At 45.6% G+C, this 143,798-nt stretch overlaps 2 protein-coding genes across 3 annotated transcripts; both read left to right on the top strand.

Annotated features, from left to right (window-relative positions):
- Positions 1-14,151: 14,151 nt before the first annotated feature.
- LOC122481828 (RING finger protein 225-like) lies at positions 14,152-17,854 on the top strand. The gene has a single exon (XM_043577965.1). It carries the CDS (start codon positions 15,103-15,105, stop codon positions 16,135-16,137), a length of 1,035 nt encoding a protein of 344 aa, XP_043433900.1. The 5' UTR covers positions 14,152-15,102; the 3' UTR covers positions 16,138-17,854.
- A 19,181-nt stretch (positions 17,855-37,035) lies between these two features.
- PAX3 (paired box 3) lies at positions 37,036-135,847 on the top strand. Of its 2 annotated transcripts, none has more exons than XM_043577963.1 (9): positions 37,036-37,566; positions 38,895-39,130; positions 40,460-40,589; positions 41,712-41,846; positions 103,029-103,234; positions 113,356-113,521; positions 114,616-114,830; positions 133,545-133,791; positions 134,291-135,847. In XM_043577963.1, exons 1-9 carry the CDS (start codon positions 37,482-37,484, stop codon positions 134,323-134,325), a joined length of 1,455 nt encoding a protein of 484 aa, XP_043433898.1. In that variant the 5' UTR covers positions 37,036-37,481; the 3' UTR covers positions 134,326-135,847. The 2 variants fall into 2 exon arrangements, with proteins under 2 accessions (XP_043433898.1, XP_043433899.1); XM_043577964.1 differs by having other exon boundaries at positions 37,074-37,566; positions 40,463-40,589.
- Positions 135,848-143,798: the final 7,951 nt, after the last annotated feature.

Here is a 143,798-nt window from a genome sequence, read left to right as displayed (position 1 = left end):
TGCAAATCAAAACAATAAGATATCATTTCATTCCCATTAGGATGGCTACTGTCAAAGGGGGGAAAATAACCACCAGAAAATAACAAGTGTCATTGAGGATGTGGGGATATTGGAACTCTTGTGTACTGTTGGGGGATTGTAAAATGGTATAACCACTACAGAACACAGATGAAGTTGCCTCGGAAAATTAAAAAGAGAACTCCCACATGAGCCAGGCATCCCACTTCTGGTTTGTATCTAAAAGAATGGAGGGGTGTCTGGGTGATTTAGTTGGTTAAGCGTACGACTCTTGATTTTGGCACAGATCATGATCTCACAGTTCGTGAGTTCGAGCCCCATGCCCCGAGTTGGGCTCTGTGCTGATAACACCCAGCCTGCTTGCGATTCCCTGTTCCCTCTCTCTCTGCCCCTCCCCTGCTTGCACATGCACATGCACATGCCCACTCTCTCTCTCTCTCTCAAAAATAAATAAACGTTAAAAAAATAAAAGAATGGAAAGCATGATCTTAAAGAGATACGTGTGTGGGCTGTGTTTGTAGCAGCACTGATTACGATAGCCAAGATGTCCATCGACAGATGAATAGCTACACAGAATGTGGTGTATACGGACAATGCAATGGGATTCAAACTTTGCAAAGGAAAAACATCCTGACCCATGCTACAACATGGGTGAACGATGTCATGTATGTGAAACAGCCAGTCACAAAAAGACAAATACTGTATCTGTATTCCACTTGTAGGAGGTATCTAAAGTAGTTAAAGTACTTACTCCAAGTCATAGAAACTTCAAGTAGAATGGTGGTTACCACGGGCTGGTGGGAAGGGGAGAGGGGAGCTGTTTAATGAGTTTAGAGTTTCAGTTATACAGGATGAAATATCTATTTCACAACAATCAATAATGTGAGTATTCTTAAAACTACTGAACACTTAAGAATGGAACACTTAAGATGGCGGGGGGGGGGGGGGAGGGAGGAGGGGGCGCCTGAGAGGCTCAGTCAGCCAAACATCTGACCCCTGATATTGGCTCAGGTTGTGATCTCGAGATCATGAGATCAAGTTCTGAAATGAGCCTCCAGTCGGGCTCTCTCCCTCTGCCTCTGCCCCTGCTTGCACTCTGTCTATCTGTCTCTCTCTCTCTTAAAATGAGTAAATAAACTTTGGGGCCTGGGTGGCTCAGTTGGTTAAGCATCCGACTTAAGTTCAGGTTATGATCTCACAGTCCATGAGTTCGAGCCCCGCATCGGGCTCTGTGCTGACAGCTCAGAGCCTGGAGCTTCCTTCAATTCTGTGTCTCTCTCTCTCTTTTTGCCCCAACCCCGCTCGCACTCTATCTCTGTCTCTGTCGCTCTCTCTCAAAAATAAACGTTAAAAAATGTTCAACAAAATAAATAAACTTAAAAAATGGTTAAGATGATAAATTTTACGTTATGTACTTTTTACCACACATACACAAAAGAACAGTGACTGTCCTAGAACTACTCACAGATGAACCGAGGTCATTTACATCTAGACTTTTAGTGATTCTTCTGTTCACCTTTGTTTACCTTTCTTCTAATCAAATGCAGAAATTCCTTTTAAAAATTTCTCTTGGAGCTAAAATACTTAAGAACTTATAAATTGATCATATATGTGTGTAAAACAAGAGAGCTACAGAGTGAGAATTTCAGGGGTGCCTGGGTGGCTCAGTTGGTTAAGCATCTGACTTCAGCTCAGGTCATGAACTCACGGTTCATGAGTTTGAGCCCCACGTCGGGCTGTGTGCTGACAGCTCAGAGCCTGGAGCCTACTTCAGTTCTGTGTCTCCCTCTCTCTCTGCCCCTCTCCTGCTCACACTCTGTCTCTCACTCTAAAATAGATAAACATTAAAAAAAAAAAGAAGTGAAATTTCACAATGGGTCTGAAATGTTTTTTGTTTTTTTTTTTAATGTTTATTTTTGAGACAGAGAAAGCGAGTGCACACAAGCAGGGAGGGGCAGAGAGCTTGAGAGACAGAGAATCCCAAACAGATCAGCATCTAATCTCTGCTGTCAGCACAGACCCTGATGTGGGGCTCGAACTCACAAACCATGAGATCATGACCCGAGCCAAAATCAAGAATCGGAAGCTTAATCGACTGAACCACGCAGGCACCCCCGGGTCTGAAATGTTTTTATTTTAAATTCCCTTTCCTTTCAAATTTTGCAGTCGAAGATTAAGCTCATCGAGGAGCTGCCTGGCCCTACAGGGTCTGGGAAGCCTTTCACTACTCAGGACGTTGCAAAGCATCCCAGAGACAGCAGTCTCGGAGGCTGGGCCACCTCCTCACCGCTCGCGGTCCAGGAGCACATGCAATCCCTTTCCTTTCCGTGGAAGGTATGGTAAGATACTGCTCACATGGATTTACACCATCTTTGGCTTTTCATCTCTTTAGAGGTCAGGACAATCCCTGGTGTTAGGTCGGAAACGCGAGTGTCTTATATTTCACCACATGTGGGCAGCCTTTAGAGTCTTGGGATTCACTGCAGTGACTGAAGCATCAGAACAAACAAGGGTAAGAAATGCCATCCAGTAGCAGCTTCGTTTTCTCATTTGTGGCATCCAAGAAGCTGCTTTTCTTTTTATTAAAAATACTGCACTTTAGCCTCCCAAAGAGGAGATTCATCGCTCAAGGAGAAAGAGCCTTTCTAACTTTAAAACATATTCTCTACCTAATTATACTTTTTAAAAAATGTTTTTGATGTTTATTTATTTTTTGAGAGAGAGGGACAGACAGAATTGGAAGCAGGCTCCAGGCTCTGAGCTGTCAGCACAGAGCCTGACGCAGGGCTCGAACCCATAAACTGTGAGATCATGACCTGAGCTGAAGTTGGCACTCAACCTACTGAGCCACCCTGGCGCCCCTCTACCTAATTATTTTTATAGCATTTAATTAAAGGGCAGACTTACCAGAAGGAAAATATTTTTTTTCTATCAACCATACGGATTTGATTAATAGGGCCCGGCTGTGGAAAGGCTGTTTGGAGATAAGTATGTTGCATGTCCCGTTAATTTTGCCTTTGTCATGCGAAGGACACCAAATGACTGGAGGAGGAGAAAGCGTATGGAATTGGGGCTGCGGCTGGCTGCCCTGGCTGCCCTGGGAGGCATGATCTCCAGCAGCTCTCAGAGATTAAGGTGGGGCAATCTGAGCCTCGGAGACTTTCCAAGGTGAGGACGGGCCCCGCCTCCAAGACCCGCATCTCTTTGAATCTTCAAAAAGATTGGAGTAACAAACAGCTTCACTGCACAGGACGGTCCGGTTCATCCATTCTGCTCACATAGCATTCGTTGATAACCTCCTAAACATCCTCTTCCATCTCCCTTGATCCACTCATTCTGGGATTTGGAGCAAGGACTCAGAGATATCTAGAATGCTAAGGGTGGGGCTCCGGGCTCTAATGGCTGAGCAGCAATGCAGGAGAAAAGACAGGAGGAGAGAGAACCTGTATATCTTGTACTGGGCAGTGAGCTCCGAAAGGTTCGATTTAGCACCTGGGTTCCCTGCCTCCCTTAATTCTTTATTTTATTTTATTTTATTTTATTTTATTTTATTTTATTTTATTTTATTATTATTTCATTTAAATTTTTTTTAATTTAATCTTATTTTTTAAATTTACACCAAAGTTAGTTAGCATATAGTGCAACAGTGATTTCAGGAGTAGATTCCTTGATGACCCTTCCCCATTTAGCCCATCCTCCCTCCCACACCCCCTCCAGTAATTCTCTGTTTGTTCTCCATATTTAAGAGTCTCTTCTGTTTTGTCCCCCTCCCTGTTTTTATATCATTTTGTTTCCTTTCTCTTATGTTCATCTGTCTTGTCTCTTAAGGTCCTCATATGAGTGAAGTCATATGATTTTTGTCTTTCTCTGACTAATTTCCCTTAGCATAATACCCTCCAGTTCCATCCACGTAGTGGCAAGATTTCATTCTTTTTGATTGCCGAGTAACACTCCATTGTATATATCTACCACGCCTTCTTTACCCATTCATCCATCGATGGACATTTGGGCTCTTGCCATACTTTGGCTATTGTTGCTAGTGCTGCTAGAAACATGGGGGTGCATGTGTCCCTTCGAAACAGCACACCTGTATCCCGTGGACAAATACCTAGCAGTGCAACTGCTGGGTCGTAGGGTAGTTCTATTTTCAGTTTTTTGAGGAACCTCCATACTGCCCTCCAGAGTGACGGCACCAGCTTGCATTCCCAATTCTTTTATTTTATTTTTAAATGTTTATTTATTTGATAGGGAGAGAGAAAGATTAAGTGAGCATGAGCAGGGAAGGGGCAGAGAGAGGAGACAGGGGATCTCAAGCAGGGTCTGTGCTGTTAGCACAGAGCCCGCTGTGGGGCTCAATCCCATAAACCATGGGATCATTGACCTGAGCTGACACCAAGCGTCAGAAGCCCAACTGACTGAGCTCTCCAGGTGCCCTATTTTAGTTTTTTTGTAAATGTTTATTCATTTTTGAGAGCGAGCACATGAGTGAAGAGGGGCAAAGAGAGAGGGGGACAGAGGATCCAAAGAGGGCTCTGAGCCCTCAACTGAGCCACCCAGGTGTCCTATTTTTTTTATTTTAGAGAGAGGGAGAGAGGGCACAAGCAAGGGAGAGGGTCAAAGGGAGAGAGAGAGAGAGAGAGAGAGAGAGAGAGAGAGAGAGAGAGAGAGGATCCTAAGTAGGCTCCACACTTAGCGCTGAGGCTGATGTGGGGCTTGATCCCACGGCCCTGGGATCATGACCTGAGCCGAAATCAAGAATTGGATGCTCAACTAAGTGAGCCGTCCAGGTGCCCCAGCTCTTCCTTGATTTCTTAGAAACGGCTGAGACGAGAGTCAAGAAAACATTAGGAATTAAAAGAGCTGAACTCAAGGCGATTTTCTTTAGTCCCTTAAAACCATAGTGCCAGTGAGACCTTCAAAAACGTGAGCATTATCAGTGCTATTTTTGTAAGAATGCTGCCAATTTTGAGTCTAAGATTAACAACTGATAGGAACATCTGCAAATATCACAAGAGAAAGGAGTATAAGGAACACCCGAGTTCCTTTCATCCAACTTCAACAATTTAAAAAAAAAATTTTTTTTACAGTTTATTTATTTTTGAGAGAGAGAGACAGAGACAGAGCATGAGTGGGAGAAGGGCAGAGAGAGAGAGAGGGAGACACAGAATCTGAAACAAGCTCCAGCCTCTGAGCTGTCAGCACAGAGCCCAACGCGGGGATGGAACTTGGGAACGGCCAGATCATGACCTAGGCTGAAGTCGGACGCTTAACCAACTGAGCCACCCAGGTGCGCAATTTTTATACATTGTGACAATCTTATTTTTTCTGTTCTCCCATGTTTGTATGTATTTATCTATGTATTCATTTTTGCTGGGGTGTATTAAAGCAATTCAAGACGTCATACTCTTTCTCCTGTAATACTTAGTAGACAGAGAAGATAAGAAATTTTTTCATAATCCCATTGTTATTAGTATAACAAGCAAAATCAGCAATAATCCCTTCATATCACCTAATAACAAGTTCTGGGCTCCATCTCACCTGTCTGGGCTCATTGGCCTAAAGGAGGGAGACAGGACACATTTGTCTGACATTTGAGTCTCCACTCTTCCTTCTCCCTGCAGACCCGTCTCAGGAGAGCCTTCCCTGAGCTCCTCAGGAATCCTCTTTTTCAAAGTGGTACTGATTCTTCCACTTCCTTGGAGCTGTAAGGGCATAGTGACTCAGGGGAACTTTGTGTGTGTGTGTGTGTGTGTGTGTGTGTGTGTGTGTGTGTGCACATGTGTGTGAAGATTGAAAAATAAACTGGTTTTAGTTTAATATACTTGTGTTATTCCACATTGTCCAATTAACCTGTGCTTTCCTAGGGTTACTTTCATGGGGCCACATGAATGGTAGACCACAGTTAAAACAAACAGGGGGAAGGGCGTCTGGGTGGCTCAGTTGGTTAAGCATCTGACTTCGGTTCAGGTCACAACCTCACGGTTCGTGAGTTCGAGCCCCGTGTCGGGCTCTGTGCTGACAGCTTGGAGCCTGCTTTGGGTTCTATGTCTCCCTCTCTTTTTTTCTCCTTCCCCGCTCACACTCTGTCTCTCTCTCCTTCAAAAATAAATAAACATTAAAAAATTTTAAGACCTTCTCCGACAGCAGGTGCAGTATTATATGCTCCTGATTTGTCAGCCTTCCCCCCCCCCATTTTTTTTAATAACAGTGAAGAACAAAGTTAATGTTGCCAATAACTTGGTCACTTCTTTTCCAGTTTACAAATCACCTTTTTGAGTAACAGGTCAGTCGGTTCCGGACCATGACCCTCTCTCTCCTTCCACTCTGGATGGCATCTGGGGTCAAGGAGGGCAGAGGCAGGACATGGGGAGGAGCAGGTTGGTCCTTGCTGGCCTCTGTTCAGGTGGCCACCATCCCACCTTGGTCCTTTGTATCCCTAATGCCCTGCTGCTGAGACCTCCTGCCTCAGGCCCACCTGCCTCTTCCGTCTCCCAACCATAATCTCCCTCTGGACCATCTCAGACACATCTGCTCCCCTCAGCGCTCAGGAACTTTTGTGTGTGCTCTCCAGGAGTGCTCTGGAGCATCAAGAGACTCGACACTGTGGAACAAGCTGTGTCTGATTCTCCCCACGTGGAACTGCTCCTACCCCATCACTATACCACTCTGGGCCTGTGGGTACGGCTTCTCTTAGGGGCTTAGAATCTCCCCAGGATATGTTCTAGAGGCGAGACACAAACATTCATGTCCTGGAACCCCCTACGATATATCTATGGGCTACAATTACCCCCTCTCCAGTTTTTACTTCAAGAGGGGCTCAACCAGAAAAGCTTTTGAAAACGTGTCTGAACATTTAAAAATTTTTTCTTACCATTTATTTATTTTTGGGAGAGGGAGAGAGAGCATGAGCAGGGGAGGGGCAGAGAGAGGGGGACAGAAGATGTGAAGCTGGCTCTGTGCCAACAGCAGCGAGCCTGCTGCGGGGCTTGAACTCAAGAACTGTGAGATCGTGGCCTGAGCCAAAGTCGGATACTCAACTGACTGAGCTACCCAGATGGCCCTCAACATTCTTTTTCTGCTCTCCCTTCTTTTCAAAGATTTTCCCCATGTCTTAACTTTTCCCTACATCTTCTTCCAGAAGCAGACCCTGAGAGAAGACGTGATCCCCAAGGAACAGCAAAAAGAGAGTAAGAACAGGAAGCTGGGAAGAGAAGACAGCCACTAAAGGGTACCCTGTCAAGCCAGCTCCCACTGTGACTGTCTGGGCCTTAATTCTGCTGGCAGAACGCAGAGAGCAAGGAGAAAGTAGACACCTCAGAATTCACTTGGCTGAGGAGGGAGGAGGGAGCTGGGGTATGTATACACCAGCCTCTCACTAGTCCTTGATTGAGGGCTACTCCGGGGGGCATTAATTCCTCAGTACTCCAGGCAGCAAAGGAGACTGGTTGCAGGAGAAAGTTCTCAGGGATGGAAATTCAGGTGCTGACACTCTTATGACCCAAATATCGGCTTTTACGTTATTATATTTTATGTTGAAGTTTCTCACCAGTTGTACTGCAGTGCACTGGTGTGCCGTTAACGGACTGGGAAATAGTGCTTCTCTCAGCTCTTTCGCAACTGAGTGGGGTCTGGGGTGGATGTGACCCAAGGACCAGTCACCAGCTGTGACAGCCTGATGGGGCTGCAGAGCTTACACGGTCAAGAAAGGAATGACACGTAAAGATATCCACATCCTAATCCCACAAACCCATGAATATCTTACTTTACGTACCTGCAAAAGGGACTTTGCAGACGTGATTAAGTTAGAGGTTTTGAGACAGGGAGGGTATCCTGGATTATCCAGGAGGGCCCAGTGCAATCATGGGTTCCCTATAAGAGGGAAGGAGGAGGGCCAGAGACAGAGCTAGAGATGATGTGAGCTTGGAGTGATGTGGCATGAGGCAAGGAATTCAGGCGTCCCTCAGAAGGTGGAAAAGGCAAGGAAGCGCATTCTCCCCTACAGCCTTCAGAGAAATACAGCTTGTGATTTTAGCTAAATTTACCCCATGGCCTTGGGTAAGCGATTTGGACCTTCATGGTCTAAATATCAGCACCCCTATTATAAAATGGGAGTAGAAAGACATAGAAATTGTAAAATACTGCTGGGACGGTCTACAAATTTCAGAGCAGAGAAGTCATTTTTCAAATTTCTTACACAAAAGAAAAACATTTTAAGACACAAGAGTTACCCAGGTGCCCCAAGAAAAAGAAGAATCTTTTTTTTTTAATGTTTTTTAACACATTCATTTTTGAGAGACAGAGAGAGACAGAGCATGAGCAGGGGAGGGGAGAGACAGAGGGAGATACAGAATTTGAAGCAGGCTCCAGGTTCTGAGCTGTCAGCACAGAGCGTGACGTGGGGTTCAAACCCATGAACCATGAGATCATGACCTGAGCTGAAACTGGACACTTAACCTACTGAGACACCCAGATACCCTGAAAGCTAAGACTCTTAAAAGCAAATATTAATAGTCCCCGGGGAGCATAACAGATATGTATTGTCCTGCATAAACTACAGTTTAAGCAGAGAAACACACAAGAGTGCCAAAGTATCAAAACGCCACGAATCCAGTGAAACAAGAAAATATATGAGGAAACAGGATGAATTTATTACGTAAGCTACAAAATTTACCTGGTTATTCTTTGTTTTTACCCAAATCTTGCTGAAACAAAATTAAAACATGCAATGGAAGGGGCGCCTGGGTGGCGCAGTCGGTTAAGCGTCCGACTTCAGCCAGGTCACGATCTCGCGGTCCGTGAGTTCGAGCCCCACGTCGGGCTCTGGGCTGATGGCTCAGAGCCTGGAGCCTGTTTTCGATTCTGTGTCTCCCTCTCTCTCTGCCCCTCCCCCGTTCATGCTCTGTCTCTCTCTGTCCCCCAAAAAATAAATAAACGTTGAAAAAAATATTAAAAAAAAAACATGCAATGGAAAAAGAAATGGTTTTAAGACTTACAATGAAGTTCTCAAAGAGAAAACAAATATTCTTTTCGAAAAAAGCCCTTCCTTCATAAATACTAATACTAACAGAATAAAAGCATTTTCTTGGATGACAAAATGTGTTGCTAAATAACAACTCAAACTGTCAAAGGATAATTAATGCTTACTATAAAGTCATCCAGCCAATAAATTTTGCAAATTGCATTTTTCAATTCCACTTCTGAGAATCAGTCTTAAAGAATTAATCCAAAATATAGCAAAGGCTATATGATGAAGATTTTAATTGCTTGAGGCGCCTGGCTGGCTCAGACAGTGGAGCATGTGTCTCTTGATCTCAGTGTTGTAGGATCTCAGTAAGTCTGAGCCCACATTGGGTGCAGAGATTACTTAAAAATATATATATTTAAATAAATAATAAAACTCTCTTTCCTAAATTTTCTTCAAAGTAGTTGAACAATTTCTAGATATTTTTAAAAATTACTATTATCTGTACATTGTAAAAAGTATTAAGATGCCCTAATGCAGTAAATACTAAATCAAATGTTTCCTTGGAAGGTTTTGCAAATCTTGCTTACTGGATTTTACTGGAAGCGATACAAATGTACAGTGAGCAGATACGTCTTAATCCCAAAGAACGTTAGTGGCCTTGTGATTGCAAATTCCCATGATTAACCACATTAAAAAATCATAATAAACTTTTTATTGTAGAATAGTTTCAGATTTACAGAAAAACTGCAAAGATAGCACAGAGAGTTCCCATATACTCCATACTCCTTTTCCCCTATTATTTACATCTTATGTGACTAGGCCACATTTAATCACATCTAATGAACCAACCTTGATCTACGATGACACTGAAGTCCATGCTTTATTCAGATCTCCGTAGTTTTTGCCTAATGTCTTTGTTGTTCCAGTATCCTATCCAGGATATCCCATAATATTTAGCTATCCTATCGCCTTAGGCTCCTTTTGGCTGTGACGTTTCTCAGACTTTCCCTGTTTTTGATGACCTTGACAGTTCTGAGGGGTCCTGGTTCGGGTATTCAGTAGCATATCCTTCTGTTGGGATTTATCTGATATTTTCCCATGATTAAACTGGGGTTATTGAGAGGTTTTGGAGAGGAGAATCACAGAAAGTGCCCTTCTCCACACATCACATCCAGGGTACCTATGATTAACTTGACTTATCACTATTCACGTTAACTTGGATCACCTGGTCAAGATCGGTTTTTATTCTGATTTTTATTTACTGAAAAGAAATGATAATTTCCCTAGAATAAGCATCTTTTTTTTTTTTTTTAATCATTGCAGTTTGGGCCTGGCTAGGTGGCTTCTTTTCTCAACATTTTTATGGCACTTTTCACGTACCAGGCACTGTCTGAAGCTGAATAAATATTAACTCATTTTGACCCTGCAACAACCCTAGGAAGTGGATACTACTCTCCCATTTTACAGGAGAGAAGACTGAAGAACAAAAAGGTTAAGTGACCTTTTTTAGGATATGCAGCTAGTAAGTGCTGGCGGCAGAGAACTTGTTCTTAACTACTAGACCATACCGTCTCGTCTCTCCACAATGAGAGGAAACTTACACCATAAATGAAATATTCATTCTTTTAAAAGTTGTATCTTTGCAGTATAGAGCAATGAGATCTAGCACCTAAAGTAACCTCTTAATTGATCCGTGTGTCCCCCTTGAGAGTCAGTTCCAATTCTGGCCCACGTATCACTCTCAAGCTCAAACTCCCACGGGCACTCCTGCTATGTGTTGACCATCAACCAGCCAGTTGTCTGCAGAATTAAGCCCTACCCGGCCGGTTGGAAGCATTCCAGGCTTCCCTTGATGGTGCCCTACCCTCTGCACGCTCTCTCTCTGAAGCAGGCCACCTGCCATGCCCTCCACCTACCCGCTTTCCCTGATGCCGCCACGAATGTCTTTCTGCATTTTTCTAAACCCTCTACGATTCACTGACCATGAGTCTGTGGAAACTTCTTACATCCCCAGAGCACCAACAATTTCTCTCTCCTCTTTATTCCCACCGGACCTCACCCCTGGACTACAAGCGTGCCTCATTCTGCCTCTAAGTTTTGCACACATATTTAATATCCTCTTAGTTTCTGGAGGCCAGGTATCTTATCACATAGCAATAATGCCTGCCAGAATAGGACCTCAATACATGCCTAACTGACGCGATCCTGTTTCTATTTTAAAATGTCAGCTTTTTGATGGACTCCTTTACTACTTGCTTCTGAGTGGCATTATCTGCCTCTACATCTATTCTTCCAATATTACCAACGAGAGATTTCACTTTGTCCTCATATTTCATACAGGCCTTTATTTATTACCACTAATGGATCAATAATACGTGGTTAGATTCCTAGGTCAGGGTTCCTGCTCCTTGTCTTTCTGACCGAGTCGCTTCCTGTATCTCTACCTCTGAAATAATGGAAGACTTGGGTTAGGACCGCTCTGTCATTATTGGCGTATCGCCTTGGCTTGGTTGCACAAGCCTTCTGGGCCTCCCTCATAGGGCATTTGGGAGGATTGTTGAGATCAGGAAAAGAAACCCCTGACAGAAACAATAGTGAGTGTTAACAGGGGTTTGGGGTTGTGTGTGTAAGATACTCAATTTTCACAACAGACTTATGTTAACTACTCATCCGACATTTACAGTTTGGAAAACTGAGGCACAAAAAAGCGAACAAGGATATCGAACACTACACAGAGAGGGTGGGGGGAACACCTAGCATTTGGACACAGGACAATGAATCCTAAAACCGAAACATCCTCTCTGTTTGGACAGCTGATGAAGGGAATATATATATATATATATATATATATAATATATTATATATAATATATTATATATTATATATTATATATATATATATTATATATTATATATTATATATATTATATATATAATTATATATATATTATATATATAAGAGATTACCCAAGACCATTGGTGTCTTTCATTTACTCAGGTCTTCAAAAAGAACACAAGTCAGACAATACTGATTATCTAATATGTCCAAGGCAGGAGCAGGATTCATGAGCAAAGCCAACGCAAACCTGATGTGAATATTATGTTCCTCGTTTCTGACTTATGATCCCTTTCAACACAGTTTTCGCCACGAGGAAAGCCTAATTCCTACACGAATGACCAAGCTTTACTATTTACTGCTGCAGGTAACTGTGAGCACTGGGCCCAAGAGCTCATTAGGGCAAATGCCTGCAGCACTCAAACTCACACCCTTCAGGAATGTCACGGCCCCTCACTGAACTGACGAAGGCTCCCATGGGACACCTTTATGAGAGTCCTAAATAATGAGGGACAGGCCCTGGGGTATAAATAATTGGGAGATGCTGGGTCCCTTTAAAAAGCTATCCAAATTTCCAGAGAGTAAATTCCAGCATCGTTAACCGAATTCTGGCAATCGCTTATGAGCCCGTAGACAGAATGTATTATGGATGAAAAGTGTACCTGGACCTCTCAAAGAGGATGCTATGGTATCTAAGAGACCGTGAGCTGTAGAAGAAATGCTGGGAGCTGCTAAATTATTACTTTGCCTACCAACGTGCTCTTTGCTTGCCCCAGTTAGAAGCTGGGAAACGTTTCTGCTTTTGGGTTCCCCATAACCAAATCTGTGATGTTGGTGGAGACCTGCGATCCAAGGACCGCCCCCTCCACCCCCCCGGCCATGTCACCACTGGGGAAAGGGTTGCTCCTGACATCAAGTGGGTAGGGCCCAGGGATGCCACTACACCTCTGACAGTGCAGAGAACAACAACAATGAACTGTCCATCTCAGAATGTCAATAGTGCTCAGGCTGGAAGACTTCACTACAGCCCCATGCTCCGTTTCTCCATTCTTCCATCCAGTGCTGAGAACGCAGAATAGAGTGAAAGTTCAAAATCTTCAGTTGTTTGGCCCAAATGCAGACATGTGGACTTTCAGAACTCTTTTTCCACCCCCTTTTGGCATGGAAGTTACACATGTCCCAAGAACTGGGTGGGTGGGAAGGACAAGACATAAACGCACAGGAGCCGTCCTGTTTTTGTGCTTGTTTTCCCCCATGACCTGCTTTTAAATGTTTCCCACAACAGCAATATGTCTCTTCTCAGTACAGGACTAGTCAGGGCTTATGTAGAAGGACCCAGTTTAAAACTGCATCCAAAATGCATGATTCCAGGCTCTTCACAATCCTGCGGCTCAAGGAGGGAACGAAAAGGACAGGAAGCTAGCGCCGCCACTCAGAGGCTGGTTGGCATAACTTTGTAATATCCCAAGGCCAGATGAGGGACTTCTGATGTCCCACCACCCTGCCCTCTACTCATCACAGCTCCCCCGTCACAAACTAACATACTGCAAAAAGAAACAGTATTACCCCAAGTCATAGTTATCAAATCTGAAACCAGGAACTAGAAAGCTAAAGTGGTCTCTAGTAAGTTGTCCAAAGACCCCTCACCCTTAAGACATCTATCACATTCACGATTCACAAAGAGTAAACAGTAAATTTCGTTTCAAATATCATAGAAACTTACCAGCTGTTTAGGACAATTCCTGCATTGGTAGCTTACTGGTTCCTTTCCGCCATTTTCCTTCAGCTGATTTTCCATTCATCTGTCCTTTCCACAAACATTCTCTGGAGCATCTTACTGCCTTCCGCAGATAACACGGAGAAGTGGAAACATTCCCATCTCATGGGAACCCAGAGAACCCTCCTCTTCGCCTTCCTTGTTGTGGTTCTCTCTCTTTTCATGGGGGGAGGTCCAACCTGGAGAGAAAAGGGAAGAACTTTCTGGTTAGGAATATCTGAACAGCACCTTTCAGATGCCCCCCCCCCCCAGGCTCCCAAACCACCAATCCTATGTTCCACTGAGTGCTCCTTTCAAGAAACACTGCTTCTTGCTAAGCTGCCCAGTAGGGTTTCTATTAGTTTTAATAAATCAAGAGGATCTCTTCCAGTTACTCAGGGAATTTTTGGCTCTCTACATTCGCATATTAAAAGTTTAAGTGGAAGATGGTGGTGAGTGATGCCGGGGGTTAGTTTAAGCTAGACTTTGAAATGCGTGAACCTGTTTGAGAACAGCAATTCCCCCCCCCCCCCCCCCCCCCCCCCCCCCGCCTCTGAAAACGCCTGCGCACCAAGGAAAGAGCTACCTCCTCCCCTGTGGTCAGCGCCAGGAAATCAGCAAGACCTGGCTACGAGTCTCTGTCTTCTTGCCTCCTTAAATCCCAGCAAGCAGTATTTCAAGGGGGAAAGAAAGATACCGTTTAGCTCCAAAATTTCCTCCAAACGGTGAAAGGAACATGCCAGCCCTCCGCTTCCACCCTGTGAATGCTGCAGGGCTACCTGGGCTTTGCTAATACAAGTGGAAAGTGTATAAATGGCAGGGTAATTACTGGCTTTCGCCCTTGGACGGAGAAATGAGATCACGATTTTCACGAACAGGAACCGGAGCTGCCGCCGCTGCCCTGGCTGCCGCTTCCCCTCCCTGCGCGGGTCCCGCATTACATCACCGGTGAGCTCTTGCTGGTGGGGGTGGGGGGGGGGCGGGCGAGGAGGCTCCGCCAGGGACTCAGCCCCAAACCCAGGGGAGTAAACATGGAATAACGAGGGTAAACGGGAGGAGGACGAGGGAGAGGAATAAGGAAAAAGCAGGACCAGGTTTCCCACCGCCACCATCACCCCTCGTCTGTTTGCCGGGGAGGGGGAGGGGGTGTGTGCAAGGGCGCCACATCCTGAAGCAGCCGCACCCCAAATTTCGTTCCTGCACCGCCCCCCCATCCTCCCTCCACTTCCAATTCCAACAAAAACTGACATCCAAAGGGGCCAGGAGAGCGGCCTTGAGAAGCTCAGGGGGGGACTGCGGAGAGACGCCAGGGGATTGGGAGGGACCGAGGCGCCCGCGCCTTGGGGCAGCGTGAGGGAAGGCGGTCGTCGCTGCGCCCCCGCCCGGCCCAGCCAGCGGTGCCTCCCCCGCCAGGCGACAGCAGCCCGAGGGGGGAGGCAGAAGCGCCTCCTCCCTGCCGAGAGCCGAGGCGACGACCGAGGGGGAGGAAGACTCCTCACCTTGCCCCCGATGAGGGGCGGATCATGCCATGGCAGCGCCGGCGAGCGACAGCGGCGGCGGCGGCGGCGAGCGGAGCCCAACCAGCAGCCCCGGGAGCTCGACAGGAGCCGGGGTCGCCGCGGCGGGAGCCCGGGACGGCGGGGACGCGGCCGCTCGGAGCGCCGCCGTGACCGTCCCCGGCCTGCCTCCGCTCGAGGACTACGAGTGCAAAATCTGCTACAACTACTTCGACGCGGACCGGCGCGCGCCCAAGCTGCTGGCGTGCCTGCACACCTTCTGCCAGGAGTGCCTGAGCCAGCTGCAGCTCCGCGCCGCCGCCGCCGCCGCCGCCGCCGCCTCTGCGAGCGCCGCGCCTGAGCGCCCGCTGCGCCCGCCGCCCTGGCACGGCCCGCCCGGCGCCATCGCGTGCCCCGTGTGCCGCCACCGCACGCCGCTGCCCGACAGCCGCGTGCACGGCCTGCCCAACAACACCAAGCTCGCCGAGGCCTTCCCTCTGGCCCTGCGCGCCGCGCACGACCCGCTGCCCCAGGACCGCCTCCCGCCGCTGCCCGCGCGCCGCGCCGCGCCCGCCGCCGCCGCCCTGCCGCCCGCCCCGGCCCCGGCCCCGCCGCCGCTGCCGCCGCCCGCGGAGGACGCCGCTCGCGAGCCCCGCGCCCGCGCCGGCCTGCGCGCCCCGGGCGCCTACGAGAGCTGCCAGAACTGCAAGCGCGCCGCGCTCACCGCCGGCTGCGTGTGCGTCGTCTTCTCCTTCCTCTCCATGGTGGTGCTGCTCTTCACCGGCCTCATCTTCGTCAACCACTACGGCGGCGGCGGCGGGGGGGCACCTCCCGGCGGCGGGGCGCCCCCTGGCGCTGCCCCCGCTGCCGGGTCGCCCTCGCCCGTGGGGCCCATCTGTCTGTCGGTGGCCAGCATCCTGGCGCTCTTCTCGGTCGTCGTCACTTGGGTCATCTGTTGGCTCAAGTACCGGCCCGAGGGCGCGGCCGCTGGCTCGGCGGGGGGCGGCGGGGGCGGCCCGAGGGCTCGGGCGGCGGCTGGCGGCGGCGCGCGGAGGAGCGACACGTAACGGGGCCTCAAGCCGGGCCTCCGCCAGCACCTCCAGCCCCCGCGCGGCCGGAGAGGGGCGGGGGGGCTCCGGCTCCGCGCGCTCGAGCTGCGCCCCCTCGGTGCGGCACCGGGACGCCCGGCCACCACCGGGCCTCCCACGCCCCGCCTCCTCCGCGCGGGGTCGGCGACGGACCCCGAGGAGGCGGGGATGCTGCTGGGGAGTCCCGTCTCTGTGGACTGTGCAAGATCGCCCTTCGCTTCACGCACCACCCAGGTCCTCGCCAGAGTGCACGGCCGTCCCTCCCCCGAGTCCGAGGATTTGCAAAGAGAAGGAGAAGAGGAGTGGGCCCCCCGCCGCCCCGCCCGAGAGCTGATTTTCTGGCTGCCGCGACTGGAGAGTTTCAGGGGAGAGGTGCGCGCGCGCACGTCTGCCGCAGTTGTGAAAGGACTTGAATTGTCCAGAGCAAGGATGAATGAGATGTCCACGTGAAAGAAGGGTGTCCCCGCTTCCTGGCTGTCCTGGAAGGCGAGTGAGCCCGGGGCGCTGAGAGTGAAGTCCACTCCCCGGGGACACGGCGCGGGAGAGCGGGGCGGCGGCACACGAGGCCAGCCGCGCGCAGCTGGGCGCCCCCCGCCCTCCCCGGCAGGTGCGCAGCGCGCCTGCGCGCTGGGGCTGCCGCCACTCAGCCGACGGGAGAGGTGGCGGCGCGCGCAGGGCTGCCGGTGCCGCGGCTCCCAGCTCGGCGGAGTCCAGAAGTCCCATCCTGAAAACTTAGGATTGTTTTATTCACAGTGTTACTATACCAGGAAGTCATTTCATCTTCTGTAACTGGACTCAGGGAGCTTAAAGAGCCCGTTCTCTCTTCTCCTCTCAAAACTGACTTACTGTTGCCCCCACCTGGAAGATACTGAAAGCTATTCACGCAGAATATAAGCTGTAGGCTTCCTCTGCCTTTTTTTCTTCATTTCGTTTTTAAAGTAATTTATTCTAGAATGTATACATCTGGAAATTTTGTGCATTTAAATTTCCAGGGAAGTGTTTGATAAGCAGTAATATTTCTCCCGTACCTCCAGTCCAAATACATTTCAAGATTAGGAGCAGAAAATAAAGGCGTGTTAGTGATTGGTTCAAGATTTTACACCGTGAACAACTACTGACTTTCAATTATCTGATAAAATAGAAAATAGCTCCCAAAGACGAAACTGACAAGTCTTTCTTCCTCTGATTACAAATATATGTCACACTTACCGGGAAAATATTATTTTGAATTTAACTGTTTGATATTGGAAATCACTGAAAGGTTCACATCGGTCATATTAGATGAAAAAGAATACATATCTACCTGATTTTGTAACTAAAAAGATGTATTACGAGTGTATGTTGCAGGTGGATTAGATGCCTTTTTAAAGAAAAAAACCCCCCACTGTTTCAAATGTATTTTATATGAAAACATTCTTTATTCCATCTCTTCAAATTTGGAATAAGACAAAGTTTTCATGTCTGAAAATCACAGAAGCTGTTGAGGGTATGCTATTATTCCTCATGTATTTAATGCAAGCTGTCTGCATGATATCCTGACATTATTCCATTAACTGAACTTGAATGGAGCATTTGTATCTATCATAGAGTGAAGTAATTTATTGGTCACTGATAAGTGATAGGGCTGCAATTTAGGAATTGCAATCTGGTGTGTTTTATGTCTGCGTTGTCTTAATAAAAACAAGAAGCATTTATAGAAAAAAAAACCCCTATTTTCATGAAATTTATTTCATGGGGAAATTGCTCCGAGTTATTTATGGCACTCTTCTTGAAATACTCATCCCCATCCAAATCCTAATTTCACATTTTGAATGAGGCTGAGAGAAATAAGTCACACACGGGAGGAATGTACATCGCGAGGGCGGGCATTTTATGGAATTGTTTCTAGGGTTTCACAGGACTTCTGAAGGCCAAGGGAGATCTATCCATTGTATTTTGAAGGGAGAAGCAGCTTACCCATCCACTAATATAACATCCACTAAAACTAAACTCTGCTGTCAGATTTGGTTCTCAGTTTCTGCTAAATGTTTTCAGGTTCCTAATGTTTTTATGTTCCTAATACTAAGAGTCACATTTCGGAAACTAGCTTGGATTTGTTTACACCTCCAGCAAGTAACTTGTGTTACTTCTATGTGCGTTTTTATCTGTTACTCTTTCTTTCGTTCCAGTGCTGAGATTCTGTTTGCATTCATAACTGTTTCGTTGCACAAGTAGATCTACACGTGTGTGTGTGTGAGTGCTACCGACAGAAGTTGGCTTTGTGTATGTAATGATGTGTTCACATGTGCACACACACCTGTTTGTTACTTCACACTCTCCAATTGGCAACCTGGAAGTCTGTCCAAAGTTATTTGGGGACCAGCTTGCTTCTTATAGAGTTTATTTACATTCCACAGAGGAAGGTACACCAATGACATAAACTGAATTATTCCTTGTAAATGACAAAGATGTCTGAATCGCCTCCGTCACAGTACAAGCCACATTTTGCTTCCTTCTTAGGTTGCACATGTAAATTTCTTAAAATGAGAAATTTGAGCTAGAATACTCCTAAACAAAATAGACACAGTTAGTAGTTCAGTACCTAAACATGGTGAGATTTATTTTTTCTTGGCTGACTTTGTATTGCAGCTCATTTCTGACTTCCTTATCAGGAATTAAGCGACAGGATAGAGCAGCGGAAAACATGTGGTCAATTTCCAGTTGCTTTCTGTTAGTCAAGTAGTCCTCATTTTGCAGATGTGCTTTAGTCATCTTAAAGCACATCCTACATCATGCAGGAAGTCCTGGTACACCAGCTCCTAAGACAAAGCAGCTTAAAAGGTAATTATTGAAATGGTCCCATGAGTTGTAGAGAGGGCTCCTGATGACAGTGAGTGCTTTCCTCCCTTCTCATGGAAATTGTCACCTTCTTGGAAGCGCCTGACCCAATTCTGGACACATCTCCACCTCATGAGTGTTAACTGCCAATAAAATCACTGTAAAAAGCCAGCCCTGGGGGCTCCTGGGTGGCTCAGTCAGTTAGGACTCTTCGTTTTGGCTCAGGTCATGATCTCGCTGTTCCCAAGTTCGAGCCTTACATGAGGCTCTGCGCTGGCAGCATGGAGCTTGCTTGAGATTCTCTCTCTTCCTCTCTCTCTCTCTCTCTCTCAAAATAAATAAACTTAAAAAGGCAGTCCTTCTCTGGCTTGCACACCTGCTCAAGAACTTATGGTTTCCATGGTCCAGGTTCTGCTTAGGTTCTGGAGCATCAGGTTAGAGTTACCATCATGATTCTGTAAAGCCTACGTTTCAAGCAAAAGAAACTCATCTTGCAGGTCATAGATTAAATACTCAGCCTCTCAATGCAATACGATTTGGTGGACGGTATCCATATCTAGAAAGAACATTGGTGTGGGATCTAAAGACTAGGAGCAGTACCCAGGAGATGTGAGTCCATACAGGCTCTCCTTTCTTTGAAAGACCTGGTGATTAATTTAACCTCTTTGAGCCTTGGGCTCCCTCTGCTACAAGATGGGAACACCACGTATCAGCCCTGCTTACTTTATAAGACTGGCTTAAGGACTTGTATACAACACGAGGGCATATGAGTGAAAATGCTTTGGAAACTGAAGCCCTACCTATTGGGATGAGCATTAGGTGTTGTATGGAAACCAATTTGACAATAAATTTAATATTTAAAAAAAAAAAGGAAACGGAAGCCCTGTATGGATCTATAGCCTTGTTTTCACTCAGATTTTCTAGGGTCTAATATCACCTCTCCAGAGAGGTCTGCTGTGATCACTCTATGCCAAGGGAATATCTACCAAAAATTTTTTTTCTTAGCACTTATTACTGTCTCCAGTGGTCTTATTTAATGGTTACATGCTTTATCTAAAACTCCAGAGCAGATCTTGCCCTCAATCTCTAAGGGCAGGATCCTTGTCTGGTCACACACTTTACCCACAAAACCTTAGTCAGCCCTCAGCATACGGTAAGTGGCAGAGTTTTTTAAGTTGGCCGAATGGGACCCCCTGGACTGAATGTTAAGCAGCTTGATTCCCCTTAATAACTCCTGAGACCCTGGGGGGCTTAGGCAAACAGTTGCTTTTCCTGATTTCATAAGAATTTTTGAAAGATGAAAAAATATACTGGAAAACCACTTTGATTTTTCAGACCAATCAGTTCATCGCAGTGAAAATCCTAAGTGTGTTATATTCAGTGACAAGACAGTGGAGAGGCTGAAGGACATTAGGCCACCATTTCCGATCATTTTCTGCATTGTGAGATTTCAAGGTATGCCTCCTTTTGGCTTCCTTCTTTTACGACCATGACTGCTCAATCTCCTTCAAAGCTAATAGCACCTGCATTGGTGGGACATGTTTACTGGGCAGTGAAATTTCCCCGCAACACTGAATTTAAATTTCTCATCGTTCGTTACGTGCCTTTTTAATTCTTTCATCTTTGCTATTTTAAAAAATGTACCCTTCATAGACCGGCTAAATTTATAATCTTAATAGCTGAGTAACCCCGCCCCCCCCCCCATGATTCCGTGACCCAACTCAACCTCTTTAATCATTTATTTCCCATTAGCTAATATTTGTGTTTTACATTTCTGCCATGATACACAGTTGATTAAATTCATGTATTAGGCAATGAATTGCATCCCTGCTATGTATGCATTTACGTTTCTTTCCCTTTGAAACAATATGTTTTTATTGTATGCATTACAGTGTAATTTTGAGGAATATCTAGTATTTACTAGTATTTTATTTCTAAACTAAAGGTTAAAACTGACAGCAGCCAGATCTTAATTTGAAGTTATATGAATGGGGAAAGTGTGAGAGAGATTTTATCTATCTTTTGCTAGATCTCTTTTGATTGTCCATTTAAGAAAAGCTTGGTAATGTATACCATAAACATGTTTGTCTCCATCAATCAAACTTGAGGCTTCTGTCCTCTTAGGGAAAACTAAAATGCGCTCCAGAGAAGCAAGTTTGTTTCTGTGATACATTTACCATCATTCCTGATTATAAATCAGGAAGAAAGAGTGTTTAATATTTACATTGGGGGAAAGCAAAAGTGTTCCATATCCAATTTCCAAGAATATTCCTAGGAGCTCAAGAAGAATGTGTACACTTCCTTTAGAAAAAAAAAAATGTCTTTCATGTAAAATTGGATTTTCTTTGGTTTAGAAATACCACATCTCCATGGGGTGGAGTAAGGGAATGTTGAAGGCAGAAGAAAGAAGGTAGAAAAGATATGCAAAAAGCTTCTCCCCGCTCCTAATATTTAAAAAACACATTTCAAAATAAAGAGGAGAGAAAGTGTTTAATCACTTCAAGAACAGAACACTAGGTATGATCTTGACCAATTACTATTTTTAAAAAAACCATGGCAATCCAAGGGTGGCTCAACTATCTCCCTCCACAATGACAGACTTATCTGCATCGTGTAGAAATAACACATTTATAAGTCTACTGTGTGTGGGTCTAACAATATTTTATTGTCAAACTTGAGTGGTAGAGAACAATTACACCTGACTTGTAGTTTGGGGGAAGAATTGAGTCCAAGTGAGAAATAAACAGTTACTGCCCAGGAAGAATGTTTGGGACCAATCTCTGCACAGCAACTGATTTGTTCATTGAGACCATTTCTTGTTAAATTCACCCGCAGCAAACTTATCACCCGATGCGAACCTTAGCAGAAGTTCTCAACGCTGACCGCAGGTTAGAATTACCTGGAGCTTTAAAAAAAAAAAAAAAAAAAAGGCACGCGTCTGTCCCCAGAGACATATAGTTAATTGCAGGAGGGGAGGCGCATCAGTATTTTTAAAAAGGCGCCCCAGGTGATTATACTGTGCAGCGAGATTTGAAAGCCATTGTATTTCACAACGTTTTTATTGAAGTACGACCTTCTCCTTAATCTCACTTTAATGAACTAAACGCCACCAGGTCTCTTAGAAACTGGGAGACTGTGGAAAAATGCTTGGATTTTGCAAGTGGTCAAAATTTAGCTAACTGGTTTGGGTGACTATGTAATCGTTGGTTTTGGTCTCTCTCTTTCTCTAGGTCTCACTCACAAACACACACACACACACACACACACACACACACTCTTGTTGACTTTGTGTTCCCAGGAAAGTTAAGCAAATATTTGCATCTCCATTTGACGTGCTGTGATCTTTCCTAATGCAGGGCGGGTGCCGCTGCGACTCCAGGCCCCCTAAGACTCCCCTGTTCCTGCAAAATGGGTGAGTGCTCTCCAGGACCCCTGAGTCATCAAAATTCAGTGACAGTGTGAGGATTTGAGGGCGGATTATCTGGATAACCAGGAAAGTCTCGAGGTTAAATTAACAAAACCTTGCCAGTGACAGCTGTGAGTGTCATCGCCAGTGACAGCTGAAGGAATCTGCTGGTCGCCAATAGGATGGTTGTGGAGCAGATCTAGTGGTGTCATGTTTTAAAACATTCACTAGGAGAACTATTAAATGCTTTGAAAAGACCCTTCGGAGCAGTCATTCAGCGTGCAAATTAATTCCACGCTGTTGGATCCAGGTGTAAGTGGATTTGCTCTGAGACCCAGTTTGCTGCCCGGTGGGTGGGAGGGTGGGGATTACCTCCATTTCTCTCCTTTTGGACGCGGACGCCCGTGGTGGCTCCCAGTTGAGCCGAAGGACTCTGAGGCCGGGGGAGGGGAAGCAGGGCTGTTGGAATGCAGTTGGCTGTCCCTGGTTATTCCCGGGGACCACCCACCCCGGGGGCCGCCACCTGGACAGGTTCCCTGGGGACAGGTCCTAGGGCGGCAGGGGGAATCCCGCATCCTGGGGCTGGCCTGAGTCCCTCATCTCCAGTAGCCTCCTGGGCTGGAGAGAATCTGAGGCAGCTTGGGGTGACAGGCTGATCCCCACAATGCTGGGGCCAGCCACTGGAGCCTGTCCCGTTCTCAGTCCCTTGCTCCAATCCTCCGCCTTGCGACCCGCGCGCACTTGTGATCCAGAAGGGCAGACCAGAGAAGCCGGGATGAAAGGCACAAGGACGCTCTCACGTGACCGCTGGTTTCGCGCGGTGCGGTGGTGGTGGTGGTGGTGGGGACCAGTTTGCACTGTATCTTGTCGACCCCAGCATCCAAAACCTCCGCTCAGTTTGTTTGTTTGCGTTTGTATGGAACCTGGTCTTCAGCCCAGCCCTAACGCCCTGGATTTTGTGACTGCTCCTCCTGCATTGCGGGGCTGAAAGGCTGTTATTTGTGATCCGATGATGTATTTACCATCCCTGAATGCCCACATGACCTTCCCAGGGCCCTCCTCAAAGCTCTGAGTTCGCACCTGTTCTTAAAAATAGCGGAGAAGCTCAAAATACGGAGATAAAGAAGAAAAGAGACGCAGAGTGGGGTGGCCGTCGCAGCCTGCGAAGGACTTGGAGTGGTGTTAGCTCAGTCCTTCCTTCCTCCTGTGCTTTCTGGGCTGTCCAATACCCCCATTCCCCCACAGCTTTCAAAGACACAAAAGGTGTCCAGACCAACACTGCCTTTGTCCGGGACAGGCCAGCTTGTCGCGAACGTGAAGGGTGGGGGCTTGGAAGTACCCGAAGAGTCCTTGGGTTTCCTCTAGTCAATTCCTAGGAGTCCCCCCACCCACCCCGCCACCACACACACACACACACACACACACACACACACACACACACGCAGATGCTGCACCAGCTTCCCACCGAGACTTTACAGGACCACCTGTCAGTCCAGCAGAAGGCGAGGTTCGCCCCTGGGCTGGGAGCCTAGGAGGACTTCATAAGCCCCGGTGACGACACGTTCCAGATTTATAGCCAGTCTTCAGGGAGTCAGGAAGACTTGGATTCTTTCTGCAAATATTCAGCCCGCCTACCACATGTCTGGCCCGAATTAGAGGCGGGTGGATGATACCAACCTGTCTCAGGTTCTTCTCTGCATGGAATATAGGCTAATAAGTTCTCCCTGGGAGTAAGAAAAAGGGTTGGTTAACATAAGCAAAAATTTTCAGTGGGATTGTATCATTCAGTACGTTTTAAAGGGGGAGTGACATGGAGTAGATTACCACATTCTTTTCAAGAGAGATAAGATAGGGCGGTGCCTCACAGAAACATTAAAGGTAACTTTAGTTGAAATTTATTTACAACCAGAACAAAGCAAACAAAGGAGAGGTTAAGTATTGGGCAGCCCCCAGATCTCATCCCTTTGGGGTTTAATCAGAGTGGTGAAAACCTAGGGCTTTCTTTTTTTTTTTTAATTAATTTTTTAAATTTTATTTTTTTAAGCAAACTCTCCTCCCAATGTGGAGCTCAAAGTCACCACTACTCTGAAATCAAGAGTAGCATTCTCTACCCACTGAGCCAGCCAGGCAACCCAGAAACCTATGGCTTTCTAACTGATCAGGACTGTCAACAAAATGCCCTGGGTTCAAATCTTAGCTTTGCCACTTCCTAGCTCTGTGGCTAGGGCAAGTTAATTAACCTCTCTGTGCCCTCTTTCCCTCATTTTAAGTAGATACGATCTGGTTATTTGGAGAAGTCGTAAAACTGTAAAGTGCTTTGAACAATGCCAGCACCTTCAAAGTGCTCAATACTATTATGTAATACATGTATAGCATTATATAACATATAATAGTACTATAATATTATAGTAACATAATAAGCATAAAATAGTAATATAATGTGATTATGTAGTATTACTATTATATATTTATGTGATGTTAATGTATCATTGTCATCGAGGACTGTTGTCACCGCATAACGGACTTACGTTCTCCCAAAATATGTTCGAATTCTTCCAAAACAGCTTATTCAAGATTGGGAATCCAAGAAGCTGGTTCAAGATACACTAGGCCTTCCAAGGTCTCATGCTGCCGACCCCAGGCCACTGGTCCTCAGAGAAGACTCCTGGAAAGTGTGGTCCAAATCCTGGGAGGGAGGCTGAGAGAAGGCAGAGCAGTCTTTTGTGGTAGAGAGTGGATGAGGGAATCCCTTTCCTTGGTTCCTCCCTGGCAACTTCCGTAACTGATACTTTAAAAGGGTTTGTTTCAAGGGTTGGTTTTATTTATATCCATCCTTTCTCCCATCACCCTGCCCTTCGTCAATGTGTAAGCTGGCAAAACTCCAACCTGCATTTCATTTATTTTTGACATAAATGAATTTGAAAACCTTGGGAGCAAGCCACATGGAATTATTCTTAAGTCAATATTAAGCAAGGGTATATGTGACATGTCTGGCACATAGTAGGGTTACAACTATTGTACTCCCCTTCCTAATGTCCTTTTCTCCGTCTCACTCCCCTATATCCCGCTATCCCCAATATACAAGTGTGCCCTTCATGCTCACGTATTCTGGAATAGTGAAGTGGGGATTCTGGTTACTTCCAGTGCAAATGTGTCCTTCATATCAGAAACAGTCCTTCATCGTTGTCTGGTATGAACCCACCTTGATCGACACCAATTGGGATTCATTGTATCAGAAATATCTTGGAGCGCTTCTGTAGCTCAGTCGGTTAAGCATTGGACTTTTGATTCCGGCTCAGGTCCTGATCTCACCGTTAGTGAGTTCAGGTTAGTGAGTTCGAGCCTTGCATAGGGCTCCATACGGACACTGCAGAGCTTGCTTGGGATTCTCTCTCCCTCTCTCTCTCTGCCCCTCCCCCCTCTCTCAAACTAAATAAAACTTAAAAAGTGATTTTTTTTAAAAAAGCAGTATCTTAGTCATACTGTTTCTTCTGCAATCATACTTTCTCCTTCCCTTCCTCTCTCCCTCTTTCCTTTCTCTTTCTCACCTTCCCTCTCTCTCTCCCTCCTTCCTCTCCCCTTTTCTGTTTAAAAAATTTTTAATGTTTATTTTTTTGTGACAGAGAGAGTCGGAGCATGAGCAGGGGAGGGGCAGAGAGAGAGGGAGACACAGAATCCCAAGCATGACGCAGGGCTCGAACTCACAGATCTTGAGATCGTGACCATGATGCTCAACTGACTGAGACACCCAGGTGCCCCGCCCCTTTTCTGTTTTAATCTTCTCCCTTTCCGGGAGTTTTTTTCCCCCCTATCCCAAGCCTTCCATTCTGGTGGTACTTCCTTCTTTTTGAGCCCCAAAAGCTTCTTTCATTTCTCCTTCCCAGGGTGACCTGCCACTCTGGTCCTGAATGCCCCAGGGTCTGGCTCCTGCCTTCCTGGGTCACCCCCCCCCCCATGAAACCACACTGTTGGCTCTTTTAAAACTGGGGCTTCCTCACCAATCAGACGAGTAGAGTGCAGCCCCTGCCCCCACCCCAGGGAAATGTGACCTTGTTCTGAGGGACCTGAAAGTATCATTTCTATTCCAGGGGTGACTCTTACGGCCCCATTGCGACAGGGCAGCCTGGGCTTTCTGAGACCCTCTTCAAACAGCTTTGGAGATTGAGAATTTAGGTCTGGAGATGCCATAGGGATTCCCTTTCCACGTAAGCCTGCTCAGCTCTCTCATAGTTACACAGTTTCTGTTTTTCTCCTCTGCTAGGTAGCTCCAAAGTTTTGTTTCATTAGTAGTTTTTGTGGTAAGAACTGCTCCCTTTAGCTGGGCGGTATATCTGCACACTTCTGAGAGAGCTGTGGCCTCTGTTCCAGCCCCCGCCTCAGGGCTCCAGTCTGTTGCCTCCACTTTATCCGTTGGGTCCCTCGGTCCCAAATCTCCGCAGGGAAAAATGTTTTCCAAGCCTTTATATCAGTAATTTGTGGAGCCTTGTGAAGACACTCTCTCCTGAATGTTCCTGTTTTTCATGTATCTCAGAAGACCACCAGCTGGAGAATGATAACTGGTTCTCTGGGATATTGGGTTTCTCTGGAGATTTCCCTCTCCCATTCCCCAGGAGGTGGGGGCAGCTGCCCAAATCACCCAGGAGGCACATACATGTCTGCCCCTATGGTGTGAAACAGGGCACTTCTAGCTCTCCCAACATTTCCCCTGCCTGGAAGGAATTTCCTCCTGTTTGGGGATGGGAGTGACAGGTCCAGTGACGGGGAGTCAGCCGGAGGGCCTAGACAGGAAGAAGCTGGGCCTTCGTTTTCTTTCAAATAAAAATACAATTTGCAGACAATGGGGGCCAAGCTGAGGGCCCCCAAACCCGTGGATTTTTGAGCCACAACTATGGGCTCAGGCTGTGGGAAGGGAGGAGACCAGGAAGTCCCAGTCTCCGGACCTCCAAAGGTGACATCTGCCTTCCTCCCGGAGGCAGAGAGAGGGTTGGTCCTAGGAAGCTTCCACCTGTTTGTGAGAAGATTCAGTCCTCCCTGTCACTACTTTGGTAGCCTGAAGGAAGTGTCTTCTCAGAAAGAGGACATCTGCAGGTTTGGCTGGCCAGAGCTTGCCCGAGTTTTCCACGGCTTCAGAACGCCCAGTCACTCTGTCACTCACTACTGTAGTCAGTGTATATGGTTCCTTCACTCCATCCCTTTGGCCTTATCCTTCCCCAGATGCTCCTTCCTGCCCTCCCTTCTCTTCAACAAGCTACCTCAGAGGATCTGCTCAGGCTTCTGTGGCTGAAATAACAAGGCCCCCCACCCTACTCCAGCGGTTTATGCCCACCCCTCCTCCCCCAAGTCCTTCAGCACCTCCAGACTGAGCCACATTCTTGCAACCAATCTCCTGACCTGTGGCATTTTTATTCTTTTTTTTTTTTAATTTTTTAATGTTTATTTATCTTTGAGACAGAGAGAGACAGAGCATGAATAGGGGAGGGGCAGAGAGAGAGGGAGACACAGAATCCGAAATAGGCTCCAGGCTCTGAGCCATCAGCCCAGAGCCCGACGCGGGGCTCGAACTCGCGGACCGCCAGATCATGACCTGAGCCGAAGTCGGACACTTAATCGACGGAGCCACCCAGGCGCCCCTTTATTCTTTTTAGTTATTTTCTGGACGGTCAGCTCCGCCGGGAGAAGGATGACTTTGGTCTGTTTCCAGGAGGAGGGTAGCCCCAGCGCTTGGAACAGCACGCAGTAGAGGCTGAATAAGTATGTGTGGAGTGAATGAAAGTTCTTGCGTGCGCCCTGTGATCTGCTCTGAGAGCCCAGCTGACCATTCAGTGGGAGATAAGGGGTAGAATAAAATAATCAAAACCACACCAGGGAAAGGCTTCAAGGGCCAGCTTTGCACGTGTCTTGGGCCCTGGAGATGACCAGGGAACAAAGGAGCCTGAGCATTTAATGAGAACTTTCTGAGGGGTTCGTGAACGATTGAATGGGAGAATGTCAGACACCAGAGTGTACCGGGTCTGGGCACGAAGGAGGCAGTGGGGAAGAGGGCAGTGCTCCGGGCCCTGCTAAAGCCGGGGAGGGTGTTGTTAGCAGGCCACTGGCTCTCATACCTATTGGCTCCCCCAGTGCGGGCTTCTCTTCGGGCCAGTGGGTCCCAGGGCTGTGAGCCAGGGCTCTGCGGTTCCAGGCACCCTGCTCAGATGACTGCGAGGTGCGACTTTCCACTTCCGGGGCACCCTTCCTTGGGCCAAGATCGCCCAAAGACGCAAGGGCGAGCAGGCCCGTCCTTTGGAGGGCGGAATCGACTGAGGGCCCGACCTCTGACGCCAGGCTTGACACAGCATTAATAACTGGGCGGCAAAACCAAGAAAGGGAACTAGGAATGGACCCAGTGTCCCTCGGGGTCGGATCCTCGCCATCAGAACGCAGAGAGCCCAAGAAGAGAGCTTGCGCAGTTTCTACCTCATCTGTTAAGGCCTCTTCAGAAGTCACTGTCCTGTTAGATTTGTGTCCCCAAATCCTTTTTTAATCCAGCAGAATCTCTTTAAGGGGAAGAATCTCAGCCCCAATGGTCCAGGCTCAAGGTACAGAGTGGACAGGACCAGCAAGATGGAATTGGAAAGATGGGGGTGACAGGGGCTCTGGCTCAAACCAACCCCTGGCCACGTAGAGAGAGGTGGTTGCACAAGACACGCCTTCCCAGGGCACTCTCCAGAGTGAGCATTGGGTCCTTGCCCTCGGAGTTCAGCAGGGCTGCGGGGAACCTGAATTTGTCGACCTCCATCTCCAGCCAGCTTTCCCACGCACGACCTGGAGGCTTCGACCTTTCCCGATTTCTCTGCCAAGAACTGGAGCCTCGATGCCCCACCCTCGTCCCACCTAACCAAAGCAGGCGTCTTCTGACCCCCTCTGTGCCCAGTAGTGGGCCACCTGGGCAGCTTCTAAGATCTTCCCAGTTCCATCCTCTGGGCAGCTTTCCGGGCATCCTTGGGGCCTCTGGACTGGGTTTTCTGTCCCCCCAGGCCTGTCTCCTCCACCCGGGGGGTAAACTGAGCGCCCGCAGGATTGTTGCTGAGCGCGGATCTGGGGTTCGCAGAATCGAGTTTTCTCCGGCTCCTCCAATGAGCGTCGGAGGCCGGAGGGTAGGGAAGCGGTGTGCACCGGGCTAGGGAACGGAGGGTGAGGGAGGAGGAAACGGGCCGTGGGCGTGTTGACGCCACTGTGTGTCGGTTTCTCTGAGTGTGCACGAGTGCGTGCCCGGATGGGGGCGGGACTGGAGTGGGGGGACGGTCGGGCAGGTCCGGCCTCGCGCGCAGAGGGCTCTGTGGGGTGCGAAAAGACCTCCTCGCGGGGATCCGTGGGACGCCACCGCCCCACGGAAGGTGGACGGAAGGGAGGAAACGCCAGCTTCTGGCTCCTTCTCCAAAAGCGCTCTGGGAAGGGATTAGGCGCCCCCTGTACTTTCGCTTTGGGCGTGATTGATGCGAACGGCTCTCCGAGGGCCGCGCAATTAATAAAGATTACGCTCGTTTAGTCGAAACGTCCCTCTTAATTAATGGAGAGAAGGGCGCGAAGGGTGATTTATTTGCATTTGCAGCACGCTTTCGGCCTCACGGGATTTGCGGCGAAGGCGGCCGCTGGGGCCCAGGACTAATTGGCTACCACCCGGTTGAGGCCGACTTGTTCCGGACCGAAGTGTCCCCCATCCTGTTCCCCTCACGTCGCCGCCTACGGGACCTACTCCCCGGGCCTTACACCTCCATCCCCCTAACTCCGTCTGAAACCACCCCAGATGCAGGTGGGCTTCCCTCCCTCGAGAGCACTAGCCCGGCCCTGGCGGACACTCCCTGCCCCGCACACTCCCCGTTGCGCCTCATTACCGCCCCCCTCAACGCGCTGGAGGGGATCTCCGGGAGGCCTGATCACCGATCCCCGCCGGGCCCCAGCTTCCGACGGTGCCGTCAGGGAGGGGTTGAGGCATGGAAAGGAACGCTAGCTTCGAGTCCCCCAGGCCAAAGGGGCTCTGGGAACCTACCCGCTACGTATGAATGTGTGATCGTGTGTCTGAATGTGTGTGGGTGAACGTACGTGGCTGTTACGTCTGTGTTTCTAAGTATCTGAGTCGTGCGTTTTTGCTAAAATACCACCCTCTCTCCCGCCTTGCTGTCCACCTGCTGCAGCCCGGGCGGGGGAGGGGACGTGCAAACTTTCCCCGAAGCGTAGCCGCGTGAAAACACTCTGGCTTTAGCCAGAGACTTTCTGCCCCTGGATGAGGGGAGCAAGCGCTTCCCACCCAGCAGGGGCGGGGGTGGGGGGGGCGGAGAGTTGAGGGGAGCTGCGTGGCCGCGTGGAGGGCGCAGGAGTCAGGAAGAGGCTTCAAAGGTTTCGGTAACGACTCTTCGGCCTTTATTTATGCCCCTATTAATACAATATCCATCATGGAGATATCGATCTTTATCCTTTAAACTGATACGCTAGGAATCAATTAGCCATGCAGATTACATTTCCTACATATCCAAATGTTAATCTTTCAGTCTCTGGGCCAGTGATATATATTTTTGCAGCCAGATAGTATTAGATTTCGTTTAGAAATGGGAAGAAGAAAAAAGGCTCTCTGAAGCGCATTTCTCTTGGGGCTACTTGTCTTAACTCTTGGCCCCCACTGGGCCCTGGGGGTCTGGGGGCCAGGACACTTCTTGGAGTTTCCCGGGGCAAAGAAGCAAGACCGCGACGGCGACCAGCGCGCAGGGCCACCGCGGGGATGCGGGACAGCTTTCTGTGACAGGACTCTGGGCAGCCGGTTAGCGTCAGGTCTACACTTCTGGTGGGGGCTCCTTGCAGCTAAACCACCCTGTCTGGCAGGCCCCTTTCGATCGCTTGCGGCGTTCTGGATGGTCAGTTTTCATCTTTTCAGTTTCCCCTCCAGGGTTCTCCCATCTCCAGGCTTCTAAAATCAAAATTATTCTTCTACTCCTCACCCCCCAGACCCAAGGCTAGTTTAAAGGTCCGTCTCCAGAAAGAGAAACCTAATTTAAAACACGAAATCGGTGTTTTCCTGGGGGAAGGGAGATGGAGAGAAACTTTAAGGTCTACGAAGGAACGTAATGGGATTCTTGATGTTTAAGAAATTGGAAGGGTTGAGGCAACCTGTTTAGCTTGTGGTGATTTCTCTCCTCTTCTCCTTTCTTTTTTCCCCTTCCTTTTCTTTTTTTTCCTTGTCATTTCTCTCTTCTTTTCTTTCTCGTTCTGTCTTTTTCTCCTCCTCCCTACGAAAGGCTGGTGGAGTCAGGAACGGATGCATCCCGGGGCAGGGGTCCCCTCCTCTGTGCACGGTGAGCTCCCACGGGCCACAAGGAGGCAGGGTGCATGCTGCATGCTTCCTACTATTTTCCTCCAGTCCCTGGCCCCAGCCCGCGTGGCTCTGGGAGCCTCGGCCTCTTCCACCTCCCCCCACCTGTTGCGCTCACTGCTGGGAGTTGGCTGCACAGTCTGTCTCGCTCCAGGCGCGATTTTAATCCCTGCGGACTGCGGGTCCTGGGTTTACTCACAGCTCTGCTGCCTTAGGCTCCCGTGCCCTCACTATCCAGTGCATCCTGGTTCAACTAGACACCCAGGTCTGAACATTCTTCTTGCAGATCTCTCTTTTCTTGCTCCTTGCATCCGCTCCGTCCCCACCCCCTGAAATCCTCGTCGGGGAGAAATTTCCCGCGGGGGCTAAAGATTCGCAGGCTGAGGAGCTGTGGCAGATCTGAGCTTTGGCTCAGGCAGTGGGGCCGCACGGAGTCAGACCTGGCCCGATCCAAGTGAAAGGCCTGTTAGCTTTCCCCCACCTCCTCCACTCCCCTCCCTCCTCCCACCTTCGTTTCCCACATCCTATCCCCCCCACTCCAGGAGTTCCTGGAATGGTCATTTGCCTTGCTGGTTTTTTTTTTTTTTTGGCCTCAGGCGTCAAAGAAACCCTACAGACCCTCCCGCCTCCTGCAGCCCTCCTATCAAGTTCTCCAGCTCTACTCCCGCCCCCCCCCCACGTCAGATCATCTGCCTCTTTCCCTGGGCACATCCAAAGATGCCCTGCCAAGACCCCTCAGTCCTTACCCCCAGGCAAACACCTTGCTTGCTCACAAGCCGAGCAATTGTCGAATTAATCAACACCCCTCCCTGAGCCGTGGATTCTCACCGAGTTGGGCAGAGCATTTTTGAAGATTAGAGAGGACATATTCTAATTTTTTTTCAAGACGCTTCGCCCCCCCCCCCCCCCCCCCCCCCCCGAGAATTGGGCTCTGGCAACTTGTCTTCCTTATTTGCATAAAAATAATTTTTGTAGAGCCAAACAAACGTCTGTAGGAGACAATTTGCCGAGAGATTCATTCTCTCCCTCCCTCGCTGCCGTTAAACTTTTTTTTTTCCTTTTACATCTCTCTTCTTCCCCTCCTTTCCTTTTCCTTTCCTCGTTCTCCTTCTCGTCTTCCCACAAACCATATGTTCTTTATTGAGAATCCGCTCACACGTTCCCGGCCGCTCCCCCAGCCGCAGCGGCACCGCAGGGACAAAATCACTGTGGTTGGCGCACATCACATTTCAGTGCGGCGCCCAGATCCCCATCCAGTCCCTAAATCCGACCTCATCCCGACTGATTTTCCAGTGGGGGAGAAGAGCGGCGCCAAAGTTTTTGACAAACAACTGCGGGGGGCCCAACGATGGTCGCCTCGCCTGGCGCTGCGCGGGTCGGCGAGTTTAACCCAAGCATTCACCAACCCCGGATCCTCGCATCCGGCCAAGACGCGCGTGGTCCAGGACTCAGTGCTTTGCATTTCCCTCGCGTGAACGCGGGGCAGCCTTTCTGTGAAATTGAGGGCTTCGTGGTGTTTGCTCAAACCACAGACTGCAACCCCGGGTGATGGCTGGGACCCGGCGAGCGGACAGGCGCGGCCCCGCGGGGCTACCACGCCAGGCTGCCAGATCCCGCGGCCCTCCCGTTGGGGCAAAAAAGGCCTGGGTGGCTGCGTGGCAGACGTCCCCGCCCGCGCCACTCAAGAACAGTGTTTTGGCTAGAAATGAGGTCGCGTCTTAGAGGTCAAGAGAAGTCCGGGGTTCATGAAAGGCTGGGTCCACAAATGCGAGAGCTGCGCGCTGAAGGGCGTCCTGCGGCCCAAAGCAGATGCACCGGACTGCGACTGGACTGTTGATCCACACATCCAAACCGGGAGCGGGAGAAGCTTGTTCAAGTGAATGCGGCACGCTCGCCCCAGGCTTGGACAGGCAGCCAGCTGTCTATTTCACCTGACGTTCCTCTGAAACTCGGGGCAGAGGAGGCATCGGCGAGTAATCCTTCTCCCCCCCCCCCCACCATTATCTTCCTATTGCCCTCAAGGCTTCAGTGGCATTTTGCACGTGCACGGATAGCGCGGGTGGACACCACGTTCGTTCTTGAAACTGTCGTAGAGACTTTCCTGCCTGCTTTCTGGGTAATTTGTCAGCCTGGGGAAATGATGCTGCCTTCCAAACCTGCGTTCAATCCCTCAGGGGTTGCAATCCCTGAGAAGTGGCTTAGGAAGAAACAAGGACACGGATTTTGGTGATCCCCAAAAAGGAAATGAGAACGTTTTCCCCTTGACAAATTGAATCATTTTATGTAATATCAGGTTAAATAGGGCTTCATTTTAAGCGGTGACTGTCCTTTGTACTATGAATGCACGTCAGCCCCCCCCCCCCCCCCCGTTTGCCGCAGGGCGAGGGCGCTTGCCTTCCAAGACCCACTTTGGGGCCACTCCTTTGTCAATTGGCGACTGTATCGCGCCCAGAGGCGGCGCGGAGACTCTGGCTCAGAGGCTTGGGAACGGGGACCGGGCCTGGGTGGACACTCCCTTCCTGCTCCGGGGAATGGGGGGGGGGGGGGGGGGCGGGGGTAACTTCTGCTTCCGGAGAGACTTCTGAAAGAAGGGAGGCACAAGCTTCGGAGATAGGGAAGGAGAGGCTGAAGTATAGAACCGGGGTTCGTTCTCGAAACCAATCTGGAAAGCCGGGAACCACCCCACCCTTCCGCGACCTGTTGCGCTCGTCTATGTACAGGCTCCGGCTCCGGGCCTGGTCTGGTTTGGCTGCGAGTGGGCGCCATGGGCCCGAGAGCTTCAGCCAACGTCGCTGTCCCGGCCTTCCCTGGTCGGAAATCAGGGATACCAAGTTCAAGGAACTTGGACTCCCGAGGTCTTTGGATCCAAAGCGGCCCCGCAGCCCTAATGACCCAGCTGCCGGGAGACTGAGGGTGCCCTCTCACCCACCTCTGAGTCTCCCGGGTCCTCTGACCGCCACCCGCTGGAGAGGGTATGAGTTAATGTGGCTACAGAAGAAGAGCTCTCCCGCAGGGGAAGGCCGGGGAGTAGAGTTCCTGGAGCTTGAGGCCCCCCAACCCCGCCCACACACACCCTCGTGGCCTCCATTTGTACATTTTTATAGCAAGTGGTGGTCGGTTTATGGATGCACATACTGGACTGGCTTCCATGGGTACTTCCAGATCCAGTTCAACCCGCAGTACCTCCGTTCCAGGATGCCCCTGGCCCTGCCGCTCACGGTTGCTGGACGCGCAACCCGGGAGAACGAGTCTGCAGCCCGCGCACCTTCCCTGATCTGCAAGCTTTGGGGAAGGAGAACATCCAGCCGGAGCGCGCCGGGTCAGCGCCGCGAGGGTTTGGAGACACGGCCCTCGGCTCAGATACAAATGAGACTCAGTCCCGGATGTTCCTGGGTTCTTTTCAGTGGCGAGTTGAGTCCGCATTTGCCCTCTTAAAATACACCTTGGGTACCTCCCTCTTCCAACTACCGCTGACCCTAGAAAGTGCCCTATCGGCTCCACTCAACTTTTTAAAGACGGAAAACTAAAAAAAAAAAAAAAAAAAAAAAAAAAAGAATTTCTAGCTCGGGGGTTGCAATCCCTGAGAAGTGGCTTAGGAAGAAACAAGGACACGGATTTTGGTGATCCCCAAAAAGGAAATGAGAACGTTTTCCCCTTGACAAATTGAATCATTTTATGTAATATCAGGTTAAATAGGGCTTCATTTTAAGCGGTGACTGTCCTTTGTACTATGAATGCACGTCAGCCCCCCCCCCCCCGTTTGGTGAGTGAGGAGATGTCCAGACTTTTTTCCGTGTTTCCAGAGGCCTGTCTCCGCAGCTCGGAAGGTCAGTCAAGCCTTTTAAAGTTGAAGCCCAGCCAGCCGAAAACTGCCTGCTTTTCCCACTTGCGAGTGGATTTTTAAAGAACCAACTCCCAGAAGGTTGAGCAGTTATAAGCTACCCACCCCCCCACCCCATCTTCCCTTTTGAGTTTGCCTTAATTAGGGGGTGGGGAAGTGGGGTTGGGGGCCGCCTTCACGTAAAAACTGTCAAAGGAGTTGGGGGATGGGGGACCTAGAGAGAGGGGTGGAGAACTCCGGCGCAGGAAAAATTCAAAAATCGTAAAAGGAAAAGGGGGAACATGAAGCCCAGAAGTCATTGTTTCCTTTATTTCAAAGGGAAAAACCTGCCCGATTCTCATCCTTTTGATTGATTAAGGCCCTGAATACCTCGCAGCCCCAGAGTGACAGTCCTTGAATAGACTTCAGCGAATAAAGCGCAGGCAGAGCGCGGGGCTGGCACTCGGGGTGTAAAGGAGGCGAGTTCGCTGGCACTTACCAAGTTATAAATAAAGGGCTATGCACAATGGTACCTTCTCTAAGGACAGACAGCCTTTACAACACTCCTGGCGTCATATCCTGCTGGGGACACTTCAGCTCCTAGCCAAGACTTCGCTCCTTTTATTTTTCCAGCAGTTTAGTCTGAATACCATAATAAATTCCTGAGAACAAACGCAGCAGCCGGGCAAAACTTTAACATATAGACACATCTCTGCTGCCGCATTGGGGATCCATACCTCGAGATTTAGAGCTGGGGCTTCCCAGAGTGGGTTTTTCAATCAAGAGGCGGTTTTCTTCTCCCTCCCGCCCCAGACTTCAACTAGCGAGTCCTAGGGCCTCCCCAATGGCTGCCGAAGCTCCTCACCACTCCTGCTCCCAGACCGAGAAGACAAAAGAACTTTATCAGCACACTCTGGACTCCTCCTGGGAGGAACCCCACCGGGAGGACCCCTATAACAAACCTAGGCCAAAGGGGCATTGACCAGAAGACGGAAAGCTAAACAAGGGGGGGGGGTGGGCGGAGGGTCCCAATGCCTTCTTATTGGAATTGCGCCCCTCCAGTGGTTGTAAAACAAACAAACAAAAAAATTAGAAAAAAGAGTCACAGAAAAATAGAGACATAGAGAGACAAGGAGACGGAATGGGAAGAATAGAGTCAGAGACGGAGAAAGCCACACAGAGATACACAGAGGGAGACAGAGACAAAGAGAGCAATAGAAAGTCAAGGAGAGAGGGACACACGTGAAGTGAAAAAAAGAAACAGGGACTCCTCTCCTCTGCGCAGCTGCCACCTCCCTCGGGCTTTCTCTCCCAGGTTCCACGGCTCTGCCCTTCTCTTCCGGGGAAGGGGAGCAGCGTGGGTCCCTCTCCGGGCCGGCCAAGGCCTTGGCACCGCCGGGGATGGGAAGAGAAAGTGGCCGCTGTCGCCCAATCAGCGCGTGTCTCCGCCACCCGGGACGGTCTCCCCGTCGGCCAATCGCAGCTCAGGGCTCCTGACCAAGCTTTGGGTGAAAGAACTAATAAATGCTCCCGAGCCCGGATCCCCGCACTCGGTGTCACGACGGGAGGAGATTCAGGCCGGCCGCGCTCCCACCCCCACCCCCCCCTCCCTGGCTCGTCGCGGCGCTCGCAGCCCCCTCCCCAGCGCCCCCCGCCGCAGGGCCCCTCGCTCAGACTCAAACCAAACTTCTCCGCCCTGGGCTCGCGATCCCGGACTCTGGGGCCTCCCTGCCCGCCCCTTTCCCCGGTTCCTTCCCGAGCCGCTCTCTGGACGACGAGCGAGCAGCCCTCCTGCCCACGTCCCTCCCTCTCTTTCCAGCCTTTTTGGGGAGGGGCTCCCCACGCTCGGGGGCAGTTCCCGAGAGCCGCCAGCACCGCGCTCGCCTTTCTCTTTCGCCTTCACCTGGATATAATTTCCCAGCGAAGCTGCCCCCAGGATGACCACGCTGGCCGGAGCCGTGCCCAGGATGATGCGGCCGGGCCCGGGGCAGAACTACCCGCGCAGCGGCTTCCCTCTGGAAGGTAAGGGTGGGGGGGCGCCTCAGCGCCGCGCGGAGCCCAGGGCCCGAGCCGGGCTGCTCCAGCGTCGCCACAGGCTTTCTCGGCGTGCCCTGGGAGCCCCATTCCCTGGGTGCCCCGACCTCCCCCCCCCCCCCCCCCCCCCCCAGCTAACAAGTCGGGGAGAGATCTCCGCTCGATTTTCTCCTTGCAAACAGAGCGCAGTTCTTTCTGCAAACCCTCGCGAAGCTCGGCGGCCGGGCCTGCTCCGGGCCGGTCCACTTTCCTCTGCTGTTTTGCAAGTGCGGCGGCGGCGGCGGCGGCGGGGAAGGGATGGACCGGCTTCTGAGCGCCAGAAAGCACCATCTCCGCACTTTGCCCACCCCAGGGCCTTCCAAAATTGTCGCGGCTGCGCGGACATTTGCTAAGCTCTTGTTAGTTCCGAAAGAATTTTCTCGCCGGCCGCAAAGTGCAGTGGCAGGAGCCCGGTGGCTTCGTGCTTGGAATTTTTAGTATTAACCGATTAATTAATTAGAGTTCCATTCATCTCAAGTGGCATCTCGAAGTTTCCACAAACCCTTTTGGGGGAACTGCCTTGCAGTCATCCAGAAGGGAATCCCAAGTCAGGAAGACTTTGGATAGTCGAAGAGGTTGGGGCAGCAAGAGCGGGAAGCTGATCCAGAGGCGTCCCCCCTTCAGGCTGGGTCTGGAGTAGAATGTCATACCTAGAGCATGGATGGAGGTGAAGGGGGCTGCCTGCAGACCCTGCTGTCGTCTGGGTCCCCAGGTGTAACAGGTGACTCGCTACCACCTGAGGCCTCCTTTGGGGACCCTCTTTGACCTTTGGCTGCTGCACTCTCAGCCAGAAACCCCAAGGGCTGTCAGCTCCTCTGAGTCCCTTAGAAAAGGAGCGGTTCCAATTGAACGGGGTTTCCGAGGAGTGGAGTTCAGGAGGCCAGCGTCTGGGTAACCTTCTCTCTGCCTGGAGGCTGTTTCTCGAGCAAGCTTCAAGATACTGGCCCGAGGGTCTTCCCTTCCAACCCCCACCCCCTGCCAAAGATGCCACTTTCTCCGGGCCCAAAAGGAAGACGGTTTCTCTGGGGCAAGTTAGTTTGCTGTCGTTACTCCCCCTTCACACAAGATTATGTGCCCCCGAATTGCTTAATACTTTGAACAGATGTGATTGGAAGAGGGGCTGGGGCTGGGAGCCGGCTGTCTTGCATTTTCAGCTGTGGCTGTAACACGCGGATGGTCCCCAAGCGTCAGGAATTAGGTGGGCTCATCTTCCCGGCTGCTCTCTGTTCTCCAGAAGTGACTTTTCCTTTGCCTCTCTTCTCGCCTTCCGCTCCCAGTGTCCACTCCCCTCGGCCAGGGCCGCGTCAACCAGCTCGGTGGTGTATTTATCAACGGCAGGCCACTACCCAACCACATTCGCCACAAGATCGTGGAGATGGCCCACCACGGAATCCGGCCCTGCGTCATCTCCCGCCAGTTGCGCGTGTCCCACGGCTGCGTCTCTAAGATCCTGTGCAGGTACCAGGAGACCGGCTCCATCCGTCCCGGTGCCATTGGTGGCAGCAAACCCAAGGTGAGTGCTGGGGCCTGGCCCCGGAGGCCTCCAGGCCTGTGGTCTCCCCGGTTAGGGAGGATCGGGGCAGGGGGCAAGGACGCTCATCTGGGGCTTTCCAAGGAGTTATTTTTCAAGACTAGAAAGAGGTGTGTGTGGGGGGGGGGGGGGTTGGGGGGGGGAGAACAAGGTTGCTGCCTGGGTGCTGCTCCTTGATAAACGCTAAGGGAAAACTCCAGCCTTTTTGCAAAGGAGATACAGCATTTTTAAGAATGTCCCGGAACCCTAGAATACCCATCAAATTATTTTAATAGGCAAACACATAAAGCATGCAACTGTGCGTGCCCACCTGTTGCTGGTTTCCCAAGAATCTTCCCAGCTCCGACCCACTGCACCGCTTTTGCCAGATCTAAAGAGCCACTTTTGGTTTTCTAAATGGTTTCTCTCCCACCTTCTGTCCCCAATCTCCTCCAGTCCAAATTGTCTTCAGGGAGTCAAAAGCTAGGGTGATTTGTTTCCTTTGTAATGGGCAGATTACTTGGCATTTAAAAAGCAGTTTGGTACTATCCTCAAATTATTTTGGTTCCTTTTTAAAAAATGAAGGAGTCACACTGGCTAAGACTCAGTGGGAGGGGATTGCAGTGGGTCTGCCTTTTCTTCTGGATGTGGGGAAAATCCAATATAATTTTCTAGTTGCCATGGGGCAAAATCGAAAGGAGGATTCTGGCAAACCGAAGACTTCCAAACACCCTCCTTCCTCCCACTCCTAGCTCCCTTTCCAACCTCTCCGAGAATCTCTAGAAACAACTTTTATTGAGAGAGAGAAAAAAAAAAAGACCCAGTGTTTCGAATTATCCATATTTGTTTATCCACTCTGATTTTTTAAAACCCATATAATCACCTTTTACATTGCATTCTGCTCTTGAGGGTAGCTAAAATCTTGTGCTTATTTTTGGAGAGGTGCGAGTTGTAGCTGTAACTTGATTTTTCTGCTTCTCCTTCAGACATTCCCCTTTTTAGTTTCGTTTTCATGTTTCTGTGTAAGGAGTTGACTTTATTTTCAGGGATCAGAAAGTAAACCCCTCTCCCCCAAGATGTTATAAGTCTTCTTAATTTATCCTAAGTGCCCAAGCTTACCTAGGGAGGAACAGGGTCGACAGGGGTGAGGTGATCTCATTTCTACCCCTTCCTAAAAGTAAATTGCTCCAGAGAATGGGGTCCTTTGGCTAACAAGGGGGACCTTCCCAGGGGATTCAGGAAGGAGCATCCCACCGGGCCTGGAGGCGATGGGGCCACCACATTTGGCCCAGAGTCCTGGGTACCAACGCCTGCCTGCCTGTTCTCTTAAAGCAGGTGACAACGCCTGACGTGGAGAAGAAAATTGAGGAATACAAAAGAGAGAACCCGGGCATGTTCAGCTGGGAAATTCGAGACAAATTACTCAAGGACGCTGTCTGTGATCGAAACACTGTGCCCTCAGGTACGAGGCCCATTAACATCTTCCCCAGGCGCCGCCGTCAGTCGCTATTCCCCGGGCGGGTCATCCAAGCCACAATCACCCCAGAGATCGATCCGGGCGATCGGGAGGCAGCCCCTCCCAGGGCCCTGAAACATTCACGAGCCAGACGCGCTCTGGGTGTTTTACCCAGGGAGGGCACAGCTGCTGGTCCTGGGGTTGAGAGACCGCCAACGGCTCCCCAAAGAGGATTTCTGTCGAGGACGAAAGCAGGAAACGCGAGGCGGAGGCCAACTGTTTATTAATATTGATGTTCCCTTTTAAAGAGAAACAAATGTTTTGGTAACCCCAACCGAAGGGAGATGGGGCCGCGCCAGCCCAGGCTCTGCCTAGTGCGCAATGGAGGGGAGGCTTCGGCAACGGCCGGGCTTTTTCCCGAGAGTCCCAGGGACCATCCGGCGCCCCCGGCAGCCGGGGGAAGGCGGAGAGAGGGGCGAACGCAGGGCGAGCGCAAGGGCGCGCGGGAGTTTGTTTTTAATTAAAAGGAAACTCCCTCCCCCCCACCACCACCCCTGCGAGAACGAGATATTTCAGAGTATGGATTTGTTTACCAGACTGGAATCTGGAAAAAATAAATGGGGGAGAGTGCATTTTCTTTTGATTTTTTACAATAGGAAACGATTCTGCAGTTGAAATTTAAACCCTTTATAGCCTCAAAAAAGCGTTGAATTGCAGGGGACGGGTCCGCTGTGGTTCTTCCTCCCTTAACGCGAACCGAGGGGGTCCAATACCCAGGTGGTGGTAGGGGTGGTGGGCTGGCCGGAGAATTCTCTTGGGTTGGAGATCCAGAGCCCCGTCTACAGGGTCAAAAAGGGGAATGCTTTCTGCCAAGAGGGCCACAGACGGCCGTTCCCGGCCCTAACTTGGGAGGTGCGGGCTTCCCAGGCTTCGGGCTCCCAGTAGCTCCGCGTAGATAGGTGCAGACTGTGTGGTGGGGGGATTGGAGTGGGCGGGTGACCCAGGCGAGGAAACAGGCGAGTTGTGCAAGGCAGCCTCTCTACGGCTCGGGTCGGGGGTTCGGGGCTCCTATGGCCCGGCCTGGCACGGCTCAGTCGTCCGCGCTCCCTCCCTCCCCCCCGCCTCCAGTGAGTTCCATCAGCCGCATCCTGAGGAGTAAATTCGGGAAAGGCGAAGAGGAGGAGGCTGACCTGGAGAGGAAGGAGACAGAGGAGAGCGAGAAGAAGGCGAAACACAGCATCGACGGCATCCTGAGCGAGCGAGGTAAGCGGCGGCGCGCTCGGGCGGCGCGCGGAGGCCCGCGCCTCGGCCACGTCCGCGCTCTGACGTCGGCGCCCGGAGCGCCGGCCAGCTCCCGCTCGTGTCAAGGTCTCTCCCTTGGTACCCACTGCACCCGCGTACGGAGCATTCACGTGAAAGACCAGAGACGCACTTGAAATTAAAACAAAAATCTCTGTTTTTTTTTTTTTTTTTTTTTTCTACTTTGTAAGCCTTTCTTCTGTACCAGCCTCAGCCCCTGGGCGTCTGGAACCGCGAGCTGCGGTTTGGTGAAGGGCTTCCCACTTGCCCTCAGGCGTGGGGGGTTGAGGGGCTGGGGACAGTCTGTGAGTCCCCGGAGGCTGAAGGAACTTTTGCGCCCCCAGGAAAGGCCCAGATTTCCAGAGTTTCCCATTATCAGAGGAAGGGCGGGGAGAGAAGGATTCAAAACTCTGTGGCGCAGCGGGGGGCCCCCAAATTCTGCGCCATCGGTTGCCTTATACATACATACATACATGTAAGTTGGCTGTTTTGTGCTTTAAATTGTTTTTCAAATGCGATAGGGTTGGATTTCTGTGTGTGTCTAGGAAGTAAAACCAGCCTAAGATGTGGGCTCTTGGGCCCGCCTTTTTGGCACCCTGTCTCCACGGGAAGGTACAGGCCACCTGCTCCCTGTTGGCTGTGACCTGGCATCATCAAGAGAAAGCCTCTCCTTTGGAGCCATAAGTGCGGCTTCGTTCTCGTATACCTGCAGCACTTGGTCGGTAGAGTCTAAAGGTGTCCCGCCCCCGCCCAAGGAAAGGCAGCCCCCCAGGGGAGGTAGAAGTTGTTTTCCCGTGAGCAGTTTTGGCCTTGGGGATGGTTGCACCTCTTCAAAGGCATGGACGGTCGGGAGGCACCTGGAGTCCCAGCCATGCCTAGAGTTCCTGCTTCTGGGCCTGGACTTTGGTGGGTAGAGATGAGTTTTGACTTGCCTTAGAAGGGCAGGCGGCTCTCCAGATGGGCTTGAACACCCACTGTGACTTCCAGAGTCAGGACTGTGGCTTCCAGAGTCAGGACTGCGGGTAGAAAGCTGGTTACTGCTTTTGCCTTCATTGCCCAACCTGGCGGATGGCAGCAGCTTTGCGAACCGAGGCAAGCTCTGTACACAACCTTGAAGGGACACTCAGATTTAGGTGTTACAAACCCAAACAGCAGATTTCAGGGATACGCAGAAGCCTAGATGCTCCGGTACACACGGACAACCAAGAAAAGACACCCCCAACCAGGGCAGGGAGATACACATGCTGTTTCCCTCCCTTTAAAGCAGGGGACTCACAAGGTCTTAGTCTAAGCCTCTCCTCTGGGAGGGGTGATTTTCTGCTGTAGTCTCTGAGGAGACACCCCAGCTTTTATTCCAGACCTAGATGGAGCAGAGAGGTACTGGTGAGGGAGGAAGGAGAGGAACCAGCTAATCCCAAACCCAACGGGCCCCTGCGGGCACAGGGGCAAGAAGCCCAGAGCTATCAGAGAGGCTCAGGAAGGGGGGGGGGGGGCACGGCTTTGCTACTTGTTGCTGGAGGCCCCGCGGCCGAGCGGCCGCTCCCTCACAGCACAGGCAACCGAGGCCCAGGAGACAAAACGCCCCAAATGAGCTGGTCAAACATTTGTACAACTTTTCCAGCTTTTACAAAGAAGGCCTTCTCTACACAATCTACACTTGGAGATGAACTTGGGAGACAAAGCCTGGAGAGTCCATTGAAACTCACACTTTAGCGCGGCCCAGACAAAGCTCCAGCTCGCAGCAGCTTGATGTGAACAAAGGAAGGCAACCTTTTTATAATTCAAGGAGAAAAGAAGAGAAAACAGCCCCACAAAGGGCTGAGAATAGACATTATGGGCTTGCAATGAGGGATGAATTATTCAATGAGCTCCAATAGCTGCTGCGCCAGGAAGTTTTATGGACTCTCCAGCGTGGAAAAAGTGGCTATTTCACCTACAAAATGTTTCTAGTCTTTTGGGCCGTCTAGCTGGGCCGGCTGCCATTCAAGGGCAATTGCTACCATTTTTAAAATCAGAGTATTCTCCCCAGCGGGGGCTGTGCCGTTGAAAACACACACACTCTGCGGAGGCTGAAGCCTAATTTAATTTGGGGTTGTCAGAGAGGATACAGCGACCGTTTCTTTAGCGGCTCTAGCTCCCTTTCCAGATAAACCCTGGAGGGCATATGGGGCCCAGAGAAAGGACAAGTGTAGGAGCGAAGTATAGTTTAAGGGGAAATCTAGGAACCTAAAAAAATTACCTCTGTTCTTTGGGCACCAAAAGTTATCGACTGCCCCCGCTTGTAAAACGGGATGAATGTTGATAAAGGGGTCTGAGTTCTCTGGGGGAGGGGGAGGAGGCTGGCCTAGAAAGGACCTTTGGGTGCTCTGAGCAGGGGACGCGCTCTCTCTGGAGGTTCTAGCTTCCTTGCGGGGCCGGGAAGGGGGGCGACGGAAGCTGAGACTGGCTTTCCAGGAGACGTCTTTCCGCTTGTCAGACTCGAGGGCACAGGAAGAGAGGCACCCTGAAAGAGGTCAGAACCGCCTTCGTTTTCCTCCAGCGTTTGGCCTTTCTTCTAGGGGACCCCCTTTACCTTCTCAACTTTCCCTCGTCCCTTGCCCAATCCAAGGGCAGCGCGGCGTGCTGACTCGGCGCGCTCAGGCCCTTGCGCCCTGGAGCGCACTAGACGCTGTGCAGCCCTCCTCCGTCCGTCCTTCCAGCTCCTTTGCCCGGGTGAAAGGAGAAAGCCGGGAGGCCGGGGGACAGCAGACCGCCCCCCATCCCCACCCCACCCCCACCCCCACCCCGCTTGGTCCCGGCCCTCCGGCCAGCACCGTGATCGGAACAGGCGCAGTCGCAGGAGCCAAGCCCCGGTCGCAGCATCGGGGGCTGTGGGCACAGCCTCCGCCGCGGCCACTCAATGGGCGCCTCTGTTCCTCCCCCAGCGCGGCGGAGCGGGCCCGCGGGCGCCGTCACAATGGGTCGGCCCCCACTCCTGCGCCCTGCGCCAAAGCGCCGCGCCGCGCCGCCCCCTCCCTGGCGCTCCGGCCGGCTCGAAGCTTAGCTCGCCGGGCTGCAGCCGACTCAATTGCCTCCTTTATGTCCTTCTCACTTTCATCTAGACACAGCCCGCCTCCCCCCCTTCTTCTCCTTTTTTCCCCCCTCTCTTGCCTGAGGCTCACATTAGTGAAATTTCTGCAGCCTCCCCCCATTTTTTTCTTATTTTAAAGAAAGCCCTTAACACAAAAGCAGTGACTAATCAATAGAAAGTGCTCCTTCATCATCTCCTCCTCCTCCTCCTCCTCCTCCTCCTCCTCCTCCTTCCCTCCCTCCCTCCCTCCCCCCTCCTCCTCCTCCAGCAGGGTGACGCTTTTCCTGTTTGTGAGTTTTGGGAAACATTTTTGCTTTGTGCCGTAATGGAATTAGAGGACAGATGAGGACTGTAAATGGACACGCGACGGCAAGACTCTCGCTTAAATATTTAGATGCAACATTACAATTACCGACTTGTTGCAGAGGCTTTGATGTGGCAGTTCGGGAGTGCGGGGGGGAGAGAGAGGCCAGATTGCCCAATTGATGTTTTGATTGAGGCTGGAGATACACTTTCCTAGGACTTTCCTTTCCCGCTTTAAAAATCACTAGTGAGCGTGGGAGGTTTGCAACAGTTTCAAAGATTGAGCTCAGAGACCGCAAGCATAGGTCGGTTGGGGCTTACACTCCATTCATATCTCTCCCTTCCTATTTGACATTTATGAAAAGCAGGTCTGTGTGGTTTTTTTGTTTGTTTGTTTGTTTGTTTGAGAAAGTAAAAGTGACCAAAGTTTTGCTCGTGTCCCTTTTTGTTTGAAACCTTGTGAGCTTTTCTGAAATAACTAGGATGCTGTCAGTTTTTCGCGGGGCAGAAGATAAAGCAAGTAAAAACGCACAGAAGTTTTAAAGGCCCTTGAAATATTTCGTTTCCAAAGGAATCATGAAAAGAACACTTTATCATTGACGGGGGCGCTACTGAAGTCGAGAGGAACGAAGGCCATTTCTTCCCCCCGACTTAGCAAGGGAAGGACGTTTTGGCGCGAGGCAAAGCGGGGGAGGGGGGGAGGAACTTTCCCACAGACTGAAATCCCGGGGTATAAGATCTTAGGTTTGTGGCATCGGAACCTTTATTAAAGTGGACAGGCCACTCTCCAAGTCCGTTTGTCAGAATCCTCAATTTGACCCCAATGTCGCCTTCTAGTCTTTTGAGTGAAGTTTATGTTTTCTGAAGTCCTTAAAATACGCAACAAGGAAATAGCACCCATGTAAAAGTGTATTGGAAATATCAGCACTTGAATTAAATTAAAACACCAGGCTGGGTCCTTTTCAGGGACGTAATGGTAGCGATTTTCCTGTTGGAATGATGAGAGAGAGAGAGAGAGAGAGAGAGAGAGAGAGAGAGAAAGAAAACAAAAGAGGAAAGAAAAAGAAAACCACCAGAGTTCAGATCTTTGCAGGTTTTTCTTTTTTGCTTGTTTGTTTATTTGGCTGCTGTATGCTTACTTTCTGGCCTTATTGAAAACATGCAGATTTTCTAATTAATGCTTGAAATCGTATGTTTATTTTGGGGCTTGATTTGATTGTTGATAGCACCGGAACGGGGACTAGGGGCTTCAAGTGCGTAATAATTACTGAAGGGTCATTTAAGAGTCCCCAGGGCTTCGCAATAAAACCCACCGGGGCGGTGAGGCGGAACCAGCAAGTGCCCCGCGGTTCAGGAGAGTGGGATATGTGGAAATCAATCAGGTGAATAGGAGCGTTGCCACTGAACTCAATTTCCATGAATAAATATGTTTTCAAGACAAAAAAAAAAAATCCCTCCTAACCATAAGGTTAAATGTTTAAGCTGCACATAAGTAAATAGCCAATGAAAGTTGAAAGTCGCAACATCAGCCCTAAACAAAGAGTGAGACAAAGTTTGTTCAGGACTGAGGACAGAGAAGGTTCAGTTCGGTGGGGTTCTAGACAGGTAACTTATTTATGTGGGTAAATAAAGATTAAAGAACCATTAAGAATGTACATATATAACTAACAAGACACTAACAGGCAATTAAGCAGTCAGTTTAATGCCTTATCTCACTGGCTGCTCTGGGGTTGTTTTACAACTAGGAATTAAAATCTGAAAAGGAAGTTTTCAGCAGCTCTGGCCAAATATTGATTAAGTAGCTGTTTGTTGATAGCATTGTTACGCATTAAAAGGCCGGGATCGCGGCCCCTCAGTGGCCATCTTCTATTGTGAGGGATTCTTAACCACAGAGATCAAAGCGGGATCATTTCAACTTATCTGTCTTGGAAAATCCTCCTTTTCCTCTGAAATCTCTAAGGAGGATTGGCCAAATTCTCTTTAAGAAATAGGAACCCAAACCAGTTACACGTCGTAGGTTTGTAGAGAAGAGATTCATGGGGTGTTTTTAATTATCCTATGGTGATTTCTTGTTTAGAGCTTAGGCTAAGATGGTGAATTTATCATCAAATAGATTCTCATTTTTGGAGGGTGGCCGGAGGCATGGCACCTACCGTTCTCTCATCCCTGAATTTCTAAATGTGGAACTTGCTTTCGCCGAAGTTGCCCTCAAAGCTGGAAGGATGGAAAGGAAAGCGGTCAGATTTTTATGTAAAACTAGGTGGGGACTAGTTAAATACCCAGGAAACTGGGAGTTACACTAAGTATGTTTCTCTACATGTGCTTCTATATTTTTTGTTTACATGAGTCTCATGCATATTTTTAACCCTCTATAATGTAGGAGTCGATATGTATTTGTGTATAGTTTGTGCATCGTTGGAGTTTATTTATAAGTTGCTCACTATGAATTATGCTGGCAGTAAACTATATCCAGTTGCGCAAAGTAAAGACTTATTTGTCCAATGGATTACACTTTCTAGAGTCATCAGAATTTGAGATAATAGCACAACCTCCCAATTCTTTTTCAGCCCTTCTGTTTAATGCTAGGAAAAAAATTTCCCTGAATGATTTTATGACTTTTTGGCTGTTGATGTTTAGATGACCTATTAGACTTTTTTTTTTTTAAGTTTAAGAATTCAACATATCTAGATAAATTTTTCTTTTATTATGAGTTAAAATTCCTGCAAGACCTTTTTTAGAAATACCATCTCTGTGCTTAATTTGCAAATTCCAACAAATCACTCTGAGGCTGTGAAATTTATGCCAGATTCAGGCTTTGGCTATTCAAATATGCATCATGGATCTGTCTTTCTGAATCTTCTTCTCTGATTGTGTTCATTGAAGTCCTAAATAATTGTGCATAGGGCTTTATTTTATTTTATTTTGTTTTTATTCTTTCTTACTCACTCTTGAACAAGATGAGTCTTGACGTACAGAATTACTAGTGGATGTTTTCTATTCTATTATCATCTCCCAATTAATTAATAACCTACCTGTGCTCAAATGTTCTTTGATATAGTCCCAATCATTCAGTGTAGAGCAGCTGCCTGAAATAGATTAAGCTGGAAGTGTGAGTCAGCTCAGATCTGTTATGGTTACCCTGTCCTGGGTCCAGATGCAGCATTAGGGCGTTCTTTGTTGCATACGTCATATGTGCATGTATATGAAATATACATATGGAGCTTAAGTGACTGTTCCCCCTTGGGTATCAGGCTATGTATTCCTATACTGTGAAGGCGGGGGGCAGCAGAATCGAGCTTCAAACTGGGTCTGATCTCAGTACCAAGGCAGAATTCCTGATATGAGAATTGGCTTATGTCAATTATATCTCAATCAAGTTGGGGGGGGGGGGGGAATACGATTTGATATTATTGTAAAAAAAAAAAAAAAAAAAAAAAGGATGGGCTGCCTTTCACCGAGGAACTATGATCAGAGAAAGTGGAAGGGAATTTCAGAAGTTGTCTTTCTCTTGGAAGATGCACAGCAAATCAGGAACAGAAGACCATCTTCTGCTCTATTGGGAAAGATTTTCTTGCCCTGTACCTGCCAGTCTCTGGTGGAGAGGGTCACAGTGCACCTTTCAGCTCTGCCTTGTGGTGTCGGGCCAAACACTGAGCCTCAAAAGCATGGAACTTTTGCTGGAATCAAGACCTCTGTCTTCTAAGAAATCTTTCTCTCAAATTATCTGTATTAGGATTATGCTCCCCAAACATATAATTTCCAGTTTGTTACTGGAGCACACACAGTTATCAAAATGCCCATTAACATTATAAAACGTGTGTTCAGGGGAGAGGAGTTAGAAACGTCATCATTGTCAGAAGCAGATATGAAAACCATGCAAAGCAGTTGCTGAGGACACTTGAGGAAAGGTTTTATGAATTTGTACCTTCAATGTTGGTTTTCCTTCCTTCCTGATAAAAACTAAGACTAACAGACTTCTGCTATGGAAGTGACCACTTCTCTTTAAGGTAGAAGAAAGTGCCTCATAATAAAGGGTGATGCAAAATTTAGAGTTTGATTCAATGCACATTTCTCCTAAGAAGGGCAATCTTGAGAAAGGGTTTTATCCTGCACATTGCATGTAGCAAAGTTTGTCGCATTTTGATTTTTGTTGCAGGATTTTAAGTAAACAACAACAAAGAAACTCTTCTCGTTGGGGTGAAGCAACTTGATCAAAGTAGTCTGAGTTTTTATGTCCTCCTTTACTGCAGTGATTGAGGAATCAATCTCCCTCAGTAAAACAAATTAGAAGACATGACAGGCAACAAGAAGCTAGCTGTATGTTTGTCTCCTTCAACTATATTTTGGGATTTTGTGACTATATGTACTTTTCTTTGGCAAGATTCAATGCATCTACAACAGTATATTAACATAAAATCTCAGTTCTAGGGGGTAATCAATGGATTCCGTTTAAAAATAGCTGTTCAAAACGCTTTGTGACGAGGGTAGGAGAGACTCTTCTTGGCTGAGGGAGAGGAAATACCACTGATTTTCAGCATTAACAAATGTCCAGGGTCATATTGAGAATTCAAATAGTATAGTTTTACGGAGGCTTAAATGTAAATTTTCAGAATTTTTATGATCGGCTGGTAGGCATATTTCTGGAAACTGCCGCAGAATTAACTGTCCTTGCCTTTATGTCATTAGATGGAAATAATAAGTAAGTTAGGGTAGAATAGTTAAGAAAAGAAAGTTAATTGCTGTGCAATTAAACCAATGGGATTGGTTTGGTTTTTAATGTACTTTTATAGTAAATATTTACATGGTCACGCACAAATTTGCATTTTTAATAGAAAGCTTGCATTTGTAGGCTGGTGATTTTGTAGGTACACAGCAATGCTAATAGTACAGTCAATATATACCCTTCTTACCTATGTTTTTTGGCAAACCCTAATTTAGACATGACTTATCCAGTCGACAGGCACTTGGGCATTGTATGGGGATATTAATATCTTCCTTATTTTCTTATAGGGCTTATCTTTTTTAAAAAACATTTTTTAAATGTTTATTTATTTTTGAGAGAGAGAGAGAGAGAGAGAGAGAGAGCGAGCACAAGCAAGGGAGGGGAAGAGAGAGAGAGAGAGGGAGACACAGAATCTGAAGCAGGCTCCAGGCTCTGAGCTGTTACCGCAGAGCCTGAGGCAAGGCTCAAACCCACAAACTGTGAGGTCATGACCTGAGCCAAAGTCAGATGCTTAACCAACTGAGTCACCCAGGCACCTCCAAAAGCATTTTATTTTTAAATAACTGTAGACTTATGGAGTCTGTCTTCAAACATATTAAAGTTTGGCCAGTTTTCATATATATTACCATGATTAAGAAAATCTTGGCTAATGTGTGGGTGTGTGTGTGCGTGTGTGTGTGTGTGTGTGTGTGTGTGTGTGTGTCTCAGTTACCATGGTTGAGCTTAACCTGAACTAAAGAAAATTAATTGGTCCAATTCATTTTGTTATAAGAAAAGCAACAGGTTTCTTCTTTTTGAATTCCTACTTGGCCAGTTTCCTGATTGAGTGTTTCTTGTATGTTCTGACTTAATCACACCCAAAGTCCTCTTTCCTGCCTTTGCTTGCATTGTAAGAGCCCAGTACCCAAGGTAAAAAAGGGTTCTTGCCTCCCTTATTTTAACGTTTATTTATTTTTGGGACAGAGAGAGACAGAGCATGAACGGGGGAGGGGCAGAGAGAGAGGGAGACACAGAATCAGAAACAGGCTCCAGGCTCCAAGCCATCAGCCCAGAGCCTGACGCGGGGCTCGAACTCACGGACCGCGAGATCGTGACCTGGCCGAAGTCGGACGCTTAACCGACCGCGCCACCCAGGCGCCCCATTGCCTCCCTTATTTTACTCTAAAATTGAGACCAACCACACTTCAGGTGTGATCCTCTTGAACTTCGGCTTTGAAGTCTATAAGATGGGGCACATCATACTACTTTCCCAGAGTGATATGAGAAGAAAATGAGAAAATGCAAGTTATGTGCAAATTACACGTATGATAGGAACACTCAAAATCTTGGGGGAGAAAACCTTCTGAACGTGCAGAAAATGACCAGCCTGCTGGCAGATGGGCTCTGCCCAAAGGCAGATAAAAGCTTAATTCAGGGCTTAGGAGCAACAATGAAGAAACACACACACACACACACACACACACACACACACACACAGTCCACTTTCACTGAGTCAAAAAGATTGAGTTTGTAAGCAACTATTTAATGTAACAGATTTTATTGTCTTAATAGATAAGAAAAATAACAAAATTCTAAAGCCATTCACTGAGATGTCAAAAGATATTTCTAAGTTATGTTTTCCTCCTAGTTTTACAAAGATTACTTTTCTCTCTTAGATTCACTTGGCTCTTTAAGAGCCCTCCATATCAAACTTTTCTTCGATTTTTTTTTTTTTTTTTGCACAAGTTCCTTTCTCTCCAGAGATTGACAAACAAGTTGTTGTTTGAAAATCGGTCTCATACATGCATTCTTACTTGTGAAATTCTGTTGCAATGCTGCATTTTCCGGAATTGGTCTTGCATCATCTCTCATTCTGTCTGTCCCCTCTTCAGCCCCCTCCGTGTTCTTAAATATCTCCTTAGCTCCGCACGTGAGATTTTGTGCATTCTTCTTTCTTTGTGCATGATTCTTCTTAACCCCTCTCCTATCAAATTCGAGTTCAGAAATATTAAAGAAACTTTCCAAAATAGCATTCGCGAAGTTGGAGGATACACTTCGGTGACCTTTCTATTCGATTTCCCTCCACCCAGTTCCCCGAGCTCGGGAACTTGTGTGTTGTGTTTTCCGGGGTGCCGTCTGGAGAGTTGAAAACAAAGTAGCCTGGCTTGTGAGGCTTGGGGGGAGGGGGCTGGAGAGCTCCTGGCCCGCGTTTCCCCTGCTGGAGCGCCTTGCTGGTGCAGCCACTGCAGAAAAGGAAGGTTGTTTTCTTATCCCCGCATGCACTGGTCTGACCTGTCTCCGAAATAGGTCAGGCTGGGGCACAGCCAGTTTATGCAGCTGTTGGGGCTTAGGCGTCCCGGCAGGCGGCCCCCAGTGAACTGATAAAAATTCGCTGGCGAGCCATTGGGCCTTCCTTCTGGACTGTGCTGCACCCCTGCGCCCCCCCCCCAAAGGCTTTTAGATGCAAGAGGACTCCTGGATTATGGGGGCCAACTCTCAGCCTCAAAAGGGAAGTGTTCTTTTATTCTGGGGATTGTACTCTTGTTGATGCAAACATTCAAAGGAAATATACACTTTGTCAGATTTCATTTTTAAATCGTCCCATTTACTTTGACTGAGTAAAGCATTCACTCTGCGCCTAATTCCAAAGATACAGAAGGATTTACAGGAACAGGTGTTAATAGGTCTTCTTCCCATCTATGTCCCTCAGTATCTTGGTCACCCCTCTAGAGAGTCTACACATAAATAATTACATTGCTCTCTCTCTTTAAAAAATATTCTCCCTCCTTTTGCACAAATGGTAGCTCACTATAGAAACTATTCTGTGCCTTGCTTTTTTTTTTTTTTCTTTCCATTTGAGACTATATCTCAGCAATTACTCCACATCAGGGTCTGATGGTCTCCACAGCCTTTTGTATAGCTGTATAATATTCCATTGCGATGGCAAAAGGTGATTTACTTAGCATTAGACAGTTTCCAATCTAACGTGTGTGAGTTTATTTACAAAATAATTCCTCCATGGTAGGGACAAAGAGAAAGTGTTTGCAACTTTGGTGGCTTTGGTGGAATTTCACTACTGTGTCGAGAACAAATCATGGGATACTTAGCATGGAACAGGAGCATGCTGGCTACGTGCACGAGAGAAATGAAACGGTTTTCTCTACCGCTGTATGTTTATAGGAGCCGAGACTTTGAAATTTCTGCTTAGGAAGTTGGTCTTCCAATAGCGACTACACTCTGGAAATTTCCTCTACTCTCTTTTTGTTCCAAATGGAGAAATCTCTAAATCCCAGGAAAGCTTTTTTCTTTGACTTTTTGGTTCCTCTTTTTTTTTCTTTTAAAAAAGAATTTTTTTTTAACGTTTATTTACTTTTGAGACAGAGACAGAGCATGAATGGGGGAGGGTCAGAGAGAGAGGGAGACACAGAATCAGAAGCAGGCTCCAGGCTCTGAGCTGTCAGCACAGAGCCCGACACGGGACTCGAACTCACGGACTGTGAGATTGTGGCCTGAGCCGAAGTCAATGCTTAACTGACTGAACCACCCAGGCGCCCCTCCTCTTTTTTTTCTTATCTACTGTTCGCTTCACTCCCCACCCCCGTCATTTATTAACATATTTATGTTAAGCCTTCTTAGTTATTTTTCCTTCTGGGCTGGAAAAACTATGGATAATTTTATAACAATTTAGTGGCAACTTATCCTGATGGTTTAGTTACGAAAGAGAAGTTGTCTTTCAGGGTCACCAAATTCGGTTTGAACTAGTAAGAGAGCAGGTCATGAATAGTAAAACACGTCTTGTATTTCTGATTCTTGAGACGGGCTGGCCCGGTGCTCTCGGGGGTTTCTCGAGTTTGGGAAAGGCTGATTTTTAACTTTGCAAACTCTTAAGGGGCATGTATCCATTCCCTCCTATGCACAAAGGACTTTTTATGTTTTTGCACATACCTCGCCTCCCTCAAATCATTTCAGCCTATTTTCCCTTCAATCTGATGCCCAGGAATTCAGTTGTTGATGCTGTTAAGTACCTGGCTTACCTAAGCCGGGAGTCCGAGTCTGTGAAATGAGCCAGAGAGAGCTGTGTTCCAACCCTATGAGAAAAACAACCCGCTGCAAACCCTCTTGGGAAAACTGAAGATGTGAGCGCCAATAAATGTTACGAAGTGAAGGTTTCGAGTCATTCCTTTTTAGGAATGGGCCTTGCAGAAATGGGAGAAGAAGCTAGGAGCTAGGATTTGCTTTTGAGAATCAAAATCTTGATTTGGTAAAAAAAAAAAAACGAACATTACCGAGAAACAGAACCCGTCTTCTTTCTTGACCGTTCTTGCGGCCCGTCCCCAGAGCACGGTTGTGCCAGGCAGTGGCAGGAAGGTGAGTTCTCCCGCTAGAACTTTTGTGTGTGCTTCGACAGAACGCAGCTAGGGGGATCCTCTCGGTCCTCTCCCTGCTTCCTCTCTGACTTGCTTATGGAAATCTGAAGGAGTCAGTTTGAACATGCAAACAGGCCTGGTGTCCAGAGCATCTGTGAAGAGCTGAGAAGAATCAGAAGCAGCTTTTTTTCCCCTGCCCTCTCCCAGCTCGGTGCGTAATTTGGATCGATTCAGGCCCATAATTTGTGACAGCTGATTACTCCCGGCAAAAGTAGGCAACTCTCCACATAGGATGGGTGCTGGGGGTGGGGGTGGGGGTGGTTAGGGAGGGGTTAAGTTTGAAGAAATGTTGATTTGTTTGTCAGATTGCTGTGACGTTCCCAACAGAAATTTAGACCCCGGGAAAGATGCGGTTTTCAGAGCTGTGTCGGCAGAGTAACCGAACTTGAGGTACTTGACGCGTCTTTACACGGTTCTCATCCGCACAGGCACGGGGAGAACATTCACCAGCGGGCTGGCTCAGGGTCAGCGAGCAGGGATTTTGGTGGGAGAGCAGCTCCCTCTTCTGATTTGTACATTTGCCTTTTTTTTTTTTTTTCAATAAAAAAGGGACCCATGAATTCATTAGGGGAAATACTTCAACTTTCCATTTCGTGATTCCCAAGTCAATGGGACCTCAGGGTCCGGAATCATTGGTTCAATTTGGAAAATGTTGGAACTTCTAACATCTTCTCAGACCATTTCTAAAAGGGGCTGGGAGTCCATTTCAGGAAGTCCAGCAAATAAATGGGGTCTCCTCACGGTGCCTCCGGCAGACTAGCAACATGCCAGAGAGGAATATGCCTTGGGAAGCCATCCAGTGTGGAAACTTTCCAGGCGGTAGGCTTGCTTGGCTTTTGTGCAGACAGGGCACATCCGGGGTTTGTGTGCGCGCGACACACGTTTGTCAGAGGGCGGCAGAAAGGCAACTTCTATGGTTTCTTCCTGGAAGCCAATGTCTGCTTGTGGTCACTGGCCCTGCCAAGCTCTGAATACTTGCTGAATTTTTGTCTGAAAAAAGATGGCAAACGGAAGACTGGGATCTCAGCATCAGGTCAGACACTACAAAGAGCCAGGCTGAAGAGTCCAGGGCTTAGGGGGGATGCTGGGTATTGGCACCCCCCCCCCCCCCACACACACACTGGGGGTTGGGTTCCAAGATGGAGGCCAGGCTGGAAAGTCAACTGGCCTATTTGGGATTTAGCTTCTGGGCTCTTCTCGGGGAACTTTCTGGGCCCTGAATCCTCAGTGTCTTTTTCTTCCCTGTGGAAAATTGTCAGCTGGTGTGTCTCAGGCCATTCCTGAGCCGAAAGCCAGTTGGTGGCTGGGAAGGCCGCCTCACCTTGTGCCTCTCAGAGGCTCATGTGGTGGTCAGTAGAGGGTGGGGACATACAACTCTTGTGCAGGTGGGAGCAAGTCCTCATTACCTGGTGCACCTGTGTCATGGGGTCTGTCCTCTTTTAGGGACTAAGTCCCTGAACGGGCTTTTCTTTCTTTTCTTTTAATGTTTATTTTTGACAGAGACAGAGCATGAGCAGGGGAGGGGCAGAGAGAGAGGGAGACACAGAATCTGAAGCAGGCTCCAGGCTCCGAGCTGGCAGCACAGAGCCCGACGCGGGGCTCGAACCCACGAACCATGAGATCATGACCTGAGCCGAAGTCGGACGCTCAACCGACTGAGCCACCGAGGCGCCCCTAACGGGCTTTTATTTCCAGTGGGGTATTAGCATATACCTTGGGCAGATAAGGAGAGGAACAATTTCCCTATTACAAAATACAAATGACACAGAGCACCAAATTTGGTCTGAATTTGGTTTGCTGTCTAACTTTATCATTTTATTGAATTACTATAATTTAATGTTACTAGTTTAACAATTTTCCTCCGGAAATGAATCCTTTTCATTTTTTCCTTTAGTTGAAGACCCAAATTAAACTCATTAGGAAGGACAATGACAATCTTTCACGTTGCAATTCCTGGTGCTTGGAAAATCCTTTTGGAAAAGCTTCAGGAAAAATAGAACTGTCACTCAACCTGTAGTGTATAGGAAATGATATTACCGGAACAAGTTTGGGCCTTTTACAGGGATGTTTGAAAATCTCCCTACCCCAGTGCTCTGCCTTGCAAATCTTTTGAAAATGTTTCCCCCCATTTTCCTTTCACAAAGGGCTCTCTGGGCTGACCTGGGGTAAAAAGAGGGAGGTCGGTCTTGGATGTCGTCTCCTCTCCTTCCCTGTGTCCCCCACCCCTTGCCCTGTTTCCACCAACTCTTCCTCGTTCACATCGAGACTTCAACCCATTACCTCTTCCTGGGATGTTGGCAGTTTCCAGAAGGACCCTGGGAGCTGATAACCTAGCGTGGAAGAAAGAAACTCTAGTGGTAGAATTGCAGGTGTCCAAGTAGGAAGGACATTTTTGTGGGGGGCGGGGGCAAGGGATGGGTTTCTGGTGCCCCTCAATCACACCCCTGTGGATCCTCTCTTCACTGTGAGTGGTGAGACTCGTTCTGAAATGAGGGAGCTTCTTGCTGGTGAGTATGGCCTGCCCCGGGGGGTGGTACACCACTGAGCTATCCAGGAGGAGGCAGGTCCAGGTAGGGCCGAGAGCATTCTCCATCGCAGGTAGATTTTCCACACTTCCTGGGTGCCAGGGAAGGGCCTTGGCTTGTGTCCTTTGGACTTCCTGAAGAACAGAAAGGGTCTGTTCTGGCCTAGAGCCACAGGCGTGGAGGGCACTGAGGGGCCTATCTTGCCTCAGAGCTCAAAACCCTCCTAAGGAACAGACATCTGGTCTGAGCTCTTAACGCTTTTAGTGCCACCTGGACAGATGGCAGAGGTCAGAAGAAGTGAGGCTCCCTCCTCTAGAGGACTAGGGCCCAAGGGGCAGCCATGATGGATCCACTGGCTGGGAAAGCTTCTGCCAAGTGCACTGAAGCACTTCTAGGAATCTTCTGGATGGCCAGGGACTCCTAGACTCTCAGTACTGGAGTCCTGGAGAGCCTCAGCAACACGTTGCTTTGGAGAACGTATGCCAGGAGCGCCTCAGGGGAACAGCTGGGATTTATTGCATCCATGATATATGGGGTTCAGAAATAGCCTGTCATGTTTGTGGACTATTAACTGACGACCCTGGATTCCTGCTGAGCCCCCAAAGTGGGGGCTTGATCACTCAGACTTGATCGACCTTTTACAAGTGTTAGGTAATGACAGCAGGCACAAGCATGTAGAAACAGTCTACGTCTCCCCCAGGCCTCCTCGGGTGGAGGATAAAAGATGAGTCCTTGTCAGAGAGGTGAGCTTAGCATACAGTGAATGAACCTTGAGTTCCGGGGCTCCTCACCTGCGTGGGCCCTTGCAGGCTCTGGAAGGGTACCTACAGCGTCTTCATGCCATTAGGTTTTTGGCAAATGGTGCAAAATTAAGGTCTGTTCGTATTTACTGCTCAGAAGGGGCTCCCTCAACTATAAAAGCTTCAGGTCCCTCAAAGCTGCGTTTACCCTTGTCCTTGCTTAGTTTCGGGTGGGAAAGGTAGAAGTGAGCAGAGATGGTCCCTGAGCATGGAGACGGCCTGGTACACCTGTGTGAGAGCAAAATAGTAGTAGTAATAATAATAATAATAATAATACTCAATTTCCCTCCACTGTGTCTTAGGCCTTAGAGTTGGCCAAGATGCTTCCTCATTTCTCATGCCTTATCCTGTTTACTTAGGGGACCAAAGTCTGAGCTACTGAGAGTTTACCCATGTGGCCCTGATATCGCACAGCATCTTAGGTCCTTGCAGGGAGCCCCTTAGAGGGATCCTGGACAGATTCCTTACCAGAAGATGAGGAACATCCATCTACTCCCTGGACACAGGGAGGTGGGCAAGAGCCCCAGTTTTGGCGGGGGAGGGCTTTGATTTCCTCAGCTGTAGAAGTTGGATTAGGCAGTTTTTAGATGTTTCTTGTAGGTCTCCAAAACCATTGCTATGACCAGGTCGCTTTCCCTCTCTGGGCCTCATTCTCCTTTCCTCCGAGCACAGAGGCATTGGCGAGGTGAAGGGTATAGTCTGTCCCAGCTCTGGCAGGACGTGGTGGCTCCGGCCACGTGTCGCGTCTGTTCTCAGCAGACTCTGCCGGGAGCCCCAGGCAGCTGTTTGAAGAAACAGTGGGGCCTCTGGGCAGCCGGCAAGGATTTCTTAGAAGGCGAGGAACTCCTATCTGTCTCGTCTGTGGAAAGGATTCCAGGTGCTGGAACGGTGAGGGTGGGAACAGAAGCTTGCTGTACTGTTGAACAGGTGGACCCACCGGCTCTTCCCCGTCCACGTGGGGCAGTGCACGGTTTCTTGTACCTCCTGTCAAAACTGTGGCTTCCAGAAGCGTCTGGAAACCCCTGGGGATATTATTTGGAGAGCTTCCCTTTAAGCTAGAGTTGCTGAAGCAGGACAGTAACATTCCCTCTTTCAAATCGTCTGTGTCTGGACATATTTTCCTGTGACCAGAGAGGGACACGTGAGATTTCTGGTAGCTGACCAAGTCAGAGCTGGAAACTGGGCTTGAGGAGAGAGAATCAGACAATGGTGCGTTCACTTCATCTGATTCTGCTGTCGTATTTTAAACATAAATTAACTCCCCCATCAGTAGTTGTCAAAAACTAAATCAGATAAAGTGGCTTTTTTTTTTTTTGCCTTGGGTTAAATGACACGCATAGACACTTGTGAATTAAAAAAAAATCATATTTGAATCAATTAAATTTTTTCATGCATAGTAGAGTTTGAGAGAAAACTCAAAGATTAAACAGTATATAATTTCAAATCCAAAAACTTTTGTTGTTTTTGCAAGGGCTTTGCAATTAAGCGTTTTAGAAATTTGAAAAGAATGTAAGAAATAATTTTCTTGCATTGAAAACAATTCAAGGCAAGATGTCATAGCCTATCAAGACGAGATTTGAATTTTTTTTTCTCTTCAATGTTTTATTCTTTTACTTTTGCAGAAGAAAATTATTTGAGGAGTCAACATCTACATATTGACTTTTTAGGTCTATATTCTGAAAATAGACAATGAATCATTCAAATATGGTGAACCTTCACTGCAGAGGCAAAATGACAAAGCTAACAATGTCAAATGCATTGTGAAAATTTATTTTTTGAAGAATTTTTAGAGCATGAAAATATCCAGACTAATCTCTGCATGCATAATTTTTCTTACGTATCTGATAATCTATGGCTCAAGGTTTGTTGAGGCTTTCCTTATCTTAAACAAATAGGTTTGTGGAAACACGTGTGAGCAAATAGCAACAAAATATCAACTAATCTTCTGAAATAGAAGCTGAACGTTATAAAATGAGAACATCAGGAAGGGGAACTGTACCCCTTTATACATTCAGAATAATAAGAACTACTGTTTACCATACGAAAGAGTTTGTTTCTATTTTTCTTAGTCATTATCCTGTAGTCAGATCCAATGTATTGCGATTTTGAACTTTGAATCGCAAATGAAAATTTTTATGTGATAAGAGAGAAAGTCACCACTTGACCTGCAGATTAAAGAAGAAATCTGATCTTAGCTACTCTTAGCCAACATTAGAATTTTTGTTGAGTAACTCCATACAAATCAAAACAATTCAGGTTGTCGACTCCCCTTTCGTATCCATAAGCCAACCTCTGACTTACGCTGCCCGCGAACTGCACTCCCAGCAGGTTTGAAGAAGTTGATTTGGTGAGTTATGGCATATATTTGTTTAATATAGTTTGAATAGTAAGATAACCACATAACTTTTAGAACGGCAGGCATTTATAATGCGTTGCCAAGTTTGGGGTGGTGAGCAGTGCTCGATCTAGTATTTGATTTCCTCCACTTACTTTCTTTCATGTTTTCTTAGGGAAGTGCTAGCAAGATTGGAGATTCGGAGAAGAGTTGCCATTCTATTTAACTGTATGAAAACATTAAAGCATTTTAGGGAATGCAGGAATACATATGCTTCAGGTTAAAATATTGAGACATCTTGGATATTTTAATAATATTTCCACTATAAAGTAGCAAGAGCAGACTTATTTTTTAACTTCCTTTAGACAGGAGGTTACATTCGTTGATTAAAGTAATTTGAACACTTTGGAAGAACACTTCAACTTTCTCGTGGTGAGGCATTTACTGTTTTCTGCTGTGCTGTTAAAAGAGGTGTTTTTGTTTGTTGGTTGGTTTGTTTCTCAGTAGAGTGCTATTATGGTTGTTTTGTGATCGCTCAGAGGGATTTTAAAGTCAGTGTGAACACAGATTGATATTCACTGAAGAAACGAAATCAAATGCTACGGCTAACCGTAGAGTGACAGTCTATAACATACAAGGTAGGGATGCATTTCGCTGAAATTATTTATGTTAACGAGGCTGGAAGACTTTGTTGTACAGTTCATTTTGGGTGCTTGAGATTCAAAATATCCGTTTAGGATTTGGAGAAAATGAAAGTGTTGCTGTGTGCAGGGAGAGGGGCTCGCTGAGCAGAAAACGTTCTAGAGAGAACTTACTCTGAACGTTCTTCAAACGCTGCGGATACCGTCTATTTGATTTCTCAAGGTCCTTTGTGAAGTTGATTTCTCACATTAGGATTAGAAAAGTAATTTCCCTAGAAAGCAAATAAACGCCAAAGTCCAAATGCGCTAGCAGGGCAGATTACGATTTAGGCTCGCTTTTATTCAAACGATGTGAATTTTCTAACAAAGGGAATGAGTTGACGAACAAATTGAAGAAATTATAGCACCTACTTTGTCATATTGTGGTTGAACTTTTATTCTCTCATAGTCCCAAGGGCTGCCAGATTACCTAAAAAGAACAATGAGTTTCTCAACAGAAAATTTAAAAAAGGAAAGAAAGGAAAAGAAATTACCGAGGGAGGCTGTAACTTACAAAACAATTGTTCTTGCTAAGCTTTGTGCAGCTTTAAATACAATTGAATATTAATTCTATCAGACCCAGTTGACTTAAAAGCTACGATGGATCAGGAGCTGATTTTTGGCATTCCTTCATTTTTCCACTCTTTTGTTCACTTGACACACAGCTTTTATACACTGGCTTTGCGGGAACCACTGGCGTGATCTCCGAACAATCTGTTCGAGGAGGAGAGGGCTCGTCCAACCAGCAGCCAGAGTTTTAATTAAATACTGTTCATCCTGTCTATCTCAAACAGCTGAAGAAATAGCTGTTGGCATAAAGGTATCAATGAACTTATGTTCTCTGGTGTTAATGGGGCCAAGAACCTTCTTGGCGCTTAAAAAGCAAAACAAAACAAAACGCACACAACGCACACAGCCCAAAATCGTGTCATTATTATTTTTTAAGTTAAGAAGAATCACACTGAAGCAACAGTCCCCGTTCTGTGGCGCTAGACTCTGTATCATGTTGTAAGGGACGCGCAGGTTGAAAAATTATTTTGTTTCTTAATTCAGGTTACACGTCCTGCCAGGCTGGCTGGACGAGAAAGGCGAGAGAGGTGTAACTTTCAGCACACACTGATTTGTTCTTATTACATCACAAAAGTCTATTTCTTTATCATGTTATCATTCAGTTAATAAAAATTAGCTACAATAACAGCATCAACTTAAAAAACCCCTCAAAGTCCGGGGGATTTTCTTTCACAATGAACATGAATACTGTTCAGAAATACAAACAGTCAAAGGATAACTTTAGGTCTGAAAGGGAAACCTGGCAAGGGTAATTGAATAAGCCTGGGTCCCTTGACTTTGTCATGGTGAGGGCAGTCAACATGTCATAATTAGGTTTATTGAGGGCCATTCCAACAATCTGCTTCTTTTCTTCCTGCCTTATTGTCCACAGCTAGGCAAATAGCCAAGGGACAAAAGGAATCAAGTGCTGACAAAACATGAAAGAGGAAAAAGATTTAGCTGCTTTTATCAAAGAAACTGAGAAGGACTTTGTGTAAATAAAATAAGCGACTGGCCATCCTGCATTTAGGCAATGCCGTTTTCATTAGAATTAATTCTTGACATATTGGAAGAGTTCCAAGGGAAGGATTTCTACTTCTGACAAGTTTAATTTGTAAATTAAAAACAGTTGGTTAAACATGAGCCTCCATCAACAAAACTTAACCAAAGCCATACACGGCAAAGGCCTAAGCAGGTGAAAAAGAAGATGACTTTGAAAACAGTCTTCCCCCAAATTATGCAAATTCTTATTACTTCATGACAACTGTTTCCCATTGAAGGCCTACAGCAGGATGTCTGCTCCAGGAGGTTTGTTTGGATCACATTTTCTTCCCCTCTAAGCCCCTTTAGTTGACACAACACTCACTCCGGGCTGGTTCTTGGGAGAGGTGGCGAGAGCGAGCGGAAGAGGTAGACTTCACGTGTGTTAAGAAGCCGAGCGAATGCGACTTTTGTAAGTCTGCAAATGGCAGGACAGACTGCTCTGTTTGTTCTTCCCTGAAGGTGAGAGTTTCTTGCGAGCACGCTTCTGATTCCTAACGGGGGATAAAGGGTAGGAGCTGTGGCTGCCGTGTCTTCGGCACTAAATATTCATCAGATCTCCCGGGCCAGGTTGTCTGTGTGGAGGGTGGCGCGCAAAGCCAGCAGCTCAGCTCTGTGGTCATGAGTTGGTGAGAGAGGCAAAGTGCGAACCTTCAGGACGGAGGCCCAGCTGGCCTCTGGACAAGACTCCCATTTACGTTTAGGAGAGCCCTTTAATAAGACAGCTATCTGTGACGTTGGGTACGTTCCTGTTCCCGTTTTGGCACGTTGCAGGTTAAGCTTCAGAGAGGGGTGGTTCCCCCGGACCTGAGTTTCGGAAACTTCTTTTGCCAGCTGTGAATGGAAAGGTGGCTAGAGAAGAGAATGCTAGCATGAACGATCTGTCCCTTGGGAACATCGATTCTGCTGGAGTATCAAGTGCCCCTGAGTTTGATCGAGAGTCACAGAGGAAATAAGAAACCCGTTACTCGGGCAGCTTTAAGGAGAAGACTGTTTAGATGTGAAAACTTCCCGACGCTTTCCTTCACCCGACACCAGGGCATATTCGAGATTCACACTGCTTCGTTCCTAGGCGCTTGACATTAAAGTGAAAACGTATTTTTCCCCCCATCTGAAAAAATAGAATGACATCAGGTAGTGGGTGTGAAAACACTTGTAAGCGTAAAGCCCTGGACGCCTGTGAAGTATAATCATTACTATTGGCACTGCTATTATTGCTTCGTTTGAATGGAGCCAATCAATGGTTGCATCTGTATGAGGAAATTGAAATACATGGTCCAAACATTTCTCTTGTGGCCCATTAAGCTGGATTTGCAGTGTGTTGAAGTTTATTCCACTTGTGGCTGTCGGTAAAGAAACCAGAGCACGTTGGGCTGCCAAAATCTATTTCTGCACCAGATGTAACTGAGATTTCATGAAAGACTTCGGAGTTAAATGACTTTACTTTCTGAGCCGGTCTACTCTCTTTACTCGCTGTGTGATCGAGGGAAACTCACTCGCCACCCTGAGCTGGGTTCTTCTGAGGTGGGACTGATGATATTTGCTCCACCAGCTCCAAGCATGGGAGGGAGGTATTAACGCCCTGAACACATTGGGAGTTCTGAACAGATATGAGGCATTATTTACTCCTAATCTGCTCCTTGCTTTTGTGCTTATTGAACCAAGATTTGGGAGCTGATTGAGTTGCCTTAATGCTTTCTGAGTACGGTCTAATAAGAATTAAGTGCATCTTCCTGTGGTCAGTCCAAAACAGAATTCCTTCCGTATGCGGGACCTAGTTGTTGAGATCACACTGCTTTACTGCAGAGCAGCACCCTGGTGCATTTCTGGTTGAAAAGCAGGATGGGAGAAAGTGCTGTTAGGGGTTTGGATCTGGGCAAAATAAGGCTTTTGATTTCCACATTGTTCTGATGCCTCTTGGCCCATGTCACAAGATTAGAAGGCCCAGCAGGCCAGGAAGGAGTTTCTCTGGAAGGAGTTGGAGATTTATGCAGATTGACTGCCTCTCTGACATTTATTTGCTGCCCTTTTCTCCCTCTGTTCTGGCAACTATGAACCAGATGGACAAGCTCATGGAAAATAAGGCCAGTGAAGAGAGGGTGCTTTTGATTTCTTCCAAGATGAGCTCTCTCTCTCTCTTTCTCTTGACCTAGCAGTGGCAATTTTCTAAATTTTCTTAAATGTTTTTATTTATTTCTGAGACAGAGAGAGACAGAGCACAAGTGGGGGAGGGGCAGGGAGAGAGGGAGACACGGAATCCAAAGCAGGCTCCAGGCTCTGAGCTGTCAGCACAGAGCCCGACCGGGGCTCGAACTCACAGACCGTGAGATCATGACCTGACCCGAAGTCGGACGCGCAACCGACTGAGCCACCCCGGCGCCCCTGCAGTGGCAATTTTCTGCGCACGAATTCAAAATTGGCATCTCACTTTCAGAGGCCGTTTGAACCATTTGAACAAGGACCTTCCTTGTTACGTCACGGAGAGTAAACTGAACTCTGTTTATCAGGCATCCGCCGGGGGGGGGGGGGGGGAGGAAAGTCCAGGGGATGGTCCGAATGTTGCGTCTGCCAGAGGCCAGCCATCCATCCACTTTGTAGCCGGGCACCAAGGATGTTGTCTGAGCTTTAGTTAAGATGATAATTCACTGAGACTGAAATCCTTCCTTCAATCACCAGCCTCTCCAAAAGAAGAATGATGGAGAGGAGAAGCAAGGCTTACTCTTTCTCTGTGATCACTTATGATTTGAGCAGTATTTTACCTTCTGTTGACCTCCGGTGCTGCTGATAGACTGAGTCTATTGTTGCAACTACAGTATCACAAGGGGACAAATGAAGGCACCACTGCATAGTGATTTCCCTGGGACAGATCTCGTCTACATCTAGAGATGACTGATAGAAGCGTTTTACTATTTCAGACTCAAACTAAATTCTCTGCGCTGGAAGGGTTAGTGAAGCATCAATCATTTCAACACAAATGTTCACATCCAAAGTAATTATGTCCGGAGCACTGGGACTTTTTTTTTTTTTTTTTTTGCGAAGGGTACATGTTTTCCCCCCTACGTTTTAAAGTCTTAACATTTTCCCTCGGTGTTACCAATGGCACAAAGCGAAAATACTTTATCTCCGGCCTGTTGTTAAGTCCCGCCCTTGGAATTTCGGTGTTGAAATATGGGATTAAAAATGGTGAATGGATTTGCTAACTACATACAGGGTTTTTTTTTTTGTTGTTGTTGTTGTTGTTGTTTTAACGGATGTTTGGGAGGGGATGTGCGGCTCACGAATTTAGCCTTATTATTTATTTTATGTTGTCGCTGTTTGTAGACTTTTTTTTTTTATTTGTTTACTCTTGTTTGTTTGAACTAATCACTACTTAAGGTCTTTTCCTCCCCTTCCCCAAGCCTTTAGCTGCGGTGACCATTCAGGCATAAAAACGTGCTTATCTGCAAATGAATGGCAGCTCTTCGCTTCATTAAAGCCCCTTTCTCTTTTGGCACTCGCATTGTGACCCTTTGATATTAATTCAAAGGGCAATTAAAGAATGCGGCCCATCTTTGAAGTAAGGCATTCAGGGCAAGGGTAGGGATGAACCTGGGCCTCTGATGGACTGTGTGTATTCAACAGGCCTTTTCAAGGCAGTTTGAAGTGAGTCAAAGAAAATGGGCAGGAGAAGGTCAAAGAGAAAAAAGGGGCTAAAGAAACAGTCTGTATTTGTTCGGAGTATTAGCCAAGCAAACTGCAAATAGCAACAAAATGAAACAGTTAATAGAGCAGCCAGACAGAGCCATGTCAATCACTTAACTTGGACAGCATTAGGCCTACGGAGGCTCCCTCCGCTGTGTTACCTAATTATCTTGGGAAAGGCAGTAACTGGAAGTAATGGTATTGTATTTCTTTCTGCTTACTGCCCAGAAAAGGTGATAAATACTCACTGCTCCATAATTATGCAACATATATACATAAAGGAGGAGGAGGGGGTAGGAGGAGGCTGGAGGGGGGGTGGGGGCTGCATTGAAGTCGAGTTCCTAGTAAAAAGTCCGAATATGGCACAAATATGGGGTTTTCAAACATTAGCATGCTGGAGAGTCACTTAACTCGATTCATCTGGAGCTGGCTGAAATATGCAGGATTTCTTCTTCAACAACCCTTAAAGACAAACATGTTTACCCATCTAGGAAAGTTCTTTAGGGAAAAAAAAAAAAATCAGCCAGCAAAAGCTGTGCTTAAATAATGTGAAGGATTTGGCTGACACTCCACTCTGCCCCCGTGGAGAAGAGGAGATTCGGAGCGAAGAGGGATTCCTGTCTTAGCTTTCCCCATCGTGGCTGGCTGTTGACACACCCGTGGGGGGAAGCGGCGGGAAAGCCTTCCTGGGTAACCGCCGAGCTGGGGGTTTGTAGACGTCACCTAGAGGGGTGAGGTGGGGTGGCAGGGCTGGGGGTCTGATTGGAGGCTGGATCGGTTTCTATCAGTGTGTTCAGCGGGGATAATTTTGGATTCCACTTTTTATGGGTCATTTTGAAAGACAAACAACATTAACCGAGCACTTCTTTGCAAGTGTGAGCAAACTGATTTTAAAAAAAGATTTCCAGGCTTCCCCAGGGGTGGATAGGTAAGAGAGGGAGAAAACCCCAAACACCTGTATAAATGTCTGCAGATAGGTCGAACCAAAGGTGTCTCTAAATTACAAAACACAGAGGCTGGCTTGTAAAGAGGTCCCTGAGGACGCTGTTCGGATTTTTTGAAACATGGGCTGTTGCACATTGTCGTTTGATGTCGCGTTTTGTGCATAATGGATTTTGTTTGGAGGGACAGTAATTCATCTGAAGGATCTGTTATGCAGCTTTTTGACATACTGTTCCAGAATGTAGCTATTAATATAAAAGTTTCTGCCTTTGTAAAAAGTCCATTATTGAAGTAAATACTCCATCACTCTGCCTTTTAACGCACCAATCATACCCTGGTGCTTGAAAACTTTCCTTGTTTAAAAAAAAAACCCTGATTTTGGGGGGGTCACCAATGATGATTGGTATACAAAACTAGAAAAACAAATTATATGGTTAATTTAAAAAAAATTTTTTTTTCAACGTTTATTTATTTTTGGGACAGAGAGAGACAGAGCATGAACGGGGGAGGGGCAGAGAGAGAGGGAGACACAGAATCGGAAACAGGCTCCAGGTTCTGAGCCATCAGCCCAGAGCCCGACGCGGGGCTCGAACTCACGGACCGCGAGATCGTGACCTGGCTGAAGTCGGACGCTTAACCGACTGCGCCACCCAGGCGCCCCTATATGGTTAATTTTTGAATCTAGTAATGACTTTAGCTATATAGTAGAGTCAACCTACACATTCTCCCTCCTTGTCCTGTTTAAGGCTACGACAGAACAATGTTTGAGGGGGTAAGAGGTGTTTTCTACCACAGAAACAGTCAACAGAACGGTAACAGCTTAACTAGCAGGAATCAACTATGTGATTTTGTAAATTCCCTTAGGTGTCTTGGGAGGAAAGTACCGCCAAATACCCCAAATAATAATAAAACCTAAGTAAACAGTAATTGTAAAATAAGGAAAAACACAGGCAATAATAGAAATAGAATAAATGAGCTAGGACATTTCACCAGTAGTAACCACGGAAACTTTTCTACTTCTAGAAGGAGGGCGTTTCTTGTATCAAAGGACTCCTTTGGATGTCCTTTTTCAGGGTGATTCAAAATCATAGTATCTGGAACTATTAGGAAATGTCCATGATCCTAGAATACTGAAAATGCTGGTGTACCTTTCAGATCAAAATCAGCTCTCGTGGGAAAACTGGGGGCCTTTGCTGTCACCATGCTCTCCCCACTTCTGGGTGATTTACAAATTGCCACCAACTTTTACCCTTCTAGCCTCTGTTTTCTTACTCCTTCTCCCACACGAACCCCCAGTTTCTGTTTCAGTAAGTGAAGGCTGGGGACCAGTGAAGAGCAATTTATGATCCTGTTTTCCTCCCATTGTAAATTTGCCCACCGGCCTGAACTATCAGAATCACATGCCCCTTTGGGTGAGACTGTGGTTCGGAGGTCCAGGTAGATTATTTCATGTGCTCCGCCTATCCCGTGGTGCATTTCAGATTGAAAGGGCTGAATCTAGCTGACAGAGCAAGGTTATAGTAATTAGACTTGCAGCTCCTGCTGTAAACAGGTCCGATGCCATATGCTTTCTCAGGTTTACGATGCTACCAACCTCGTTCTGTCATTCTAAAGCTGCATCCTAGAAGCACATAGGGAATTCCTGGAATCTGGATGATCTTTGGGATCTATTGGTGTTAATGGTTCCCCCCAGTTAGAATTTATCCTTGAATTCACAGTCGGCCCTTTAGTTAGGGGCCAGACAGATAACAACAAAGCAATAATGAGAATGGACGTCCTATCTGATAGCTAAGGATGCGAAAGTTTAGAGAGGTTGGGTAATGCATCTTGTCGAGGTGGTTCTGGGCTCAGAGTCCAGGTTTGCCTGACTCCAGAACTTGGATCCCAACTGGCACGCTGCTTAACTGGGTCGTGGCTTCTGGGAGACAAGCCGCATTGAGCAAGTATTGAAGAGTGGGTCTGTTTTCAGGGAGTGTACTTAAGTGCTCCTGCAGCTGGTAGGTTTATGAAAAGGGGCCACTAATAGTACTTGCCATATAGAATCGTGATTGAAAATTATATGAGAGGGGCGCCTGGGTGGCGCAGTCGGTTAAGCGTCCGACTTCAGCCAGGTCACGATCTCACGGTCCGTGAGTTCGAGCCCCGCGTCAGGCTCTGGGCTGATGGCTCAGAGCCTGGAGCCTGTTTCCGATTCTGTGTCTCCCTCTCTCTCTGCCCCTCCCGCGTTCATGCTCTGTCTCTCTCTGTCCCAAAAATAAATAAACGTTGAAAAAAAAATTTAAAAAAAAAAAAAAAAAAGAAAATTATATGAGAGAGTACACAGGGACACTTTGTGCCCCGCAGTAAGCACCAGACTTTATGTTTGTTCATCTTATCCGTGGGGTGTGGCTCAGAGGCGGGATTCCCAGGAACTTACTTGAACCCCTGAGCGTGTTGGCTGTTTGCTGGGTGTTGTAAGGTGTTCTAGGTGGGGAGGGGAAGTCAGGATGCAGTCACGAATTGTTTCTGTGTAGTCGTTCCTAGCAAATCGCCTGGACAGAGACGCACCAGAGGGAGCCCCTAACTTATGGTGATTTTTCTCCCCATTCTAAGGATTTTGTATTTGTAAATCTATTGTATTTTATTTTTATTTTTATTTTTATTTTTATTTTTATTTTATTTTTATTTTTATTTTTATTCTATTCTATTCTATTCTATTCTATTCTATTCTATTCTATTCTATTCTATTCTATTCTATTCTATTCTATTCTATTCCATTCCATTCCATTCTATTTTATTTTAATTTATTTTTTTATTTTAAGTTTTAAAAATCCCTGCAGTTAACACAGAGTAACGTTAGTTTCAGGTGTAGCGCCTAGTGATTCGCCACTTACACACAACACCTGGTGCTCATCACAAGTGTTCTCCTTAAGACCCACCACCCATTTAACCTGTCCCCCTGCCCACCTCTTCTCCAGTAACCCTCAGTTCTCTGTAGTTAAGAGTCTGTTTTCTGGTTTCATCTCTCTCTCTCTCTCTTTTTTTTCCCCCTTATGTTCATCTGTTTTGTTTCTTAAATTCCACATATGAGTGAAATCACATGGTATTTGTCTTTCTCTGACTGATTAATTTTACTTAGCATAATACTGTCTAGTTCCATCCCTGTTGTGGCAAATGGCAAACTTTCATTCTTTTTTATGGCCGAGTAATAGTCTATTGTATATATATGCTGCATATCCTCTATCCATTCATCTGTCAATGGATATTTGGGCTCTCTCCATAACTTGGCTATTTTTGATACGCTGCTATAAACATCAGGGTGCATGTATCCCTTTAAATCAGTAATTTTGGTATGCTTTGGATAAATACCTCGTAGTGCAATTGCTGGATAATAGGGTAGTTCTGTTTTTAACTTTCTGAGGACCTTCCATACTGTTTTCCAGGGTGGCTGCACCAGTTTGCATTCCCACCAATAGTGTAAGAGGGTTTCCCTTTTTCTGCATCCTTGCCAACACCTGTTGTTTCCTGTGTTTGTAAATCTATTTAAAAAAGAGAATGTTTCGAAGAGGCGTCTGGGTGGCTCAGTCGATTGAGTGTCTGATTCTTGATTTTGGCTCAGGTCATGATCCCAGGGTCATGGGATCGAGCCCTACGTCGGGCTCTGCACTGAGCATGGAGCCTGCTTGAGACTCTCTCCCTCTCTCTCTCTCTCTCCTCCACCCCGCCCCCGCTTGTGCACATGCTCTCTCTCTAAAAAATAAAATTTTAAGAAGAGAAAAAAGAGAGTCCTTCAAAACCTAGGTTAGCTACTGGATACTTCTGGCACTGTTGTGTTTGTCCTGCTTTTAAACCCTTGGAGAGAAACCCTCTGTAGGCACGGGGAGCCAGGTGATGGCAGGAGGTAGGAGATGGCTTACTTTCCTGATTTGTTGGTTAAGAGTTTGATTCATTCACAGGCATTAACTGAGAATTCTAGCTGTGCCGTCAGATTCTATGCATGTGTACATGAGCTAAAGAAGTCAAAACCATCATCCTGTTCTGGAATTGTTTGAAGTCTGGCTTGCCAAATGTCCCAACTTCTGGTATTCTGAAAGAGCAGAAAAACCTTGTTCCAGATATTAGAAGTCCACACGAAACTAACTTAGAACCACTGGGAAAATATAGAACCTGGAGAATCAGAATTGATCACAAAGCAAGAGTAACCACCTGTGTGAATGAGGAGAGACTAGAACTTATTCAGACACCAATTCAGATTGTTTTATGAGAAACATACCACAATCCACACAAACCAACCACACTTATCAAATGTCTACTCTACAGTAGTTACTGGAAAGAATAATGATGAGCAAAATATGCCCTCTCCTCTTGAGAAGCCTGTCGCCTGGGGGAAAGATGGTCACGTGAGCAGATCACTGCCAATCACTCGTTGAAGGGCTTGTAAAGCCCAGGGCACTGTGGGAATGCAGGGGGAAATTGTTTGGCCATCCCCAGCCTCAGGGATGCTTCCTGGACAAGATCTCAGAGCTGAGTTTTAGAAGATGACTAGGAGTTGGCCAGAGCAAAAAGCACTGAAGAGGAAAGGTATTAAAGGCAGAGGGAACGGCATGGGCAAAGACACGGAGCGGCCAAAACACAGTGTAGGTGGGAATTGGCAAGCAGCTGAACACGAAAAGGGGTCCTGTCGCCAGAATTCCTCAGTCTTAAAAGGCAAAATAAGGGGCGTCTGGGTGGCTCAATCGGTTAAGCGTCCAACTTCAGCTCCGGTCATGATCTCGCTGTCAGTGAGCTCGAGTCTCGCATCGGGCTCTGTGCCGACCGCTCAGAGCCTGGAATGTGCTTTAGATTCTGTGTCTCCCTCTCTCTCTTCCCCTCCCCTGCTCATGCTCTGTCTTTCTCACTCTCAAAAATAAATAAACATTAAAAAAAAAAAAAAAGCAAAATAAACTTCCCCCTTTTCATCTCTCTTCTGTTAAAAACTAACAGGCAGTATGCTCTAAACACAGCCACATTTTCCAAAGGCTGAGTGGGTCGCTTCCCCCCCACCCCAGCTTTATTAAGATATAATTGACAGATAACACTGTGTGAGTTTTAAGTATCTACCATGATGGTTTGATACACATTTATGTATTGCAAAATGATTACCACCGTAGCTGAGCTAACACCTGCATCACGTCTCGTAGTCACTATTTCTCGTCCCTTCCCTCATCCTCCAGCCCCTAGTAACCACCATTTGGTCTCTGTTTCTATGAATTTGACTTTTTTAGATCCAACGTAAAAGTGAGATCATCAAGTATTTGTCTTTGTCTGACTTAGTTCACTCAAGATAATGCCTTCAAGGTCCATCTATGTTGTCCCCATAGGTAGGTCAGTTTAACATGGTCATTAAGGAAGTGTTTGAAAAGAAAATGAATTTCAGACAGCTGAGGCTTTTTTTTTTTTTTAATTGGACAAAACATTCTCTTCCTGTGAGTGACGGTCTTGCAGGAGCAGTTTCAGGAAGACCGGAGCCTAATGGACACAAACGGGAGGTCTTCTAGAATGTAACATCTTTACTTTTATGCTCTGTTCAAGGAGGTAATTGGAGCCTGGAGTTATCAACTCATTGCATTTTTATAATTTTCTTTTTTTTTTGACTTTAAATTTATTGTTACAAAATTATCCCAGAGTAAAATAGACTTTCTTGGATTTCTTGGATTTGTGAATTTCAAAAAACACGGAACAATTCGGTGGCGTTTAGTACATCCGTGACGTAGTGCAACCATCAGATCTGTCTACCTCTAAAACATTTCCATCACCCCAAAAGGAAAGCCTGCACCTTTAAGGAAATGCTCCCTAATCCCTAGTAACCACTAATCTGTGTTCTGTCTCAATGTCCTTAACTCTTCTGGGATAGTTTCTATTTTATATAAGTGGAATCATAGGATATTTTATATAAATGGAATCATAGGATATATGATACGTGGTTGGCTTTTTTCATTTAGCATAATGTTTTTTTTTTTTTTTTTTTTTTTTTTTATAATTTTTTTTTTCAACGTTTATTTATTTTTGGGACAGAGAGAGACAGAACATGAACGGGGGAGGGGCAGAGAGAGAGGGAGACACAGAATTGGAAACAGGATCCAGGCTCTGAGCCATCAGCCCAGAGCCTGACGCGGGGCTCGAACTCACAGACCGCGAGATCGTGACCTGGCTGAAGTCGGACGCTTAACCGACTGCGCCACCCAGGCGCCCCTACCATAATGTTTTAAAGGTTCGTCCATGTTGTAGTATATATCAGGACCTCATTCTTCTTTGTGGCTGAATAATACTCCATTGTGTGCACATACCACAATTTGTTTACCCATTCTTCCACTGTTGGACATTTGGACTGTTTCCACCTTTTGACTCTTATGGACGGTGCAGCTATGAACATGTGTGCTTGTTCTTTTTTGGAATTTTAACACATATATAAATTCATGTAACTGCCTCACAATCAGGACAGGGAGTAGTTCTGTCACCCCAAAACTCTCTCTGCTGTCCCATTCAAATCATACCCTCCTCCCACCCCTAACTCCTGGAAACCACTGATCTGTTGTCCATCAGTGTCGTTTTGTTCTTTTAAGAATATCCTAGGGGCGCCTGGGTGGCTCGGTCAGTTAAGCATCCGACTTCAGCTCAGGTCACGATCTCACGGTCCGTGAGTTCGAGCCCCATGTCGGGCTCTGGGCTGACGGCTCAGAGCCTGGAGCCTGCTTCCGATTCTGTGTCTCCCTCTCTCTCTGCCCCTCCCCCGTTCATGCTCTGTCTCTCTCTCTCTCTCAAAAATAAATAAACGTTAAAAAAAAAAATCCTATAAATTGGGCTGCCTGGGTGACACAGTCAGTTGAACATTGGACTCCTGATTTTGGCTCACGTCATGATGCCAGGATTGTGGGATCGAGCCCTGCATTGGGCTCTGCACTGAATGAGGAGCCTGCTTGGGATTTTCTCTCCCTCCCTTTCCCTCTCCCTCCACCGCTCCTCCTGCTTGTATGTACACCTGCTGTCTCTCTCAAATTAAAAAAATAAAAAAGAATATCCTATAAATCGAACCATATAATATGTAGCATTTTAAGATTGGCTTTTTTCACTTAGTATAATTATTTTGAGATTCCCTCAAGTCATTGCATGTGTCAACATTTTATTCCTTTTTATTGCTGAATAATATTCAATTGAATGGATGTGTCATAGTTTGTTTATCCATTCACCTGTTGAACATTTCAGTTACTTCCAGTTTTTGTTCATTGTGAATAGAATTGCTATAACCATTTGTGTAAAGATATTGTGTGAACACAAGTTTCATTTATCTTTACACCAGGTTGTGGAATTGTCAGGTCACATGTTAAGTGTATGTTTAACTTTCTAACTTTGTAAGAAACTGCCCAACTGTTTTCCACAGTAGCTATGTCAGTCTGCCAGCAACACGTGAACATTCTTTTTTTTTTTTTTTAATTTTTTAATCTTTATTTTTGAGAGAGAGAGAGAGACAGAGTGTGAGCGGGGGAGGAACAGAGAGAGAGGGAGACACAGAATCCGAAGCAGCCTCCAGGCACTGAGCTGTCAGCACAGTCCCGACACGGGGCTCGAATTCACCAACCATGAGATCATGACCTGAGCCGAAGTCGGATGCTCAACCGACTGAGCCACCCAGGCGCCCCACAACACATGAACATTCTAGGTGCTCTACATCTGTGCCAGGCCTTCGTATTATCAGTATTTTTTTCTTTTTTAAATTTTAGCTATTCTGACAGATGTGCAGTGAAACCTAATCATGGTTTTAATTCACATTTTCCTAATGGCTAATGATATAGAACATCTTTTCATATGCTTTTTTTGCCACCCATATGTCCTCTTTGGTGAGTGCCTATTCAACTCTTTTGCTCATTTCTAAATTGCTATTTTGTTTTCTCATTGTTAAGTTCTGAGAGTTCTTTTTATATTCTGGATACAAGTCCTTTGTCAAATATATGATTTGCTAATGTTTTCTCTCTGTCTCTAGCTTGGTTTTTGTTTGTTTGTTTGTTTCGAATTCTTCCAAGCGTCTTTTGCAGCACAAAAGTTTTGCTTTCAATGTAGTTCAGTTTGTCAATTTTTAATTTTATGGTTGTGCTTTTTAGCATCACATCTAAGAACTTTTTGCCTAGCCTCTGGTCATGAAGATTTTCTCGTATTAAATACAGATTTTACATTTAGGTCTGTAATCCATTTTTAGGCGATTCTTGCCTGTGGTTGTATGTGTAGGGCAAGGTTTGTTTGTTTATTTTTTTCATTTGTCCAATTGTTCCCGCACCGTTTGTTAAAAAGACTGCCCTTTCTTCACCAAATTGCATTTGCTTCGTTGTCAGAATCAACTGGCCATATTTGTATAGGTCTCTTTCTGTACTTTATTCTGTTCCATTGATTTATGTGCCTTTCCTTTTCCTAATCCCACAATGTCTTGACCACTATAGTTTGGTCGTAATTCTTAAGATCCACTAATGTGATTCCTTCAACCTTTTCTTCCTTTTCAAAATTGTTTGTATCCATTTTGTTGCTTTTCCATATACATTTGTCTGTATCTACTAACAATTTCTGCTGGGAAGAATTCATTTATTGAAAGCTATTTTGTTTTGGTCTTTAAACATTTTAGCAATCAGAGGGTGATAATAAAATGAATCTGTTTCTATTCCATGTAAAATTAATAACGTTATCTACCAAATGGGGGATGTCGTTCTGTTACCAATTCTTCCTCTGTGTAAATGCTTGATTTTAGTGAAATGTTTGGCTGTAAGTCAAGAGAGGTTGAGGAAAGTCATGTCTACCCCAGAGATGAACTTTGAATCACCATGCGTTTCACCTGCTTCCTGCATTTGTCATGCAACATTTAAAATCGATCTCGGAGAACAAGGAAGGTATTTTGATGTATGTTCATGAAGACCAGGTCAATCTACCCGTGGCTTTTTTTTTTTTTTTTTTTTATCATTTATTAAATGTATATGGTTTGAAGTCTTTGGGTCCTTTCAAAAACATTTGTAAATGTGCAATATTATAGGGTTTCCAGGTCAATGGTCTAGCCCATGAGTTAAATGCTAAGATATCAGAAACTCAGGGAGGGGAGTAGATGGCAGGAGGCTTTGCTTTTTTTTTTTCTTTTTTTTTTTTTTAACGTTTATTCATTTTTTGAGAGACAGAGAGAGAGAGTGTGTGAGCAGGGGAGGGGCAGAGAGAGAGAGGGAGACACAGAATCCCAGGCAGGCTCCAGGCTCTGAGCTGTCAGCACAGAGCCCGACGTGGGGCTCGAACCCACGGTTGTGAGATCATGACCTGAGCCAAAGTCGGCCGCTTAACCGACTGAGCCACCCAGGCACCCCCTTTTTTTCTTTCTTGTTTTGAGTGAAAAAAGAAAACCACCCCTGCTCTGCTTCAGAAAGGAATAATGAGAGAGGTTATAATCTTGGTATCCTTTCCTCCGAGTCTAGAATTTCTTTGCCAAATTCCAGTGAACTTTGAATGCTCTGTCCTAATGTTTTAGAGAAATTGACACATATGCCAGGTATTTAACATGGTTTTTTTTTTTTCCTCCCCACTTTCTAACATGGAGAACAGAATTCACAGTTAACACTTAACCAATGATTCAACACGTGAATCTCAAACGTAATCAAGGATCCAACATGTGGCTCTCAGATTGGCAGAGATGGCTGTAAAACTCCTGCATTTTCTAGGGAGGTTGTTAAAACCGATCGTCCTGGGCAACTTGGCAGCTTGTCATGGGCACTCCAGGTCTGCCAGAATAGTTCGGTGCGTCAGCCTGATTTTGGAAACTTTGGACCCGATGAGTCCGCTGAATTCAGGTTACTCCGTAAAAACCGTACGTTGAGATGAATATCCAAGGTTAATCAGTTAAGTAGTTTCAGGAATTTCGCCTTGAGACTGTGCTGCACCGAAGGATTCCACTGAAGGATCCACTTTTGTGGCTACTTGAGTTCGTTTCCGTGATTTATGCAAAGTTTAGGTGATTCTTCAGTGATTCTAAGCATTACTCTTAAATTTTACGTTGCCAGAAATACTTCTAGTTTTGTTCCTCAGCTAAGACCATATGGTGTTGAAATATAGCCACCCGTAAATGAAAAGTAGTTATTGCATTTCTGAGTTAAAGAAAAAAAAAATAGAAATCTAGCTCAGTAAAACTGTCACAATCCAGCCATGATAATTATAACGTGTCATTTGGCTATAGTTCTTTTACATGTAGTTTTTAAAAAAAATTTTTTTTTTAGCATTTATTTATTTTTGAGAGACAGAGACAAAGCGTGAGTGGGGGAGGGGCAGAGAGGGACAGGGAGACACAGAATCCGAAACAGGCTCCAGGTTCTGAGCTGTCAGCACAGAGCCCCATGCGGGGCTCGAACTCACGGACCGTGAGATCGTGACCTGAGCCGAAGTCGGACGCTTAGCCGACTGAGCCACCCAGGCACCCTTACCTGTAGTTTTTATTAGCCATTTCAGTGTTGTGATGGGCTGTAAAAAGGCATTTTGTTGCCCACCGCAGAGATGAAGAAAGCAAGGCTCAGAGAAGTTAAGCGACTGATCCAAGGCCACTGATAAACTTCTGATTCGAAGGCACAAGCTATGAGATTCCCCTCTCTTCCCTCCCCCCCCCCCCCCATTAAAACAAAAAAGAAAAAGGCAAAAATGTTGAATTCTGTGGCACCAGCTCTGGCTTGGAACTATTTAAACAATATGGGCACTTGCATTTTCTTTCTCTAAACACAGTGTTATTTCCCAGTGTCATTTCTCTGTTTGGACTCGGAGTTATAAATCCCTTTTATTTTGATGTTCTTAATAGATGTTGATTGGTAGAATGCCATGCCTAGTCTTTATATTCGATATATCATGTATTACCTGCAAAATGCTTCTTTGCTTTGTACAATCTTTTGGTTTTACCTTTTGATCTAAGATAAAACAGGCAGAAGCAATGTGATTCCTGTCTTTAATGTAACAGGATTCCAGACATTAGGAATTTCCACTTCAGAATGCAGCCGGAAGTGGGGAATGGGTTTATTCAACAATGATGTTTTGTTGGATGAATTGTGTTGGTTGCTGACACGTATGTGTGTGTTCCTTTAAGAAGCAGTAAGAGCAGGTTTTTGCTTTCCAACAAATCATTCTTGGAAAGTGGTTCTCAGCTGCTGTAGATAAGGTAAAATATAGAATACATTTGGTTTAGGAAAATTTTACATTTTAATTTTTTTTTTTCTTTTGAGGAAGCCATGGGACTTCCACTCTGCGGGAAAAAAGTTTCCTCATTCCAGTTTTCTTGTCGAGGTCAGCTTAGCGGCTCACTTATGCCTCAGGGGTTGAGATTTTTATAGTGTGTGTTAAATCAGTGCCATGATTTGACCCAAGAGAATAAGACTTAGGGAAAAGAAAAGAAAAGAAAAAAAAAAATCTCAGCATTGCCAGTAAGAGACTTTTTTTTTTAAGAACCGAATTTCAGATCCACACTTTAGAAAGATATAGTCAGCAACCCAATGAAATTTAGAATGAGGCAAATTCTCTGTCTGCCCCCGAATATTCTCTCACTGCAAACAATACACAAGGTTTAGGAATCAAGCCTAAAGGTTAAAGGTTCTTGCTGTCAAGCCAAAAAGGGAGGAAAGAGGTATACTGAAGCATGTCAGTTTCCAGATTCTGGGGCCAAGCTGCTGTTCTTGAAAGGAACAAGGCATCTTCAGAAAAATGTGGTTATCAAACAAGGGGTCAAAGTTTATCTCTAGGTCAATGAAAAGGAGGGGGGGGGAGGGCCATCCTTCAGGCTCTGAATATAAGCTTTGTATTTAAATAAATTTGTGGCAAAATATTCAGTTCTTAAAAAATTACCCTATTAGGTTTATTAAAGGTTATTTACTAATGGAATAAAAATTGTTCTCACTTATAATTCATATGGAGTAATAATACTAATAATAGGTGTAGGAAAATAAATCTTCACATACGTAGTTTAATCGTCAAAACAATGCCGTGAGGGACATACGCCCACTCTGTGGATGAAATACTCGAGGCTTAGATGCATGAGCATCTCTTCTAAAATTATAGATAGGGGCACATAAATACACTGTTCCTTCCACCCCTCTTCCTCCAAAAACAAACAAACAATACAAGGATGGTGACGATGTGAATTAGTCCTCATTTGATTTAACATAAAATACAAATGTGCCCCAGAGCGTTCCAGAAAACCAAGTGGGTTTTAGGATGGAAGGACGTCTCTTGAATATTCCTCCTCCTTGAAGCGGTCCTTTTTTCCTCCCCTTTCCCCCAGAAGGGTCTGCGGTTCTGTCCCCGCCTGGGTTCCCACAGCCTTCCGGTGTGGGAACGCCTCGAGGGGGGCGCCACCACGGCCAGGCGGCGCAGGCGACCCCCGCGGGCCCCAAAGCCCCAAAGCGCAAGGTCCCTGCGCGGCGGGAGCCTTCCAGCCCCGGAGGCCCTGGGCTCCGCGCGGCTCTCAGATGCCAAGGGCCCCAGAGTCCCCAGGACTCCTCATTGTTTCCTGGAAAAATATCCCAGTGGGACTTCGGGATCGGTGGCCACGGGCATGCATGCCCCTGGGCCTTCTAAACAGACCAATGAGCAGGTAGTTCATTTGGTGACCTTTCCTACACAGAATCACGAGTGACTTTGCAACAATGTCTGGAAAATAGGCAGTGAGTTGCTTCGTGGAGATCGCGGGCAACAGGAGTCTCCGGAAAGAGCGTGATAAAGCCTCAAAGAATTATTTAAAAGTTCACTGGTGATGCAGGTTTTAACTTCTCTGGTAGCTGTTGGGGCAGAAAAATAATTGTCCTAGGCTTATACGAGTGCTCAAAACATGAAAGTGTAGTATTAATTGGCCCTTTATGTTTGGCCGCATGAGTTAAAAGCGAAGGAAAACAAAATCCATCTTGAATTACGATGATGTGCAAAATTCCAATAGGCAGACAAAGAGGGTGAAGAGTTAGAAATTCTGAAGGTCTGAACATGCGGAGCCATTTACTGAAGAAATATTGATTGGGTCCCTGTTGGGAGAAGGCACCCGGAGACATTTAAACGAAGTGTAGACAGTTTAAAGTGTATATCTATGTGGAACCTGCTCCCCCCCCCCGCCCCCCATTTAGTACTGTTTTTCCTCACCAAAAAAAATGGCCTGTGGACTGTTGCCCCTGTTGTGTGCTCATTCTGTGAATATTTTCCAGATTTTACTAGCGGGTTATACAACATGTTGTAACTATTACTAGTTGTATTTCACTGTCTCCAACTTGCCTTATTAAACAAAAGTTAGCTCACAGCTCCAGGAGTCACTTCCGCGCTGCAGTTTGAGCTTTAGAGTTGAGGGTCGGGTGGCCGCATCTGTGCTTTGAGGGAGAGTCGGTCTAGGGACAGTGTAAAATTTCAAAATGGAGAGCCAGTTCATCAAATTCAATGCCGGCTTTCTGGGATGGAGTCAGGTTACTTTCCCCAACACAAGTTGTGTCCTGGGAGCATCGCATTAAAAGTACCGTATTGGCACTCATGTCCTGAGTTTCAGGAAAAGGAAATGTGAAAGACTGTCCGTTTCAACATCGCTGTTAGATACAGTATTTTGTTTTTGTATTTATGAGAAATTGAGACTTCCAGGCTACTAGGGAAGAAAAGTTAATTCCTTGCAGTAGAGAAATCAAAGAGCAGTTTCCGAGTCTCCCGGGCTGAGCCTGGAGGAGGTTAGGGGGTCTTTGTGCCTGGGGGATTGTCTCAGTGGGAGTGGAGAGAGGGAGCGGGAGGGATCAGGAAGTGCCTTCCTCGGTGTGAGCCCAGGGATCAAGGAGGGATGGGGGAGGAGAGGGGGGAGCGGGCTGAGAGGGAGGGGTGGCGGGGCTCAGGGAACCTTCCAGGGATGGTGAGCACAGTCCTTGTGGCTGGATGGAGGGAAGAATGGTTTTCTGTGCGCAGAAAAAGTCCCTCATGGGAACTGTGAAAACACTCAAGAGGATGTGCCTGTCGGGCCAGTTTGCCCCCTTGGAATGTGATTGGTTCTGGTACAGCCCCAATTCCAGAAGGAAGGAAAGAGTCCATGGGCTCTGATGCTTCCAATGACAGGACCTGACACAAGCCATAGGGAGGTGATAGCTCATCTTCAAGGAGGCTCTTGAACTGTGGGTAAGGAATATGACTGGGCATATATATCATCACTGCCCAGTTAGGGACGTTTTCTCAAATGCACCTGAGCTCACGTGGTAGGAAAGTGTGTGCCTCTGTCAGTTCACGGAGGGGTTTTGGAGCACATCTCTTTTGAGCTTAATGTGTAGCTGATATGCTATCCTCCCCCTCCCCCCCCCCCCAAGAAAAGGAAAAAAAGAAAAGAAAGGCCATCATCACAACACCATGCAAATTAGGAATGATCACCCTTGTTTTACACATGAGTTCCTTGAGGTTGGAGGAGATCAAGTAGCCTTCTGAGGGCCATAGTGGCAGAAAAATGACAGATCCAGAGACAAATGACAGAGAGATTTGACTCTCCACGTGTTAGGCGAAAACCTAGCCCAGTGGTACGCCAAGTTCATGGAATCTACCAGTCACACATAAGAGAACCTGAGTTAGTGTAAGTAAGATGCTCAGAACATTGACTGACGCGGTAAACGCCAGACAAATGCTGTCATTATTACACTTAATTTCTGGGTTCCTTGCTTAAAAGACTATTTCTAGGATCACTTTCAGGTGACTTGGATTTTGCAGAACAGGGGTCGGGCTTAGATATCACTTTCCTCAAACACCTCGGGTGATTCTGATGCAGATATTGGTAGATGATTTGCACAATATTCCCATGTAATAGTGATGCTAAGATTTTATCACCCAATGAGGACGCTCCAGCAAGAAGGATACCCCTTTCTCCATCTCCTTGAGACTTTGACCACATTTAGGCAGGGCAGGCATTTCCTACCATACGCCTGACTCATTCTCAGTATTAAAATCAGATCCCATGGCTCACGGTTTTGAAGACTATATACATTCCCTCTTTCTCCAGTGAAATCTGTAAATGTGTTTGGCTATTGAACCAGGCAAAATCTCCATTTCTATTGATATCGCAACGTGCTCAACCGAATTGAGAATAGAACGTTTAATTGTAAGCCTTAAGCATAGGACACTCTGTGATACCTGCGTTTTGACATTAACTGAGGTGTTTGATATCCTCATGCCCTAGAGCGATAGGAAAATACTATGAAAAGAAGATCTCGAAGAGATCTTTGGGCGTTCTCAGCCGGCCATGATACTCTCTTGCATCCTAAGTAATCATGGCATTGATGTCTCCATCAGTGGAGGGGCAGACCCAGAGGTGGGTCTCAGAGGTGCCTTTGTGGTAAAATAATACCCAGAGACTCTGGGAAACCTAGATTTCCAAAGGTCTTTCTGGACATGGAAGAGTCCTTGAATTTCAGACCTCCAGGGTAACCTTGTATGTGTAAAGCATCGATGGTTCTTATTGTAGGAGGAAGCATGTCAGAACAGACCAGCATACTTGGACCCAACAAACCCAATCTAAATGTAAGGGTGGGACAAGACTGTGACGGCCACCCCCTCCCATCCCCTGGCAAAGAATGTATCTACCGAACACATATTGGGATTGGGAGCCCAACTGTTTTGTGAATAAATGAATGTAAAATTAGAGAAAAATGTTGTGACGAAGTTATTAAAAACTTTGACCTTTTTTTTTTCCTCCCTGGGAAAGAGAGCATGTGTCTCAACGTATTTATCTTTGACAACTTGTTTTATTGCCGTTTCTGGTGGTGCACCATCTCGATTGATTGGTATCGACATCTGGAGTCTTCCTTAGCATGAAGTGTTGAATCCTTGAATCACACCCCAACGTGTCTTCAGTGTTCGAGAAAGTTAGCACACTAATGTCAAGTCAGGATATACATTTTATACTTCAACACCGTGGCTTACCTTTAGTTTGCATTTCTCTAGTACTCTGCATTTTTCAGAGACTATTCATACCCCTGTAAATTGGTTCCTCATAATCACCTATGGCTTGTTATTACTCCTTTACAAATGGGGAATGTGAGAGTGATACAGTTTAGGCAACGTGCCCAACAGACCATCTGGGTTGAGAACAGGATCCTGGGAATAGAATATGTCTCTCTTCTGTGCTGCTTCTAGCTTCCTTGTTTAGCGGATTGGTAAATTTGCTGCCCCGGTGGTGGCAATTTGGATAAACAGGGTGAGAGTGGTGTATGGGGCATCAGGGGCATAGGATTAGGGAGTGAGGGGACAACTGCGTTTCTACCATTTCTGTGGGCGTAACCAGCGGTTCATGGCAGAGGTCATCGAGTGTATAACATAGAGATCCAAGATATCCAAGAGTCCGAAGATATCCAAGATAATCCAAGGTATCCAAGATATCCAAGGTAATCCAAGAGTCCGAAGTCAAAGCAAACGTCAACATGAAACTTAAGTAACCACAACAGCAAGACTCACATCCCCTGGAAAACTGTTGTCCAATCAGAAGAGTTTCCTCATTCTCTCTCTTCTTGTGAGCTGAGCAATAGCGTGGTTCTTGGGTGTAATTAGCCCGTGAATTACATGTGGCACCGGCTGTATGAAGTTGAGCAACAACACAGAGACCTGGATTCTTGTGGGAAAAAGTCCCCCACAATTCTGGCTTCATTCATGCCTGGACATGAGGGAATGACAGCAGCAGGAGATGGGGCCAGGCATCCCTTCCTACACACCACAGGAGGATTGGGACTTGAGACATGCTAGGGAAAAGTGAGGGTTTTGGCTCTGTATTTTGCGTGCCCTCGGATGGTGGTAGTGATGATGGGCTTTGGGGAGGAAGCTTGGCCCAGAATCAATAAACATGAATCTCCGTATACATTACATCAGACCCACCCCTCCACGCCATACTAGCTACCTGACTGTTTCTGTGCCTCAGCATTTCATCTGCAAAACAAGGGATGATCATAGTGTTCATTTGCTTTAGGTGAATGAAAGCAAGTTAAGGTGCTTGACATGGTACCTGGTGCAAATTGAGTCCCCATAAAATGTTGGTCGTTGTATAGGCCAGGCCATTTTTTTTTTTTTTTTCTGCAAAGGGCTATAGAGTGAGTATTTTTGGTTTTGCAGACCATTGGTCTCTGTCAGCTTGCCTTTGTAGCACGTGATCACAAAAAATACATAAGCGTGTGGCTATGTCCTAATAATCTGTATTTATGGACGCGAAGATTTCCTTTAGTCTTTCTGTGCTGATGTTATTCTTAACAATTTTTAAGTGTTTTTATTTATTTTTGAGAGAGAGAGAGCAAGCAGGGGAGGGGCAGAGAGAGAGAGAGAGGGAGACACAGAATCCAAAGCAGGCTCCAGGCTCTGAGCTGTCAGCACAGAGCCTGATGCGGGATTCGAACTCACGAACTGCAAGATCATGGCCTGAGCTGAAGTCAGACACTTAACGACTGAGCCACCCAGTTGCTCTGGATGTTCTGCTTCCTTTGGATTTTCCCCCCAACCATTTAAGAGTGTAAAAACCATCCTTGGATCACAGGACATGCAGATATCGACAGTGGTTTGTGTTTGGCTGCTCCCTGGTGTAGACCTTCACGTCTTTAATTTGGAAGAAATTATGTTATTTCCTAGCGCCACATCTTTGTTTGTGGTGACTCTCATGCTTAGGGTTCTTTCTGTTGGCATCTTCTGGTTATGCAGCAAAGCACGTGACAGTGGGAGGGGTGGGGGGGTGGGGAGGGGGGTTGACAGTCTCCCTCACTCACCCCAAATTGGCTATCCAAATGGAACACTTCTAGAAGACCATTGAAGTGATAGCGTAGATGGTCCATAAGTGCAAATGTACATTTTTAATTTTGTGGAGTCTTAGCAAGGTCGGCTCAAAATTTCATGTGTAATAAATCTTTCTCACATGATGCGGTAGAACTGCTCTGAGATTAGCGGAAAGTAGTGTCTGATGTATTTACAAGTGCGAGGAAATGTAAAGGAATCTAGTCCCCAGTGAGTCATTTGGGGTAAAGCTATGTGATATCCTATACCCTATTCAGGATTTAAGAAATCTCAGATGAGAATAAAGCCACATCTTCAGATGCAAGTAAAGAAGAAATGCAGGGGAGCCTGGGTGGCTCAGTTGGTTAAGCGTCTGACTTCCGCTCATGGTTCGTGGGTTTGAGCCCCGTGTGGGGCTCTGCGCTGACGGCTCAGAGCCTGCTTGTTGGGATTCTTTGCAACTTCTCATAAGAAGACCCAGGCTTTTTTGAGGGTACTTCTCAACACTGGAACTGTTTCCATTATTATAAAAGTCATACGTATTTATTGCAGAAAACATCTTAAAGTAGACTTTCCCCAAACATTTCAATTGCATTCCGTTTGAGGCCCTAATGGGTATAAGCAACATGCACGTGGAAGGCACCACACTCGTGGTAGTGATTTCGCGAGGGTGTCACCAGGCTCATGAGATCCCTACCTAGGATATGTTCCAGGTTCCAGGATACTTCCTGAAGGTTAGAAGACAAAGCAAAATGGCTTCCCATATTTATCATGAGGTTCTCTGAACGATCTGTGAAGGGCATGTCTCCACTGTTATAGTTTATAGGATAAGCTTTACTCATAGGCTGTGGAAGTGGCTACGTCCAAGAGTTGATTTCAGCAGAATTGGGCAAGAAACACCATGCCCCTGTGAAAGATTCTAGGTAGCTTATAATTATGACTACTGGTTGACTTGTCTGTCCCTGCTACTTGTGGTAGGATGGGTTGTCATTGCCACTGTTGATGGGTGTTTAGACCTTTCGTGGAGGGACGTGTGGATGTAGAAAGCGAGCGTCTTTCTCTTGTGCATTGCATTTAGGGGCTTTCTGGCTTTAGCAGCAATTCATGAGTGGTAGTGGGTTTACAACAAAGCAAACTTCAGAACCTTCACTGATAAGGATGCCTTTCAAATTCCCGCAAAGGCCTCAACAGTGTGTCCCATGGTCATGTAATTTTGTAAAACATGCCAAATTAAGCTAGTTTTATGTCATTTAAAAATATTTATGTATTTGTTATTTATTTATTTTTGAGAAAGAGTGCACATGTACAAGCGAGTGCGGGAGGGGCAGAGGGAGGGTGGGGAGAGAGAGAGAGAATTTTAAGCAGGCTCCCCACCCAATGTGGAGCCCAACGCAGGGCTCAGTTTCACAACCCTGAGATCATGACCTGAGCTGAAATCAAGAGTTGGACACTTAACCGACTGAGCCACCCAGGTGCCCCTGTTCTTTGATTAAAAGCAGCATTCCCAGCCACCAAATTGTAGAAACTTCAGGCTCCACAAAACATCGATCTGCTTCTGGCTCTATGTTTCAGGGTGGGACTTACTCAAACCTTTTTAGAAGGGAAGAAGAACGTCTTTGTTGAAAGATAAGTAGGATCCTGGAAGTTGAGGATTAATCTTCCATAAGGCCTACAGTTGAAGAAGAAATTGTGAAAGGGAAAGATCTTCTCTGGGAAAGAAGCACGTAGACGCTGTTGGTGTCCTCCTATATTCAAAGAAATTTGAGAAGTTTGGGAAAAAGAGGGGCACGTGTCTTCAGCTGATCAAAAAGAACCTCTTATACACTCATCTTTTTCTTTTCTAGAGAAAGTGAAAGCCTTAATGTAATGCCATTTTAATTTGACATTGGCTAATACATTTTGTATAATTGGTGCTGCATCATCTCCTACAATAATAATGACAACATGGCGGTGATGGTGATGAGAAAAACATGCATGTTATGCGACCGTTACAGTTTACTGAGCACTTTGCCGTATTTTTTTCCTCATTGGTAATAACTGAAACCAAGAGAAAGTCCCTTTACCTATGGCCTGTGGATGCCTTCCAAATTAACTGGAGTCCTATGAAAGATTGACGTAGAATGGAGTCTCTGTGCTTCTTTCAATATTCTTTCCTTATTTTGTGACGGAGCCGTGACACCATCAGTCAGCTTCTCTTTTGCAAATTCTTCAGCATCATGGCAGTCAAAATAACCATTGAACTTTGACACACAAAGCCAGTGCTCTTAGAATGGCCTCTAAGTTTTTGCTTGCAAAACTACTCATCTGGCAAGCACAGAACCAAGATTCCCTCAAAACCTGCTCTCGGTGGTGTTTGCACTCATTAGATTTGTCTGTATGGACTTACTAGTTGCTCTGCTGACCTCTGACTGTTTGACCCATTAAATGAAAAAGCACCATTGGGACGCACAACTAAATTCATAGCAATTCAAGGAAGTGGTCAGAGAAATGTATGGTTGCAAAAGAGCTGACCTCAAAGTTGAGTCAATAGTTCAGTTAAGAAGCACAAGTGCTGAATGTATGGAAAGTATGAAGTGCTCTTGCCGTCCAGAGAAAGGAGGGGTATTGATGGGTGGGGGTTCCTGGGAAGTTTGGGGACCTATGAGGACATCATGTTAAGATGGGCAGAAAGGGCACGCCAGCTTTGGTTAGTTAGGGTGGGAAAATCAAGATAGGACCAGTCCTTGGTCCCTTTGGCAAGCTCATGGGATTCTGGAAAAGTACGTTTGTTCCAGTCCAGTGAAAATAGTTCCATACAGTGAACCCTTAGTAGATTTTTGCGTATGTGTTCAACTTCGCGTTAATTATTAGTGTTCAGGATGCCTGGGTGGCTCAGCTGGTTAAGCATCTGACTTTGGCTCAGGTCATGATCTCACGGTTCGTAGGTTTGAGCCCTGCGTCTGGCTGTGTGCTGACAGCTCAGAGCCTGGAGCCTGCTTCGGATACTGTGTCTCCCTCATTCTCTGCCCCTTCCCGGCTTACGCTCTCTCTGTCTCTTTCAAAAATACATAAACATTAAAACATTAAAAAAAAATTAATAGGTTTCTACATTTTAAAGCTGATTTACTCAGAAATACACTAATCATTATTTCTTATAAAAATGGTTATTAGTCATCTATATTTGAATATATATGTTACTTGAGCAAAGAAATTTGCTAATGGTACTAAGATGCTAGAAATTATTTTCACGCATTTTAAGAGAGAAGGCCTGATGATTATCTTCTCAACACCTATTTGGCTAATGCCTAGCTGGCTTGTTGAGACTTTGGGCAAATCCTTGTAAACACTCCGAGTGTCAACTTTATTTTTTAAAAAGGATAATACTGTCTAACTCACAGAATTGTTAACAAGATATAATAAAGAGTGTTAAAAGTCAGGAACAAAAACAGCATCATTTCATGGTTAGATGTACATGGAATGGTTGAGAGGCTAATTGTTTACTTTTTTTCCCCCCAAGGCCCAATTTGAGTCTAAAGTCCATCTCATTTTGTTCATATTTATTTAAAAGTGTTTGTTTGTTTGTTTGTTTCAAATAAGCTCTACACTCAACGTGGGGCTTGAACTCACAACCTCAAGATCAAGAATTGCCAGCCAGGCGCCCCTGATTCATCTTTAGATTCAGTGGTTCTGGGAGGGGGACTGTAGCTACCAGAGCTGACTAGAAAATAGAAGTCAATTCAGCCACAGAGCCACAGAAAATTATGCGTTGACACTGTGAAAAAAGGAAAGAACCAAAATTTAGAATTCAAAGATGTAAGTTGGAGATTTAACTCTGCCACTAACAAGCCAGGTGATGACAGAAGTATCATTTCATCTGTTTGAAACTCAGCCTTGTTTTGTTTTGAATCTGTAAGGTAAAGTACGGTCTGATGATCTTTAAAATGATTTCTAGCTTTTAAAGTTCTAATGCCAAGCAGCACGTTTAACATAAAGCATGAGCACTAGCAAGTAGTGGTAAAAAAGATTTTAAACAGTGATGTATTCATATCCCCGCCCCCCCCACCCCCCCGTAATTTACATTGTTATTTACCTGGATGTCATCTTGCTGTGCTTCTGCTGGTTTTCTTCTCTAGCCGGTGTCCCACTCGGTGCACCTACTGATCCTGCTCTGGCTTCTATCAGGGAGAAGGAAGCATTTTAGGGGCCCCCTCTTACTAAGTGATAGCCTAGTTAGAAATGGGGATAAGGATTGGGAGGAATGGTCAGTAAAGACAGCCACCGTGGATGCTTCAGGCCTTTGAGAAGCTTTTAAACAAGACTGGCTTATTTATAGTGAGATGTATGGGAACAGCTTCTGTGCTCGTTGGAGTGAATTATATGCTGGCGTCCTGTGAATGCAGTGCGAGTACATGTCATTTATCTTGGTCCGTATATGGAGAGATGGGCACATGCTTATATTTGCACCTTCAAATGTATCTGCAGGTGTATATGAGTAAACAGGAAGGAGTAGTGCTACATGATCTCAGAACTCAAGTTAAATTTGCACATAATAATACTATCAACCAAATTTGTTGTTATTACCAAAACAACAAAGATAAATTCATTTGAATGCTTGCTGGACGGAAGAGTTTTACTTACCTTTTTAAGGTGTAATTAATCAAGAAAGAGTTTTTAAAAACTTACATTTCGTTAATAATATACACAGAACAAAAGAATGGAAAGAAACAAGTAAAGAAGTTTGGTCAATCTATATCTAACTCTTGCTCTGTCCATCCATTCATCCAGCCAGCCAGCCAGCCAAACGTCCATTTATAGAATCTAACTCCTTAATTTAAAATCCATAGTGATTGTTTTGGATTCTGGGGTTATCTTTTTTTTTTTTTTTTTTGCACTGCCCAAATTTTATTTTTTACTGTAACGTACATTTACCGTGTGAAAACAAAAGTGCCCCCAAAATAGAAAATATATTTTGTCAACGAAACCCTTCTTAGGAATAAACTTATCGTTGGGTAGTGAAGAGTGGGACTTGAGTTTGAATTGGATTAAATATTAGCACTATCCTGACATGCTGATGGGGTGATTCCCAGTTAAAATCACTGGCCGGCGTGAGTGGAAAACATGAGTAGGACTATCGTTGGTTTCCATCCAAGAGGGTCTGTAATTTATTCAAAGCTGCCAAGGATCAGGACATGTTTTCAGACCCTCACTCTCCCACTCTCGTCCCTCAGAGCAGGCTTTCCCAACTCAAAAGGACTTGTCATCAGTCTTTTGGGAAAGGAGTGCCTGGGGTCAACCCACTGACTCTAAAATCACTTACTGCATTATTACTCGTCTTTGCTAGGATGGACAGCTAACCCTCTTCTCTTCTTTCTTCTCTCCCTCCATTGCTCCCTTCTACCCAGCATTTCCTTATTAATTTCCCTTCAGTTCTGAAAGATGATTCCTGAAAAGGCAACGTAGAGGGGCAAGGCAGTTGTCTAGTAATTCACATAGAAGCCGGCTACCGAAGACATCCTTGTATTTTTTTTTTTTTTTCTTCTTCTTCTTCTGAGACTGGGTGCCTGAGCTGTTCACACTGGCTGGGGACACCAATCAACATGATCAGAGAGTGAATTGTTTAAAACTATATTTCAATTTTGTTTTTTAGACGTGTATCAGTAGACATAAAAGCAGATGCGACTTTGCCTCCGAGCAAACATATTCAAAGCTCTTTCCCATGGAAACCAAAATGAATGTTGGCATAGAGGGGAGGCCAAGTATATTTAATTTCTTTTAGGCTCGTTGCCTGATTTTTGATCCATCAGCCTTCTTGTTCAGGCCCTGAGGTACTTGGGAGCACAGAATTTATTTACTTTCAGAGCTACCTTAAACATTGACACACAGCACAGGCACGTGTCCTGGGTCAGCAGGAGTAAAGTACCCTGGCCAACATTTTGGATTTTTAAGGGAATTAGATATGGAGCAAGAGCTGAATATCCTTTTTAATTGGATACATGTATACCGGCTGATTATGGACAGGATCTTTGGAAGAGGTAGCAGATGAGACATTGGACGAGGCTCTTGTTTCACAAATTTGGGAATTTCTACAAGGCTTCAGTGGCCACTTTTCCCTCAGTCTTAATCTAGAGAGAGCATTTTCCTCATGCTAGTCCGTTATGCCTGGTGAGCTTGGACAATATGGTGGTGAAGGGAGCCAGAGGGGGGCCATATTTGCTGAGGATATATTGCTCGTCGGGAACTGTTCTGTGCTTTACAAACGCTCGCCTTTCCTTTAAATCCGCCTTTGAGGCAGGTGTATTGAGCCACACTTACTAATGAAAGAACCGGTTTCAAGGGTTAAGCAGCTTTCCCCATATCAGAGAGGAAGTGGCCCATTGGGCATTTGGAGTCGACTGGCCTGTCTCCAGGGCTGGAGGTCTTCTGCCAGGACGGCCAGCTTTGTGTGCCCAGACCTCTGGAATCACTTCTGAGTTCAATGGTGACTGTTGCTCAGACGCAAAGAGAAGAAAACAACATTTCAAAAAGCGGGGAGGTTGAAAAATCGTTCATATCCTCTACTTAGTCATCTCGACCGGTTGGCCAACTTCCCAGACCTGAGCCTCATACCTCTGCAGGCTGAAGGGGCGAAATCACTGTCTCTTCCTCGTTTTCCCTTCCCTCCCAGCCTCGACTGAAGTTTCTTGCGCAGTAGGTATTCCGTGAATGATTTCTGACGGTGACCTTGATGTTGCCACTAATTCCTGTGCCAGCGAGAATTAAGCTCAGCCTCCTCTCTTGCCTCCAGGAAAAGTTTCCTCTTTCGCTTATGTTCAGTTATTACCTCTTTCTCTCTTCCAAGAAGCCATAACTGGCCCAGGTAAGATTTGGACTTTCAAAACAAGCTTCCTGTGCTGCCCCTTTTCTGAAACCCTCACGGAATCCCGTAGGAGACAAAAAGCAAAGAAACAATCTTGAAATGCCATATGGGAGGTGTCAGTGAAAGCATCTATGTATGAATTTGATCTCTATATTAAAGATCACAGGCTCACAGAATCTATGGCTCCGTTATTCGGTAAATAATGTATCTAGGTGTTTCAGCCTTGAGAGGCCGTTTAATCCCCCTGTTGCTGCAGGACACGGCTGGATTATCTTCTGTGTGTACCCAGGCTTGGCTTCCGTGGAGAGAGCACTGCGGTGGGAGCCAGGTGATGCGACTTTTGCTTTCCGACTTTTAAGTCCACACATTATTCATCTTTGCATCCTTGGTGCCGAGGACAACATCAGCCGCTGTTTCCTGAAGCATGTGTGTGATTCTGGACAACCCTGCTTGCTCTCTGGGCTTTGGCTCTGAGACGAAGGGACTGGCCTAGGGTTTCTGATGGTTCAGCAATTGCAGGAATGCTTTCCCCTGGTGTGTCCAGCCTGTCAGGCCTCTATCTCTTTATGTAGGTTTCTGGCACAAAAGGTGTCGTATTTAACTTTCTTCTTAAATCTGCCTTTCTTGTGTTTGGTTCCCCCCCCCCCCCCCCCGCCCCGAGTATCTCCCGCCATGCTAATCCTGACAAAATTTAGTTGTCGGTAAAACAGCGTGGGTCGCGTGTGTCTTTGCTAGTCCTGTCTCAATAAGGGTGGCAAAAGCGTTCTTTTGTTTTTCTACCCCCTGAAAGGCTCTTTGTGCAACTTGTTATCTCTTTTTTATATTCAGCTTTGGATTTATTTGTCGACGTGAAAGTGACTGATGCACACAATGGCAAAAATATCCAGTCGTGGGAAATAAAGGTGAAGGCAGGGTGGTTCTTTGTCTTTGTCCACTGTGTCGCGAATCAGGTGGTGTCTTATTTTAAAGCTCTGTATACATAGCTAGGGTTCCTGTTTCATAGCCAGCGATCTCTGTTAGTAACTGTGCATAACATAATTTTCACACACACCAACCACCACTGAGAATACCACTCACCTTTTATAGTCGTGTTTTCACAACTGATTTGCAGAGTTGACTGTGACATCTGAGTCCTGGCAGTGTAGACCAGGAAGAAAAAAAATGTGATGATATTGGCTACAGTTTTTCTTCCAGCCCACATCAATCTTCCTCCTCAAATGGCAATGCTAATTAGATCTTATATTTGATATATACGATCTTATATTTGGATAACCTCTCTGCGTTCTCATGGATCAGGTAGGTTACATTACTCCCCAGACCTCATTTTTTTTCCCCCCATTCATCTATAAGATGGGGGTGACAACACTCCTCCAATAGGGTTTTGGGAAAAATGAAAGAACGTGTACATGAAGGAGGAAGGAAGCAGGAGTTGACTATAGCAGTCAGTGAGTCAGAATAGCAGCCTTTCATATATCACTGTTGGTACCGTTGACTTAATTTTGCCCAGAATGTTGAAGGAATCATCACAAGAAGGGCTTTGAGGGACCCATGTTCTGTCTCTGGGTAACCAGTTTACAAAGACATGATTTCAGAGGTAAGCCATCCTGCATGGCAGTGGATGAACCACACTTGGACCCGGGGGGGGTGGGGGTGGGGGGTGGGGAATGTGGTTTCAATTCAGATGCAGTAACAAAAACATTAGCCAAATCTTCTCAGAAAGCAAGTCTTTTGCAACATGGTGTCTCCCACCCCCATAGTAAAGAGATATGGAAGAAAGATACCTAATTACCACATGGAACATCATCTTGTGGTCCATTTCATAGGTTCCCCCCCCCATTTGTAACATCTTAGAAATGCAGACTTAATCGTGAGAGATTAAAAATGCCTATTGTTCTTTCAAAGGGTTTGCAGTGTTCTGATTCCTCCCCCTGCCCCAACTCCCTTCTGTTGAAAATCTAGAAGTTGTCCCATTTTTAGCAAGTAATAACTGTGTCAAGCTGTGCCGGCAAAAATGTCCCAACACAACTGTTAATAAGCATTGTCATTTTAAGCATGAAACAGTTTAGCTAATGATTTATCTCTTATAATGTAGCACTCGGGGCAGCTGTATGATTGGTCTCTTTAGCAAGTCAAGTAATTTCTTTAACAAAATGTTAAGCACAGATGGGCCAGAAGCTGTCAGTTAACTATTATTGTGTCTACATCTGCTTGCTTTCAATGCACTGTTTTATGTATTCAGTCAGTAACTTAGCCGCAGCTCCGTGAAAAGGCGAACCTACTCTGATTGGCAAATAAAATGTTCATTTGTCTCTTCTTCCTATTGTTTTGTTTTGGTAACACATGTCAGCAGCTCAATTACCCAGTTCATTAACAGCTCCCAAAGGACATGATGGCCAGCCCGCGATAAGAGGGCCATTGTGGCACATATGGTCAATAATGGCCTCTCTCTTGGCAATTGTAAATAAAAGTCACTTGGCTCTTTTCCTTTTCACAGGAGAACTACCGTTTTCCTGTTCCCCTTCAGTGTGCAAATTACCTTTCTTTGCTCCATGCAGCCCAATCCCCGGGAAACCAGAACCTAGCTTGCCTGCTTTTAGGGCCATGGGGACTTAACACGGAGAGAGCGAGCTCTGGTTCTTAATTTTAATTATGACTGACTTTTAAGCTCTTGAGGGGGAAAATTCTTATCATGGGAGACTATTCTTAGAAAGCTGTTAACTGATTAATTAGTCAACTAATCAGTTTTCCTAATTGAATAGCAACACATTTTCTTGGGGCTTTCCTCTGTTTCTCTTTGAAATGCTCCAGTGGCAGTGACTGCGGCGTTTTTAAAAAGCCGTTAAACAACTGCAAATAAAAATCGTTTGCAGGGGTGGGGTAGGGAAGTGTCACTTCATCTTCTCCCTCGGTGAGAGAGATTCATGTTGTTGAGAGCAATTCTTGTCACGCGCACCTCCAGGTCGTAAACCAGAGGGTTCAAGAAGCCACGGAGGTAATCTGGGTCAGCGTCAGGGTCTCTAAGCAAGTAAGGATGCGTCCTGCACTTGAAGCCTGGGGAGGGAGGTGCTGAAACACTTTGGTCACGATTCTGCGGCTCCCCCAGACGAGATGCTGCTGTATCTCGGGGAGAAAAAGGGCCCAGGCAGGTTTTTCCTTAAATGTATCAAGTGCATATAGCTGTTACAGGCCATTTACTGGCGGGGCTGTGACGAACAAGGAAGCATAAGCCTTTCTTTCTGGCTTTGTTGTTACAAAGGAGGCCTTTGCGGTGACCGATGATCAGGCGAGGCCGTTGGGACGAACTCCACTCCGAGTTAAGGTGTCTCAGCGTAACCTAGCTGCAGGTGCGCCGCGCACCTGACATTGCGCCGAGATCGGGACCTTAGGCTCTGGGGGGTCTTTGGGGCCGTGCTGCTCATCGCCTGGGAGGCAGCTTGGCCGCTCTGGCGGCTCCGTAGCTCTTATCTTAAGTAAACACCCAACGGTCCATGTCGTGCACTTGCGAGAACTCCGGGGCGGGTGTGCAGCACGCGCGGCCGGCCGGATTCATAACCAATCTGTACTCTCCTCCCGGGGCGGCAGGCACTCGGGGAGTTGTTGAGTGTCAGGGTTTATTTGTGCTATTTTGATTAGCACCAACCTGGCAGGAGCTTATTTTCCTTCTAATGACCCCGTGCTGGGAGAAGGCGGCTTCCGAGGGAAGGACCTGGGGGCGGGGGGAGGGGAATAGCGTTACATCTCTGCAACCCCCAAATGGGGACTGCAGGGCAGGGGCCGCAGTGGGGAAGTGGCTGCGGGTCTTAATTAGATGGAGTGTTCTGAAAAGAACCTTTCTTGGAGAAAGCCCAGAATATTCTTGCCACAGATCGTCCTACCTCCTTTTATTTTATTCTTATTCTTTTTCGGGGGGGGGGGTACTCGTTAAAGATTCTTGGCTGGCACCTTTGGAGAAGTTGTAGAGGCGACAAAAAGCAAAACAGGACCCCCCCTCCCCTCCACATGGACCACCGATGAGGTGACGGGCCATTTCTCCCTGTTTATCCACCAGCAAAATAACAGCTCCTCAAATGGTCCCTGAGTCAGGAATTCTGGGAAGTTCTCTTGAATGCTTGATCCTTTGTCAGGTCACTCGCGCACTTTCTCCGTCCACCTTTGGATTTGGTCGTCAGTCTTCCCGTGTGTTCCTTTCAGGCGGGTATCTCTTTTCCTTTCTGTATCTCTTTTCTTTTCTTGACCTAGATAGGATTTAAACACACTTAAAAGAATAATGTCGCCGATTACTTCTCAGCTTGTGAATTAATGTGGAAGAGAAGGTTCCAGGTGCTGAAGTCTCTAGACTGGCTTGGATTAACCCCTACTGTGCATCCATTTCAACCTCCCCCCGCCCCTGGAAGAAAAAAAAAAAAAAACAACCAACCTCCCCTTTCTCATCCACTCCCGGCTTTCTTTGTGTCTGCTGCTCCCTGCCAGGCAGGTGTCAGACCCCTGAATGAGGGTCAAATGCCCCGTTGATGGATTCCACAGATGGAGCGTGGAAATCGGTAGAATAGGCCTCAGCCACAGGCCATTTCTTGGGATCCAACAAAAGCCTCCAAATAAGTCAACAAAAATCCCAAAGATCACAAAGGGAAAATGTCATTTGTCATTTACTCTGGGTCTGTGAGGGAATATCAGTCTTGCCTCACTCCTCCTGGCTTTCACCCGAGTAAACACGAGAGAGGTCATTCACATCTCTCTCAGTGGAGAAGGGCCACTTCACATCAGAAAACAGTTAGCTGTCCCATCGTCCCCTTCATGCTGGATGGCAACACCCACAAACGCAGGAGACATTCTGCAGTTAGCCAAGCGGGTGCCTCAAACTTCGAGCTGACCCGTGAAAGACCTTGTGGAATATACCTGCGAGGTCCCCTAAGACCTTCAGATATGGGAGGAAGTGATCTCGGGGAGCTCTCAGGCACGATTCGTACTTTGATTTGTGTTGTATTATTGTTATTTTTTAATCAGCAAGACACAGCTCTGAGTACAAATGCTGATAGGTCGAGCTTGCAAAGATTAGTACAGACGAAAAGACCGTCTGATGTGGTCTGGGGCCATCTTAGAGTGAATGACTGATGATGACGTTCAGCCTCAGAGCCCGCGGAGAGAGATCCCCCCCCACCTCCTCTGTGTCTGTAAATTGCATCGTATTATATCTGGGACAAACATAGAGTTTAAATGGTTGTCATGTTTTGATTCTTTAATTATTCAAATGAAAGGTCTTGCTGAGAAGAAAGACAGTGTGCCAAATTCATGCTTGTGAATTATTTTGTTTCTCCATTTTTTGCCTGTCTCCCATCCCTGAATTATATTGGTCTGGAAACCAATAATTATAGAAGTCCACGTGACTAAATCCCTATAAAATTGAGGTAAGATCTCATGTATAATAGCGTTAACTAGGATGAAATATTTCTTCAGGCTACAGAAGAGGTCACAAGGGGTTAACGGACAAAGACATACTCTCTAATTCCGTAATTCCTTCTTTAATTAAACTTCATGGTTGGTCCGCTGGTGGTAAATACTTCTGCCTTCTCCTCCCAGTTTGATTTGTTTCCGAAGGAAGAATTTGTAATCCTGTGGGGGTAATGATTGTTGCCTATGCTTGACCTCTCTCTCTCTCTCTCTCTTTTTTTTTTTTTTAAACTGATGATGTCCACGTTCCCAAGGTTAATCTTGGGAGTTAATGTGAAATCACTGGGGTCACTAAAAATTTGGCTCCTGAGACCTAAAATTAGCTTGAGAGGGAAAAGGAAGAAATGACCTTTCATGCAAAGCACGGAACTGACACACTGAGGCACCTGGGGAGAGGTGACTGTTTCCCTGGGATCACTCTGGGGCATCTACTAAATAACTTGTGAATACCCCAACAGATTTCAAGTTATTTATTCCTGCACTTTTGTCTGAAAACAGTTTGAGGCTACTTTACAGGGCTTGAGATCCTTTCACTAAGATGTTTTTAATAGCAAAAAAGAAGGATTTAGTAAAGCTGTAAAATGAATGATCAGTTCAACTGCTTGTGACCAATAGTATCTTCTAGATTGACGCTGGATCTTATGACCAGGGCTCTGCGATGATTCTTAAGGGAGACTTCAAATGGTCAGACTATTTTGTTTTCTTAAATAAATTCATTCAGCGTCTTGGCAAATGGATTAGTTTCTTAGGGCTTTACCCTTGTTTAACGACTACACTTGAATATACAAAGAATTCAATAAATGTTCACTGAATGGAGTTAAATTCGATCAGGAAATTGATTTGGTGTATAATATTAAACAGTTGTGTTTTCATAAATTTCATTTGATTCTAGGAAGTTTTTGAAAACCTGGCACAAATGAGTCATTGGTAGCAATCAGCTAAATAACTTGTATTAGAATTCCTGTTTGGATTTGTTTCTGGTATTTCTCTTCAAAAGGACCGTGTGTGTGTGTGTGTGTGTGTGTGCGCGCGCACGCACATGTGCATGTGCACACACACACGTGAGAGAGAGAGAGAGAGAGAGAGAGAGAGAGAGAGAGAGAGAAAGGAAGGAACTGAGCACCTATTTAGAACATACCAGGCTAGAAGAAAGAAAGTATGTCCTCCGAAGCCCCATACACCTGGGTCAAATCCTAGCTTCCTTAGTCACGTGATCTGAATAATGTTGTCTCTGAGTCTCAGTTTCCTTTTTTTGTACAAAGGGGTATTTATTTCACGGGGTTTTTGTGTACTTACATTGGTAAGAGAGAGGTTTGCTCCAGGCTCATTGGAGACATTGAATTACACTAATGTATAAGTCAGAAAATGGATTGTGAGGGGGTTTTGAAAATAGAGTCAAAACTTTCAAGGTCTGATAAGAATATGGATTGGGGTAAAATTGGAGAATTATGCAATTTAGAGCAATACAATCTCCACTCAAAAAGTCATGTATCATATGTTGGTGTGCGTTTCTTATGAGAGCGGTTCTGGAATTTCAAGTTGGGGAACAATATCTCTATTTAATGAATAATAAAGCAAACTTTGTGAAGGCGTGTGTAGAATATGACTAACTTAAATGCCAGTGAAAATCTCCTCTTAATATTAAGGCTAGACAGAAGAAGTAATCCAAAGAGATTATATTACTGAAGAGATTATATTTAATCTAGTTGTTATATCCCAGCAGTCTATTTTAGAGAACTGTCTTGTGGGGTCCAAGTCATAACATTAGAAAAACTGTAATTTCTTTGTGTTGAGCTGTCTGAAAAAAAAAAAAAGCCTTGTTTTTACTTTGCTGTAATATTTAGGAGGATTAGGTATTTTGTATCTAATATCTAGAGGAAAGTTGAATATGTGAAATAGATGAACTTCAAAATACTTTTTCTTGTGCTGTTAAAATGTAAGTGTCAGACTTGTTTTTGGTAAAAACGGAATGATTCAAATGCATGACATTATTGTGATTCATGTTCTGCACAAATAATGAATCTTATTTCTATTGGGTGATACAAGACACGGTAGTGTTTCCATCTTTAGAAGTAGCTAGTATCTATCTCCTAGCTGGTAGATTAGTCTTGGGTGGCTGACTTAACATATCTTCAAGCCCACATCCTTTTGGGCTGTACAGATGGGGACAAGTTAGAATTAACTGGTACAACTGTGGCTTCATGTTGCCAGAAAGGATCCATTGGTTCGGATAATTTTCCTGTAGAGAAATCAGTCAAGTCATTTCCTCAGTGTCTTTTGAAATGGTGCTTTATGGAGGTTTTCCTAGTTAGGCACAACCATTGGACTGCTCTTGAATAAGCAGTCTAGAAATACAAGTAGCGACTTATTAGCTTGTCAAAGAAAATTTTATTTTTAGTGGCCACGCCTGTATTATTGAACTCCTAGACATTGAGTCTTTTTAATTTTTTTTTTTAATGCTTATTTATTTTTGAGAGAGAGAGAGACACAGTGTGAGTGGGTGAGGGGCAGAGACAGAGGGAGAGAGAGAATCTAAAGCAGTCTCCACGCTCTGAGCTGTCAGCACAGAGCCCGATGCGGGGCTTGAACTTGGTGAACCGTGAGGTCGTGACCTGAGCTGAAGTTTGACGCTTAACCAACTGAGTCACTCAGGCGCCCCATTCTGAGTCTTTTTAATTACTAGCTGTTGGTGATCAACTTGTTTTTTAAAAAAAAATCACAATCCTCAGAAAACGTTGATAATTATTTCCCAGAAAAATACAGTTGCGCAAATACTTGCAAAAACTTCCAAATAATTTTTGAGGATTTGTGGACTCCTGAACCTCATTTCAGTCCATGCTGGGAGACTCAGAAGGGCAGCATTTTCATTTAAAGGTGCAAAATAGTGGCAGAGAAATCAGTGTTGGTCCAAAACTTAAATTCTACCTGGTGTTTCCATTCAGTCATCATGTGTTTATTGAGCACCTACGGTGTTCCAAGGCTTCCAACAGTGGACAAGATGGAGAGAGGCTCACAAAGCTTATATTCAGGGGGATGTGGATGGTTCAGGTGAAACACGGTGGCCTTGACCCTCAGAATTAACTCTCACTGGTACTCGCAAATGTAAGCAGCCCCCTTTCTTCAGAAACTAGAGGTGATGTTGATTAATTGACCTGACAGTGCATGGCACATCATATTTACTTGGGAGGATTTAATAACCCTAGAGACTCCCAGAGGAAACGTGAAAATTTCCACATACTATTATCCTAACGGGATCATAGTCAGAGAAAGGGGAAGCAAAGATTTAAGGTTCTCACAGGCAGAGGAAGCTGTTGGTCAGCCCTTAAATGCTGTTGGGGCTTGCACCTGAATTTACAGAAGACAGAAAAGTCAGGGCAACAGAAACTGGAAGCAGGGGAGGGAAACATTTTATGGTACGCAATGGTCTTAGGAGAACGACTAATCCATTTCTAGAAAAGTGTATTATGTATGTGGAAGTGTTGCTTTGATAAATTACAGCAGGAAAAAATATTATATACTGGGGAATTTGGGGAAAGAAAATGAGAGTCTGGAATATTCTGTAGAGGTGGTCCTCAAAGTATTGTTTAGGATCAGTAAAGTTGGCATACCACCTGTGAAAGCAGAAAACTCTGGAACGGGGTGGGGGCAGCAATCTGTGTTCTCACAAGCTTTTCAAGTGATTCTGATGCTCCAACAGCTCAAGATCCACTGCCCTACAACGATGCACAAATTACCGCTCTTTTAATCGGACTCACATTTATCAAGCACATACACACATAAGTTGTATTGGGAGCGTTTGAAGTTTATAATGCAACGTATGGCACATTTCTTAGCGTGTTACTGCTCCTTTGAAACATTCCCACACTTAAAGAAAGTCTGGTTTTATTTCCTAAGTATCCTAAAACAAGATTTATATCAAATTAGACCATTTTAGGGGCGCCTGGGTGGCTCAGTCAGTTGAGCATCCAACTCTTGATCTCGGCTCATTTCATGATCTTCTGGCTCGTGAGTTCAAGCTCTATTGGGCTCTGTGCTGACAGTGTGGAGCCTGATTGGGCTTCTCTCTCTCTGTCTCTCTCTCAAAATAAATAAAATAAACTAAGAAAATGAGACCATTTTATGTTAAATTAGACAACATAATTGAAAAACCAAGCCTCATGGCTAACATATAGCAGAGCATTATATATGATGCTTCCATTTTGCTTTTACGTACAGGAGCTTGTTTTTCTTTAATTTGTCACATAGATTATTAATTCGCTCTCTTAATTTTCAAGTTTGAGTGTGAGTAAATTACAAAAGTATTAAATATTAAAAAATTAAAATTATATTTATGGGTTATGTTGGACGCGTACCCCTTTTGGGCAGCTTATAATTGATACTGAAGTAGAATGTCATTTTTGATTTCTGTAGGGCAGAGTTGTTGGAGTTTAAGATAAATGAGAATTGGTACTTTTTTGCATTTTGTCATCGCTTCTGGCACCACCTGTGTTTCCTCGGGTCCTACAGCCTGGGTGTGCAAAGGAGTTACCTTGACAATGACATTAATGATCTACAATTCCTTCCTCATTTGCAGATAGCACACTTCAGCCCCTTCCCCAGAGGATCCCTCAGCTATTTGGGGGGTTTTCAGAGTGCATTTGGATATGCTCAGGAGCAAGGCCCTTGGGTGTCCTGAGCTCTGCTCAGAGTGTGTGGCCTGAGAGCCCTCTGATGGCCCCCTGCTACTGCCCTGATGTCCAGGGCCTCCGGGAGATGGCTGCGCTCCTGCCCAGAGCCCTGTGTCTGCTGTGCCCACAAACCTCAGAACACTCTCCAGGCTGACAGTTATTGTGTTATTGCGTCATTAATGCAAATTCCTATCTAATTTCCCGGTTCCTTCCTCTCTTTTGGAGATGCTCACACACTAACTATGGAAAATCTCCTTCCCTGATGTCTGCTAACACAGACAAACTCAAACTTGCTGGGATGGGGCCTGCAACGGGCCTGACTTCAGGGACATGTGACCTATGCAGTCGCCCACTCATGGCCCCATGCTCAGAAGGGCTCTGTGATTGCTTTTTATGCTCTGTTGCGGCCGTCTCACAATTGCGATAATTTTTGAACACGGGCACTCGTATTTTAATTTTTCACCGTGTTCCTCAAATGAGGCGACAGCCTCTGGGCAGCTGCTTGCCATTCAGCAGAGACCCAGACTTTGAACTTTTGGTGTAGGGACAGGTCACTAGACTATGCCTGCTTTTTCTGGAGTCAGTTCAGGAGGTTTACATCAACAGTATCTAAACTCTTCTTAAATATTTCTCAGTATCTGGTAATAAGATACTAACTATAAGTATGGTTTCTTCTGTAGGAGCAGTAGAGTCTATAAATTTGTTGGGATCCTGTAACAGTTCACTATTATTGGCTTTTTAGATACTACATTAGTTTTGGAATTTTTTTCTTAAAAATTTTTTTTTAACGTTTATTTATTTTTGGGACAGAGAGAGACAGAGTATGAACGGGGGAGGGGCAGAGAGAGAGGGAGACACAGAATCGGAAGCAGGCTCCAGGCTCTGAGCCATCAGCCCAGAGCCCGACGCGGGGCTCGAACTTGCAGACTGCGAGCTCGTGACCTGAGCTGAAGTCGGACACTTAACCGACTGAGCCACCCAGGCGCCCCTGGAATTTTTTTCTAAAGAACCACCGTTTTAAACAGATTTCCTCATGTAAAAGTTGGAGAAAGTTAATTTGGAACCAAATTAAATGATTCATTCATCAAACACAGATGGAGTACCCATTAAGTGTTAAGGACAAGGGCCATAAAAGTGAAAGAATGCCTGTCCCTGTTTGCTAAGATCTCATAATGGGCCACGACTGACAGATGCAGAGAACAATGATTTCTGCCTGGGGGGCCTGGAGACAAAATAGGGGAGGAGGTATCATTTAATAATATAATACTGCAGAGAGGGGCTTGGTGTCCCAGGGAAGACACTGGGGATGGACGTTAGGATTTGAATCATTAAGGCTTGGTCACCCTTGTTTTTTGACCCCCATTTTATCACCTTCTCTCTCTTGTGCCCTTAGCCTCAGCACCCCAATCGGATGAAGGCTCCGACATTGACTCCGAACCAGATTTGCCCCTGAAGAGAAAACAACGCAGGAGCCGAACCACCTTCACAGCAGAACAGCTTGAAGAACTGGAAAGAGCTTTCGAGAGAACCCACTACCCTGACATTTATACCAGGGAGGAGCTGGCGCAGAGGGCGAAGCTCACGGAGGCCCGAGTACAGGTACTGACTCCAGACAGCCACGTCCTGATTGAATCCGGACAGGAAACGAAAAAGTGTCCTCTCGTCTGAAGCAGATTTGAAACCAAGAAAATAAGTATGTTAGCGAAGGCACTTCATTGTGAACTGTAGCCTTTAGTAGTATAAAGGTCCCACCTTTCTCTCTAGTGCCTTTTTGAAAACGTTTATTTATTTATTTTGAGAGGAGACAGAGAGAGCAGGGAAGGGGCAGAGAGAGAGGGAGAGAGAGAATCGCCAGTAGGCTCTGTGCGGTCAGCAGAGAGGCTTGAACTCACAAACCGTGAGACCACGACCTGAGCCAAAACCGAGAGCCAGATGCTTAACCGACTGAGCCACCCAGGCACCCCTCTCTCTGGTTAAGTTGCCTCATCTGGAAATGCTGTGTTCTTCCCGGCGACTTGACTTTCATAGTCAAAGTGAGGTTGGAGACTCAGCAGTGAACTGCTCAGTTGACCTGGTCTCTAGATTGATCAGTGCGTCTCATATGCAGCTGATTACCTCTCCTGTTATAGACTTTTTCAGAAATAGCCTCTTCCAGGTTACAAAGCCTCGTCAGAAGAACTGTCTCATTCAACTTGGCTTTCCGTGTATCATAGTGCTAACAAAGGGAAGGAACGCTAAGAGGGATTAAGAGAAATCTCTCAAGGAGCTGCAGTCTAATATGGTTAGTGCAGTCAGCACAAATAATAGTAATAAAAAACCAGATATAATAAGTACCCGAAGACAGAAACAGAGTGCAGTGAGAGTTAAGAAGAGGAAAGAATGAGATCTTGCTGGAGTAACAGGAGAGGCTCACGAAGAAGGCCGATTTAAGGTGAACTTTCGAAGCTAAAGAGAAATTCACTGGTCAGGGAGGGTGGGGCGAGTACAACGTGAGTCAACACATGAGTTACAGACCTGGTGACATTTCATTTCCATTCATGTTGAAGGCACAGTGAATTGTTCAGTTTGGCTGGAGGCTGGGGAGAGGTAAGAGGGGGCAGGGAGGAATATAGTTGGCCATCTAGGCTGAGGACATCCTGCGGAGGGCTTGGGTTTCAGGGGAAGGCTCTCACAGTTGATGCGATAGGCAGTGGAAGCCGTGGGCATGAAACGGGTCAGTGGCCATGGGAGTGGAAGGGAAAGGACGGTGGCCAAAGGTAGCCAGAGCTGGAATGTAGGCAACCGGTTGTGTAAGCAGGACGTGGATGGAAAGGTGAGTGAAGAGAAGGGCCACAGATTTGGGGAGGTGGTGCAAGTGTTTTACAGCTGGAACTATCGAATCTCTCTACCCGTTACATTGGGATACAGTGTTCCTCTCCAGAAACGACCACCACTAACCACAAATTATGATACTATGTGTACATAAATACTGTATTATACAATATATGTAGTGTACGTATTCTGATATTACATATAACAGTGTTACAAATATGATATACCTCAAATCTAATTGTTTTGTTATAGTTCTGTGATGACCTGATTTCACTCTGAAGTCAGATCCATTCCTATCTCTATTCTTCCAGCAAACTTTTATTGAGTGCCCACTAGATTCCAGGATTTGGTCCCTATACTCCCTGTTGGTCAAGCCCACATCCCGAGTCCGTCCTTTAGACAGACAGAAGACAGCTCTGAACTCGGAGTCAAAAAATAAGCACGGATTTTAAAGAAATCAAACAAAGAGAGTGACGGGAAACTAAAAGCATGTTCAGTGTTGTTGCACCTCGTTCCTGCCTTTGCCAAAAACAAGGGCGGGGGACAGAATAAATCTCAAGCCCTTGCAATTTGCGCAGTGCCCTGCATTCACATCTGGCTCAGTGAATGTCAGAGGAGAATGAGAAAGGCCCATTAGCTTGCAGAGGACATGGGATCAAACCAATAAAGAGTGGTTCATATTTTTCTATACAGTGACCTCCTCTCCAAAGCAGGGCCCTCATTAACCTAACAGCTGTCCTAATGTGGCTTTAACCCGGTGACTCTTTACATTCCTTATAGCTTCATTAGTTCCCTTGAGACACATCATGTCTTGCACCACAGCTATGATCTACAGCCTAACAAATTCCCTACAACACCCGGCATATGGATCTTTTACTTAACACAGCAGGAAAAAGAAGGGAGTAGTTAATCACTGATTAAAATGCCAGAACAAAATCCTTTAGTTTTTAGAAGGATCTGGGAAAGCAGTAGCAAAGTCAACTCAGTTTGAGTGATAGCCAGAAAGTGTGAGTTAGTTTAATTTGGGGCACCTGGGAAAACCAAACACCAAACGAACCCCCCCTCCCCACTCCCAAACAAGTCTACATTCTATTTTTTCCCCATGAGTAAAATATTTCTGAAGTCTTCTGGGTACAGATGGCATTAACGTATAATAACTTAGGCGTTTGTCAGTATTTCATAAAAATTTGTTTAGACAGTAGCTATGTCGTGTTTATCACAACCGAATCTGAGTACACAATCTAAGAATTACACCAAAGACTGATTTGCCCAATTCCCCTCCTGGGTATTATTATGCAAATAACGGGAAGCATTCGTTTTGTGGGGAAGAATGCAAATATTTATGATGTGCAAAAGTTTTGGTAAATATTCCATCTGAGAACTCCACAAAGCAGAGAAGTATCACTTTTCCCACCAGGATAATGGAAGACAGCAAAGGAAGCTGTTGGAGGAAACAGCATTTAATTAGGAGTCACAAGATGTGGGTTTTGGTCTCAGCTTGCCAAACGTGTTTTGTTGAGGAAGTCACTTGATTCTGCTGTAATCCTGCTGGCTTCAGTTTTTTGTTGTCGTCGTTGTCGTTGTTGTTGTTGTTGTTTTGTTTTGTTTTCAAATATGGGATAGGTTAGATCAGATGATCTCAGTTTGGGTCCACAGATGACCAGGATAATCATGGAAGAACTTCAAGAAATCTAGGAGACTTGAGATTTGTACACACAATTTTGTGCCTTTGCCTCTGCCTCTGCGTGTGTGTGTGTGTGTGTGTGTGTATGCGTATACACAAGCGTTAACCAGAGAGGGGTCCCTGACTTTGTCATATTCTCAAATGTCATCTTCCCCTCTCCCATCCCCCGATTAAAAATAACTAAGGGGCACCTGAGTGGCTCAGTTAATTGAGCATCTGACTTGATTTGGGCTCAGTTCACGATCCTGGGATCGTGGGATCAAGCCCTGTGTTGAACTCCACACTGCGCATGAAGCCTGCTTTAGATTCACTCTCTTGTCTCCCTCCACCCCTCTCCCCTGCCCTCTCTTTCTTTCTAAAACAAAATAAGTAAATAACTAAATATCTAGGATGCATGATTTCTCATCAGTAATTTGAGATTCTCAGGGAAATCCAATAGGGACTGAGTGATTGATTGATTGATTTTAATTTCAGTATAGTTAACACACAATGATGTATTAGTTTCAGGTGTACAATATAGTGAAATTCAACATTTTTATACGTTATTCAGTGCTCATCACAATAAGTGTCCTCATAATCCCTTTCACCTATTTCATCCATCCGCCACTCACCTCCCCTCTGGTAACCATCAGTTTGTTCTCTATAGTTAAGAGTCTGGTGTTTGGTTCATCTCTTTTTTCTTTTTATTTCTCAGTTTTCACATGAGTGAAATCATATGGTATTTGTCTTTCTCTGATTTCACTTAGCATTATAACTTCTAGATCCATCCATGTTGTTGCAAATGGAAAGATTTCATTTGTTTTTATGGCTGAGTCCATTGTATGTATGTATGTATGTATGTATGTATATGTATATCTATCTATCTATATATCACATCTTCTTTATCCATTCATCTATCGACGGACATGTAGGCTGCTTCCATAATTTGGCTATGGTAAATAATGCTGCAGTAAACATAAAGGTGAATATAGCTTTTTGAATTAGTGTTTTCATATTCTTTGGGTAAATATCCAGTAGTAGAGTTACTGGATCATATGATAGTTTTATTTTTAAGTTTTTTTTTTCAACGTTTTTTATTTATTTTTGGGACAGAGAGAGACAGAGCATGAACGGGGGAGGGGCAGAGAGAGAGGGAGACACAGAATCGGAAACAGGCTCCAGGCTCCCGAGCCATCAGCCCAGAGCCTGACGCGGGGCTCGAACTCACGGACCGCGAGATAGTGACCTGGCTGAAGTCGGACGCTCAACCGACTACGCCACCCAGGCGCCCCTTAATTTTTTTTTTTTAACGTTTATTTATTTTTGAGACAGAGAGAGACAGAGCATGAACAGGGGAGGAGCAGAGAGAGAGGGAGACACAGAATCGGAAACAGGCTCCAGGCTCTGAGCCATCAGCCCAGAGCCCGACGCGGGGCTCGAACTCACGGACCGCGAGATCGTGACCTGAGCTGAAGTCGGACGCTTAACCGACTGCGCCACCCAGGCGCCCCTAGTTTTTACGGAATCTCCATAGTGTTTTCCACAGTGGCCGTACCAGTTTGCATTCCCACCAGTAGTGCACGAGGGCTCCTTTTCTCTACATTCTTGCCAAACACGCGTTTTCTTGTATTTTTGATCCCATGGGAATTTGAAGCCATCCAGCAAATCTGTGTCGTTCAGAAGTTAAGATAGGGTATGGAACATTTGGGCCTGAATTCCGTAATGATGCAAAGATATCATCACCCTGAAATTCTCAGCAGGAGTTTGCTCTTGGGGTGAATGAAGATGCATGCAGTTGAATTTGCCTTTCTGTGTGTTCACGGTCCTCTGACATTCCTCAGAGCCTGGTGCTTCTCCTTGTCAACCTTACCCATTCTTCCCCCCGCCCCCAACCTGTTCTCTGTACAGTGGTCACAGCTGGAAAGCAGCACTGGGAGAGTGGGATGTGGAAAGAGAGGGGGTGTGGAGTGAATGAGAAGGTCCAGGGATATTGCAGCTTATCCTGAATTTACCTACTTGGAAAGTACTATGTTGGCCTTGTCACATTACACATCGCTGAATGTTGTGTTTAATCAAGCATTTTAAATGTTGTGAATTCCCTTTCTAAGCATTAAGTATTATATCTTCTCCCCATTTTTCCAATTACATTTGAAATAACCCATCTGGAATAATGTAGGTTAGCTTGCCTTTGAGAACCACACCAAAAATCTGGACCAGTAATTTCTTGATGGGCAAAATTAGACTTACACCATGGGATAATTAGCACTAATCCATGAAACTTGGAAGCAAATTTAACCCAAGTCTCCATTCAAGCCAAACTGGCTTTCAATTATTTGAGGTGTTATTTGGGCACTTTCCTGCTTGCTCATGGGCACAAAAGGCTTTGGCTGTAGACCACAGAGCTGGGAAGACAAAGCAAGGGTTTAATTCTTGGGTGTCTAAGATAGTGACGGCATGATGTTTATACTTCATAGCTGACTTTTTATTATTCTTATTTTTTTTACATTTGTTTATTTTTGAGAGACAGAGCATGAGCAGGGGAGGGGCAGAGAGAGAGGGAGACACAGAATCAGAAGCAGGCTCCAGGCTCTGGGCTGTCAGCACAGAGCCCAATATGGGGCTCGAACTCACGAACCGTGAGATCATGACCTGAGCCAAAGTCGGACGCTTAACCGACTGAGCCACCCAGGCACCCCAATAGCTAACTTTTATTAAACACTAAATAGGTGTTTAATAAATAGGATGCTAGGTGTTCTTTCAAGGGCTTTAATTGTAGTGTCTTACTTAATTGTCACAACAATCTTGTGAAGTAGCTTTTTGTTTCTCCCATTTAGAAGATGAGAAAGCAGAGGCCCACAGATAGTCAACAATTTGTTCAGGGTCACAGAGGTAGCAAGGTGGGGGGCATGGGATTCAATTTTTGCCCGGTCTGCATTGTACCTGGGCGAATAAAAGGTATTATTGTATCTTTTAAAGCACAAAGCTTTCTTCAACTTGTATTGTTGAAAGTCTGGACAAATTGGTTACGTATGTGACCCAAGAAGGGAAAAGTTTAAGAAAACCTTATTCTCTTTTTGTGGATCATTATCTTTTTTTCCCACAGTTATCATGATGTGATGAGGATCTTTCAATCAATTTAAATTTTGCTTCAAAAATTCATTGGATATTACAGTACCTCAGAAATGGGTCCGAAGATCATTTCCAAAGGCAGGAATACAGCTTTGTGGAAGGGGTCTGTTGAGGGACCAGTAGGGAAAGATCCGGGGGCAGATGAAAACGAACCAGGTGGCAGTTCATCAGATGAATTAAAAACTTGCTTTGAGGGAGGATTTTGATGCCCTGTGGTATTATACAGGTTAATTATCAGCATTTAGCTGTAGCTAATATCGTTATCAACCAACGTATGCCTCCTGCCCCACTTTCTCACCATGTTAGGTGTTATGTGGAAGGCCAGGTAATGTGTGGGGAGGGTGAGATTACATTGAATTATAGATCATAGACTTATATTTAACACGTAGGTAGCCAACTTTGTAAAACTTGTTCTTTCTGCCCTACTGGCTAAGAAATTGATGCAAGACCCATATTCTCCTTTGGAACATCAGAGGCCAGTTTGTTTCTGTTGCCCATGCTATTCTTTTCAGAACAAAGAGCAGTTTCTAGTAATTGTAACAACTGAGTCATAAATGCATTCCACCCGTTTCAGATGAAGTTATTCAGTGTTGTGCACTCACCCAGCTCATTTAGTAGATGAATCATTGATGTTTAGGAATTAGTGATACAATATTGAATACAATGTTAGTGATACAACATAAGACCTCTGAACGCTAAGAGAATGTCTTTCAGTCAAAGATGGGGTCATAACAGTACCCCAGGATCCCTGTGCTTGGTCAGTTTAGATATTGAAAATGAAGGTTATTCCAAGGACACTTTTTTCCTATTAAAAACAGTAGCTACGTCTTTTATGAGTTTCAAAGTAGAAAGAAAGCAAGGACTACTTTCTGATATATATATATATATATATACACACACACACATATATGTAATTATAAAATTATATATAAAATATGTATAAAATTATATATATTATTGTTTTTTTTTTTCAACGTTTATTTATTTTTGGGACAGAGAGAGACAGAGCATGAACGGGGGAGGGGCAGAGAGAGAGGGAGACACAGAATCGGAAACAGGCTCCAGGCTCCGAGCCATCAGCCCAGAGCCCGACGCGGGGCTCGAACTCACGGACCGCGAGATCGTGACCTGGCTGAAGTCGGACGCTTAACCGACTGCGCCACCCAGGCGCCCCTATATTATTGTTAATATATATATTAATGTTTCTTTTGGCAGATACAGCTGGTTCTAGGAAATGCGGAAGGCTGGCAATGGCAAGATAATAAAAAATCTGGTTAAATGGCTAGAGACAGGAAGGACAGTCCTTAGTAATCTCTGGTTCTCTCAGGAATAGCCCTCTGGATTTATTTAGCCTAAATTTAAACATCATTTAAATTCCTTCCACTGGCAAACTCTTGAACCTCCTGTCGAAGGTTTGTTTTGCAGTAAAGATTTGCTTCCCCAAACGATTTCTCGTCATCTTTTGTTGTAGGTATAATAGAAATCGCATTGTAAATACTTTAAGAACTTTTAAATACAACTCCTGGTAGGTTTACTCAGTGTCTTCAGTATTTGTGTCGTTTTGGAAAAATGAAAAGAAAACCCCCCAAAACCATACATCCCTAGTCTTTCGGATGCCTGAAGATATTTGTAGGAAGTCGCGATGTTTCTTATTACTTCTTGTTTGAGCAAAGACATTTTTCATGTAAAAAAAAAACAAGTGGGTTATGGAGGAGTTAGAGTGATCTTGGATCAAAAGTAGGTTGAGATTGAAGGAGTGATCAGGCATCACCACCCACTGGATAAATCAAACTTGGTCTACTTATCTAAAGGTTACAGAAGGAAGTTGGCACAGAGAGGTCGGGAGCATGTTCTGATAACGATGGAAGTACAGACTCAGTTCTTCAGAAACGATCGCAACAGAAGAAGGGAGGATAGCTAGTCCGAATGAGTGAACTTTTGAAAATTCAGCTCTCTTCCCAGCCTACAGTGCACATAGATGTCAGAGATCACTTCACCTGGGCCGAGTGTGACTCATTAATCTGAAGGGTTTATAATATAAAATACGACCACGGTGTGTGGGATAGTACAATACACTCAGGCTTGAATACAACCCACATTCCTTACTCTCAGCCTCCTTCAGCCCCAAACAGCTTGTGCTAAGCACTTCTGGGAGTCATGATAACAGATGCTTAGCTTTGCGGTGAGAAAACACAGTTGATACAAACCTGAAATTGACTGCTTGCTGTTCATGGTTCTATTATCCCAGGTGGCAATTTATTAAGTTAAGTAAAACTCTAATTCAATTATGTATCAACATGGGAAAATATTGACTTACCTTCTTTTCCTGTTGGAAACTTAAGGAGTATTAAATGCTAGTATTTTGAGGAAGTTCAAACAGCTTTCCTTACCAGTGTCTTACAGCATGCCAGAAGAAGACCAGACTCCTTTCCAGGCAAATGCTTGGGTGAATCACAAAAGTTTAAGCAGATACCTTGGCAAGGTATTTGTTAAACTGGGTTTTCTTGCTCCAAAATGGAGAAATTCTTCCCCCCACTCTTTTAAAAGTTTCCATGACTTAAAAAAACAAAACAAAACAGAACAATGAAGTTGTCTAATTGTTAACTTTGCTCTGTAAGGAAATCAGGTCTTACCTTTTCTTGGACACTCTGGTCTCCTGTATTATCACCTCCATCAGGAGTGACCTTTTGTTAAAATCATATCCATATTCTAAAATGAATTCGAATTCCGTCTCCACTCCAAACGCTCCCTGATTCTCTGCATTTCCAAATATGGAGCTTCTGCTTCCAGGGAGAGATTATTTTGGTTTCCTTAAGGGCTCTGTGCATTCCAGAGGACAAGTCTGAAAGCTGCTGGAGTGCAGGGAATTCTGGCTTATCCTGACATTTTATTCATCCCTTTTTCCCTCTGACCCCCAAGCACAGTACTTTATCCATGTGAAGTTTTCAACGAACTTCCGATATAGGACTTAGACTATCTTTAGTTGGTAGAAATACTCTCTAATTTTAAGGGAAACGTCACATACACACTGTCTCAAATCATCCAAGGCTCCACATTTAAGGGGTGCCTGGTTGGCGCAGTTGGTTAAGCGACTTCAGCTCCGGTCATGATCTCATGGTTCGTGAGTTGGAACCCTGCGTCAGGTCCGTGCTGACAGCGCAGAGCCTGCCTGGGATTTTCTCTCTCCTTCTCTCTCGGCCCCTTCCTGCCCTCAAAAATAAATAAACAAACTTTAAAAAAAGGTTCCACTTTGAAGCTGCAGCTGTAAGAATTGAGCAAGATGATGGGTCCCATTAAAAGCCTTATATCACAGTTCCTTAACATTTGGGTATACGGTTACATTTCTCACCCCTATGGTTGCCATCTCTCCGGCTACTTACTTTGAATTCTTTCAAGGCATTTGACTATATTATACCAAAGTTTTTCTGAGTATATGTGGTTATCATAGTGCTTGGCATAGAGTAGATTAGGTGCTTTAAGCTGTTGTTGAGAGAAATGATAAACTAATCATTTAAAGGATCTTCTTAAATAAAATGCTTTCATTTCTTGAAATACGTACCTCTTTGGCATTTATTTCCATTAAGACCAGAACAATGTGTCAGCTTTGAAAGAGATGGTAAGATGGCTTCATTTAATCAATATCACGACACGGGAGCTATGCTTATAACATAGAAATGCTAAGTCAGACTGATGAAAATATTAAATACAAAGTTAGCGTGATAGGCAAGCCCTAATTAGGATATATGTCATGTACGGGTCCGAGAGGTGCTTGTGTCCTCGCTTCGATGTGGAAAGAGATCGAGGTGGGTAGGTGTTGGTGATGGGGACAGTGGAGAGCTCCTGTGGTTCCCAGTCATGCTCGGCCATCCCTGCCCATGGTCGCCATGGGGCTTGTGGGGGCTCCGCGGGCCCATGGTCGGTCCTGGAAACCCCTCTCCCGACCCCTGACATTTAACTCTCCTTTCTCCCCTGACAATACAACACAGAAGGTGGAGGGCTCTTGTGTCTATTTGCCCCGTCCGTAAGGGGCCTTTCATCTGTTTTAGCATGAAAAATTCTTTAAGAATGTACTATTATTTCATCAGTGAAATCCTCAAATTTTAAATTAAATCCATAGGTTTGGTTTAGCAACCGCCGTGCAAGATGGAGGAAGCAAGCTGGGGCCAATCAACTGATGGCCTTCAACCATCTCATTCCGGGGGGGTTCCCTCCCACCGCCATGCCGACTCTGCCAACATACCAGCTGTCGGAGACATCTTACCAGCCCACAGCTATTCCGCAAGGTATGGGGGAAGGGGGAGTCCAGGGGTTGAAGCGTAACTCCCAAGGCTTTCTCTGCGGCTTGTTTTACACAGCCAGGGGAATCCCGGGGCGATGCTGACGTTGTTGCTACTTGTAGGTTAATTGCATGGTATCAGGTGATCCTACATGTACCTGTCACATTTCAGAAACATAGTTGGCTCTATGACATTATTTGGATCTCTCTAGATGAACCGTGCTGCAATGTGGTACTATTTCATTATTTTAAAACAAAAACAATCAACGAGACCAAACAAAACAGCTCTCCTAAATCAATATGGGATTAGCTTTGGCTTTATTAAAATTTTACTTCGTTTGTACTCCAGTCTGCAGTTAACTAAAGTCCTATGATGGTTACTAACAATAGTAATCGAGCGAAGGTAAGCTTTGATAAAGTCACTGCTGGATGGCATACAGAGGTAAATGGGATAAGTGATAAATTACTTGGGATTACGAAAGATAGCACTGCAGACATTCCACACGAATATTTAGGTGCTTTGAAAGTACGTTTGACCGGGGGCACCTGGGTGGCTCGGTCGGTAAGCGTCTGACTCTTGATCTTGGCTTGATCTTGGCTCACCGTTGGTGAGTTCGAGCCCTGCGTTGGGCTCCGGGCTGGTAGCAGAGACCTTGCTTGGGATGCTCTCTCTCTCCGTCTCTCTCTGCCCCTCCCTCTCTCTCTTTCTCTCTCTCTCAAAAATAAATAAACATGAAAAAAAAAAAAGAAAGAAAGAATATTTGACAAGAAATGTGAGCCTTGTGATTCTGACACTGGTTAATCCTTACCCTGATTAATAACATTCGCTACCAAAATAGGCTCGTTATCATTGTCAACGTGATTTCTGCTCTCGTTTTCTGGGTGAGTATGCCAGGAAAGTATGGACGTCAGTTACGTACTTGCGCGTAAGTGCAGCGATGTGGCTGTGGCTGTTACGAGTGGCTCTATACGCATGTTATGGAATGCAGTTTGAAATTACTCTTTGGTCTGAGCGGTAGATACCGCCGGTGGCTCGGTGATGTGACCGTCTTCTGCTGGCCTGCACCGGTGCCTCCGAGCTGACAGTCTTCTCCCTTGCAGCCGTGTCGGATCCCAGCAGCACCGTTCACAGACCTCAGCCTCTTCCTCCGAGCACAGTACACCAAAGCACTCTTCCTTCGAACCCAGACGGCAACACTGCCTACTGCCTCCCCAGCACCAGGCATGGATTTTCCAGCTATACAGACAGCTTTGTGCCTCCGTCTGGGCCCTCCAACCCCATGAACCCCGCCATTGGCAATGGCCTTTCACCTCAGGTCAGTCCCGTGTTTCCAGACAGACGATTTGCTGTATACTAGAACCGAACAGTCAATTCCCCGAGGCGGGGAATGAATTGCCAAATTTAAACCATAATGTATTCTTTCTACAAGCCACATGATTTCAGTTTTCTGGTTTCCTTTCTCTCCACCCTTCCTACGGGCCCGTATCAAAAGTTGGAGCTTGGACTTAAAACCCCAGTGATTTTTAAGGTCATCGTGGATATTCTGTGTTTACACCGAGTTGTCAAGGCAGTAGTTGGCTCCACCCCTAGGTCTGAGCTTTGGGTCAGAAGCTCACACACATTTGTTGTTGTTGTTGTTGTTGTTGTTGTTTTAAAAAAGGTACTTGATCAGCTGATACGGTTGTGAACAAAAGCACCCAATATGAAAACACCAAAGCTTTCATAAAGCGATCGGAGGGGAAGCAAACAAATTGCGTGGGGAGAGATCAGCTGATGACTGCAGAACTCTGGGATAAATGAGTTATAAATGCACAGATTAGGAGAATTACTGCTACTTTGGGAATATATAGATATTTGAATGTTGTAATTGTTTTTCTAATTTGCATTGGACTGTGAGCCTTTCTTCAGAGATCATATTAATAAATTGCCTTGGTAATTGCATGTTGGAGGGTTGGATAAATTTCCTACATGTGGCATCTGTGTGAGGTTGACATTATTAGCACTAGTTTAAATACAGATCGCTTGATTTTATTAAGAGAGCTCTTGGCCCAGGTGGCGAGGATAGCTGCCCACCAAATTTGGAGAAATGTCACAAAGGGGTTGCAATCTATAATTGCAATCGAGAATCTCTTCAGGGCGGAGAGTGAGAGTTTTAACAGCTTTATCTTTTCTTAACCCCGTTTTTCCTCTTGGTGGTGAGAAAAACAGAGAGAAGCTCAGAATGACAGAAATGAAAAGTGAAAAGACAATTATACTCAATTACACACTAATCACCGACTATCACCGCTGCCTAAGCACCAAGAGGGCATTCTAATAGGCAGAAAATGAGATTTTAATGGCACAAAGGGTGGCCAAAATAACGACTCATATATCTTCGCCTTCTTCGTTTTCTTCAACTTGTGGTTTGTGTGTTGGGAGTGCAGTTCCTGGGCTCTGCACGAGGGTGATAACTCTGAGCAGCTGAAAAGTTCAAAGCCGTCGGAGTTGAAAAGAATGAATAGCAAAGGCAATGAAATAAACATTTCTGCCTAAAGGCAAAAGTTCATAAATCCTTTTTTGTAACAGTCAATGTAATTAAGTTTCATAGATTCCTATAGCACATCCTGGGATAAGAAATAAGAGGTGGCTTTAAACCTCGGCTGAAAAATAACAACATGAAAACAATGAACGTGCTTCCTACAGGACTCTAATACATTTAATTTCCAAGTGCTGGCATTTGTAAGTGTGCTTTTGCATGAAAATCATAGACTTCGATTAGTAGATTCCTCTTTAAAATGCCCAGATTTAGAGGGTATAAGCTTCTTCCACAGTTTAGAAGTTACATCAGAAGTAGTTATCTCTGCGGTTTTTAGCATCAGTAGTCTGGGGCCATAGCAGAGCTGTTTTGAACACGGTTTGGTTGAACGTTTTAATAAAAGTAACCCTCAATAACCCTAACTGCTTCTGTAAGGTGAGACCCAGCACTCCCTTGGCATTTCTTTCCTGTTCAGCGGCAACAGGAAGAATGACACAAATCTGTATTCTAGAAGTGAAACTCCTGGCTTCGTGTAAGCGTATGAGCTTGTATGTTATAATCAGTATATTATATTATATGTTTCCTATTATATAATTGGAGCTATTAGCACTTAGTCTTGAAACTGTTAATCTTTCATTTTATGATTCCAGAGTTGACAGTAGAGTGGGAATCATTCCAATATCAAGCAATGGAAAATTCCACAGGCAACTCCTCTAGTATTTCTTTTCTATGCTCTTCCATATTCTGTTAATTTTCTCACCTATTACTTCATACATATTCAGGATATTTTGCATTTCAGCCAGACATTTCCCCCTCAAACTACCACGAGGAATCCATGTTGTTTTAGTCCTCACAACATCCCCAGTGAGTTGGAAAAGGGACAAATAATACATGATGAAATTCCTCCTCATTTCTTCAGGCAGAGTTGGGGAGTGAAAGATGGCGAGTGGATTAGAATCATGCCAAACATTTAAAAAAACAACAGAGTAGGAGAATTGGAAATTAGAACTTGGATTTCTATAGCTTTGGGATTCATCACTTCTCAGGATCGCCTCTATTTAAGCAAGGGGGGAGGACCCAGCCTTGGTTGTTTGGCTTTGTTAGGAATATTGTAAAGACAACTTGAAGACGAGGCCACTTTGAACAGCCCGGTTTACCTATTAACCAAAGAAGAGAGTAAAGAAAGGGTTTTTAGGGGCACCTGGTTGGCTCAGTCAGTTAGGCATCCGACTCTTGGTTTTAGTTCAGGTCACGATCTCATGGTTCACGAATTCGAACCCTGCGTCAGGCTCTGCGCCGACAGCGTGGAGCCCGCTTGGGGTTCTCTCTCTCTCCCCCTTCCTCTCTCTCTCTCTCTCTGCCCTCCCCTGCTCACTCTGTCTCTCTTTCAAAAATAAACAAATAAACTTAAGCAAAGAGGAAGGGTCTTCAGCCTTATGACTTATTACATAGAAGTGCTTATTAACACGTTAGATCATATGATATTCAAAATGGAACTAATCCTTCCACGTCTCCTCTTCCTCTCCTACTCCTCCATTTCCCCTGCTTCTCTCTGGACCATCGGATATGCAGACAAATCAACCAAGGCTCAGAGAGCTTGCTTGAGGCCTGCTGAAGACCACCAGATAGAGAGATTTGAGGTTGGAAGCTGGGAGGCTGGGCCCGTAGTAGGATCTCCCCCATGAGAGTACACAGTTGGGCAAAGAGGAAACAGGTTTCATGAACAATAGCGGCGGGTGGGGGTGGGGGACTTTTGTCATATTTTAAAATCATTTAGTAGAGGCAAATTTTCTAAACTTTTGGTTCAGGTTAACTGATACTCTTGCTAATACATTTTGTACATGCTTTTTCAGCTTCACTCAGTTTGTCTACCAATCTTTTAACTTCCCCCGATAATAAAGGTACTACATGGTTATTGTAGAAAATGGAAAACATTTTTTTAAGAGTGTCTTCAGAGTGGAAAAAAAAACTCCCCTGGGCAGCACTGTTAATATTTTTGCATATTGCCTTCCAGCTTTTTTGAGTCTTACGCCTTTAAAGAAACATATAACTGGGGGCACCTGGGTGGCTCAGTCAGTTGCACATCTGACTTCGGCTCAGGGCATGATCCCGCGGTTGGTGGGTTCGAGCCCCGCGTTGGGCTCTGTGTTGTCAGCGCGGAGCGCGCTTTGGATCCTCTCTCCCCCTCGCTCTGCTCCTCCCCTGCTTACACTCTCTCGGAAATAAAGAAACTTTGAAAAAAAAATATATATATATATATAACTAAGATACTAGCGTATATAGCTTTCTTCTTTCTACTGCTATATTTCATCAAAGGCCTTTCCCTACCTATAACTTAAATGGAATTGGGCCTAATGGTTTTGGAGTTATTACGGTCAATTCATTGTAGATCTTTCCAGTGGAGGCTGGTTGACATGTTGAAAATAACTTGCCCATTTTATTTGACTCTTTTTCTAGTGGTGTTGGCCATTCACACTTGGGACTCACGAACTAGAATGTATGTGAACTGTGATGGCATGGGCTTTCTAGTTTCCTGTCAAGAAATTAATAGACACCACCATAAAGAAGGGCAGATTGTTTCTCTGTGTGTGCGTGCGTTTCTTTTGGAGCCTCCAACACGTCTGCTCCCTCAAGCAAAGATTCCTCTGACGCTTGGAATGGGAGCCATTAGCCAAATGGCATTTCTTAAATGTCCTCAGTGCTTTTCTCAGGGAGGGTCTCAGCCTCATGAGGGACAGGTGTGAAGCAGTGACTCAGGAAGGTCACACTTGTCCAGCTGGCCAGATTTGAGCAGCAGTGGACTGACACGTATCTGAACAAAATATCAGAATATTGACAAAAACTTTTAGGAACTTTGGGCATGGCCTTCCTCGAGTTGCTGAAAGGGTCGGTGCACCGCCTAATCGTTGGCAAGTTTATCTTGTTCTGAGGAAATCAGTAACTATATCTGAGGAACACGGCCATTTTTCTTATGGAAAAACTGAGGCCAGTGCAACGCGGTCATCTAAATGACAGGGTGGGTTACCGGCGGACTTAAGAGCCAAATCTCTCTCTCTTCCAATTGTTATTCTTGTATAAACACAAAGTACACACATTTCGCTTGCTGAAGAAGCGTCATAGCCTAGCAAGTTTTCCATAGGCTCTGGCACTGACGATATTTGACCTGATTTCCCTGCAGGCGTGGCCAAAAGCTTCACAAATGGAGGGTTTGCCTTCATATTCCCCTAAGACTGGATCTGTCAGGGGGACCTGAGGCAAGAGTCTCAGTGATGGGTGACAGAGGGGATAGGCTATGGCCCGAACCTTTTCTGCCGTCTCTGAATTGCATTTTGTTTGAACTACATAACGCCTTTAGGAGATGGGGCTTGTATCATGAATGACAAACAGCCCCGGAGAAGAAAACCGTTTGAGTCACTCTGGCGAGGGCTCCCCCCGCCCCCCCCCCCCCGCCGTGGTAGCAGCCTTCTTTCGAAAAGTTGTGTTCTCTTGGTGTGGGGACAATGCAGACAGAACACAGGGAAATAGAGACCACGCGTTTCCCCCTGCAGACCCGGATGGCATGTTACCAGCACCTTGCTGCACATGCAGGAGAGAAAAAGGAATGTCGACTTGGAGTATGAAGTGCTGAGGAAATACTACCAGATGCTTAAGACATGAGACTAATTAACATTTGGCCCATGTTCTTCCAATTAACTTTCCTTTGCAAGAAACACTCCCCTCACCGCCCCCCCCAGAACATACATAGCCAAACCCCAAAAACAAGGCCAATTAATTTCACAAACTTCTATCATTTCGTGCCCCACCCCCATCCCACGTCGACAGTCACCGCAGTTTTTGGTCACAGCTTCTAATGATTTCTTGAGTAAAATACAGTATCGGTGGGGTTACATGGTTTCTAGAAAGCTCTCTCTCTCTCTTTTTTTTTTTTTTTTTACTGTTATGTTGTATACAAAAATGGGCCAACTTGGCTGCATTTAGGGTTCATCAACCATTGCAAATGATTCTTCAAATGTTTTGGGTTTGGTAAAACCTAAAACACATTTTGCCAAGCACTTTTCCTCCTTAATTTTTCAAACTGTGTATTTTAGGGAAAATTTGATCCATATGGTTTTGATTCATTTACTCTTATATCATGGACCTTTTTTTTTTCTTTTTTTTTTTCCTACGGAGCCATTTGATATCCAAGAAGCTTTCTGAGCCTTTCCTATGTTCATTTTAAGCATTTTCCTCCTTAAAAAAGAGGAAATCCTCTTTGCAACCTCAGAGGCCATAAATTTTTAGTGCTCTCTCGATTCAGCAATACTTAAAAATACATTTGGTATAAATCTGGATTATTATGAACACATTTTATGTGTAGAGCAGATGGGCAGATTTTCGTTTCTGGTTTATGAGTGAAACCAACGACAAAATAAGAAAATAGGCTTAAATTACAAAAAAAAAAAAGTTTTGTGTGAAGCAACCTATAACTGTTATTAATAAATCCCCACGGTAAGAACTATGCTCGGAGGCCTCATCTCAAATTTTCGTCCCGGTCTGGGATAAGATGTAACTGAGTAACAAGTACACCTGTCCTATTTCATGGATAATCTGCTGAGGGAAGAAAAAATTCTCCTGCAGACTCGTTGTGTACAAGGCTTAAAAATGCTCGAATGTTTGCTCGCCGCCCGTCACCTAAGGAACAAAGCGCAGGTCTGCACGTCTCATCAAGGCTGTCGACCACTCATCTGTGAAGTCTGGTTGTATCCTCGCAGCTCGGAGGGGATGGGGGCAGACCCAAGAAAGAGCCGATAGCTCCTCACAGTAATGAGATCGTGGTTAACGGCAGAGGACAACCAGGATCAACTTTTGTTCTTATTCGCATTTTGCAAAAGAAAACCTTTAGCTCCGCCACCCATCCAGTCGCTTTTAAAGAATAATATTAAAATTGAGATTATTAGTGTGTAATGTATGTAAATTGCATATTTGGTGGCAGCCGTGCCTGTTAGCGAGTGTCCTCATTTCATGCATATATGTATTAGACTGTCGTGGTTCCATTTCAAATTAGACTTCAATTGCTCAGCGCAGTTTCTTTTGACAAACATTTGTTAATCCCGAAACTTATTAGGGAGAAGCATTTGAGTGTTAAGATGTGTACACAAAACTCAAGACTGCTTTTGATTTTGCTTGTCATTTTTTTTTTTTTTTTTTTTTTTTGCACCACGGTGTTCGCATTATCTCAGATTCCTTAGCTGCAAGGCCAGTTGATGGTTCTTTGTCCAGCGAAGGAATAAGGGCTAGCTTACCGCGGATCAGCTTGTTACGTGGATGAGGTGTAGTCATTAAGAACGGTCGCGAGGGGTGCTTTTCTGTTTCACGCAAGGAGCAATCTTCTTCACTGTGGCGTGGTAATTCCTTGACCTTTTCTTGTACCGCTGATCCACGGAAAAGCGGTAAGATTTACCCTGGTGGCGGGGCCGGCTCCTGTTTCAGGAGAGGGATTTTTCTGGACGTTTTCGGGCGTACACGCAGAAGCCGCTTCATGCCAGCCCATTTGTTTTAGGTTGCAGGATCTGTGCCCTCCGCCCTCTTTTATCATTGCAAAGAGCCAGCCCGGCAGCCCATGTCCCAAAGAGGCGCTTCCCTCTGTCTACACTTTCCAGAAAGTCACCTGTGGGGCAAAGAGGAGGGATTTTGATTAAAGAGATTGGTGGGGTGTCAAACAAAGCTCGGACGGACGGAGAGACAGACACGCCATGCAAAAGCAGCAGCCCTTCCGAGGCTCGAGTCTCATTGTTTCATTTCTGAAGCAGGCCGTGAGCTCAAATCCAAGGCTGCCAAAGCCTCCCGTGTTGAGGAAGGCTCCAGGATGTTGATGACCATAAATGAGCCCATTTCAGCCACACCAGGATCACTGTTGACCGTGTGCATGTTTCTGTTCCCCGCCTAGGTTTTCAGATGTTCTCCGTGGTGAAAACATCGTTGCTAATCCATCTGTTGAATTCAGTGCAGGCTGTAATTGACCTGGTGCCTTTGGTTTTTCTCCGAAGGCTGTGGTTGCTACCCTTACAGAATATGAGGAAAGCCCTGGTTTGTGTCAGCTCTGGCCACAGCCTCTTGAGTTAGTTACAGATTGGGAGAATTTTGAAAGAAACAGCTACTTGGCCAAAATCTCCTTTTGAAAGAAGGGCGGGAGCAGCATCAATGACTGAATCTTACATCATCTCACTGAAATGAGCCACAAGCAAACCTTTCTCGCTGAATTAAATTTTTTGTGTGTCTGCTGAGTTGATTTAAATAGAAACTCCATCAGCTGCTTTCTCCTGTACATTGCACAAATCAAACGCAACACGCCCATGGTTTTTAGGCCCATTCGGATTTTTTTTAGCTGTGGGGGAGAAAAAAATTGTGTGTGGTTGCTGGGTCTATAACGAAGCTACTAGAATAAAAAGTTTTTCTTTGTCGTCGGTAAAACACAGGAAGACCATGCTGGATGCTAGTGTGAGGCCACTGGTCTGAATCAACCCTTTATATGTGGTTGGAATGCAACGTAAAGCTTTTAATTTATTACTGCATTTGCAAAATGGCAATATCTACAGAAATCTGAATACTTGCATATTTATTCAATTAGGGGCTGAATGTGTGCTTTGTAGTGCAGACGCAGAAGACTGGCTTTAGTCATTAGTTGTGTACTATTTTTTTGTTTTCTTTTTTTCTAAAGAAATCTGTTTTTGCGAAACAGTCTGGGTTTCATCAGAGGTGTGTATTTTTCAATGTACTGTATGATATTTAAAAATTACGCTTGACATTTAGCTGGAGTTCGGTAAACCAGAGTTGCTGAGATGAGCGACAGCACTGTTCCTGCTGATTGTCCCTATGAGAACGATGGGAGATTGTGAGACAGTGCATTTTGTAGACCCACAGCGTAGTGTTTCCACCTGGAAGGGGGTATTTCCTCCTGGTGAGAGAACCTCAACCCTGAACAATGAAGGAGGCAGATGTTCTTGAAAGAAATAACTTTTTATCTTACAACAAAACAAAACAAAACAAAACAAAACAAAACAAAACAAAACTGATGTCTCATTTTGGACAGTTTGCATTAAAAAAATTTAACTGAACTTCTGACTTAAGAACGCTCCGTAGTGGTGAGCCTCTTTTTATGTGTGACTCCACAGGAAAATTTCTAGTTCAGTGTCAACCCGTCCATGACTCTCGCAGGCAGAATTTTTTCTTTCAGCCTCTGTTGATGTACATCGGTGTGTTAAAACACGTACCAGGCTGTTATTACATAACAAAGCACCCATTCCCCCTTTTACTGGGAGCTTCTAGAGGAGTGGTGCTAGGTCATAATCATCTTTGAACACCCAGAAACCAAACAGTGCCTCATAATCCAGGCTCATTGCCCATAGTGGGCTCCCTGAAACAGTGGTTTGGGGAAAAGGGATTCTGAGTCAACAATTTGATAAGTGTTATCTTTCTTTTTTTAAAAAAAATTTTTTTTTTCAACGTTTATTTATTTTTGGGACAGAGAGAGACAGAGCATGAACGGGGGAGGGGCAGAGAGAGAGGGAGGCACAGAATCGGAAACAGGCTCCAGGCTCTGAGCCGTCAGCCCAGAGCCCGACGCGGGGCTCGAACTCACGGACCGCGAGATCGTGACCTGGCTGAAGTCGGACGCTTAACCGACTGCGCCACCCAGGCGCCCCGATAAGTGCTATTTTCCAAAATCCCAGGGCCCATGAGACTACTAAAGGCTCTGACAAGGCTTGCAGTATGGAAGCATGTTTGTCTAATTCAGTGTTTTCTAATTCAACTGTGGAGCCCTTTTGTTGAGTATTAAACTACCAGGTTTTGTGCAACACTTCCTAGGAAGTGCTAAATGAGAGAAAACATGGGTGGAGATCTGCTCATGAGTTGTCCATTTCTGAAACGCCTCCCTTGGTTTTTTTTCCCGCAAGTGAATTTTCTTTCTATTTAATGTCTGATGTTATCTTTTACTTGGACACATTGTCCGCACCATCCCCACCACCCGTATAATAATAACGTAGCATGCAAAAGAGTAATTTTAAGGAAGAAGCTATTAACTGCTTAATAATGTTTAGATAAGGCAGAGAAGGGTGTGAAGAGAGGCAAGAGAATTCTAGTGACTAGATTGCAGTGTGGATGTAACCCATTGATCTCAAGAAGGAGGTCTCAAGGTCAAAAGCAACTAGATTCCAAAACTGATCAGCTGTGTGTCTTCAGGCACGTTGCTTAAACTGTCTTCACTTCTGTTCCATCTTCTTGTTAAACTGGTACAGAAGTAAGGACTCCTTTTGATGTCCGCTTAGAATGCAGTAATTGTCATGTGCCTGAGACAGGAGAGTCCCCAGAAATACAATGTACAACACTTAGTTTTGTTTGAGAGATTCAGATCACGGGGTGCCTGGGTGGCTCAGTCGGTTAAGCGTCTGACTCTTGATCTCAGCTCAGGTCCTGATCTTACCCTTTGTGAATTTGACCCCACGTCAGAGCTGTCAGTGCAGAGCCTGCTTGGGATTCTCTCTCGCCCTCTCTCTGCTCCTTCCCTGCTTGCTCTCTCTCTCTCTCAAAAATAGATAAACTTAAAAAAAATTTTTTTTTTTTAATGTTTTTATTTATTTTTGAGACAGAGAGAGACAGAGCATGAGCAGGGGACGGGCAGAGAGAGAGGGAGACACAGAATCCGAAACAGGCTCCGGGCTCTGAGCTGTCAGCACAGAGCCCGACGCGGGGCTTGAACCCACGGACCGCGAGATCATGACCTGAGCTGAAGTCGGACGCTCAACCGACTGAGCCACCCAGGCGCCCCTAGATAAACTTTTTTTTAAAGAGAAATTCAGATCGCAAGAATGTAAGAACACTCACTCCAGCAAGAATAAGGGCCACGATCCTTCATTCCATGGGCCTTAGAGTGGGGAGGGGCAGGGTTATCCTAATGGTTCCTTTTCTCATTCTCATTTTGATTTATTGAAATACAATATTGACATGAACACGTTTTGAAAAATCTACGGTTCAGCTCCTATGGGACTGGAAAGATAAGCAAATCTGATGAACGCTATGCTTCTCTCTCATCAGTAGAAGATAAAGGTAGCTAAAATAACAGGTACAGTGGAAGGATCTTCGAAAGTAAGGGACAATCTGAGTAGTTGAGTTACTAATTGGGGAATAGTCTTTTAGTCAGTAAATTACAAAGACTCTCTTTAGTCAAGATCGGGAGGCGCAGGTTTAGTTTCTGTAGCTCAGAGAACCATGTAAGTGGTTTCACTGTGGGCCCCATATGTTCCCAGCATCTATCAAGTTGCCTGTGCAATAGGAGACATAGCCACTGTCCAATTGATGATCGCAAAGTACACAAGTACATTTCAGGTAGATGAGCAACACAACATCTTTGTGTTGGCTCAGTGTCCCTGGAATTGGGTAAGAAAAAGAATTAAGGTACATAGGATTTTAGCTTAGTGGGGTAGTAGCTTCTGGTTCTTGGAAGACTGTCTTCTCAGATGTCCCATATTGATGGCCTTGCTGCATGTGTCCATGCATCTCGGAAATCCTGTGAAATAGGCAGGAACACATTTCTTAAAAGGTATATTCTTTGACGTTTGCAAGGCTGCCTTCTGCTTTCCCATGGTTAATAGAAATCGCCTTCCTGAGATCTACTCATTAAATTAGTATGACTTGATCTTTTCAGTTGGCTCTTTCCTCTACCCTGAGAACATACCTTCTTTCACTTGAAGAGAAGGGTAGGGAAGCTTCTCTTCTGTAATTTTAGGCATTTAGTAGATGGAGCCTTAGGACTCCATCTTAGGACTTGGGCAGCCATAGAAATATTTGCCTACATCACACATGGTCTAGAAGGAAGAAGAGATTTCCTTGTTGAGATGGGCCACTGTTTTTCTCCCTTGGTAGGCTGGAATGTCTGTCCTCCATGTTGTTAGAGCACCGGGGGGAAGGGAAAATCTCGGGGGAAAGAGAATACAGTGTAGCCCAACATCCATGGTTTCAGAGGGGCAGAGTTGAAGCCCTTCTTTCTAAAAGCCAATGTGGACTTCAAGTTTATTATAAGTTTGTGTGTGTGTGTGTGTGTGTGTGTGTGTGTACCTTAGACAGAGCTGGGCAGTTAAGGTGCAGCAAGATTTGCATTTATGAATGGTTATGAAGGTGAATCAGCCCTCCAGTTCCTGGAATGCAGGTTTAGTTTATGGGCAATTAGAGATGAAGTTTTAATCCCTGAAGTATTGTGGGATACCCAAGTGTAGAGCTTTCCGCTTTCGTGATTTGGAATCCTAGATCCCAAAGGGTCAGTGAATATTTAGCAAACATGTCCTGAAGTGGTCATGAAATTAAACCCAGATATATGTTTGATTTTCTACAGTCATGTGCTCAGGCAGGTTTTTGAAGCGGTGATGGGTTTGAGTACTTACCTTGGAGAGGACTGTGGTGGTGATGGGAAGAGTTAACAGCAGGTAATGCCATTCCTTCCAGAGAGAGTTTGAGACTCTCTGTGGTAAGTGATGAATGAGGGTATCTGACCCACATCTGTTTTCCATTAGAATGGAACATTGCCCTGACATCGTTAGGAGCATTTGTCAAGATTCCCTGGACAGAGCTTCTGTAAATTACATGCTGCAAATGTGTCAGGGTCAGATAAGAGGATATCATTAACTCCCTCAAGTTTACTCAGGGCTCTGTCAGTCCCTCTTAATATGCTAACAGCCAACGATTTTCCTTGAGCCGTTTTGTTATATTTTTCATTCATAGAAGAAAAAAAGTCTACGCTATACTCTCCCCCCCCCCCGATATTGCACATGTTCTTTTCCCATAAATCATATTAATTGTAGACATGGTCACAAAGCATATTAAATGCAGGCATGCGTAAATGAATTAAAACATATGAGAATTTTATTATGACCCATGGTGGGTCTAACACAGTCAAATACCAACTGTTATTAACTGGCATACTTTTTCATTTAGGCGGAATAAGCGTTTTCTTCATGGGCCTTATTTTGTTGGTTCTAGATGGACGTGCTCATCATTGGCCAGAAGTAAACACTGTATACGTGCATGTGTGTATGTGTGTGTGAACGCGTGTGCACGTACACGTCATTACCGCAAACCATTTCTGTGCTGAGTCTTTGCCTGGTTTTAAGTGTTAGTCGGCAGGGCCCAAAGGGTATTGCTATCAATTTAACAGCTTCGCTCTATTGAGAAATAGGTGCCCTGGAGAACTGATGAAACAAAAGTTATTCTGTGATTGGCCAGAGGGCTGGAGATGAAAGAGCATCTAGAACTTAGGGTTTATCCGAGACGATACTTCCGGTGCTCTTTTCAAAAAAAATCTTAGAAATACGCGCGGCGTATGAACCACACTTGTCCGGCACTCATACTTTTGAATCGTGCATTAAACATAGCTCCTTGCAAAATGTAAGCTAAGGATTAAAATTAAAAATAAGGATGTGGTAGCTGTTTTCTAAGCACTAGTGTTCTATCTGGTTAGGTAAAGGTCGGCCATGCCCTTCCCATAACTGTGGGTGTGGGTGAGAAGGTCACCATACTTACCTTAAAGAAACTCTGCCCTCAGGCTACTTCCCTCTTAGAGCTTTTTAAACGGACAGGGCCAAAAATCTAATTATTTCGATACTAATCAACTGCAGGATAACTCCTAAGGCATTTGAATCTGAAGGCAATGTTCTGGTTCTCCCTTGTCCAAATTTAGGCTTTTCAAGCCTCAAAGGTACAGTCACTGAAATATAACCATCAGATGACTCCCAGAGCAGCTGTGTTAGCAAAACACACACACACACACACACACACACTCTTAAACGTTCGAGTATTTTTGTTTCATTTTGAAAATAAATTAGAGCCGAATTCAATATATATACAATCAGTATATAGAGTTTGGGAGGGGAGGGTAGAAGCTACAAAAAAAAACAAACAAACTAAAAAAAAAACCCTTTATATCCTACATAGCTATATTTCATGACAGTTTTCTAAAATGTAAATAAATGTGCATCATTAAATGTGAAATCACAAGATGAGTTCGGCACAAACAAGAAAACAAAGACATGAACCAGGATTCCCACTAAGGAAAAAAGATGCACCGAGATATACACCATAATTTGCTAAATCATTTGAGATTTTTGATGAGCTCTGAGCCCTTTCAGCTGATGGCAAAAACCGTAACCCGCGAAGACAAATATTTTCCAGACACGTTGTTTTCAATGTAAATCTTCATTTGGCCCATAGTTTTTATCTTTTATATTTCATCTTACAATAGGAAAATTAATTCAAGAGAAAGATGTCGTGGAACAATTGTCAAGAGTTAGTTTTTCCTGAACCGTATAATCTTCCAATCAAGATATGAACACCCTGTTCGGAATTCTGAACCTGGAGAATGACTTTAAGGAGATCTTCAGAAAATGTCTCTGATCATTCGAATAACTGAAGAATCAGCATTAGCGTCGGCACATGATTCTAAGGCTTTGAATTTTTTTTTTTAAAAAGCTTATCCTTAAAACAATCTAGAAACAATGTCTAGGAAGTGTTTTTGGAGGTAACAGTTTAGAAATATACTTAATAGGCCTTTTCAGACTCCTCACCTGGGAGCTGTACTCAAACTCAAAGGAGCTGTATGTCCCAGGGGGACACGACAGCGATCTTGGTCATTGTATCTTCTGGGCTTCTGTGGCATTTAGTAAGAATGTGGTCAGTGTTCCGTAGACAGAACTGAATAGTTCCAAGTGCACTGATTTTCCTTTGAAATTGTTTGTGAAAACTGGGCAATTATTCTTCCCTTGACTCCAAATTAAAAAAAAAAAAATTAGCGAAAATGCCAGTCCTGTAGTAGAAATAGCTCACTAATGGTTTATGAGGGGGGGAAAATACCCCACTTTGCAACAAATGGAGATTTTATTTTAGGCTTCAAATGACAAATTGCTGTAGGAAAAACATGTATAAAAGAAATCGTGACAATATTCTTAGAAAGAAAATATGGCTAGAAGACATTCCATAGCCATATTGGGGGAGCTCTAAGAAGTTCGTTTACCAACTTCTTTGTGGAGCACAAAAAGAAATTTCCATAGCTTCTCTTGAACCACATGAAATACAAAATAGCTTTTAAAGAAATGTACATGAAAGTGTAATGGGACCCTTCCATAGAGATTTGAGGTTTTAAATTATGTTAGGGGAAAGTAATGCATGTTGCCTTGATATATTCACTATTTTACTTCCCGACACAGATATCCTCTTCAGTTTTCAAATGAGAAGTTATTTGAAAAGATGTACATTTCTCAAGTTTTCTCCATGTGCAATCCTGAAATCAATCATGTGAGTTTAGAATTATTTGTTAGTGTCCATTTTGGGCCAGTGCCTCTTGCCCATCCTTAAATAATTCTGGAGAAAGAAAGGATGGCAATATGTGACCGTCACGGTGGAAAGAAGAACTGGCAGGAAAATGTGTGTCTCTTAGGCTCTATCAGGGAAGACCAAAGTTGGGCTCTGGTCCTTTTAAGTGTTTCACATTGGCCACTACAACTCCTGGACTGCTGAGCGAAGGGCTCTTGCTCAAGCAGAAGCTGTCACTTGCTTTCTGTGTGTGACATTGGCAATACCGATAGGAAGACCCAGTGTGGATTCCTTCCTGTCCCATTTACACAGCAGCCATCCCTCCTGACCGGGTCACGCTCTGCAACGTCTTAAGGACGCTGTGCCCTGGAACCTTAAGGAACTATCTTTCCAATGGCCCTGGAAAACGGCTCTGGCAGATACGGCTGTATCTTCTCCATCCTCCTGCAGATATACTTCTAGGTCTTAGATTTAAGTCTTGTCCTAAAGTATTTCGTAAATTCAGAACGGCAAAAAGTTTCTCCCTGAACAGCGTAAGCTGACTTTTGCTTACAGGAAGGACTCATTTCTTCTCTTTTCGGATCTTCAAGGTTTTCTCCAATGGACAACATTATTACCGCTTTCAAAGTTATGCAGACTAAGAAATATATGGCAGAGGATGAAAAAAAAGTTTATCACGAAAATGTACAGGATACCTCATGGGCGAGTGTGCATGTTTTGAATAACATTCCGCTCTTACTCTTCAACCTTCATTGTGTATCGAGTACTCCTTTTCTCCTTTGAAGTGACATAATATGAACTATATATAACTATATAACATATAATTATAATGTACTAATATTATATATTTTATAATATAGTAATATAATATATATTATATTTGTAATTATAATAATATAATATTATAACGTAATATTAACTACAAGTAAGTATTTTCACAAGGGATGCTATTTTAGTTTAAAATGTATTTCCTGGGGCGCCTGGGTGGCGCAGTCGGTTAAGCGTCCGACTTCAGCCAGGTCACGATCTCGCGGTCCGGGAGTTCGAGCCCCGCGTCGGGCTCTGGGCTGATGGCTCGGAGCCTGGAGCCTGTTTCCGATTCTGTGTCTCCCTCTCTCTCTGCCCCTCCCCCGTTCATGCTCTGTCTCTCTCTGTCCCCCCCCCCCCCCAAAAAAAATGTATTTCCTTTTTACCCAGTGCCATTGGCCATTTTTCTTCTCTGGATTCATGTAATTACCAAACGGCTTTTTCTAAGTACTTGTTTTTACTCAGCACAGTTTATTTGCAGTAAAGTATTTGTGCCCTGTGTCCTTACCCCCCTTTCATTGAAATAGTTACATTTTTCGTATCGTTATTTTCTCCATCCAGATACCCATGATTCGAAGGGATGTGCTTGGCACTGAAAGACTTCCGTTTTAGATCCTTTTCTTCTAAGAGACACGAATGGATAATTTGGGCTGAAACAAAATACTTAATAAACTAGACTGTCAGTAGCATTTTTATGAATGCTCCAAACATATACTGTAAAATCATCTACACAAACTCAAAGGCAAAAAAAGAAAAAAAAACCCCATGTAGGTGGAAGAACGTTCAGGAAATAACTCAAATGCATTCTGGGTTATGTTCACAGTTTTTAGAAGGAGAAAATGAAGCAATCAACTGACCGTAAACGGCGTCGGGTAGGGCCCATGAGAACCCCATGTTCTAGAGACCTCTATCGTACTGCAGCTCTGAATCCGACTGATTCTTTATTTTGTGACTTTCGTTTTCTCCAAATGCCCAGTAAAATAAAACTATGCTCTGTCACATATGATTATTTTTTAAAATATATGTAGTTTTTAAAGCTTTTTAAAAAGCTATTCCGGGGGCGCCTGGGTGGCGCAGTCGGTTAAGCGTCCGACTTCAGCCAGGTCACGATCTCGCGGTCCGGGAGTTCGAGCCCCGCGTCGGGCTCTGGGCTGATGGCTCAGAGCCTGGAGCCTGTTTCTGATTCTGTGTCTCCCTCTCTCCCCGCCCCTCCCCCGTTCATGCTCTGTCTCTCTCTGTCCCAAAAATAAATAAACGTTGAAAAAAGAAATTAAAAAAAAAAAAAGCTATTCCGCTACATAACTCAAGGAAATTTAGAGCCCCTGGAACATCTTTAAAAATTTGGGTATTGCTGTGTCCTTTTCTGCACACTGGCCCCCCTTTCTCACATGCTCACACACACAAGTCAAATGAAAGGCAGACAAGGAAACAGAGAATAGCTCTTAAGGGAAAAGGTGAGGGAAATCGGTGACTTGTTAAAATACAGGAAGAAAGGGTAATCCATAGAAGGTGGTAAGCAGACCCCCCTTTTGTCTCACGGGGCTAATTGAAGATAGATCTGTTTAAAGCTGCATTTCAAGAAGATTTTGTTTGGCTATGAGGATTATGCAGACCTCTCCCAAAGGGGATTGTGGCATCCTCCGTTTTGAAATCTAATTTAGGATGCCTTTTCTGGGATGCAAGAGTAGTCCCTTGCTGGAACTCCTACATCCAGGATTTTGTGGTCTGAATTACCTCGGGGGACAGCACGAGGCCAGAGATGGGGCTTGGGGTTCATTGCTCCTCTCTCCTCCTGCCCTTATTTGCACTTTTAATTTCTTCCTCAGATACAACAGGAATATTTTTTAAATAAAATTTTTAAAGCGTTTTTATTTATTTGAGAGACAGAGAGAGAGAGAGCGCGCGCGCGCGCGCGCGCGCATGAGCGGGGGAGGGGCAGAGAGAGGGAGACAGAATCTGAAACAGGATCCAGGCTCTGAGCAGAGCACAGAGCCCGATGAGGGGCTCGAACTCATGAACAGCGAGATCATGACCTGGGCGGAGGTCAGATGCTCAACTGACTGAACCACCCGGGCGCCCCGATACAACAGGACTATAATGGCATTGCCTGCAGTTGTGGGCTCCTGCACTAAAATACTTGGGAAACAGGTAATATTTTGGGGGGGGGGGGCTCTACACACAGTACCGGATTTCTTCTGCAACTGCTTCTTGACCCCGGCTGCTAGATCAGAGCAGCCGAGAAAAATCCCTCCCTCTCTCGGGTGGCAGTTTTCCAGCTGCCAAATTAATTAGCCACTTAACTTCCATCACAAGGGGCTGTAAGGGTCAGCGAGCTTGAGTTTGTGAAACCCTTCCCCATGCGCATCTGAAAGTCACTCTGTTACCACAAGGTGGTTTTTCTTTCTTTTCTTTTCTTTTTAAACTTCTCTTGCTCTCCAGGGTTATTGACGACACCGAATGGACTTTTTAGAACATGTTTGCATTTCCACCTTTTCTTTCCTGTTAACACTTCTTATATATGAAATGTTTAGAGAAGAAGTGAAAGGCAGGTAATGGAGGCAGTTGGTTACTACTCCCTCCCTCCCTTCCTTCCTTCCGTTCATCCATCCTTCCCTGCCTCCCTCCTTCCCTCAGTACCTAATATGTGCCAAGTGCCAAGTTAGGTTCTAGGACTCTAAAGGTAAGTAGGTTATTAGCCTCAAAACTCTCATAATTCAAAGTAGGTGAGCAAAGTCATGATCGCGTAGTGGGAGGGATGAATGAAACGCTTGGGAACATCGGGGAGGGAGTAATTATTTCTAATTACTGAAAGATGGCCGCGTTAGGGAGAGGAACCTTCTGGAGAGGGAACGCTATGAAAGCAGACCTAGACATCTGAAAATACACAACGAGGATTTCATTTGACTCCACTGAGCTTTTTAAAAAACATAAGCAAACGTGTGTTTAAAAATCCCATGTGAGGCTTCCAGATGTAATCTATGATTAGCCAGTGCTCTACATGAACAGATATAATGTCTCCCTCTGTCCTTCTGTCCCTCCTTCCTTTCCCCTTCTTTGAAATTCTAGTCCGATTTTATCATGAGAGGCATGGTGAGTCTCTCTTTCCACCTCTTTTTCTTTTCCCTTCCCGCTCCCCCCTACACCTTCCTCCCCCCCCTTCCTTTTTTCTGAAACTGCAGTCAGATGTTATCACTGCGCACGAGGCGGTGTCCACGCCCCTTTGCCTTGCAGTCATCGTCTTCTGGAAGGCCCTGTAACAGCAGATTTCCGAAGAAATAAAAAGGGGACCTTTCCGGTGATGCTTTCAGCTCTCGGCTCTGATCTGGTCCGCCCTGCATTCTTACTTCCTCCCAATCTGCCTGTCTACTTTAGGTAATGGGACTCCTGACCAACCACGGTGGTGTGCCCCATCAGCCCCAGACCGATTATGCTCTCTCCCCTCTCACCGGGGGCCTGGAACCTACCACCACGGTGTCGGCCAGCTGCAGTCAGAGACTAGACCATATGAAGAGCTTGGACAGTCTGCCAACGTCTCAGTCCTACTGTCCACCCACCTACAGCACCACGGGCTACAGTATGGACCCCGTCACCGGCTACCAATATGGGCAGTATGGACAAAGTAAGCCTGGGTCTTTCTGGGGGAGCGTTCCTCCTGAAAGGGTGAAAAGTCCCCACCCTTCCTTAAGAAAGAGGGGGGTGGGCAGAGGCACCATTAGGCCTTACATCCCAGTATCAATGTTGCGGCAAAGCCAGCCGATTGTCCCGGCAAGGGCTCCCTTGTCTAATTATTTTCTTAACTGATGTCAACGACATCTTGCGGTTATTAATTGCCGAGATGTGAAACCTGATTGCCACTAGGTAAAACACGAGGGTTGGCCAAAATGAAATAACCCCTGGCATTAGAAACACATGTTCTTAATGAGGTCAGCTCAAGGATCACATGGGGTATAATCCCAAGGACACAGACTTGTGTCAAACTTGTCCCGGGAATAAAAATATTGGTCTCGATCCTTTGATACCGTGGTATGAAATATGACATCGTCAGCCTGTAGCTGATTTTGCCTCTTGCTGTGAATTGTCCCAACGTGACCTAAAGAGCTGTGTGTGTTTCCTTACAGGTGCCTTTCATTATCTCAAGCCTGATATCGCGTAAGTGAACTGTCCACTTGGAGCTCGAACTGGCCTTGTTTCCGGTCTCCCCAGCCTACACGTGAAGAATCTCCTCAGAAAACAAAAATCAGCTTTTTTGGGGGGCAGTCTCGACAGGAGACCAAGAAGAGTGGTTTTTTTTTCTTTTTTTCCCCCCTCCGGTAGTTGGTCTCAAATTCTTTTGAACATGTTGGACAAACGCGATGCAAGAAAGGAAGGCCTGGAACCGTAAAAAGACAAACACAACATTTGAAGGCAATGATTTAACATGGCTACATATCAAATACCCCAACTCTTCCGTGCTGATGATCAAGGAGCTAAAACATTCCATTTGTGTGTGCGTGTGCGTGTGTGTGTGTGTGTGTGTATGTGTATGTGTGCGTGAGGTTTATCTGGACTGGTTCAGGCAAGCAGAATGTTTCTAAAGTAAAGTCAGAAAGTACTCTAAAGTATGACATGTTTGATGTTTCAATGCTGACACTTCTACGATCTTAAAACTGCTCACGTAACGAAGCAGGAACGGAGGAATCCTTGACCTTTACACACTGGAAATCGATATAAAAATAAGTGGCACCATTTTTAGGAAGCTAGACTAGATGTAAAGGACCTCCCAAATAAATTATTTGTGATCTCACCCTCCTTTGTAACCCAGTTGTCAATAAATAATGTCCCGGGCGGGCAGCCTTGCTGACAGGATATGGGATAACAGGAAGAAAAGCTTGTTTTCTTTCTCGGTGTGGGGAGAGGTATGGGACATCTTCCCAGTTCGTTTTCACTTGGAAGCCAACCTGGCCAACCTGGGGGGAGGGCGCGGTGGAGAAGAAGTGACGTGCGTTCCCACAGCTGCTTATCGGTGTGCAATACTGTGTACCTCACGGATGCTCTGGCAGTGGCCAGGGCCGTAGAAACAGAATCAGAACTCTATTTTTGCAGGTGCTTTATTTTCGCAGCCCGTGATTCATTGCGGTAGAATGCATGATGTTCGCCATTTAATGGACAACCAACACCCGGCTTGCTCCTTTTGACTAGAGACCGTGTTCGAGAATAATGCTTTTAACATGACGACGTTTACATTCTTCTCTTTTCTATGAAAGGCAGGGCAAGAACAGAAATGTCCACGTGGCTCTCATGTACTTTTAAATTATACAAGGATACCCAACGTTAAAAGACCAGAGGAACTGAGGTTTACATACATTTGTGTGGTGACATTTTAGAATGTCAATAAATTTGTTTTTCGAGATGTTACGAGGAACGAGAAGGTGGAAGGCAGTGTTATTTATTTCTTTCTATTCTTGGAACCATGAGCGAGGTAGGCACAGATACATTCCCTTTAGAGTTAAGGATGATGATGTAGTCGGTTAGTGAGATTAGGCGTAGTTCCAGAGTAGTTCATACGTTGGTCCTAGAAGGCGATGGGCTTTGTGTCGCAGCCTCAACCAACAACGATGTGTTGTAAAAATGTCTTTCATGTAAAAAGTGCAGTAAATATTTACTATTTATAATGAATAAACAGTTATGAAAACTTGCCCAATACTGCTTTTTTGGGGAATTGGTGACTGTAGGGTTAATAAAAATGCGGGTATGGGAAGTCCACACAACACACACTTCACTGACAACGGTGAATTTTGGATTAGACTATACCATGGACAGATAGGGTCACGTATCTGACAATTGTATTGTCTTGAACAAGCTTGGTTGAGCACACTTTTTAAATGACGGAAGGTTTCTTTTTTTTTTTTTTAATGTTTATTTACTTATTTTGAGAGAGAGGGAGAGGGAGAATCCCAAGCAGGCTTCTTGCTGTCAGTGCAGAGCCCAATACGGGGCTTGAGCTCATGACGCATGAGATCGTGATCTGAGTGGAGATCAAGAGTCGGATGCATAACCTCCTGAGCCCCCCAGGCGCCCCTGAAGGTTTTATTTTTGTATATGTGGTGTTTAAGTAGACCCCTTTGCCCTCTTTTCTCTCTCTGTGGTTCTCCAAGCGATCGAATTCCTCAACTACCACTTGGGAGCGTGTCTTCCTCCAGACTACGTTCTCTGTCTTCGTCTTCAGTGGTCACCCTGCTGAAATTTTTATTGAGAGCTTTCATATTGTGTCATTTATTTTATTTTAGAAGTTGTCTTCACTCTTCATGACTGCCTACTTCATTCACTCTTCTGTCCTCCTTCATCCCCGCCCCCCGCCTTTCGAGAGAGAGAGAGAGAGAGAGAGAGAGAGAGAGAGAGAATCCTAAGCAGGTTCCATGCTGTCAGTACAGAGCCTGATGTGGGGCTCGATCTCACAAACTGTGAGATTATGACCTGAGCCCAAGTCAAGAGTTGGACGCTCAACCACCTGAGCCACCCAGGTGCCCCATGAGCACTGTTACTGTTGAGTAAATGGGTCATAATACCCTTGGAGACTCTTACTTGCATTAATTTATTTATTCCTCCCAATACCTTATATGAGGCAGGCATCATTAGCATTACTCTTTCACAGTTGTGGAAACTGAGGCAAAGGCACTTTTGTGAGATCCCCCAGTGGCAGAGCTGGGATTTGATTCCAGGCACACTGCTTCCAGAGCCTGTGAGCTTAAAGTCACTCTTCTGGCTCCTCAAGTCCAGTGTGAGAGAAAGTTCTAGAAAAATCTAAAGGAGCGCTAATTCCATAAGCAGCTAGCCACGTATGACTGTCATTTATAATAGAAGGAAATAAAACTAAAAAGTCCCTCAGTTGCACTAGCTACGTCCCGAGTGTACAATAGCCACATGTGGGCAGAAGCCACTCTATCAGGCAGTGTAGACATGGAACATTTCCATCACTGCAGAAGGTTCTGTTGGTCAGCTCCGATCTAAGGCATGTCTTTTTAAAACCCCCAGGACTTGAAGTGCAGGAGGTAAAACTTCCAAATTCTTTAAATGTGTCAGGTGTTCTTAGCTCACTTGTTTCCAGTCAAGTATGTTGCTCTTTTTTTTTGACAGTTATCTTTTCCAGGGGCACCTGGGTGGCTCAGTCAGCTGAGCATCTGACCCTTGATTTTGGCTCAGGTCATGATCTCAGGGTTTGTGAGAGCTGTGCTGATGGCGTGGAGCCTGCTTAGGATTCTCTCTCTCTCTCTCTCTCTCTCTCTCTCTCTCTCTCTGTGCCCCTCCCCCACTTGCCTACACATTCTCTCCCTCTCACTCTCTCAAAAAAAAAACCTTAGAAAAAAAGAGACAATGATCTATTGCAAAATTTTTTTTAAATGTTTATTTATTAAAAAAAAATTTTAATGTTTATTTATTTTTGAGACAGAGAAAGACAGAGCATGAACGAGGGAGGGTCAGAGAAAGGGAGACACAGAATCCAAAGCAGGCTCCAGGCTCCGAGCTGTCAGCACAGAGCCCGACGCGGGGCTCGAACTCACGGACTGTGAGATCACGGCCTGAGCCGAAGTCGGATGCTTAACCGACTGAGCCACCCAGGCGCCCCTATTTATTTTTGAGAGAGAAAGAGAGCAGGGGAGGGGCAGACAGAGGGGGAGACAGAGAATCCCAAGCAGGCTCCTCACCGTCAACGCAGAGCCCCATGCGGAGCTCGAACTCACGAACCGCGAGACCATGACCTGAGCCGGAACCAAGAGTCAGGCACTTAACCAGTTGAGCCACCCAGCGCCCCCCCCTACAAATGTTTCAAGAACAGGGTAGGAAGGTCATCTTTACCACTTTTGTTATCCTGTTTAATCTTCATGCAATCCCGTGAGGTGGGCATCATTAGCCCCAAATTATAAATAAAACTGAGGTCCCGAGCTGTTTATTGGTTGGGCCGAGGTCATACACAATCAGAAGTCGTAGAAGCAGGCTTTGACTTCTGCTCAGCCTGGTGGCAGAATCTGTGTTCATTTTACCTTTCCAAATCCTGCTCACAGTCCCCACTTCCTTATGTCAACCTACCCTCGGGCCAAACTCAAGCTGAAAGCAGGTATTAAAAAAAAAAAAAAAAAAATTCACTCCCAGGACATGAGAGCAGAAGTTCCAGGAGGTGGGATTACATGACAGAACCTGATCGTCCACGTCACTTCCCCTTCCCTCCCAATCTCAGAGCTTGGCGTGTGTCGCTCACGTCTCTTGCTGATACGCTTCTTGACGCCCTTATTTCTGCGTGTCTCTGAGATCTCTTGCTCGGCTCCTGTTCCTCATGTTGAAAGTCTCTGTGAAATCATTTTTTTCCCTGACGTATTTATGTGTTTTTGTTTGTACCCAATCCATCTCCAGAGGAGCAAGGACTTGACTCCCCTCGGTCCTGACCACTCGTTGGAGTTCCTGCTCCTGTAGTTCGTATAGTTATACAGTTTAGCTTGAAAACTTACAAGGAAAAACTGAACAATAGAACCTCAAATTATTCAATAACGGATGTAGGAATGTCAGTTGCTGAGTCATTCCTTCCTTGGCAGCAATGTTCCTAGGAATAGCTATCATATTTCACATCTGCGATGGGAACAAACTTAATTGTTTTAGTCCAGTTTGGAAAGGGGTTTTCACACGCGCTGGGTATTTGGGGGAACATCCTATGTTCGGAGGGATCTTCTCAGTCCTGGCAATAGAGCCAGTGGAAGGGACAAGGTCACTAGCTCGTGGGTATGAGTTTAGAAAGAGTCTGAAATGGGAGGGGATAGATTTATTGATGCCCTTTGTGCAGACATACGATGGACGACTCAATCCTCCAAATACAGAATTACTCTACGGAGCTAGAACCAAGATGTCTATGGAAAGGAAATCTATTTGGGGACGCAGGCTTGGGCCTCATCCTGAGCAAATGATTTTTGGTGTTTAATTATTTATGGATAAGGAGAGCTGGTGTCGAACACTGAGGAGCAGAGCAAGTGACAAGGAGCAGGGTTTATGCAAAGAGATCCACAAGGCCGACCTCAGCCCCAGACAAGCACTCATGGGTCTGGAATCAGTGTTGGATGATATGTGAGAGAGAAGAAAGAAACAGAACTAGGCTCAGGCTTCTTGTCAATGCTGGTGATACAAACTAGTCTCTTTCTCACAGATCCACTCTTTGGTATCACCGGCCGTTGAATCCCAAGAGCCTAGCACCATGTCTGGCCCATAATGAGTACTCAGTACCTGCCGGTTGAGTAAATGAATAAATGAATGAATGAAGAGCGACTCTCTTGTACTGTACTCCTGCCATGATCTGAAGAAGAAGCTCAATCTTGAGGGTGTGTGAAGCGGGGTGAACAAGTCTGATATTGCAATAATCCTTGGGGCAGGACCAGCTAGGTGGCTAATGTAAGACCAAGAAGGCACACAGATTATCTTGGATTGGATTAGTAGAAAAGCTTAGGGAAGGAGCGGGAGTCAGGGGGCCTAACAAGTCACTCGAGAGTCATCTTTCTGGTGTTTCTGACCGAGGCAGGTGGCACAAGGCAGTGAAAGAGCCAGTTGGTTGATGGCTGATGGCACTGGTTCTCACACCTACCTGTACCATAACCTAATTATTAAAAAGTAGTGCTGGGTCTACCCAGCCTTGTGACTCAGAATCCACGGAGATGGGCAGAGAGAGGGTCGATGAAGCAAGAGCTCAGAGAGAAGCCTTTGGCTGGATTGAAGTCTTGGCCACACTCGACCAAGGAACTGGCTGATGGGCTTTCTGGGGCTCAGAGCTACGGTCAGGGTCATTCTTCACAGCGCAGCCGAGGGAGGTCACTTTGGCATATGAGGTCACCTTAGCCTTATATTCCCCCCTGTTCTTGAACCCGAGGGAAAAATGTAGTGAGGCGGCAGTTGGGTGACATAAATGAGGGTGAAACGTATGGAATCACTGATTGGCATTGTGTTATGACCCCATCACCTCTCCAGCTGGACGTCACCACACAACGATCGGTAGTGGTGGGGCTTTTCCCCAAGTGGTGCATTGACATCTTGTGCCCCAGGCTCTTGTGATCCTGTGGCATTCGGGAGAGTTTGAATCACGGGACCGAAAACATGACTGTCGTTTGGTCCCGCTCATCTGGGTCCACCCAGTCAATGACGCTGAGCTCCTGAGCATTGAACAGAAACCCACAAATGCCGGTTCTTTTCACTACTTGTAGAGTGACGGAGGGAGGTAGTGTTTGTTATTTCCTAATTAAATGATTTGTTGGATACTTACCGAGCTCCTCCTGTATGCTGGGCAGTGGGGTTTTAATGGAAAGTAAGACAGTCCCTGCTTCCAGAGGACCCCAGCTCCGAATTAGCTGGCTCAGTAAATAACGTGTTGGGACACAAAGCGGTACGTAAGGGAAAGTGAGTGTGGGAACACCAGGAGACAGGGCATCGCTCTGCCTGGCATTGTATACTTTTCAGAGGAAGGGACCCTGGGGCAGAATATCTAAGGAGAAATAGGAAGTTACTGGGCAGATGCAGTGTCAAAGGGCATGTCAGTTCCATTTATTTTTATTTTTTTAATGTTTATTTATTTTTGAGAGAGAGAGAGAGAGAGAGAGAGAGAGAGAATGAGTGGGGGAGGGGCAGAGAGGGAGGGAGACACAGAATCTGAAACAGCTGTCAGCACAGAGCCTGACATGGGGCTCAAACTCACGAACTGTGAGAACATGATCTGAGCCAAAGTCAGATACCTAACTGACTGAGCCACCCAGGCACCCCTAGTTTCATTTTTATATGATGTTAGCTGTGGGGGCTCCAGACAAAAGAAGCCAGAGCCTTCTGGGAGTCCCTAGTTTATAGAGTTCAAAGGATAGGAGATTAGGTTAAATGAGCAATTACTTTTTTTCCTTAATAATGGATTGAGAGACTTTCTACCTAGGGAGCCTGATAAGAAACTTGGGGGAGAAGGAACACATATCTATGATCATTGCCTTTTTTTTTTTTTTTTTAAGTAGGCTTCACGTCCAACATGGAATCCAAGACAGGGCTTGAACTCACAACCCTGAGATCAAGACCTGAGCTGAGATCAAGAGTTAGTTGCTTAACCGACTGAGCCACCCAGGCACCCCCCGATTATTGCCTTTCTAAACAGAACCTCAAAAGCTTGGGAGGGGTGTAATGCCAACTCTTGTGGTCCAGCTGCATTTTCATCAGTGGAAAGTTCTTTGTCGCAGGTCTGGAACCTGAAGTACCTTTCATTACAGGCTGACTGGGACGATCCACTGTGACTAATTATCCAAATGTGTGTAATGGGGTGCTCCGCTGAGTTTGGGCCCCAAGATCTCTTTGCTCAACCTTGATGGGCAAAGACAGGAAGCAATACTTTTCTTCCTTTTTAAGCTCCACGTTTAAATTCTCTTTTTGGACAAATTGTACCCATTCCCCCTTCCCAAATGCACCCTATTGGGTTTCTTGGTCACATAGAAGGGAGCAAATATCCTCTCTGCGATGGGGAATAAAGAACATATAGGTGGAGGTACTGATGTCGGGAAACTAGGCAGCTTTGCGTATTATATATTTTTTTTTTTAAATTTTTTTTTCAACGTTTATTTATTTTTGGGACAGAGAGAGAGCATGAACGGGGGAGGGGCAGAGAGAGAGGGAGACACAGAATGGGAAACAGGCTCCAGGCTCCGAGCCATCAGCCCAGAGCCCGACGCGGGGCTCGAACTCCTGGACTGTGAGATCGTGACCTGGCTGAAGTCGGATGCTTAACCGACTGCGCCACCCAGGCGCCCCGCGTATTATATTTACTTGTAGGGGACCAGTTATTTCTTTCTGGGCTTACAGCAGCAGAGGCCTGCTTGAGAGAAGTCAACTGTTCCCAAAAACACAGTGGCATGCTGAGAGTCCTTCTGGAAACGTTTGGGTCTTGGGTGGTGGGGAGGGGGCTGTGCTCTCAGGCAACCATGGTTTTGTCTCGGTCAACAGAAACAGATGCCACACTTGAATTTGGAAATTTAGAGAAGGATTTCTAATAAGGAGATTATCTATAAAGCTGGAGGGTGTAGGGCAATCACAAGGGATTATGCGGAAACCTGGGGAGAGGAGGAGAGCTGCTATGGGACGGGAAGGGAGAACTTACTGGAACCTGGAAAGAGAGCGTCACGTAGAACGGTTGGCTCTGAGAGCGATGGCTGTTGAAAGGACACAGACATCCGGAGGCAACTGTGAGGGAGAGGGAGCCAAGGGGAAAATATCCCGGCTTCATTTTCCTCCTCTCTCCCAACTCCTCCTGGGGGTCCCATTGGCCGAACCCAGTTAGAAGCCAGAGGGTGCAGGAGCCACGCATGTGGGCCCGGATAGCAGCCTGCTACGTGGAGAGCAGGGTGGGAAGGACGGAGAGGGATCTGGGAGGGTCCACAAATTGCACCTAGGTTTGAGTGCTCTGTTTTGCCGTCTTTTCCCGTGGTTCCCAGCTCTCCACAGAAGTCAGGCCTTAGCTGTCATCCTAAGGAATTAAGGGAAGGGTCCATGCCCAAGTTGGGGCTAAGGGTACACGCAAGCAAATACTGTTTGCTGATATGGGGAGGGTAAGGGGCGTCATGCACAGCACCTTCCCAAAGTCAGAGGGTTGACTGAGGTGGCAGGTCAGATTTACAGGAGAGGTAGTCATCTGCCGAGAATTCCCGGGGACACACGGGTGAGAGGAATCTAGTCACAGGATCGACTTCTTGGGGTTAAGCAGGATGGTCGTGTGCACTCTAAAAAGCTGGACATAAAAGGGGCGCCTGGGTGGCTCAGTCGGTTAAGCGGCCGACTTCGGCTCAGGTCACGACCTCGCGGTCCGTGAGTTCAAGCCCCGCGTCGGGCTCTGGGCTGACAGCTCAGAGCCTGGAGCCTGTTTCAGATTCTGTGTCTCCCTCTCTCTGACCCTCCCCCGTTCATGCTCTGTCTCTCTCTGTCTCAAAAATAAACGTTAAAAAAAAATTAAAAAAGAAAAGTTGGACATAAAAAAGAAAGGGACCATGTTCTTTTATAGTTATCATAGCAAGAAACCTGGAATATAAGCCTTGCCCATATAATTCTATAACTGTTTTAAACTTGTCTATCTCCTCCACAATTTAAGTTTCTGGAAGACAAGGCCAGCGGCTCGGTTATTTTTGCGTTTCCAGCTTTATTTTGTTCGCTGTCAACCTGCCTGACTCGTTTATTGAACGGAACCAAATCGTCACTTACTATTTATGCTTGGTTGTTACGAAGCATTCGAACAGTTCTGTGCGCCCTGAATACAAGAGATGCACTTGTTTTCAGCTGTAATTGAGTTCAGCACTAAATTCTACAGCATTTTATAGAATTTTATGTAGTATCTTAGGGCTTATAGTTTGCTGATAATATAACGTGGACAGTGTCTTACAAGTGGAAAAATATTGAGAGTGTGTAGGGCTTCAGGGAATTTACCGAATCTACCCTAGTTCCCAGGACTGGGGAGCTTGAAAAGACAAAACAAACCATGATTCCTGCTTAAAGAAGCTCAAAAATACATCTGTGGATGAATTTATGATGTCGTTTGTAAGACTATTTGATGAAAGCTAAGTTTTAGTATACCTTTGTGTTAAAACCGAAGAAACATTTGTCAAA

Source organism: Prionailurus bengalensis, chromosome C1 (assembly GCF_016509475.1).
Source record: "Prionailurus bengalensis isolate Pbe53 chromosome C1, Fcat_Pben_1.1_paternal_pri, whole genome shotgun sequence".
Taxonomy (NCBI): domain Eukaryota; kingdom Metazoa; phylum Chordata; class Mammalia; order Carnivora; family Felidae; genus Prionailurus; species Prionailurus bengalensis.
This window is presented reverse-complemented; position numbering and strand designations above follow the sequence as displayed.

Excerpts from the sequence above, each read along its gene's own strand:
- LOC122481828 (XM_043577965.1), top strand. The coding sequence starts at position 15,103 with ATGGCAGCGCCGGCGAGCGACAGCGGCGGCGGCGGCGGCGAGCGGAGC.
- PAX3 (XM_043577963.1), top strand. The coding sequence starts at position 37,482 with ATGACCACGCTGGCCGGAGCCGTGCCCAGGATGATGCGGCCGGGCCCG. Across the intron at positions 41,847-103,028 it reads CGGCATCCTGAGCGAGCGAG|CCTCAGCACCCCAATCGGAT; the intron begins GTAAGCGGCGGC and ends TTGTGCCCTTAG. Across the intron at positions 114,831-133,544 it reads GCAATGGCCTTTCACCTCAG|GTAATGGGACTCCTGACCAA; the intron begins GTCAGTCCCGTG and ends TGTCTACTTTAG.